Raw genomic sequence first — 134,329 nt, forward strand, 5'->3', positions numbered from 1 at the left:
AACAACTAGCGTTTAGCTCAGGCTAATTACGTAGTGGGATTATGTGGAGAAATTTAGCTGTTATTTTGGCCAGTAAAAAATATGGTTGGCCAGTTGATTTTTACATCTACCGGCAAACTTGGCCGGTAAATCAGGAAGTTACAGACACTGTACACAGGCTTTTGGAGCTCTTTTAGCCTAGTTCAGGTTGTCAGTGGTTTGCAGTGAGTGAGGTATCAGCAAAAACAGGAAATTGATGCTATTTATTTTTATCTTGGCTGACATTTATGTTGTAAAACATATACTCAAATCTTTAAGGGATCTTCACACCACTTAATGACATCTACTCCCAGCTAAAGAAACTTTAGTGGTGAACACCAATCTTCCACCTTACTCCCATTTCCCACACAGAGTGTAACTCTCTCCTTCTTCAAAAGTCTGGTCACGCCTCCCCTCCACTTCACCATCCCTTTCATCCTGCCTTAGGCCCACATTGTGTATTCATTACCATTAAAGACTCCACGCCTCGTCTTGCCATTAGGGCCCGTTACTCTGCTCTGAGCTTTCCTTGACATTGGTCACACTCTGATCGGGTAATCTGGTCTGAACTTACGCAGGATTTCCTCCAGGGGGATTTTAAAAAGCAGAACTACACAAACCGCCCTCAGATCACATTTCTAATGCATCGCTATGCCTCCTTGAGATATATCTGCAACCAATGGCTGTAATCTATGATAACACCCTCAAAATGACAGAGCCCAATCTGAGTTGAGGGCAGGAGGGTATCACCGTGAAGTCTACAGAATCATTTTTATTTGAAAGAAACAAATAAAAACAACTAAATAAGGCTGAGCACGAGTCTGTAGGTTTGCATAGATAAACTAGTAAAGTATTTATTGTAGTTTTTCCAGTTTTATGACATGCATTTCATGAAAAGAAATACATGTAACTCTTTCATATGTGAAAAATCAAAACATTTCAGGAAGAAAAATACTTTGTGTGCTCTCAATAGTGCATAAATACTTGTCTTGAACAAAATAAAGCAAAAAGCAGGTAATCAAAACCCAAGAAGTAACAAGTGGCATTGTAAATATGCACTGGAAGGGAAATAAGATCCAGATGCAATGCAGGAAGGATAATTAGAGGAAGAGGATTTGGAATGTAGGAAGAGCAGGAAACAAAACTCTAGTGAGAACTACAAAAGCCAGTTCTGAACTCCAACACAAAGTCCATAGATTAAAAAGACAGAGTGAGGTTTGGTAAGCTTGAACTTAACTGGTTCATACAAGGGTTCTGTCAAAGGTGAACACTGCCTTTTGGCCATTGACTAGTGGAGATCAGCACCAGGAAACACTGCAGTGTTTGAAGATTGCCCAGATAGGTGGTTTATACAACTACTCTGTTTTGATGTAGTGAATTGGACTAAGTGGTTCTATGATGTGTATGGACTTACATGAGGAGGAGGGATTGATAGGGAACAGGTGGCAAATGAGCAGCTGTCCTTTGTACTGGCTTTAAGATTTAAAAATAAGGAGTCGGACGTTTCTGTTTTGGTATTGTCTGCTAATAATTACCAGGACCAAATATGATGCCTCCAACACTGCATTTTCCTGCTTTGTCTTTATATCGTCACCTTAAGTGACATCGAGGTAGAGCGTCTAGAGATAGTCCTGCAGACTCATTCCAATGTCCGTTGTTGTCTACAAAAAGCAATGCAGAGCGTAAACTACTGATGTCTCAGTAACTGCAAGATTTAATACATGCTGTATCTATCAGGAAAAACGTGATTTGGAAGAACCTATCCAAGGATTTGCAAAAATCTCTGGCCACTTTAAATGTCTCCACTGCTAGATTCATATATTTACAGAAGGAAAAATAAGCTAATGCCTTAATCAGCTCACAGGTGTAAAGGTTTCTTGTGAAAGAAAATGGCAACATTCTGATCACATGTCAAAACAGTAAGAGCAAGCTCTTACTAACATTTACGCTAAACAACTTAAACAGCACCCACCTAAGTTATCGCAATCGGCTGACTTGAATTGTCAATATCGGTATCAGCATTAGAAAAACTAATGTAACAATCAGTTTCTGGGATTCTCTTAAGACTACGTTTCTCAAAACTCCATCAGGAAACTTTCTCTACCTACTTATTCCTTCTCATAACAGGATTATACCCGCCATCATCCTATTATAGTGAATGTGATTAGATGTTGCTCATCAATTCATTATGATGGCTATGAGCTGACATTTCCCCCTCTAGAACGGATCATTTATTTGGAGCACCTTGATGGCGGCGGCAGGGCCGTTAAGCCGGGCGAGTCAATTCGCAAGTTATTGTGACAGCCAGCCTGCCTAATTGTTCATTTGAGGTAATCACTCGACAAGTTAGAGCAATTTTCAAGCACAATGCCGGAGACTAATGGGGGCGGACGTGCTCTCTTGATGAGATCAGAATTGTGGCTCTGCTGGGAGTCCATAGAGAGGGCATCCGCCTTGATATTAAGGGAATTCTTTTCACTTTTGTGTTCCCAGCTGGCTGTAATTGAGGATTTTGTGCAGGGAAAAAAATTGTGATACCAGTACAGTTTCTATATCAAAAGATCTCCTGGTACATTGTTTTCCTCCAAGAGAAAAGTGAATTTGGAGGGAAATCCTGTTGAAACAAGTAGCCTCAATCAAGACTCTTAGCATGCAGGAAGACTCTCCTGCCCACAGCTTTTTGTCTGATTCAGTGTGTGTGCATGTGTGTGTGTATTTGGGGGTGGGTGTTGGATGTGATGGATGACCGTGCAGAGCCGGGGTGTTCTCGGTTTAATTGTGATGTCAGCGCATGTCTGTAGCAACCCTGGCGGTGAACGGTGACAGACAGGAGTGTGTAGATGCGTCTCTACACTAGTGTGTGTGTGAGAGAAATAGGGAATGCAAGAGAAGTGGAGAGCTAAGGAAGTCAGACATGATGTTTGCTTTGGATTTTAAGGCAAACCGTAAAGCAGGACTGTAATAAAGACATGTTTGGTGAAAATTACTTGTTTGAGAAGTGGATGACCCGTAAAAGTGTCAGATTTGCTCAGAAACATGATATAAGTGTCAACAGTTTAAGGTCTTGGGTCAGTCATAATTTCTTTTTATTTTTCTTCCGGTGGGCTAAACTTTCTTGCTCTTTTAATCTGGCATTGTCCAACAATCCTCCAGGCTTTCTGAAGTTCTTTCATCTTTTTTCTTTAGACTTTTACTGCTTTTTCACTCCCAGTCCAATCCGTACAATTGACCATTTTCAAATTTGTTTTTTTTGTTATTCAAGCCACTCAACTTTGACACTTGAATTACTCATGAATACAAAGTCTCTACGTCAATTTGTTCCACTTTCTGTGAAAAGTACAAAATATAACAGCATTAGAAAAGAGAAAATAGGCTTTAGCAGCAATAAGATGAATTCAAAGGAGTTTTTAGCTGAAAACTTGACTTCAAATAGAAAATAAACAGAAGGATACTGTATCTCAGGTAGATTGTCTGGTATTTTCTAGGTTTTGTTATTTCTTATGACATAGCTTTCTGACAATGGTCATCTGCTGTAATTTTTTAGGCTTGACCTAAAAGTTTACAGCATTGTTCTTTCATTTTGTAACCACTCAAAATTGTCCAGCCAAGGTCCGGTTTACAGAACTACGTTAGCAGTCAGTGGTCCAGGACTCATTTAACAGAGTTTGCCTTGTTGTTGAATTGTTGTTCAAGTATGAAACCCATAGTTCAGAATGAATTGAGAGTGATGAAAGTTTATACGTGAAACTTGCTCAAACTGCAGACTGGAAGGAAGAAAAATGATGGACGGATGGATGGATGAATTAACAGATGGTTTAATCGACAGATGAATGGATTGATACATTAGAGCAGGGGTCTAGGGCACCACATGTGGTCCTTGGGGGCTACTTGGTGCCCGCGGGCACCATGTTGGTGACCCCGGCATCAGAGGATCGCCTGGTTCACAGATAGATGGATGGATTATGGAGAGACTGGTGTATGGAAGGATTGAGTGAAGGGGGATGATCAAATTGACAAATGGATTAATAGCAGTGTAGTGAAAGGATTAATGGACAGATTGATAAGTGGATGAATTGATGGACGTCAAGACTGAGGAATGGATGGCTGGATTGATGGACAGATGGCTAGGTTAGATGGGTGCTGGGATTACCAGATAGGAGAATGGATAAAAACTTCTATGTGCATCTTTTATCTAAAAATCAGCATAAAAACACTGATCGGAACAACTTATTTTAAGGATTTAAACATTAGGCTGACGAGAGACCAGCACATAAAGTTTGCAAATGCAGATAATATTTCTTACTTTATTTAATTTTTCATTCTTGTCCAGAACTGGGGAAAAAAATCTAAATTCTATTCTTCTCAAGGCTGTGTAGGAACTCAGTTGAGGAAGCCAGCTCATGAATCAGCAATGTTCTCACAAGTGCTTTGCTTTCTCACAAGTGTGTATTTAAAACTTGCCGTACCTTCTGGTAACCTTCTCCTGCTTTATATAGGCATTAATTATTTAAATTCAGAGTTCTAGGGAGCTGCTTCGATTGGCAGGACGAGGTTTGATCTATAAAAGCTTTGAAATTTGCATCTCCTGGCATTTCGTAATGGTGGCTCTGCACAAGCAATGACCCTGACCAGCTTATTACAGAAAAACTTCAGAAAGTGGCCACACCTTTCTGTGTGTTTCTCACTCACAAAATATTGTTGCATATTTGATTATTCAAATTTACAGAAATGTTCACAGTGTTTACATAAAATAACACAAGCAAAATAAGCTCAGAATTTCTGCTTTGAGTCATGCCTTAATGCTGAAAGGGCAGCTGCAGTTCCACAAAACGACCAAATAGTGGTGCTGTTGCACCTGAGCTTCTAATTTGCTCCTTAAGACGGAAAATAGTGTATAATGAAATGCATTTCAGTATAATTCAAACAGATGCACGGAGGGAAATCATCATTTAATCCAAGGCTGATTAGGGAGGAAACAATTTTTAAAAACTTCTATTTGGCTGCTGAAAGTTTGAGCAATTTAGCTTTATGTGTTTGCAGAATTTGGGGGGTAGATCAGAAATGTAAACTTTTCTGTGAGAAATACAGAATTTTAGCTAGAATGAAAAATACTTGCAACTCTAAAATATGAGCAAAGACCTATGTGTAGTTCCAGACATTTTAGTGATTCCGCTCAGGTTTGGCAAAGTAGGAGTCATGTTTGCGTGAGAGAGAGGGAGAGAGAGAGAGAGAGAGTCCAACTCTCTCAGGAGCCTGAGCATTGAGTGAACATAGTGAAGACTTCTTCTGGGAGAATATGTAATAAGAAACACAACCACAGCCTCTCCTTCTGAGTTGTAGACTCTAAGATAAACAGGCTCGACTTGACGGAAATAGAAACTGACCAACTGTGCTTGTCCTGTGCCAATTTAAGCTCGCTTAGAAAAAAAAAAAAAAGATACCAGATGCGGAGTGGAGGAAAAGGTGTTTGATTCCTGCCAGACTGCAAAGGGAGTCAGCAAGTCTTCGCTGCAGAAACAGAGCAGGCGAATAAATATTTCCTCTGAGAGTGACTACTTTCCATTTTTCAAAAACATGATCTGAGACATAAAGTCTGTCCAGACAGTAGCTGGAAATTTCTGCCAGAACAAAACATTTATTAACCCTAACCTTCAGTTACACGTCCTTTCAGAGAGCTATCAAAAGGACATAAGAACCACCATGACCTTACTATGATGATGCAGCGAGTGCCTGTTTTGTGTTTCAGTCCAATTCAGAGTCTTGAATTGGATATTGCCCCGAAAGGCCAATAGACTGTAATATGATTTGTATAAAAAAAAAGGGCCAAACATAAGAGGCTGGGAAACGGCCCGGCAACAAGGTTAGAGCGGGCCAGCGAAAGGTTATTCTACTGTGAATTGGTTGCCTCAATCCATTTATCGCCACCACATTTCGAGTGCTGTGACAGAGCGGGGATGTTTAAAAACCTCTCGGGAAGGACCGTGGCTTCTGTATGGGATTTGTTTTGGTGGAAAGAGCGTGCACAAGCAGTGGGTTTAACTCCAGGTAGTTTCATTTCTTGACTCAATGGCTTGTTCGCCAGTTGGGGCTTCCTGCAGAAGGTGTCACCGTTCAGTCCGAGCTAGACCGGTGAATGCAGAGCTCCTTATGCCATCCTGATCCTGCTAATGAATTCTGCTCGCCCAGAGTGGCAGTATGGTACTGGCCACTGAGTGGGCTCAGGGGACAGGAAGGCTGTGAGAAGCCATCTGTCGTGCCACTGTGCTCTCCATTCCTCTTTGATTAAACTCAAAAACCAATAAAACACCTAATATAGGTGATACAGATATACCATTTCATGGAAAAAAGTTTGGACACCCGAAAATGTCCACTCCCTTGTAAAAAGAGCTCGTACCCCTTGTCTCAGTTTGTCCTTTTACAACCATTCACACACATATAAACTTGACTGATATCCCGATCATTTTGATATTTAATCAAAATGTTTCAACCCACCCTTTGCAGATGTAATAGCTTCATCTTTTTCTGGTAAAAGCTTCATAAAAGGTTTAGAAGTGTGTTTATGTTTTTCTTTTTCAGCCTTTTTGAATTTGTGAGGCCAGACACTAATGTTGGACAAGAAGTCCTGGTTCCCAGATGCTACTCTAATTAATCCCAAATGTAGGGTGATGGAACTTCTGCACAGTTGGAAGCATAAAATTGTCCACAACATCTCTGTATGCTGAAATAACAGTTCCTTTCAGTGGTGCTGAGGGATTGAGCTCATCTCCTGAAAAACAGCCTCAGAATTAGAATTTTGTATTTGTCACCACGTGTTACCGCGGCAAATTTCTCTTTGGCTACTCCGGTTCACATTACACATAATGAAGGCAAAAAAAACCTGACTAGCAAACATGCAATGAACAGGGCTTATTTTTTTTTTAGCATTCAGGAAAGTCACAGATAAAGATAATGAGGTAGTATGGTGCTTATTGAGCAATGATGATTGAGACTTTGTTTAGAAGAAATGAGAAATAAGCATTTAGAAATTCAAAGATGATAGTGTGCAGTATTCAGTTACATTAAGGTGATTGTAACGTAATGTGGGCTGTTTGCCATGATAGCTAAAATTGTCAAGTTGAAATTATTTGAGGGCCACACTTTTGAAAAATAGTAAGACATTTTGTTTGCAGTATGTGTGTTGTCTTACTCTCTATGAAAATTTTTTCTCAATGATTGTGTTGCTACTTGCTCTGACAGCCAAATATGTGGTCATGAATGATCACAATAGCCAAGCTGAAACTTCTAGTGGGCTTAAAAGATAATTTTTAAATAATGATTAATTTGATGAATGTTTGTGGTCCTACATAATAGAAAATGTAAACCAAACATACACTGTGTAACATTTTAAATTGTCAGTAAGAATTTGGCTCTAAAATATTTTTTAAAACAGTGCCCATTTTCAACAACCTTCTGTGCTGTTGGGTCAATTGGTTTACTTTTAATGAGTTCTGGTCAGGGGCACACAAAATCCTTCCAATGGCCACATATTGGCTCTAGAGTTCCGGAGGCACTATTCTTTACACCACTGTAACCCAAAATTTGCCTTGCACTGATATAAGTCTTGGATGCAGCTGCTTGATGATGGAAACCCATCCCATGAACCTCTCTATGCACTGTTCTAGAGCTAATCTGAAGGCAACATGAAGTTTGGAGGTCTGCAGAAAGTTGTTACATTAATATACACTTCAGCATATGCTGATCTGTGATGTAAGTGGCAGACAATTAAGGAGCTTGTGACTCTAGCTTGGACTAGCTAAAAGGGCAGAACTTGGCCAATGATCAGCTCCAGCGTGATCAAAAAGTTCCACAGTTGACTAAAAGTACTGTAAAATTAGGAAGACAGCTTTATAAAGCCAACCGGTTGGCAATTAGCCCTTGCAAAGTCAATTTGTGAAAAAAAAACATGAAGAGGTTACAATTTACCAAAGAAGAGATAGACTGGAATGGTGCAACATTTTGGTAACAATTTTTATTTTTATTTTTTTGAGGTTGTGAGGCAGAACCTATAAAACAGTTTCTCAGTTAAGGACCCAGGAGCAGTTTAGAGGAGCTTTAATGACATCACCAGCTACAGGAATCAATCCCTCCATACTGCAATGACCCTTCACATCTCATACCCCCTCAAAAGGACTTTCTATATCCCCATGTAAAACTCTACAAGCTGCTCTCCTCCCCCTCTAACTCACGTAAAAATATCTCCCAAATACATTCTGGTCTTATTTCTTTCTTCTGGAGCCTTGCTCTTGTTCTCATAAAAAGTATATGGTGAGAGCAGCGGAGCTACAATAAAAGGCTAAAACCAAAGCTCACTGGAAACATAAACACTAGAATTGTGCATGCGCAGCCTGTGGAAACTAGCAAGGAACGAACATTACCGTTTGTTGAGCACGTCACATTGACTGGCATGTGGGGAAAACCAATAGATAAGATCATCCCCCCAGAAGTTGAAGATGAAAAAAACTGTCCACTATTCCTTTAAACCCTTTGAGTGGCAAGTTCTGAAACATCTGAAGGAGATAACAGGCGCCCTGCTGGACACCCTGCAGTTTGCTATACTGGGCACACAGGTCGACAGTGGGTGCACCCAACTTGGGCCTACACTTCATCCTGCACCGTGTTTGTGAACTTCACCTCAGCCTTCAAAATCATCAGAAGCAGGTGAGGCTGGGGAGCATCTTCTACTGCACAAGAACCATCATCGTTGTCTGACCCTCCCTCCTTTCAGGACTTGTACAGGTCTGGGGTCAGGAAAAGGACAGCCAATATCTACACCCTCACCTACACACAAACTGTTTAGACTTTTACCTTCAGGGCTGTGCTACAGAGCTCTATTTGCAAAAGCCAGCCGCCACAGAGACAGCTTCCTTCCCCAGGCTGTCTCCCCGATGAACACAATGAACATCTCACAGCTTAAGTAATAAAAAAAAAGCCTTGTTGCACTATCACAATCCAGCCTTTTTTCTTTCCTAATAAATAAAACTGGCTGGACCTACGTTTCCTTTTATATATATATTATTCCTCTATAAGTCTTTAACTCTTTTACTGAATACTAACTGTGATTGCTTAAAATCAGTCAAATTCCTATTGCACAAAATCTTGGCCAATAAAGCTGACTCTGAGGAGACTATGAATTTAGCCTGCAGTGCAAGTTAGGGCATGATAGCTATGATTACATGGGGACGGCTCTCATTAAATAGACCTGGGCATCTCATAGCAAAGAGCATGAATCATTTTGAATCTATCATCATACTTGAAGAGGTCATGTTGCTTTATACGAAGGATAACATTTTCTTGAACTCGATGTTTCAACTCAGAAGATTCCAAAAACACCAGAAAGCAAGCACACTATTGATTTCTGTTATCAAGTGGATATCCCCATCTTTGGAGCCTTAATCGAACAAAAAGTAGTTGTAGGCTGACATCAAGCATGCAGTCCAGTTGTCCTGAGCTGGAATACCTTTCACAGATGCCAGTAGTGCGCTGGTGACAAGCAAAACCGGAATGAAGCAGTTCGCAGAAACAGTGCTACTTAATATTAGTTCAGTAATTCACTAAAAGATAAATCTTCCAGAATATTCAGTTCATAAAGGAAAGGTTTGAGATTGGAAAGAAAATATAGACACAGATATTTTCTGTGCATCCTAAGATACCTCTTCCCTCACTCTCTGTTGAGTTTGATAAATTTTTCTTCATGTCTTGTTAAGAGTTTAATGTGCAATGCTGTTTCATGTGTGAAAATAAAAGCTATAATAATAATGTTAAGCTTTACTCTCTTTTTTGAAACACACAGCTTCAAACACTCCTGCGCGTACCTAAAGTTGAGTTGCATTGATTCATTTCTAAGTCTTACCACAGATTCTTAATTGGATCAAGGTCTGGACTTCGATAGGCCCCTTTTAGCATTCCATTGTTGCTCTGGCTGTAAATAAGTATTACACTACCGACATTGTAGCTCTGGCTGTAGGGTAGTACTTATTTAGGATGGTTCACGATCCCATCAACTCCGGACAACTTTCCTGTCCCAGTTGAAGAAAATCCACAGCATGGTGCTGCCACCATGGTGTGCAGGGATGGTGTGTTCAGAGTGCTGTGGAGTGTTCAATATATTTGTAAAAAAACAAAAAATTTAACATCTTGCATCCTTAGCCTAGCCCTTCACTATTCTGTATTAATAAAATACACAGAAGTTTTTGGTTACAAGTTTAAGTTGTAGGAATAGTTTTGCAAGGCACCGTATAACACAAATTATAGCTTTCATTCCAACTGTGTATGGCTGCCCCTTCAGGATCAATATGAGCTGTGACCATCCAGTGATTTGCAATAATTGCAGAGTCTTCCAGCAATTTTAATTCTAACCCGGTCTGTCATCTCTTCGTGTTCGGAAACCCTCCAGCAGAAATTACCAGGATCCTTGGAAAGGTCTCAGAAGATATTAATCTTCTAGGCTGTATGTTTTTTTTTATTTTTTTGCCTGTGTGTTTTTTTCATATTATAAACAAGCACATTTTATCATCTTCTTCCCAAGACAAATATAACCAAAAGTGACAGTTTCAATAAGGTTTGATGAAATCCCAACATTTCTCCTCTCCAGATGTAATGACTATCCTAGCTATAGGTATATTTCATAGCAATTATAAGGGAAACAAGATGTCCATACTTGGTGTTTGGTAATAGCTTTGTTGGCCATGTGTTGAATGTTACAAATATGATATTTATATCTATATTTTTTACAGATTTGTAGCACCAGATGTAGTTTTTAATTGCTGTAACAAAAATAGCTGCGATAACTAGCAAGGATTTTATCTATTATTTATGTTAAATTATCAACTAATGATGGAGTTGTACATATGCTTGTTAACACAAAATTACGAGCCAGTCCATGAGATGGAAGATACTGAAGGTGACTTTCTGTAGCTCAGACCAAGCAACACAACGGGGAAAGAAATTGAATTTAAGTGGCTTTAAAAGTAGTATAGTTATATGTGGCTGACAGACTGGTCAGAGTATCTGCAGTACACACAGGCTCACCAAAATTGGAAAATTACAGAAAAATGCTGCCTGGTCAAATGACGCTTGCTTTAGGTAGCAACAGGGTCAGATTTTGGCTTAAACAACATGAAAGCAAAGATCCATTCTGCCCTGTAGCCTGCTGCTGCTGGTGTAATGGTCCTGAGGGTATCCTTTTGCAACTTTTTGGTCCATTAGTGATGGTTCACCAACATTTCCACGCCACCTACCTGACTGTTGTTGGTGACCATGTCCATGACCCCAGTGTGGAAATGTGTTGACTAGTTCAGAGCAATCCATCATTTGAGAAAGCTAAAAAGACTCAAACCTGTTAACCCTGCAAGCCAGATTCATTATGTGTATCACTCTCCATTCTGCACATTTTCAGTCTGGGACTGCTCCTATGGAATCCGTTCGGGCTAAGGAGGAACATACAGCAGAACATCCTGAGCTGATTGGACAAAATGACACCTAGCGTCCGCCCACTAAAAGGTTGCTTTTAGCCAATAACGGTATCAAATAAAAATGCAAGCAGCAGGCCTCACGAGAAACATCATGAGAAACCAAAACAAGGTAAGTTATTCAAGGCACTTCTTGCCGTCCTTGTTTCAAAATTGTGCATTCTTACAAAACAGATGTGATAGCAGCATGGCAGCATCCTCCTGCGCTGCCATGTTAATGTTGGTTTGCCGGTGGGCTCGGGAGCTCTTGCTTTTGTCACAGCTGTATGTCCCACCTTAAACCATAATACTGTAACATCATTGGCCCGAACCGTTTTGTTTATTTTTTTGGTCACAATTGGTTAAAGTGGGATTAATACGAGATGGATGCTCGGATGTACCACAGCTGATACATCCAGCTGTGAGTCGAGCTAGCATGCAAGCAGACAGAGAACGGCAGCCCCAGATCAGCCTCCCTGTATCTTCTTGAACAGGAGGTGGACTGCTGTCATTACACGTACATTTGACAGGTTCTCCAGATATGGTATTAGCTGCGTATTATTACCATACCAAGGCCTTTCACCGAGGAGGGATATTTGGCCTGACATAACAACAAGCTGACTTTATTTTTTAAATTAAATTCTTTGGAGAATTTACATATGTAGCAATATCAACTACATGGAATGGTTTATACGGTGATGTCATGACACCTTTAAGCACAAATATACATTTTTAAAACTGAAGTTCTACCTAATTATTTACAGAGAGTAACATGAAAATCCTCTCTAACACATCAATGTGAAACATTTTGAGTTGTTCAGCTTCTTACAGTTGGGCTAAGTGCAGACAGCAAAAGGTAGTTATTACGTATTCAATGAGCAATCAATGTGGCAAACAGAATAAGATCCGATTGTTTTCTTTCATCAAAACATTTAAATTCTTGAACTGTTGCAGGATTACTCAAATAATATTCTCAGAACAAATGTACAAGATTTGAGCCAAGGGGGTCTGACAACGTAGACAGCCGACAAAAAGGATCTATCATTAAAAGCTGAAATCACAAAGACTTTCTGATAGGATGATGCCCTTGTTAGGCAGTTTTATATTTCCAACAAACCTTTTAGTTTTTTCCTGACCTAGGTTCTGAGTCTTGATTATATCTTAAAATGAACTGAGAATAGCATTCATTACACATGCAGAATATATTGTGCCTGAGGTTATGTACATGAAAATAGGCCTTTAAACTTCATTAAAGTAATATAAAAATAAATCTACTCAGCAGGGTTGAAATAAATGTAAGTCAATGATGAGGTTACAAAAACAGAGTATTATTGTTTTACTATAAGTGAATTAGTTATGCCATTTAAGATGCATTTTACTGTATATTTCCCAGTCAGCACAGATAACACATCATCATCAGACAGCTTTTTGTTACTCATTTTACCAAATCACAAATTGGACAGAAATTCCTGCCTCTTGGCACATGTCTGAGCTCTATTGGAAAAATGAAGGCTTTTGTGCCCGATGTTGCAATCCAATTATGAAGCAGGGCTCTGTTACAAGGTTGCAATGACAGAATCAATGAAAACAATATATGGGAGTCTCACTATATACAAGTGTTACTGGGAATGAGCAAAATACCTTAGTTTAAAGAGAAGAATCAGCTGCAGTATGGTGAGATGCAATTTAAAGAAACCGAGAGCTAATGACTTATGATTTATGGAGTTTAAGCAGTGAGAGTAAATACTGATGGCATAAAAAGAAACTTCACTCTTAATTGAAACACTGCAAGATTAACTGGCTCTGTCTTGCAACAGGGAGAACTCGTGGGAAAGCTACAAGAGAGACCCTGTAAAGATTTTGGCAACAAACGTATTTACAACCTAGTAAACTGGAGGTTATTGCAGCAAAGAAAAATAATAATTTCCACTCATGTTGCGCACAAAAGCACCTTAATTTCCCTTAATGTCGTGGCGCCGAAAGCTGCCTCTGAGCTACTTGTAAGCGCTGCAAAGGAACGGGTTACGTCTGCCTTCCTGAACTTGGCTGCATTTCAGACTAGTGTGGAGGAGGATGAAGGCCTGCTTCCCTGCCTTGCTCGGCGATGAGAGCAAAGGCCTTGAGGCACTCTAAAGCCACATCTGTAAGGGGAAGATGAGGGGGAGGAGCAAGCCACGCCGCCCACTTGGAGGTCTGAGATGGCATAGGGGGCACCAGACAACTGACTCTGGGGTATTTGGTGGGGCTATTTGTTTCATAAACAGACAGTATGTTCTGAGTAGGAAAGAGAACAACTTGCTGTGTTTGCACTAGATCCTTGTGAAGTATAATGTCAGCATTATGTTTCTGTATTCTTTTAAAATGTTCTCTTTCAGAGAAATCTCTCATTTAGCATCTTGGGATTAAATTTATGATGGTTTACCAGGCAAAAAAAATTATAAATTATCTACCACTAATCTCTATGTCTATTTATTTATTTTTCTTTTATTCTAACCAGAATGCATAAATATAAATCAAGTATCATATTAAGAATTTTGGTTAAGTTGTAAACCTTGGATTCTTAGCTCTAAAATACAGTAATAATAATAATAATAATAATAATAATAATAATAATAATAACAATAATATCCTCACAACATATAGTTGGTATTTCATTTCTTCATGATTTAGGTTTTAGTCTGTTTGTTTTGGACTTTTCCAGACTTGTTTAGAATCAGCTCTCAGCCACAGAAACCCTCCAATTAGCTCAGTCAACTTCTCAGTCACCAGTCATCAGCCCAGACCAGTTCCCCCTGCTGCCACAAATCACTTCCTACTCTGCTCACCTGTTCCCCAGCCTTCATACACCTGTCTCACGCATTCACTGCTAGATCATCTTGTCTCCTATCTTGTGCTCTGCTATCGTAACGCTCCCGGTCCTGTGTGCTCAATGTGCTGGATGTAGAAACTCTGCCTGTGTTCAGCCCTGACTGAGGAAGGCTTCCAGTGTCTGCGTGCTGCTTGTCTGCTCTGTTTCCCTGAGGTCCTGCTGCTTGCTCCGTCTGCTCTGGTGAGCCTTCGGTCTGCGTCGACTGCTCAAGTCAACTCCTGCATTCACCACCGGCTCAAGTTCATCACTGCCTGCATCTCATGGTCTGTCTGCGCCCTCTGGGGTCTCCTACCCATTCCTTCCTGCCTGCCTCATCTGCTAGTGTCTAGAGTCTCAATAAACCTTTTAAAACGTACTCTGTGTTGTCTGGATTTAGGGTTTGCACCTACAAATGTGACAAATCTGACTGCTGAAGTGATCAAAGAGCTGTGTGAGGCCTCCTGAAAGAAGATTTTAGCAGGATATGAGTCTGGTAAGGGATTTAAAGAGGTCTCAAAATAATTAGAGATCAGCCGTTCCACTGTACAGAAAATAATTTTCAAGTGGAGGCCATTAAAAACAGCTGCAAATGTCCCCAAGTCTGGCATTCCAAGGAAGTTCACCGTAAAAACAGACGGCAAGATGCTAGGTGAAGTTTCAAATGCAACCTAAAATATCATTATTGTCATATTTCAGCAAAAGGCTTATCATTTACTTTTATGGAGTTGGGCATCCTAACTTTTAAATCAGGTAAAAGTAACAATTTCTTTTTACTTTTTTGGTGTTTACCTGGTGTTGACAAAAATTACACATCAATAATGTGAATGTGAATATTACCATCATATGTCTGTCTATTTTCCCCTTATAGTGATTAAAGTTACTTGTCTTCACAGAGCAAATTAGTCAAAAATATTATGTTTTTACAAATTCCATGACCTTAGGTAGCAGTTGAAATGTAAAGGGACCAGTACATCGAGAATTTTTCTTTTCTTTTTTTTTCAGCTCGGCTTTCTTTACCATGACAGATTGAAGCAGCACCTGCTTTACTGCATTACCAAATGGCCAAAGAGTAACTTGACTTGGAGACACTTTTATATCAGGACACCAAGTTTGATTTCCATAAATGAATGACAAGGACCCCCAAGTCCAAAAAGAAACCCACTCCAAATTCAACGCACGAAGGCCTGGAGAATCAAGAATCGAACCAGCCCCTGCTTTTTCACAGACTTATATATAATGCCATGTTTGTGCAGACAGAAAAGTAGTCCCCTCTTATTGCAACATACTTTCTAATGCAGAATGATGACACAGAAAGAAAGTGAGGCACTCCCTTCACCGTCAGTCCATATGTAAAGTGCCTTTGGCCATGTCTGGTATATTACTTATGCTGTGTTCTTCTCAGTCTGTACTGTGGTGAACTGGCAACCTGTCCAGGGTGTGTAACCGGGTTCTGCTTCAGTCCACTGTACCGGGCTGGCCCAAGTAACCCCTCGACTCTGCGTTGTGTAGTTTTTTAAATAAAGACGAGTTTCTGGGTTGTCAGGCAGTTTATTTCCTGAATGGGAACATATCGGGGTTTTAATCAGTGCAACGGCTCAGCTTAACTCAGCACGCTCTCGTGCAGCTTTCACAGACTGGCCGTAACCACAGCAAAACATTCATATTTTCAATGTACAATGAAGAATACAATAATAAATGATGTACCTGAATGGGAACATATCGGGGTTTGAATCAGTGCAACGGCTCAGCTTAACTCAGCACGCTCTCGTGCAGCTTTCACAGACTGGCCGTAACCACAGCAAAACATTCATATTTTCAATGTACAATGAAGAATACAATAATAAATGATGTACCTGAATGGGAACATATCGGGGTTTGAATCAGTGCAACGGCTCAGCTTCACTCAGCACGCTACAACAGAGCGTTATGTTAGCTTTTAACTTAGCACACCAAGTGTTTTACAATATTAAGAAAACTAAAAGTACAGATATTGGTGCCAGGCACACATCTAGTAACTAATCATTACAAAGTACTTGTCTAATTTAGTAAAAAAAATATGTTTTATGATGTTGCTAACACTTTTCTACTGTGTGCTGAAGAATGCAACTCACCTCTCGTGCAGCTTTCACAGACTGGCACTGACTACAGGGACCAGCAACATATAACCAACCACACAAAGACGGGGGCGCTATTTCCCCATTGCACTGATACATAGAAAGCAAGTGGAATTCTACAACTTAAACCTGAACACTGTTACAGGTGCACCCCGCTTCTTGACCCTTGACTGATGGAGATTAGCATCAGAAGCCCACTAGCCCTGCAAGGATAAGTGGAAATAGGCCAGTGGTGTCCAAATATTTTGTCCCGTGGGCCAAAATTGTCAAGAGTTAAATTATCTGCGGGCCAAAAAAACCCAACAAAAAAACAACTTAATTACCTGAATATTACATTGGGATTGTTTTACCTGTTCCACAACATATGATCATGCAATATTTTATTTAAACAAATTAGACAGATTTTCTGTAGGAAAGGAATACATATATCACTGTAGATTAAAAACTTAAAAAGTGTTTAGCAAATTTGCATTATTAAAACATGGTCGTCCAGTCTGCTAATTGTTTTGCTAACTGGATGACCATCTCAATGGGGAAAACAAATCAACAGTTTTTTTGAAAACATTAAAAGCAGGATTTGGGTCGCTCTTTCTTTGAAAACACTTGCTGTATTTAGCCAATTTGATTAAACGAGTTAAAGGCAGATTTTTTGCACCAAAGCCCACTTTTGAGTAAATGTCCTTAGATAGCTATTTGCTATAAAATAAATAGAATGCAAAAGGTAATTAAAATATGAATACTTTGTGCCTTACATTTTCAATTGCAAGAAGATTTTATTTTCTCTGTGATAGCGCTGGACGATAATTCAATAATAACATATATCGATCGATAGACGTCTGGTTCAATAGAAAAAAGGAGTTAATAAAAAGTTCAATAGATGAGCAGTTTTCCATCTTTTTTCTATTCTAGCCTATCATGTAGGTTAATACTACAGTTGTTATACCCTCCTAATCAATAACAAACGCAGACCCAGGAAAGTTCCTTCACCAAGCTTTAAAGAGTTAAGACAGCATGTGTTCTTTTTTTCTTTTTCTAAGACTTACAGTTTTGGTAAAAAGTTGTTTGAATAAAGGGTTGTGTTTGAATTCAGTGCTCTTTATTTAAGAATAGGTCATTAAGCAACAGCATAAAATTGCCAAGGCAGCACTGAAAATATATGTCTTACACTGTTTGATAATCATCGGTATCAATCCATATGATTTCTGTTTCATCAATATGTTTTTTTTCTATAACATCCAGCCCCAGTCTGTGATATTTTGCTCTCATTTAAAGAGTTTTCCATTTGCATCAACTGCCCCTGCTAGTGGGCCAAATCATTCTTGAATTGCAGTTGTGGACCTTGCAAAATCAGTCCAGGGGCCGCAAATGGCCCCTGGGCCCCACTTTGGACACCCCGGGTATAGACAATGGATGGATGGATGGTATTCTTGGTAACAAACAGCTGACCTAACTAACCTTATTCTTTTCTGTAAGTTTCACAGTGACAGCATTTGGAAATATAGTACAGAAATTTGCCGTAAACTCTTGACTTTCATTTCTAATCACAATTTCTTGTTTCAACCTAACAATATTTGTAAGTGGTGGAGGGGTTTGAGTGTCTGAATGATCCTAGGAGCTATGCTGTCAGGAGCTCTATTCCAAGGCAGTCATATCCTAGGTGAGGGACCAGACAAAGTGCTGCCCACAGACCCCTTATGATGAATGATATAAATGGAAACAGTGTTTCCTAGCCTAGACACGGGTCACTCTGGAGCCAATCCTGGAGGTGGGGCACGCTGGCAAGCCTCGAAGACAAAACATGGGTCCTCCTTCCCATGGGTTCACCACCTGTGGGAGGGGCCAAAAGGGTTGGGTGCATTGTGTCATGGGTGGTGGCCGAGGGTGGGGACCTTGGCAATCTGATCCTCCGCTGCAGAAACTTACTCTCGGGATGTGCAATGTCACATCTCTGGTGGGGAAGGAGCCTGAGCTGGTGTGTGAGACTGAGAGGTTCCAGCTAGAAATAGTCATCTTTGTGCCTGTACAATGGGGTTCACCCCAGTGAACAAGGGGGTAGCCTCCCTCTGTTTGTATGGGAGGACAGGTTTTGACTGTTGTTTGTGCTTATGCGCTGAACAACGGTTCAGATTACTCACCCTTTTTGGAGTCCTTGGATGGGGTACTGGAGAATGCCCCTTCTGGCGGTTCCCTTGTTCTCTTGGGGGTCTTCAACACTCAAGTGGGCAATGACAGCAAGATCTGGAGAGGTGTGGTTGGGAGGAACGGCCCACCTGATCTGAACCCGAGTGGTGTCCAGTTGTTGGACTTCTGTGCTTGCCATGGTTTGTCCATAACGAACACCATGTTCAAGTATAAGAGTGTCCATATGTGTTCTTGGTACCAGGACATTCTAGGCCGTAGTTCAACAATTGACTTTGTTGCCATTTCAGGTGAGCAGCAGCCGCATGTCTTGGACACTTGGGTGAAGAGAAGGGCAGAGCTGTCCACTGAACACTACCTGGTGGTGAGTTTGCTCCGATGTTGGGCAAGGAAGCCAGTCAGACCAGGGTCTTCTGGGAACGTCTGGCAGAGTCTCCTGTAAGACGGAGCTTTTACTCCGACCTCTGGGGGAACTTTGAACACATTCCAAAAAAATAAAATAAAAAACAAAGCAACTGGACTTGTTTTCCGTAGTTGAAGACGTTTCGCTTCCTCTCCAGGAAGCTTTCTCAATTCAAAAAGTGTGGAGTAATGTGGAGTAACAAGCTTTATACTACTGCCTAACAAAGGCCTTGTAATGGCTTAGATAACATGCCTCTCCATGTTTGGTTCAGGTTCTGGGTATACAGAAAAGACCAGAACAAGAAGATCTAAGTGGTCTGGAAGGTAGATAGAGCAACAACAGGTCTTTAATGTATTTTGGTGCTAAGCCGTTCAGTGATTTAAACACTAAAATAAGTATTTTAAAGTCTATTCTATAAGATGCAGGGAGCCAGTGGAAGGACTTTGGAGCTTGGGTGATGTGCTCTACTTTCTTAGTTTTAGTGAGGACGCGGGCAGCAGTGTTCTGGATCAGCTGCAGCTGTTTGATCGACTTTTTAGGGAGACCTGTAAGGACAGTGTTGCAGTAATCAATTCCACTAAAAATAAATGCATGGATGAGTTTCTCACAATCGTGTTGAGACATTAGTCCTTTAATCCTGGAAATACTTTTTCAGGTGATAGAAGGCAGACTTTGTGACTACCTTTATGTGCCTCTAAAGGTCCATATAGGAGTGCATCACAACAACAAGATTTCAGATCTGTGGTCTCTAGCTGAATTAACTGAAGCTGTGTGCTAATACTCGGTCAATCCTGATTTGGACCAAAAATTATTACTTCAGTTTTGTTTTTATTCAGCAGAAAACAATATGGCACATCCATGTATTGATTTGTTCTATGCATCTCGCCAATGCTTTTGGCTAGGTGCATAGAACAAATCAGTGGTCTCTGATTTAAAGTTACCTACTGACACATAAAAGTCTCTGCTCTTCAAATAAGATTTAAACCAGTCAAGGGCTGTGCCCGAAAGACTAGCTCAGTTTTCCAGATGCTCCAAAGTCAGGATCTCTTAACACAAATGTGCCACTATTTGCCAATATAGCTGGAAAAGCAACGTTTGCCCAATAGGTATCAGGTGCATTGAGGTTTTGCTGGGACATCAACACCCTAACGGCCTAAGCACTAGAGCAGGGCTACTTAACTAATTACTTCAGAGGGCACAGTTACTGGAGGCCAACAACTCAAGGGTCTGGCATTCAGCAATTGAAGACATGTAAAATAAGTATTGTAATGATTTGTTAACTCTTAAATTGTTTTATTTTACTGCATAAATTCATAAAAATAAGCAAAGCCCAAAGGTGTAATTCAAAAAAGATGACTGCTGGTACTTGTGTCAGTGTTCACAGTGACTCAAGTTTGACTGGGAGGGTGCTGAAGCCTCTGCTCCAAAATAGACACCTTCAAATTTGTCTGAAAAGATTGACCTTGTTGGACAAAATGACAGGAAGTATTTATAGAAAAGGCAAGGTGAGACTTTCAAACTTAGGAAAACACTGAAGCAACTGCCAAACACGTTCATGGCAGGATCATGCTGTGGTTTTGTATTGCTGCCAGTAGATGAAATGATGAAGGACTAGTTTCTTATTCTTCAAATTCATCTCGAATCAACAGACAAAAGGTTAAATTTTGGGGGTTATGAAAAACAATGATCCCACTGACACATCAAAACTGGTTTTGGAAGATTTATTGTTCACATTAGGCTTAAAAAGTTTTGAACGTAACTGTTACAGGTAATTTACAGATTATGCTTTTATCTGATCTGTTTCCTGGCACAGACCCAGGACCCTCTGTCAATAAAAGTAGTCAAATAAGAAACAGAATTCTGCCATAAGCTTGTGGCCATGAAAAAATATGTGGTTGGCAAGTATAATTTAACCAAATGATAACATAGATATGTATATATTTGAGTCGCTATGAATAATTTTGACCCTCTGTGGATGTATAACCTTATGCATCCTGAAAAAAGAACAGTTGTTAAAAGTCCACATCTATAGCCATGATGAATGTGTGTAAACTTTTAATTACCATACTCCTCCAAACCATTTTAAATTATTTGTATGTGAAAAACACTCAAAAGATGCTTTTAAATCTCTGATGTATTCAGGCATCATCTGGTGGAGCTGCTCAGCTTTCAGCTCTGTTCAGATTTAGATGTGTGCAACACTGCCGTAGGCGAAATAAAACAAAACCTCAAGAAAGGTGAAAGGTAGAGGCTGAAAAAGAACAAAACACTAAGAAAACCTGAGGAATTCACTACTCTAACCTACCTCTGCCCTGTCTCTGCTGGTGATGTTTACTGCCAGTAATTAGGCCATTAATCAACCTAAAGGAACATCTGAAAATGTACTTGCTGTGCTCTCTTCCACAGAGCCACCTCAGATTGCCCTAGACCCCCCAGCCGTGGGGTAGCTTCCCAGATCACGACCAGGCACAGCTGAGAAAGGCCCACCAATCTGTCACAACCTCTTCCCAAGCCACCGACTCTGACGTCCACATATGCGTGCACCGTGGGAAGGTTATGTATCAGATGTAACCACTGTCAGCATGCTCTGCTGCACTACTACAGTCTCCTGAAATGATGTGAGCTTTGATGACAGGATGGCTGTGAAGGTTTTAACCCTGGAGAAGCGCTAAACCAGACATCCAACCTGAGGACAAACTGCAGTCATATGTATATAACTGTTCATTTTTCTTACACACACACACACACACACACACACACACACACACACACACAGATAGATAGATAGATAGATAGATAGATAGATGCTTCTATCACCACCAAGTGTTAGTATTGTTTTTTTTCATAATTTTCATTTATTTAGGGGCGACGTGGCACAGAGGTTAGGGAGTTTGTCTTGCAATTGGTGGGTTGCCGGTTCGATCCCCCGCACTGACTGTCTCTGTCGTTGTGTCCTTGGGCATGACACTTCACCTGCATTGCCTGCTGGCGGTGGTCAGAGGGAGCCGGTGCATGGCAGCCTCGCCTCTGTCAGTCTGCCCCAGGGCAGCTGTGGCTACTAACAAAGTTCACCACTGTCAGGATGTGAATAATGGGTGAATGACTGAATGTAGTGTAAAGCGCTTTGGTAGGTTGTCAAGACTAGTTAGAGTGCTATACAAGTACAAGCCATTTACCATTTATTGATTCCAGATTACACTGTGTGAATATGTATGTTAAGCACAAAATATATTATTTAGACATATATTTTCTAATGGGTGCACACTTTTGTTAGGATCTGTCTGAATGGTTTACTTACACTTGTTCTTTCTTTGAGGTCTGCAAACACAAATCAGCTGGAGGGGTAAGCCAGGAACATACCACTACTCCAAAAGACTGAGGGGGAGGGGGGGACTTTATTTGTTGAAGTTGACCTTAGTTATTTTATTTTAATATTCAAATATTTGTGCCAAGTTACATATGTTTTTACTTTATCTCTTTTTGTGTTCATATTTTTTTGGTTTGTTGCAGTAATATGAACATTTGAGTTGACCTAAGTGAAGAAAAATGAAGAAGGATCCAAACCCTGAACACATCTTGACGTGCTGTTTTAAAATGAAGTTTGAAAAAGATAAGGCCTTGTTTTTTTTGTTGTTCTTTTTTAAACTGAGGCACATAAGCTTTTACAATCACTCCAGACATACTCAATAAACAGCATAGGGATTAAAATAAATAAAACTCCAACGCCTGAGGCTTTCTCTCCAGCGTTCTCCCCCTGGTCATTGTCTCGTACAGTCATCTGCCCTGCCGGCAGACCTGAGCTCATCCCAGCCTGTCTTCCTAAACAAGCTGCCGTGTAATTGCTTGTCAGAGCTGTCTGCGTGCCTGTTTCCCACCCCCACCCCCACCTTCTTCTTCTTCTCGCCACCTCACACCTGACAAGAAACACATATTTACACGCAAAAATGAAATTACGGGCAATTTGAGAGCGGGGGCTTGGATGGCATCGGCGTCTATCGAGCTGTCCACGTCGATGAACTCTTTTCACCCTGGACCAGGAAAAAAATCTGAGAGAAAACATTGAAATAAGGCAAACAAAAAAAAAAAGAAAAAAAGAAAAAGAATTGTTTTGGGAATCTAGGCTATTATTTGAACCTCTTCATTCTGTCATACTTTGTTCATGGCTTGTACTTTTGTTTTCCATCAGGCTAAAAGGAATCTTTATTGGAACTGAGTATTGTTAAAATAACCCAGCAGTAGAGGAGGAGTAACGCTCCACAGGTTAGAAATACTTAACTGGCTGTGTTAGGGGAAACCACATGATTTGCTGCTATAATTATGACCCATTATTAATTACTGGGACACATTCAGCCGCCAGGACATTTACTGTAAATACTAATTCAACTTAACATCCATCCATCCATTTTCCTACATGCTTATCCCTGTTGGGGTCACGAGGGTTGCTGGTGCCTATCTCCAGCAGTCAATGGGCCAGAGGCAGGGTACACCCTGGACAGGTCGCCAGTCTGTCGCAGGGCAACACAGAGACAAACAGGACAAACAACCATTCTCACACACACTCACACCTAAGAGGAATTTAGAGATGCCAATTAACCTAACAGTCATGTTTTTGGACTGTGGGAAGCCGGAGTACCCGGAGAGAACCCACGCATGCACAGGGAGAACAAGCAAACTCCATGCAGAAAGACCCAGGGTGGACTCGACCCAGGACTCTCTTGCTGGAAAGCAACAGTGCTACAACAGTGCTATATTTAAAATAAACTACTAAATAGCCACAGATTCTTCATCAAAACCATTCTCACTGATTTCACAGGAACTTTAACCTGAAATTTAATATACTAATCAATTCAATTTTCAATTCAATTACATTTCTCTAATCAATAAATGAAAGGCTATTTGTAGATTTCTTTTTTGTAACAATGTTTCTTTGAAAAAAAGAGTTAAGAGTCGTATCTTAAAGTGCTATATCAACAATAGTTTAGGTGATATGAGTTTCAATTTTTAAGCGTTGGAAATATGCCTTGATGAAAACTGTCTCCTGTTAAAGGAATAACAAGGGGAAATTTAAATTAATCTTTAGATAAAGTAGGAATACCTCAGATTTTTAATGCAAACTTTTGAAAAATACTAGCTCTGGTTATGAACTGAAACAAGGTTACAGGTCATGTAAGAAATTACATCATAATATCTTGATTTTTCCCCCAGGTAATCACCAATTAAGCCTAAACTTACAATAAAAATATAACTTTCTATAAATGTCACATTTAAGCTAAAAGTGAACATTTAGGTGTTTTTTCAATATACACCACTTTTAAGTTTGTTGAATTAACACGATATTCCTTCACAATTCTTTGTTTTTAACATTTTGCTTTGGAAATGCTTCAAATGTTCCCTTTATTTCTGCAGTTTTATCAATTTATTTAATTTCCACTGATCAATCCAATGATGAAAGGTGTTAAATTATAAATGATCAGTTGTCCGTGGAAACGCAGCCCCTAATCACAACAGTTATTCTGGGACTAAAACAATGGAAGAATTTTTGTCAAACTGCCACAAGTCACCTTGCCGATATGTTTGCTGATGTTTACTTCCAAGCCAAAATTGTGTTTGACATTTTTTCAGACTGTTTGGGACGAATGATATTTTCGGGATGAGAAGCCAACGGAGGCAAGAAGCGAAGCAAAGTTGTTAGAAGGGTCGTGATGGGGAGGCCTATGATTGATATTCCCATTAGCCACCTGACAAGGTGAGGACAAGGCTTTGATAATGAATTGTGACACATTAATGAGCTTGTCTAGCAGAGACAATACTTGATCAGCCTTCTTACCATGTAACCTTTGATACCAAAGTAGGAAACTGCAGACAAATAAAGGTTTTATAAGAACTGTGCGTCAAATACTTTACATTTGGAATTTTTGGTAAAAGTAATTAAAGTTGCATATTTTTCCGTATGTTTTTTTTTTTTTTTATTCCACTGGACCAATTGATTTTATGTACATAAATCAGACAATAGTCAATGTCTAACCCACTACTACTATTCAGTCTAAATGCATAACTATAATTGTGGATTAATTTCTATATTCACTGCAGAATGAAACAGATCCTTCATTAATTAAGCTATTATTAGATCAGATACTACACCATTAAGAAAATGTAAGCTACATTTTTTTTCTGCATTTAAAAATATCACCAAATTGTATTTTCATTGTAAAAATGTCAACAAGTATGACAACTTATGCAAATTGTTTATGAAAATTAGAACAAGATCTTGCATGAGGTATTTCTTTTTATCAATGGTCCTTAAGAGCTAGCCTTTATTTAAATGACAAAACAGGGGATATAATATTTCATCTTTGGGGTCAGTAAAGAGGTTCTTCATTTAGTTTTATACCTCGGCTATATGCTAAATGGTATGAGGCTATGTCTGTAATGGAAATAAAATCTGCCTCTGACTCATAACATATCATATATGTCAACTGCTAGCATGTGTTAAAAGATACAGCGTCCCATTGTTTAATGGGGTTAAATTGAAGAACACAAGTCAATCTTGAAACCAGCCGTAAGATATTTACTGTCAAACAATGTATACTTTTGATTTTATTTCTATGTGTATTTGTAAACAAGAGTGATGCGACATCAACCTGAAAATAAAGCATTATCCTATCATATAAAAAAAGTACCTTTGCAGTTTTGGTTGCATCAGTTTGTATCCTTTTTTGAATTTAAATTATTGCTGTCTTCCATGAGTTGTTTTATGCTGACAGTGGATCATTTTGAACCAGATTTGATAAACACAATTTAAAGTAATTACATGCTACTAATACTCCTCTAGAAATATGGTTATATGACTCCAATAAATGTTATCTACCAGTAGGAGGTCATTCATTGCTATTTTTCTGTTGGTCAGAGTTCTCCGATCTCTGATCAGAAACTCCACCTGCCCGAATGGCAGTCAGAACCAAAATCAATGGAAATAGAATAGAATAAAAAGTGTTCCATTATGCATTTAAATAATACCTGAAAGAAGTTTCATTTTGAATAATCATTAAAGTGTTTTCGCAAAACTTAAAGGTATTTAGCCACATTATATGTTTATAAAAAAAGACCAAAAACCGTTTGATCATGATAAAATAAAGTTATATACACCAAGCCTCTATCCTAATAAGCTTTTCATGGTCCTTTTTGAGGATAAAAATAGCCCCAGCACCGGGCGCAATGACCAGATATAAACAGACGTGGTGCCATCTACCGGCTGTATTGCAGAACTATCATAATGCCAGTTTGCTTGATTAATAAAACAGTATTAAATAATGCCGTACCAAGCCTGACCCTGAGCAATGCCTTGGAGTAAAGCGACTGCTCGGTGTGATCGAAGACCAGCCTATTTTGAATGAATACACTGATCTACAGTAACTTTAAAAGCCTCATATCAGAAATTTTACTCACATCAATTAACTCTGTGGTCACTGAGCAATCTGAGCAATTGGCAGATTTAGCGTCTGCTTCAGTGAACGCCAAAGGTCATATTGTATTCCCAGCAACATTCCAGGCTTTTTCCTCTTGAAATCATATATTTATGTATATATTGCTGTTTTTTTTTCTTTGCTGGATCTTGGACCATTCTGCATTGTTTTGCTGGGTGATGCTAATAGCATCTGGGTATATCAGATCACAATGTTGTTTTTCTCTGCTCAGATTATAAATCCCTCATCAATAGACTACCTGTAACAAAAAGGTCTGTGAGAAAGTGGTCACAGGAAGCTGAAGAGCTCCTACAGTGTTGTAGGAGCTCTCACAATTATGTCTTGCAATTATTAATAGCAGTCTGTCTTCTGGAGTAGTCCCTGTAAATCTTAAACATGCAGTTGTGCAGCCTCTATTAAAAAGAATCTGGGCTGGATCCTACTGTTCTGTCAAATTTTAGGCCTATTTCTAGATTGCCCTTTGTTTCTAAAATCTTAGAGAAGATTGTTTATTCCCAGCTTTTGGATTTTTTAAATGACCAAAATGTTCTTGAGATTTTCCAATCCGGGTTTAAAACATTGCACAGCACAGAATCAGCGCTTTTAAGAGTTTTTAATGACATTCTTTTAGCTACTGACTCTGGACACTGTGTTGTCCTTGTACTTTCAGACTTGACTGCAGCATTTGATACAGAGGACCATTGCTCGTTTGGAGCAGTGGGTGGGCATCAGTGGCTGAGCACTGGAATGGTTCATATCCTATCTGTCACATCGGACTTTCTGTATCAGCCTTGACTCTGTGTCCTCCACTGCTCCTCTCTCATGTGGGGTCCCACAGGGCTCTGTGCTCGGCCCTGTTTTATTTTCTCTTTATCTTCTCCCACTCGGCTCCATTCTCAGGAAACATGGCATTTCCTTTCACTGTTATGCGGATGACAGCCAAATCTATGTCCCCCTCAAAAAGTCTGATTCCTACTCTGTTGACACCCTGCTAAAGTGCTTACACGACATTAAAGCTTGGACGTCTTTAAATTTTATGAATTTTAAACCCCCCCCCCCCCCCCCCCCCCCCCCCCAGTTGATCTGGGTTCTTTAGCACAATATTTCAAACCAATTGTAAAAAATCTTGGGGTAAAAGTGGTCTCAGACCTTAAATTTGACAGCCAGATAAAGGCTGTAGTGAAATCTAGCCTTTTCCAGTTAAGGCAGCTGGCAAAGATCAAACCGGTCTTCAGAGACAGCATTTTGAGACAGTAATCCACGCCTTTGTGACCACTCCGCTGGATTACTGTAATGCACTTTATATGGGGATTAGCAGGTCCTCAATTGCTCGTCTTCAGCTGGTACAAAATGCTGCCGCACGTCTTCTAACTGGCACACACAAGTATGAGCATATTTCGCCTATTTTAGCTTCACTCCACTGGCTACCCATCCATTTTAGGATTTATTTTAAAATTCTTTTATTTACGTTCAAAGCCTTAAATGGCCTTGCCCCACTTTACCTCTCTGAGCTGCTGCACCCCTACACCCCTAGCCGATCTCTCAGGTCAGCTGACCAGCTGCTCCTGACAGTGCCTAAAGCAAGGCTTAAGCTCAGAGGGGATTGAGCGTTTTCCGTTGCAGCTCCAAAACTTTGGAATGGGTTGCCACTGCACATTAGACAGGCAACTTCTCTGTCTCATTTTAAAACTCTTCTTAAAACACACCACTTTTCTTTGGCTTTTGACACCACGTAGAGCGTTGATTTTATGTATATACATGCATTTTCTTATTCTGAGCGGGCAGCGCTTTTACTTATTTTTATTTATTTTATCTCTTTGTGCAGCACTTTGGAAACCTTGAGTTTGTTTGAACCGTGCTATATAAATAAAGTGGATTGGATTGGTTGTTTTGAAACTACTGATGGGATTTCTCTTTGTAAGCCACATGTTTGTAAGCATAAATGCCATGACAGAGTGTGTGACCGACTATATGAACTTCTGTGTGGATAGCATCATCTCCACCAGAACAGTGAAATGTTTCCCTAGTAACAAACCTTGGATGGCCAGTGACCTGAAGGAGCTGTTAAACAAGAAAAAAAGAGCCTTTAGGGAATGAGATAGAGTTATTGAGGAGTATACAGAAGTATCTCAAAGTCAAGATCAGAGACAGCAAGGTGGTGTACAGGAAGAAGCTGGAGAGTAATCTGCAGAGGAACAGTGTCAGAGATGTGTGGTCAGGGATGAAGAAGATCACAGGCTTCAAGCAGAAAGAGAATCGGATAGACGGAAGTCTGGACAGAGCAAATGAGCTGAACACATTATTCAATAGGTTCGGTTCAGGAACAGGCTCACTATCCTCCCCTCCTGCCCCAAGCCAAACAGACATCCCATACTGCTTTGACCCACAGCTTTCCTGTCACACCTCGGATGTTTTATCCTCTACCTCAGTCGTGGACTCTTCTGCTTCCACTAGTTTATCTTCAACCAAATCAGGGGATACTGCTGCTCCCTCCCCTTTCCAGTTTGCTGTCAGGTGAAGAGGCAGCTCGAGAGACTGAACCAGAACAAGGCTGCAGGTCCAGATGGTGTCAGCCCCAGAGTTCTAAAGGTCTGTGCGGAGCAGCTCTGCGGGATTCTGCAGCACCTCTTTAATCCAAGTTTGGTTCTGTTACCAAGAAAACTCACCCACCAATGAGACTGAAGGACTGTGTATCTAATCAGGTGGTCAGCAGCACAGGAGCACCCTGGAGGACTGTACTCTCACCATTAATTTTCACTCTGTGCACTTCAGACCTCCGGCACAAGTCCGACTCCTGTCATCTACAGAAATACTCGGATGACTCTGCAGTTGTTGGGTGTATCACAGATACAAAAAGAAGTGGAGTACAGAGAGCTTTTGGATCACTTTGTGGCATGGTGTGGAAGCAATCATCTCATCTCGAATTTGAACAAAACAAATTAGATGATTGTAGATTTCAGAAAAACCGGATCAGATCTAACCCAAGTAGGGAGAAGTAGTGGAGGTTTTTGCGGAATATAACTACCTCTGTGTTCATCTAGACAACAGACTGGACTGGAGACTCAACAGTGAAGCCATCTACAAGAAAGGACAGAGCGGACTGTACTTCCTGAGGAGGCTTAGGTCTTTCAGGGTTCGCAGCAAGATGCTGAAGATTTTCAGCATCTTGCAGCAGGAGCAGCAGAAGTGTGAGCTCCTCAGCCATCATCTGTTGAGGCAGCAGTATCAGAGTCAGGGACCTAAAAAGGCTCAACAACCTGATAAAGAGGGCTGGTTCTTCTCCAAGGGGAGACTCAAACCCTATTGAAAGGATTATTATATCCCTTCTAGCCTGGAGATGTCATGGGTTACCCACAACTGAGCTTTTGAATGTTGCTGTCTGTCGCTGATGGAGTTTCGGACAGCTGGTTCTTTACCACAACTTTAACATAACTTTTTTCTTTTTTGAGGACATAACTGAAATACTAAGATTTTGGTAGAGTATACTTACATGACATTTGCAAAGCTGTTATAGTAAGAGGGTTTAACCTCAACTTTAGTTTTATTCCGTCATTGGTTATTTTATCAGTGGTCAGGTTTAAAAAGATCACCTTATTTTTATACTGCAAACTCAAAACTGTGTCAATACAGTCTTTATAAAGAAAGTTGTAGAGCCAATTGTATTGTTTGTCCTATCAATGCACATTTGTAACTATTTGTTCCTTAAATCCTAGTGTTGAAGACTCTGGATAAATTTGCCAGGATCAATTTGCCAACTTACATCTAGGTATAGATGTGATTTTACACTTTTTTTCCCAACCTCAATAAGTTTGTATTTGCATGCCAGGGTTTGTGTTGAGAGCGTGTCTGTTTATGTAACCCTCACGTTCTCTCTCGTCAGCCCAAACTAAGCGTCACTGGGATGCTGGTCGCCTGAGTCTCCTCCCAAGGGAACTCATTAGAATCAACGTAGAGGAGCGGACCCCAGACAGGTCAGGACAAACTGCACAGATGAGCTGCATAGTGATGCTTTCCGCTTCGTCTTTATGTCTGTTTGGTTTGGCTGCATGTCACTTTATCTGAGTGGATGGCAGATGAGAGATTGGTCCGCTTAAGCACTTGACAAGCATGGTAAAGGCTCATAGCTTCGCACATGCACCCAGAATGCCTCGTGAAGACACGGACGTTCCTGTTACAGAGATAATTGCATTTACTTCATCCAAAGTTTCATGTGTAATCAGGCCCATTTTTACAAAGCACTATCGGTCACCTCGCTGTCATGATACTGCCTCCCTTGTGATGTATGACTATAAGAGAGGTCAGGAGTGCTGCCACCCCACTAGGCACTCATTAAATGCTCATGAATCTTAAGTAGAATCGTGCAGACTAGCATGATGTGTGTCACTATGTTGGAGCACAATATGTAATGTTTGATCAACCTGTTGAAGATGATGAGATTTTATCCTACACGTTGAGCAAATACACAGTCGTAATATCACAAAGTTTATGATACTTCAAATTTTTTGAAAGAATAATAAGCTCAAGCATAACATATTTTTCACAATTAGGTCTATGTCTTTATTTAAAAAATTCCTCTTACAGGTACAGATGAGTATGAAAAGAGAAATGATAGAAAGATATTTGTATTTTTAAACTTTAGACCTCATCACAATCTCTAAATACTGTCCTTTCTTCTTTGTGACCTTTTCTCTCATATACAGTGTATTTTGTTTTATGTCCTTCTATCCTTGTGTCTTATCTCTCTTCCTGATGTATGTCCTAGTGATGTGATGTTAACAAACAGCTCTTTTCAATGGGTCCTTACCTTGAACGATAGGACTTGAATCTCCGGTAGCAAGAGCCATTTTTTGTCGCTCATAATGCTCAGAATTCTTTGCAATCGCTACTTTTTCAATTTAACAATTCACTATATGTCATGAGTTGTCACGACGAACCCGAACACACACCGCACACGGAGCTTCAATCTGAGAGTTTTATTGAAGAAGATGAGTTGTGGAGGATGAGAACCAGAGTCCTTACCAAGATGGAACAGGTGGATGGTGAGTGCAGGAGCAGGCAGACCGAAGAGAGCTGGAGGACAGTGGTTGAGCCTTGGGGCGGAACCCAGGGCTGGCTGATGAGCTTTGGAACAGGATCCGAGCAGAGCTGGAGGGAGGATTTCAGGACGGGATCTGAGCAGGGCTTGGAGCGGGATCCAAGCAGGGAAGGAAGCCGTGGAGCGGGATCCAGGCGTGAGAAGATAGCAGAGACACTCGTGGAAGGACGACGAGAGTCTTGCGGCAAAGGAAGACGAGAGATGAGTGACGCTCGTGTTGAGAAGACGAGACGAACCGGCAAGGAAGAGGACACTGAGGTGAGCTTTTACAGTAGGGCTTGCAGGTGGATTGAGTCTGGGATGATTAGAGCATGACAGGTGTAGGTGGTTAGTGATGGAAGGTGATGGAGCTGTATGGGAGGAGGAAGGTGCACCCTGACACTATATTTATTACTTAGTCAACTAAATACAGAAAAAAGAGAGAATTGTATGAGCGGCCTATCATATTACTCAATGTTTGTTTTCAATATATTTCATGGAGACAAGACACATGTGTGGCACTGTATGCCACCTAGCTGCAGAAGAGAGGAGGAGGACAGTCACAGTTTGCACCTTTGCTTCACATAGTATTATTAGGCTTGGGTTGTCATGAGATTGTTCATTTGTTCACTGTTTTTCAGTTTAACCTGTTTTTCATTTTTCTATCTATATATTAGTGTAGGGGTTGCTCGAGGTGCAAATTTAGACAGTTCTGCACCATGAGTTAAGTGTCTGTTCTGTTTAGTGACACCCTCTGTTTGTTTTAGTGATGGGAAAAGCAGTTCTTTTGGGTGTACTGTATCACTATAAGTACATTAAAAGGATTTGATTCAAAGATTAATTCACTGAAATATGTATATATATATATATATATATATATATATATATATATATATATATATATATATATATATATATATATATATATATATATATATGCTTCTTTGCTTCACATAGTAAGCTGGGTTGGATGGATGGATGGTCACAGTGCACCTAAACGTCTCGTTCTTTTTAACGATTCAGTCATGAACTATACAACACTAATTTGTTGTACACTCAGGATAATAATTCTGCCTTTAACAGCTCTATGTAGGGCAGTAGCAAAAGAGCAAAGACAAAACATGCTTGCTTCTATGCTAGCCCACAGGGTTAACTACAATTTTTATCTTTCTCAAGGTACATGGTTATACTTTTATGTTAACTTCACCCACACGTAGTTATTCCACGATTGAAAAATGTAACGCTATATAAGGGATAATACTGCTTGTTCTTCTTAGAAATATGCAGATATTAAAAAAAAATCTAATTCAGCAGCTCTTCTGAATTGCTTTTTGAAGTGAACAGATTCTAAAGACCCAGTTCCCTTCAAAGACCAAGTATCTTCCCCAGTAACTCATCTTGTTCCTCCATTCTTTTTTCCTCTTTCCTTTCTTTGTGTCCTCCTTGTGTCCTGCATTCATGTCTTTCTCCTCCATTTCCTGAGTTTCTTTCCTTGTGCCCTTCAGTTTTCCTTCCTTGTGTCCCTTTAATTCCTTTCTTGTTTTCCTTCCTTAGGCCTTTTTTCCCTTGATTGTCTTTTTTCTGTCATTTCTTATACGAATCATTCCTTCCTTTCTTCCTTGCCCTTTGTATCTATGCCTCCTGTTTTCTTTGTCACTTTGCTATCTTCCTGCCTTGTAGCTTTCATTATTTTCCCCTGTGGCTTTGCTTCTTTCATTTACTGAGTCTTGGCTCCTTTCCTCCCTTGTGTCGTTACTTTGCTTTTAATTTAATGACTTTGCATTCTGAAAATGGTAAGAAGGGCTTTTATATTGAAATTCATCCCTTCGCTGTGTTTTCTTCCTTGTACTCTTTGTGCTGCAGCTTCCCTTCCTCTGTGTTTTCTAGCTTCTAAATTTAATTGTTCAGTTTAAAAAAAAATACACATATGTTTGGGCGAGGATCAACTCATCAGGCTACTTCTTTCTGTTAAGAAATAAGTACTCACAACACACATTGTATCACAAAGAGGATGCAACAGTTAGACAGATCATACATGTTTTGAACAGTTGATGACAGGTTAATCTATCTTCATCAATTGATCTTCAGATAATTAGTTGATGTCACAAATTCTCAATAAATATCATTACCAGATAGTATGCTCATATATATGAATGAGACTCAGAGCCCTGGTCAGAGAAATTGCCCATCAATCTAGGTCACACACACTGTGGGTTAAAGCTGTTCTGGCCTCTAAACAAGTATTCACCTCACTGCCAATTTTCACCACTTAAAATGTTTTTTTTTAACCATAACCTAATCGAATGCAGAAGAAGAATGTAGAAATGGCTCTCCTAAATCTATCTATATACAGTATATATATATATAACAGATTTTTTTAGATTATATATATTATGTCAGGCAATTACAGTGGTGCAGTGGGTAGCGTTGTTGCCTTGCAGCAAGAAGGTTCTGGGTTCAAATCCAACTCTGAGCGTTTCTGCATGGAGTCTGCATGTTCTCCCTGTGCATGTGTGGGTTCTCTCCAGGTAGTCTGGCTTCTTCCCACACTCCAAAACATGACTGTTAGGTTAATTAACTAATCTAAATTCCTCTTAGGTGTGAGTGTGTGTGAGAATGGTTGTTTGTCCTGTCTGTCTCTGTGTTGCCCTGTGATAGACTGGCGACCTGTCCAAGGTGTACCCGGATAGGCACCAGCAACCATCGTGACCCCATGAGGGATTAAGTGGGTCAGAAATGGGTGGATGTTGTGCAATTGTACACTGTCTCTGTTTGTTAAGCATTGTCTGGTGGTAATCAGCTCTTAAGCTGATATCAAGACAATGGTTGAAAAGGACGGATTTGAGCACTAGCTATCTTTTAACAGCAAACTCTGCACACACATAGAATAAAGGAGTGATAACTTCTTTCAAGTTCAAGAATTTAATAACAGAAATTAAATTAATATCCAGAGAACATCACTATGTAATGCTGTTTATCTGTTTATCTATTAACTCTCATATATATATATATATATATATATATATATATATATATATATATATATATATATATATATATATATATATATACATATATATAAATTGTGAATATCTATCTATCTATCTATATATATATATATATATATATATATATATATATATATATATATATATATATATATATATATATATATATATATATATATATTCAGTTTAAATACATTTTGTAGCAAATTACTGCATTGTTTAAACAAGAGATTGCCAGAAATCAGTCACTTTTCAAGTGAGTCTGCAAATTTGGCGCAATGAACTAGTTCAGCCTATGAGGGCCCCAAAACAATGTTAGCAATAGGCTATGATTTGGGCTAATATACATTTTGGATATCAGACAAAACCTTAAGGGATTCGGGAAAGCACCGGTTTTAGAAGTGACACCTGTTGGTTGGGAGGAGGATAGCATTAAATAACATGTATCCAATTCGAGTAGATATGTACAACAAATCATCTATGTTAACGTTCCAACTTACTGATGCGATCATCCTGACTGTATTGTGTCTACGTGTACAAGCTTGTCCTGCAAATATCCATCTGTAGTAAGGCTGGACTGAGTGTGAAGAAGAAACAAGGAAGTGCTAATAAAGACACTTTAACTTTTAGACTGCTTCTAATCTGTCTTAAACTTGTGATCAGATATGGAAACATGTTTGAAATCAGAAGTATCCAAAGCTGAGACAGTTTGGAAAAGACAGGACTTGTATTTGCCATGCTGATTAAGACCTAAATCACTAACTAGCTGGCCGTCCAAATTCATCGCCATTCCTTGGAGGCACATGCACCCTCTGACTGCTCGGAGCAGCACTTCATATAGTTAATGCTGTTGCTTAAATGGATGGTGAAGAGTGAGGAAGGCCAGGGATGTTGTTATTGCTTCACAAAAGCCTGTGGACACATAAAGAGTTTATCATCTGGGTGAGCGCAGTGCAAGCTTGCCAATATCCTGAGGCAATCGCAACACTGTCCAATGAAGTCTGATTGACTCCATACATCAAAAATGTCTCTGTACGTATTGGAGAGAGGAAGGCCGAAGCTTGACTCCTCTGCTCTCAGGCAACAACAAAATCACACGCAGGAGTGGAGGACTTTGGTGTAATTGGTGAAAAGAGCTGCCAGGTCGAGAGAGCTAAGGGAGATGGTGTGGTCGCAAGAGTTTAGTCTGAGAGCAGGAAGCCAGTGGGTGTGTTGGCAGCTTTTTAAACCACCGGGAGGGGGGGGGGGGGAAGCCATTATGAATGGATGAAACAGCAAGACAGGAGACTTGATTGGAAGCAACCGGAACCTGTTTGTTGTTTAAAAAAGCCTCTTTCCCCCTATGTGTTTGTGTGTGAGTGAGCGTGTTTATGCCTCTCTCCATCTCTGTGTAATTAGGCAGCTGGCTGGAAGAATGATCAGCTGTCATCCCCAATGGTGGCCTTCCACTGCCTGAATGTCAACACTGTCTGAGACCTCCTGTCTGAGCAGGCAGCACACTCAATTAGAGACACTCAGTCACTGCGGGGGCTGCTAGGACAAACACAGTGTCACATTTTACAAAGATGCAAACGCACATATACATACGTATGAGGCAACATTTTTATCCTCCCATATGTAGTCATGGTAGAAAAGGAAGTACACCTGCTTTCACTTCCCGTTTTTTTATGTCAAGACAAAACATATATATGATCTGGTCTTTACCAGGTTATCCAAAAGTTTCAGGCACACCTTCACCAATATCCAAGGTGCATGAAGAGGGTCAACAAACCTCCTTATACTTCAAGTGTTGCTGAAGTTTTCATCCACTTTTACTAGGTTATAAAAATAATTTAAAACAGCTGTAAAAAAAAATAGTACATCCCTGCTGCTTCAAAAGGATGGTGAGAGAGAATGACAATTAATAGAATGCACTTAGTTACCCGATCTTTATTAATGTGACCACTTGTATAAAAGCAGGGGTTTTGGCACTTCACTACTCTGGAGCAAACGGGTGTCAATGCCAACACAAAAAGACTAAGGGTCCATAATTATTTAGTGAAACTTTAACCCAAAAACTAAAGATACATAGCTTCCCAGTTTAAGAAGTAAATTACCATGTGAGTATCAATGCAAGGTCAAGATAGAAAGACAAAAGCATTCACACATAAATTATTCTGATTATGTTTAAAACAGGGAACCAAGGTCAAAAATATGCAAATAATCATCCAATTTAAGAGTGAACATAGCATGCATTAATTAAACATACCAAGGCAGAAGGAAATCATAGTCATATCCTTGATAAGCACTGGATTATATTGTAACCAAAGTTACTCAATGCAAATATATGTCATCACACTGCTTAAGAGGTAAAATCCCAGGTTGTGTGTTAACACAATGCCAAGGTTGAAATGCAACAGCCATGACAGCCATACTACCATATTGTGGTATACAATGGAGAAGAAAAATGTGCAAGACACTGAGAAGTCATCCGTCTCTTTCAGAGCTAGAGTACAAAGTTGTCAATAAATGTCATGGCAGAATGCAACAATGACTTTCAAAATATACACATTATCTTTTATAATGCGTAAGATAACATTTGTTGTGAGTTGGTGTTATTTAACTAAATGGAACTGAATTGGAAGGAAAGTCAGAAAGATACATAATTACACAATTTAAGACAAAAGTCCTAAAAGAAAGTGTATGGACACAATGCTAACAAAAAGACTCCAGCAATTGATGTGATGCCAATTGTAAGATTGCTCCGCCCTTGCGGAAGTGTACAAAGCACAAAGTACAAAGTACGAAGTGGTGATGGAAATGATAGTGAAGCACACAGTGTTAACAGCAGCCTTTTTTGCCTTATCTATCAACATTAAGGCAAAGAAAACATGAAAAAAATAATCAAACAAGATGTACATCAAGTCATTCAAGTCAAGGTAACCACGGATAAATAGAATTTGAAGCCCATGTTTTAATACCCAACTTAAGATATATACTAGCAACTTCAAATAGTTACTGCAGACTGCAGTAGATGTTTCATGCTATCCATGTCAATAATTTACAGTGAAATTTTGTGTTAGGAGTGCAACTCTGACTTTACAACATATTAAATGCTTTGTGCAAAATCGGAGTCCTGTTAACTAATCATACTTAACAAAGATTCTGTCTATGGAACCAGAAGTTGCTCTGTATGTTCAGGACACGTAAAACACAGCAGAACTAGTGATAAGTATTATCCTTTAATCAAACCATTAAAGGTGCATAGCCACATTATTTGACTTGTTTTAATTTATATGTCAGTACCTCACTCTGGTTGCATACAAAGTTGTTATGAAATATGATCATGTCCTGCTCGCACATTAGTTATTATATTGCCGTTTTACACTTTGTCTTTGCTCAATTTGTTAGTAAATGGAGCCTTTCATGTTCATTTTCAATAACAGAGGAATTACAACACTGTACATGTGCAGCAGGGGATAAAACAAGGTAGCAGCTAACTGCTATTAGCATCTCCATGTGAAACAATGAAGAATGGTCAAAGAGTCAGTGAAAAACAAAGATGTGACTACAGAGTTGTGACTACAAAGTTGACTGACGTGAGTAAACATTCTGATAAGAGGCTGTTAAAGTTGCTGTAGATCGGTGCATTTAATTAATAACAGTTGGTCAGTAATTCAGCCGAGCTGCTGCATTACTGCAAGGCATTGCAAAAGGTCAGGCTCAGTCTGGCGTTATATAGAAGTGATTTATTATTTAAGCAAAGCGCCGTTATGATAGTTCTGCAATACTGTCAGGACATGGCGGCACATCTGTTTATCACTGTTCATTGTGCCCAGCGCTGGATTCTTTCTAGCCTCAAAAAGGACCATCAAAACATTATCAAGATGTAGGCTTGGTGTATATAACTTTATTTTATCATGATCAAATGGTTTTTGGTATTTTTACAAGCATATAACGTGGGTACGTATATATCTTTAAGCATACAAAGTAATAATGAACAAGAAGTGCGTTACTTTCCTACAGACAAGGTAATGCAGTGTTGATCACTGTACTGTTCAGCTTCTCATGAGGTTGGCCACATGTCTTAATCCATCCTTTACATTTTTCTAGCCTCCTTTTAAAATTTGGGAAAATAATAAACTGTATTCCACCCTCTAAACTTCCGGGATAGCGCATGTCTGAATTGAACTTTTCCCACTGACAACATTTAACCATTTTACCAATGTTCTATAACAAAATCCTTTGTGATGTAAAATCACGATAATTTTGTCGGAGGTAAAGGGCGGCCGGCTTCTGCAGGTGTAGGGTATTTCACTTTGGGATAAATAACGATTAGTAAGATAATGACCAGCCTCCAGGAGGGATGACAATCTCACCCGTTCTTGGAATGACAATCCAGACTCACCTTCAAGAGGAAGGTGAACTTTAAACATCTGACTTAAACATTTAACAACAGAGACATTTTGTGGAATTTTTTTTTTCTAGTTTCCTTCCTCTTTTTCCGTGGTTACCATTGTAAACCATGAAATAACAATGATCAGCTAATTTAAATACACATTGCCAATTATGAGGTGCTTTGCTTTGACCACTTTTGGCTGAATGTGGATAATGTAGAGGCAGAACTTTGTACTCAAACATTCAGGCACAGCTATGCTTTATAAAGGGTAATTGCTTACTGGTGTATGTGTGTGTGCATGGTTTTATAAATCAGGATTTTTTGGGGGGCATACGTCATTTTCGGTCTTTGGGCATACATAGACTTTTAGTATAGATCCAATGCAATGTTTTATAAATGAGACCCTAAATCTTCTACAACCCTAGAGCTGAAAAAGTCTGTCCTTTCTTTACACAACAGGTATATATGTTTTAGCACAGTAATTTGATCTATACAGTGATATTCCTTCTTAGCCCCCAGCAGTTCTGTTCATTACACCCCAACTCTTCTTTTACAGTGAATTTCTACCATTGGTGGGAATCTCTCTGTAGGCTTATAGGCTTACTCCTGGATGAAAGTGGAGGCAGGTAGGCGGTGGCTGCCTTCTTGACTCTGTACGGCCACATCAAAGTGTTCAGACTTAAGGGTGAAACTCAGAAGGAACCCATTTTCTTTGTGCTTCATTTTGCATGTCTTAAAAGTGGTTTGTAGTTTAGTGTGAAACAGAGGTTGGCTTCTCTTTTAAAAGCGAATCTCAAAGACTAAAATATCCAATTAATGCCTAATATAAAAGAATACCCCATCCCTTTATAAGAACTTTCTGCCTGCATTTGCTTCATTTCTTACACTGCTCAGCAATCATTTTCTTTGACAAATTGCAGAGGTGCTGCAGACCATCTGGACATCTTCAGGCCTCTTTATTTTAGCAATGTAGCTGATGGCATTACACACACTGAAATATGATGGAGTGAGCAGGGAGAGGTTCGGTGCCCTCGCAAACAGAAACCTTTTAGGAGGTGGCAGTTGAATCTGATAAATTTCACATAATCTCACCATGTAAGGAATCGGTGCACATCCGCACCTTTAATTGTCCTTTTCCCCCCTCGCTTGCAATTTTCAGACCTCTGCTGCTGATTTGTGCAAAAAACAAAATGATGAAAAACAAAAACTGAGGTTTGCCCATATACCGCCATATCATACATATTTGAAGAGAACATTTCTGCAAGTGTGTGTAGTTTTGTGTGTAAGAATAGGAGTAGATTAACTTTGAAGGAATGTCAGGGGTTTGTGAGCTTTCTGGAAATTAGAGCTCTCCATCTCTGTCCTCTGGTCAGTCTTCCTGTGTAGGTTTGTCTTTGTGCACAATGCCAGAGGTCAGTGCTAGAATATGGAGAGAAAAGCCAGAAACATCACAGTAAAATTGTGTAGTCAGAAATGAAAGGAAATCTTGCATCAGAAGCAATAAAATATCAGCACTAACATTTTATTCTATAAATAGAAGACTAAAGCATTTGACAGACTTGCCTTTACGGCAAATACATAAGCATGCCCAAATGTATACACCTACTTATTTTTACCTCCTTAATACTGCTGATGTATAGACCCCAAACATTCCTGCCAATGTCCATATAACTTTAAACGTGACAACTATGTTTCTAGGGACATTCTTTCCTTGCATCCTTTTGTTTATTTGTGTATGGCCATGATCTCTTCTCAGAACTATTTGGACAGTTCTCCCAACTCAGCCATCGTTCTAACATACAGTGAAATGTCACTATTGAATAATTTTGAGACTATTGCCATTGAGAGCAGGATTTAAATTTTGGATAAAATCATTGCAATGTCAGTTTTGTTCAATTTAAGCTGTTCTTGTGTTATATTCGTTTGGCAGTTGGATTCTGACAGTAATAGGGGCAACTGTTTGTTTGCTGTTTCTGTCAAGAAAACTGCTTATGTGGAAGTTTTTAGCTTTTAACTCACTAACCAAGAAGCATATTTACCAATACCTCTGTCTAATCGTAGTGACAGAATCGCATAAGTAATAAACTAAGTCGGAGTAAATGTTTAAAGTGATACATTTGGTATCTTTTTCAGCTTTAAAGACAGTTTGGATAGTTCTTTAAGCTAGCCTTGTCGATCTTTGAGTGGGTAATGAATGTATTAATCCAAACAGAGCTTCCTAATGGTTGTAGAATTTTGTACAGAAGCATTCGGCTTCTTTATCAGTTTGTTAGGACTTATACAACAGCAGCTCTAGCAACCCTCACAGAGGTGAATCTGTGCAGCGCTCTGCCCTCGACAGCCTGCCTCAGGCTGTTGTGTCCAACCTTTACCTCTGTTTGGCCTCTCCTCTTCCTCTCCTGTTTTTCCGCTGCCTCCTCAACCTCTCAGCCGCCATCCCGGCTCTGATTACTATGCTGTGTGGCAAAGTTGCCTCACGGGAGCTTGTCTTCCTCCCTCGTTTTCTTCCTCTTCCACACAGTAATCCTCGGCTACAGAACGGGCCGGGCGCCTTCACCGGCTCACTGCAGATGGGTCTCTTTGGGTCTTGTCTTGTGCGTGAGCCTCGGGCAAGGAGCTGGAGTAGCATGTCTCACAAGCTTTCATCAACTCAGTGGGAAAATACTGACCCAACATCCACTGCAGCTTGCAGTTTTAAATAATTATTTGGCTACTTTTCGAAAATGAGGATGCAAATTTATTCCACTGCCTTGGTTTTACTAAGATCGAATTAGTAAACTGTTGATTGACAAAGCAACACAAAACAACTGGATATTTTCTACGAAGTTCCAGTCAATGACTACTGACTATATGTTTGGCACAACTGTTAGGAAATAGCAATAGATTACACTTCTGAGCTAAAGTAATGTTAGGTTTTAGAGTGTCACATAACGTTCTACACTTCAAGCCATGCGCTGCCTCTGATTTTGGACATAAAACATACCTCCTGCTTTAAAACCCAATCTAAGAGAACATAACCCACCAAACTGCATGATAAAGTGTGCAGTCATAGCACAACAGAGGGGAATGCATCCCCCTGGTGGGAGCTAACTATGATTTATGTTTCATATATTTAACCGCATTACTGAGACATGGTAGCGGGCAGACTCTGAATTTAATTACACATTACACAGCACTGGGAGGATGTTCCATGTTATTAAAGTGTGAATATAGTGTCTGAAATTAAAAACAGCATTATGTTAGAGCAATCATGTCAGATTAGCATTAAATGCAAAGCATCATAAAACTACCGGAATTGAGAAAGTACTTCCAATAAAAGTTGAACAGCCAGTTTGGGTGTGCCAATTTGAATGCTGCAAAAGAACAAAAAAGTTGTATGTAGTGGATCTCAAAAGCATACACACCCCTGTTTAAATTCCGGGTTTTAGTGAATTAGAAAAGGAGAGCATTACAACAATTGCAAAAATATTTCCATATATTGTGCAACTCCAATAAAATGCAATCCTTTGATGGAAAAACAGCATTTAGTCGTCTTTGACTAGTAAGAGTGTCAGCATCCCACATTTTGACTTGTTATGATTTGCCCACCCTTCCTTGGAAACTCTCCAAATTTCTGTTGCTGTGAGGAACTCTCTTGTCCACAGCCCTCTTTAGGTGACCCCATGGACTATTTATTCTGGGTCAAACTTTCATCTTCTTCGATAAAACGCCCACTTCTATGTGAAGAAAATAACTGTCACTGCCATGCCTTCTGTTTTACAGCCCTACTCCTTTGCCAAGGCATATTAAGAAAACATGTGATAAACAGTCATTGACGACTGTTACCATGCCATGGTGTAAAGCAAAATAAGTATTTAAACTCTATGTTCCAAATAGGAACTATTTACAAAGATTATACTATGACAGTTGAACTCTATTACAGATTATTGCAGTTTTTTGTTTTTGACGTTTCTTTTTCAAACAGATTTGTTTGTTTTTTGTCAGATCTACTGAGCTGTGTTGGTGTGATTGAGGTGTAGGCTGAGGTGATGATGAACACCTTTAACTCTGAGGCCATCCTCTTCAGTTGGAAAGGGTTTGGGTGTTGGGGAAAAGGGTTGCTGTTCTAATTGGAGAGAGTCTTGGGACAGAATATACTGTTAAGATAACAGTACATTTCAGAAAACAATTCTGTGATAAACCCATTTCTTGGCAGACCCTTTTAGTTGTTTAAAAAACATAACTTGACTCCGGCACATTTCACGACTCCTTAAGTGGCATTATCAAACAAATGCTATGCTTGTAAAAGCTCCCACTTCCTACATACCTGCAAACACTACTCTTTGACTGACGTCTGTGCCAACTGAGTTATTATAGTCGTCGGTTAGTTTCAGTCATTGATGCAACATGTACCAAGGCGTACAGAACACGTTAAGTTGATAACTTAGAAGTGTCTTCTGAGAGGGCTTTTTAGCTCATCTTGCTTGAGAGTCCCTCTGCTGGAGGAGGCTGTTGGATAATACATAGAAGATGAAAGAATGTTTATTGTTCTCTTGCACCAATAAATTGCTAACATGTTAAGTTGAGAATCGAGTATGAAAGATATTGTCTGTCTTCTAAGGAGATATGCTTCCCTAGTTCCTGTAGGTTTATGTATAACAGTCATATTCATGGGGGACTTTCCTCATAATGATAGAAAAGTACAATATTTAGAGTTTCTTTACAACTTTTACTGAAGAAAGGTAGGGTTTATAACACCGTGAAAAAGAATTTAGCACAATGACACATGCCAGGAGGACAATTAATCTTGTTGGCAGTTGAGCAAAGTACTGTATTTTGCTTCATAATGGCTTCACAGTCACATTAAGATTTGTCAGTTGCTTTTTATAAGCAACTGACAATACTGTCAAACAGCATTGTCAAGTACATGCCAAGTACAAAGATTATAAACCACAAAGAAGTTCTGTAAAAAGAATGAACCTGCCTGTTAAACCAGGTGGAGGAAAGTAATCAATTTCAGATTTGTGTCACCCAAGGCATTTAGTGGGTAATCCCCCCAGGGATAAGTCCGAGTTGGTCTTTGTATCACTAAAGCAGGACGTGTGCTTGCAATCTTTGACCAGAATTAATCTTGTTTCTCATGCAGGTTGGACAACGGGAGAGCTGACTCTTGTTACTTAACCTTTTTGTAATTTTGGAACCTAATCCATGTTTTTGCATTTGCTTTTTGCTTTCTGGTTAAGTTATGGTCTTTTAGCCACAGCCTTCAGTAGGTACAGCAACAGTTCAGTTATTGGGGTTTGAAGTATAAAAGCAGAGTCATCAATTTTTTTCGAAAGTTTCCCCGAGTCAATAACTGCACATGTGCAAGATCGTCTTACCTGCTCTTCTTCTCTTCAGGGGGATTGCGTGAAAAGTCTCCCAACTCCACTCCGGTCTTATTTCGCTGTACTGAGGCCTTCCTCTTCTCCTCATAAACGTGTACGCAGTTTGCTGTTTGTGACTCTCAGCTGTGTTCAAAGTATACAGTGAGAGGAGTGGAGCTACAATGAACAGCTAACACCGAAGCCAACCGCTTAGCTAACCACTAAGCTGACCGGATACATAAACACTAGAAGTGTGCATGCACGGCCATCAAGCGGAAACTAACAAGGAACGTGTATGCACACTGGCGTTTACATGAGCGTGTCAGAATCATTGGCATGTGGGACAAACAATAGAGAAGGTGATTCCCCTGAAACTCGAGGGACAGCAGGAGGTGACGGCAGAACCAAAACTGACAAATCCCAGCCCTTTGCACTGAAAGGAAGGATTGGTTAGGATTTTTATAGGACTGCAACTCTCACAGAGATAGTCTTGTTAATCTCCTTTTTCTAAATACATAATGTATTGACTACTTTCAGGATGGAAAGACCATTTTACCTAGTATAACAAAAAGTGTCTCTGAGCAGGATTACCAACTATAGCTTTAAGGTACATTGGTTCGCAATTTGAAGTTCAATTTAATTCAGTCCAGTTTGTTTTATAGAACCAGTTCACAACACATGTCTCAAGGCACTTCACAAACAATGAAAATTCAATCCAGTTGCCACAGTAAAATTACAAACAAGCAGGCAGAGCACAAACTGAGAAAAGTGAAAAACCCTGAGAAAATAGTGATTTTCGTTTTATGGCAAAATATGCTTGTTGAAGTTAGGAAGAAACCCCTCAGTGCTTTAAATTACAGTTTGGAATGTTTTAAAACAGTAAACTTTGTGTTTAAACTTGATATTTAACCTGGCTGGGAGTGATTCTAAAGAAACTTTAATCCCTGATTTCTCACTAATTTTCTTTGCAGAGTGCCAAAATTCAAATGGTCATATTTAATTCTTTGTTGAGTTCCACAAGTTTGACATCATTCTCCTTCTAACGTATAAAGCCCTTAATAATCAAGCTCCATCATATATCAGAGCTCTGATTACCCCGTATGTTCCTAACAGAGCACTTCGCTCTCAGACTGCAGGTCTGCTGGTGGTTCCTAGAGTCTCTAAAAGTAGAATGGGAGGCAGATCCTTTAGCTATCAGGCTCCTCTCCTGTGGAACCAACTCCCAGTTTTGGTCCGTGAGGCAGACACCCTATTTTTAAGACTAATCTTAAAACTTTCCTTTTTGACAAAGCTTATAGTTAGAGTGGCTCTTGTTACCCTGAGCTATCTCTATAGTTGTGCTGTGATAGGCCTAGGCTGCTGGAGGACATCAGGGTCTAATTTTCTCACTCTACTGATTTCTACTGTTCTTCAGTCTATTGTTCTCCAGTTTTGCATTGTATTACATTGAAATGACTGTCGTCAATTCAGCTTTTAACTTTTTGCTCTCTCTCTTTTTCTTCATAGTAGGTACATCTGGTCTGGCGTTCTGTTAACTATGACATCATCCAGAGAAGACGGCTCACCCGCTACTACCATCTATTGTAGAACAGATTACTAGATCAATGTGTGCTTCTGTGCTTTTTTGTCTGCCTTGTTGTGTCTCTGCTCTGTCTTCTGTAACCCCAGTCGGTCAAGGCAGATGACCGTTCATACTGAGCCCGGTTCTGCCGGAGGTTTTCCTTCCTGTTAATGGGGAGTTTTTCTTCCCACTGTCGCTTCATGCTTGCTCAGTATGAAGGATTGCAGCAAAGCCATGTACAATGCAGACGACTCTCCCTGTAGATCTACGGTTCCCCAGGAGTGAATGCTGCTTGTCGGGACTTTGATGTAATCAACTGGTTTCCTTATATAGGACATTTTTGACCAATCTGTATAATCTGACCCAATCTGTATAATATGATTGAACTTGATTTTGTAAAGTGCCTTGAGATGACATGTTTCATGATTTGCCGCTATATAAATAAAATTGAATTGGAATTGAATTGAATTGAATCATTGGAAAGCTTAGACAACATTCTTTCAGAATGTAAATGACTCAAAACAACCATGGGGAGACTTGTTCCTGTTTTTTCTGTGGCTGGTCACTTTAATAAACAATGCAGCCAAGTTCAGTTTAAAATTCAAACTAGTTCAAAAGTTTTCAAACTCAGGATAATGCACCAAGTCATTGACTTGTAGCATTCAGTTCTCCTGGATCTCCCCAAGTTGTTGTATTGTGTTGTTGATTTTTGCAGCAAGTCCTCATACCGAGCTTGCATGAAGCAACAGTGGAGAGGAAAAACTCCCCTACAGCAGGAAGAAGAAGAGCCAAAACCAGGCTAAGTGTGAATGGCCATCTCCCATGACTGGAATGGAAGGAGCAGGTTTGATGAGACAGAGCACAAAAGAACACAGAAGCACTGATCCAGTGGTACTTGCTATGTAAAAGAAAAGTCAAAGGTAATGGCAGTACTTGTTCCTCCAGTGACTTCATCTAGGAGAGAAACAGCTAAGTAGATAAGCTGTGAGGAGAGAGAGAGAGAGAGAGAGAGAGAGAGAGAGAGAGAGAGAGAGAGAGAGAGAGAGAGAGAGAGAGAGAGAGAGAAGCTGACTCCCCCTCTAGGATGCTGACACAGCTCAACAGAACACCAGGCCAGATGTAGCTTTTATAAAGAGAATATACAGAGAGAGAACATAAGGTCTAACGTTGAAGTATCGACAAATAATTGCCAGATATCTAAAGTTATCTCGTTTACATCTTATGGTAGCATGAAGTAATAGATAAATAGTGAATTTATTTTAATTTCAAACAAAATAAATTGGACAAAAACATACATTCCAATTTAGACTTAGACTTAGACAACTTTATTTGTCATTTTGTATGCACAGAAGAAATTTTGTTGCATGCAGCTTGTACATTGCAGTAAAAATTAAATTACAGTATAAAGTAATTAATCTCCCATTGCCGTAATAAGGACATTATTCCTGTCTATTATATTGAAACAGGAGCCGAGCCGAAAGGCAAGGTTCACGATTCATTGGTCCTTCAATGTTCAAACTGTGTTCAGATGATACATTTATTTAATACTACATACAAATGGCTACTATGAGCTTCCCACAATTTTGACTCCTCCTGACTCATTGTGATGCAGACCCCTCTACTCTGAGACCGCAAATTAAATCCAAAGCTATCAGATGTCTTCATAAGTCACCTAATAAACAGAAATCATATAGCATAACTGTAAGTCTAGCAAGGCACGGGCATGTGGGTTTTGAATAAACCATTTTTAGAAAGAAAATGTATTTTTCTGAACTGCAGACTTTATATAGCTTTTAAATGTGCAGCTTTAAAGAAATATTGCGGGAACAAGTTCAAATACTGTTCCTCTGCAGCAAAACACCCCCTCCCTCCCTAACTTACTATAGTGGAACTAGATGTGCTTACTAATTGAGTCTCAGTGCTCTGAGGAGATGAACAGAGGATAAAAAAGCAAAGAAGGAAATGTGTGGGGGGGGGAGACTTCTCTTCATAAACAGTGTTTACTTTAAGCAAGCCGTTGCCTTATTAGTATTAATAGCAGTAACTTCAGAAAGCTCATATTCTGCCACTGGACAGTTTTGTATTATTTATGATGGAAATGAAAGCCAAGAAATGGAAGCGGCAGTGGAGGAGCGCTGCATAGCAAACAATGTTGTCGATGCCAGTTTACATAACCAACACTCGGGTAAACAGCGGATTAAGCGCAGCGCGAGGCAGGAGAAAAACGAGAGCAAAATGTTATATCCACATATCAGCTGGTCGTAGGCGAACTCTTCAGAGGAGAACACTGCAGACCGTTTGATGTGGCTGGTCTTCATCTGCAAGTCCTTTTGAGCATGAAAGTGTGCCGCGGTGCAGAAATCGTGTCTCCAGTCCAACTTCTGTGGTGTTATTCTTAAGGCGCGGGTCAAAATAAGCGCACTATAACTTGTTTGAATTAAAGACAACCTCTGTTGAGTTGTATTACTGAAGCCATCAAGTTCAACAACAGAGCGTTGGCTTCATGTTCTGCTCAGTTTATGGGAAGCAGGGAGGACACAAGGAACAAAGACTAGAAGGACAAGGCAAAAGGAAGGGAGGGAAAATGACTCAAGGAAAGCGAGAAAGTAAGGACTCAAGGAATGAAAGAAATAATAAGACAAGGATGATAGGGAAGGAAGGAAATGAAGAACATATTTAAAAGATGGACTTAGGGAAGGAAAGAAAGCTATGGAGAAAAGCAGGGATGGCCAATAGGGAAGAAAAGGAAAAATAAAAAGTAAAAAGTAAAGGGATAAAAGGAAGGGCCCAAGAATGTGATGAAATTGCCCTTTGGAGAAGGTAGGTGGGACACAATAAAACAATGAAGAATGACATGATTAAGGAAGGAAAGGAGTGAAAGAAATGAAGGACAAATAATAAACAAAGAAAACACATACGGAAGGAAGAGAATTAGGAGGAACATAGCATTTAGATAGCAGGATAGGACACAAAGGTTAGAAAATATAAAGGGTTCCATGCTTATTCAAACTAGAGAACACTAAAATTATATTTCAGACTTTTACAGATGAATCGTGGTTGAAGATTGTTAGCTACAATGGTACAATCCTGAGGGAGTATGTAAGGGGGGAGCAGCTTGTTTGTTTTCTGTTTGAGTCATCTGTTCACTTACTGTTAAAAGCTTCCTTTAAGGTTTACCCAATGAGCCATGTTCAGTTCAAGGTTTCCAATCAAAAATAACCTTGTTTAATTAAAAAACTTCAGGAAATAAAACAAATTCTTTACTTGAATATATCAATGTAGCACACTGATGATTTGAAGGAATGGAAGGAGCCGCATTAAATATTTCCTCTGTTTTTTCTTTTTTGTCACATCTCACATTCAAAAGCAACACATCATTCTCTCATCCAGATTACGGAAAATGTTCTTTAAACTTGCATCTTACCCACAGCCTTTAAAGGTGGTGGTAGTGTGACGGTCTTCGTTTCTTCAGAACCTGCACGACTTGTCGTAATCAATAGAACCGTCACACTTGACACTTGAATCCCCTTATTGGGTGAGGACTCTTTACCCAATGTGGAAGTCAGCGGTTGCCATGATAAGTGTTGTTTGAACAGTGCAGTCAGTAAGGAAGGAGGTAGGAAAACAAACAGCCAGTATGCTTCCTCTTACGGCTAGTCTAGCCTAGGAATGTCGGGATGTCTTTTACTGGCCCTAAGGAGCTATAAGAACTCCCACAATCCTTTGCGTAGCATCATGTATAAGCACAGCCCACCTCAAGAAAGCAATAAACATGTACGGAGAGAAGAGAGGGCGCAATTTGTAGTTAAATTTTGAAAGGCTGTAGGCCAGGATTTGATTCCCATCATCCATGTGGATTTCTGTTGCGTAATGACGTCGGAGTTAGACTGTCCGAAATCGGCACAGCAGTCCAAAGCTCTTTTTCTTCCCCACAATAGAGTTCTATTGAGGGCGGACATAGGGAGTTCGTCTTCCAATTGGCGGGTTGCCGGTTCAATCCCTCACACCAACTGTCTGTCATTGTGTCCCTGGGCAAGACACCCGGATTGCCTGCTAACAGTGGTACAGGGGCCCGGTGGCACCAATGTATGGCAGCCTTGCCTCTGTCAGTCTGCCCCAGGGCAGCTGTGGCTACTAACATAGCTCACCACCATCAGGGTGTGAATGGATGAATGATTGTAGTGTGAACGCTTTGGGTCGTCGGACTAGTTAGATCACAATACAAGTACAAGCCATTTACCATTTGGCCCATGAAAGGTCAACTTCATGGGGTACTTTGATGAACTTTTGACTGAAGGTTGATTATAATATTTATTGTGTTCAAGATTGAATAAACTAAACTAGACAAACATGAGTTGGTTTAGACAGCTACTTACCTTTTTTTCTTTTGTTTTCACTCAATTTATGTCTGTCTCATATTAAATTTAGCTTGATGATTTGAAATGTGACAAAAACAGAAAAAAACAAATCTGCAAGGGCCCAAATACTTTTGGTACATTTCCAATTCCTCAAAACCAACTTTGCTTCAAAATAATGTTTAGCCCAATAAAACAAGAAGGTATTTAAACTTGTATTTACTCAATTTGAACATTCATAGATGTTCCACTAAAGAATCAGAACAAAAAGACCACAAAAATACAGAATCAATCTTTATTTATATTAAATTAAAAATATACTTTTGACAGATTCATGTAACAAACATGAGGAAGGGTATTTCTCTGATATAAAGCTTTGGGTGTGATTTCAAAGGACTTGGAGAAAGATAGTCACCAATGACAATTGATAAGAGAGACATGTCAGAGGGCGAAGAAGAGCAGCAAATTCTCTCCATTGTATCGCCTCCAAAAGCATGCAAAATAAATCGGAAATGAAAAGGGAAAGAAGCTGGTTTGGGAAAGATGTGCTCTGCATTTCAGGAAAAGGATGAAGGTAGACTTGGCTCAGTAATATATTTAATAGAAACTAAGCAGAGCAAGTAGCACTGTCTATGTTAGTTGGCAGCACTGGTTTCACAGTTATGATGATAAATAAAAGGACTTATGGAGGAAAATAGATTTGTAAATATGGGTGGGTTAATCTGGCAAATACAAAGGAAATGAAATATTAAATTACATTGATCAGCTTGCCTCCAGAACTATTATAAAGTTTAAGTGTTTACACAAAACAAAATAATACATGAGGACAGCTACCGAGGCTTGGAGTAGGGCCACTGAACAATTGTACATGATAAAAAGGTCAACAAGCACTTTTAAAAACAAATCCCCATTAGTCCAAAGACACGCTCACATAAAGCAAATATGTAAGTCTCTTTTTGTACAAGTCGTGATAAGCAGGAGAAAAGTCCGAGAGAAGGCCGATATAAATTCAAAGCATCGCTTCCCTTCTGTACAAATTCACCATGTCGGCCTTTGCAGTGCTTTAGAAAAATACTATTCACATTTGTTGCTGTAGGAGTATGTGTAGATAAAGTTTGGAGGAACACCCCCCTCTTCCAGATTCTGTACAGTTACACTGATCTGGTGTTTTATTGTGGAAAAGAACAAGGATGACTTTTTATATAGATGATACATTGTGCAATTATTAAAACCCAGACAAGCAAAGTTTGGAGCTAGATTTACAACCCAGTTAAATAATGTACAGCAGGTGACACAACAGTGGATAATCTACGTCCGTGATAGCATGGAGAAAACGTCATCGCACACACACACATCTCTTGAAATATTTCAGATAAATTAAGTCCCAGTTTGTGCTGTTTAACTATATATAAATATAAGATATATTTGTTGTACCCTGGACAAAACTTCCAGTGGTGTTGTCATCCAAGAACAGGGCAGAACTCTGCTAGAAGAAAACATTATTTGCTATCAAACACCACTTTAGCCTGAATGGAAGGTAACAAGTGAGGTGTTTCAGTTTGTTGTCTAGCTTCGGATAATAAATTAGGTGAAATATTATTTTAAAAAAATCAGTAGTAGGCCTCTCACATATACAGAGTTAGACTATTACATAAAACATTTTTTAAATATCTGTCTTTCATGCTTTCTGTTTTTCTGCGCGTAGAGTAGAAACAGATTTAAATTACATGGTCCAAGCTCACAAATATTTGCGTGGGTTCTTAACAAAAAAAAAAAAAAAAAAAGTCAGCAAGTTTTTCAAATAATAACAAAAGAAAGTCATTCCAGCAGATGGCATATAGTGTAATGGCTTCCCATCTCCGTCGCCTTCAGTAAAAATAATAAATGTCAGTGTTTGGCCAAGTTCACATATTCAGGAGCAGGTGTTTAAATTATGACATATAAATAAATAGCTGTATTATTGTTCTCTTTCCTGTCCATTTGACCATACAAGGCTTCTATCTTCCAGTTATTATGTCTACAGTACTAAAGTGGTTTAGAAGGGAAAAAAGTTATGCCATGTTCACTTTTATGTTCTTTAGTGAAGAACTATATAAAAAGTATCTGTGTAGGTGCTGTACTTTTATTCTCTATCCAAAAAAAATCTCATGAGACTGCCTTAAGGTTTTCTGTACCTACAGGTAAAACAGATCTAGAGAAATAGCTAACAAAATAAAATAAAGTATAGCTCGTATCAGTGAACTTGGCCGAACAAGTTCAGTGATACATGATATGCTTTTTCTTTTTACACACACGTCCCTGTAACGACACAACAATAACTAACCTGTCTCTGGTTTTCTGTCTCTGAAACACAAACTGATTCAGATCACTTTCTTGAAAATATAAGGCCAGGTTCACGCAAACATGAGTTCTGAAGATGCTATAAAAAAGATACACTATTTGTGTGGTTCGGTTTCTTCTAAAAACTCTTTGTCCATTTGAAAACACCAGATGTCTTGTTTTCTATTCCTTCAAAATTACCTGGCTTGACTTAAAAAAAAGGAAATATAGAGTTGGATCAAGTTCACTCATACAACTTTAGGTTCTAAAAAGTAAAGTGACAGTTGCTGGTGAAGATTCCCAGTCATCCAGGTCATGGTCATTCCAAAAAAAGGAAAAAATCCAAAACAACTGGTCTTCAAACTTCTGAAAACAAGTCTAGTTGTTTTGTTTTTTACTTTTTTTGGAATGAAAGTGAAAGTTAGCGTAGCTCTGTTTTTTGTTGGGTTTTTTTTGTATCTCTGTCGACATGAAAACCTCACACTACTGCCATACACACTCATTGAAATGCTTTTCTAAAACAATTGTTAGAGTTCTTCCAAGTTCACATTAACAGGAGAATGTTATCAAACAAAGAAAAACCTAAACATTTGTTTGAATCTGTTTTTGGACAAAAACTGAAATTTTTCTTTTGATTACATGGAATTAATGTCCCTACCTTCCAGCTCTCTGTGCCTTTGGTACAAAACGATTAACAGAGAAATTTAGGAAAAGGCTAATGTTAATAATGTAATTTGTATTTTTCAATGTTTAGCCAAGTACACACACATTAGCAGCACAATCAATTATTTTAGTAGTTCTGTGACCATACGGAGAAAACTTCTGTACCTTCCAGTTTTCTGTACTCACAGTCCAAAATTGCCTTAGCCGAATACTTAAAAAACAACAAAATCCGTCAAGCTAATTCATACATACGAGAGTATAGGTCCTTAAGTAAAACACATTTGACACAACTGTGTAGTGCTTTTTTTTCTTTTTAAAAACCAAAAACCCCCTTCAAAGACAGAATTAGCCTGTGGTTCCTGTTTAGTTGTAGCTAACAGTACAAACTGATTTAGACCAACAGGCCAAGCTAGCATATATCAAGTAGTTGACAAAAAGAAGAAAAAACGACGACTGTTCCTTCTTCGTGTGTTCAGGTTTCTCATAGCAGTAGCCAAAACTGGTGATGGTACAATTTTAAGTGTTAAAAAGCTATTTTGTTTGGAGCAAGGTACGGTAACTTGCCTTTGTTTTGTGGCTTAGAATAAACAGTGCCATAAAATTAAATTAAACATATGAAAATTTGGCCCAAATAAAACTTGAAAAAGTTCTATTAGAACAGATCGTCTTGCTGTCTTCCATGCCAGCAGCACCAACCAGGAAAGGTTTTCCAAAACATATATCAGCCTTTGCCAGACTCACATATGTATGAGTATGTTCTAAAATAAAATCGAAAAAAAAAAGAAAAAAAAAATTATAAACTCTGCCCAAACTGTTGTGTTCGGAACAAGATCTGTCTGTAAAAACATAAAGCTGCCTTCTGGTTGTCCCCATTTCCTGTGCCAGCAAAACAAACTGGCAAAGAATATTTTTGAACAGATGCATTTTGCAACTAAAACCAAATGAAAAGTGTTACAGGAAGTCATATTTTCCAAAGAGGCCCATGCATGTATGGACTTTGGGTTCAGCTACATGGCAGCAGGTAACACAGCTCAAGACCAAAGTAAAATATATTTCAAATGTGAGTCGTCAGTGCAAGGGAAATAATCAAGTTCTTTCACAAAAAGAAAACTAAAGATTTTTGATAGACACAGAAAGATTATCAAGGTTTTTAGAAGACAAAACATAGCTGGGATAATCTCAACTCTAAATGTTCTTTTTTTCAATTGGTCAATGAAAACTGACATTAAAAGTTGTGATTGCCATGGGTTCTCTGCATTTCAACAACTGAGATACTCACACAGTCTAGTCTGAACTACAATGTTTTTTTAACAAATTTCGCATTGTTTATAATCCTGCCTTTGCCTGTCGTTTAATTAAGTGCAAATAAAAAAAAAACAATTTAATACTCAGTGTGGCTTTTTTTTTTCAAATTTAAAACTCTAGTATTGACTATTGATTTCTTTGCTCAGTATAAACAGGTGGAAATATGCTATTAATATTTAACGTTAATATAAAATGTTGTCTCTGTTTCAAAGAATTTGAGTTTTAAAAGTTGATATGAGACACTGCTTTATAAATTAGCCAATGTGTTCATATGGAAACCTTGAATCCTACACATTTAAATGTATTTCCTTCTCCCCATTGAACTCGTGAACGCATTACTTTCCTCGGACTCTTGCTGAAGCTTCTGATTTCTTAAACGTCAAACTACCAGAGAAAGCAGTTGAATATTTCAGTGAGACAGTATAGAAACACAGACTTTCTACCCACATCTTTGATCAAAGTGCTCCAGGGAAAGGAAGAACATACTGTATATAGCTTTACATGTGCATAGTCCAACCCTCACAGACACGCATACATATAAGGTAAACAAGAAACTAGATGGAGTTTTCCATTGCATGAAAAGCAGTTTTAACAATGAAAGCAGTTTTTACAAACTGAAAAATGTTAGTCTTTTTAAAACATGTTTTCTTTTCTTGCTGGATGGCAGCAGAGGCATCAGTAGTGACTCTAATGGCTGTTCTCTTGAGAAGAAAGATCAAGGAGCTGATCGCGCATCAAATAAGGCCGCTGACAAGCATTGAAAGAGTGAGAACATTTCCGTGGCTTTTGGATAGATGCAGATACTTGTTTATGGCAGAAGGTGGCGCGTCTACAATAAAAGAGATACCGAGAAATTATTTACTACACCGAAATTAATTTACGATAGTGTAACAGTTGCTCAATATGTCAATTTTAAACAACTTAAAACTGTTAGTCTAGAGTTCGCCAGTTGCAAGAAATCAGTTGTTAGGATGTATCTTTTTAAACCATGATGACAAGATTTAATGTATTTAAAAAAAAAAAGCCACCAGAAACGGACCAACACACAACCAATAGAAGAACTAGCAAAACAAGGTAGGGGAGGAGCAGGTAGAGGAGCTAGAATGATGCTCCTGAACAGTTTCAGAAAGGATTGCCTCCTTGGGGTGCCGACTACTTAACAGAGGTCACAGGGTGCATTGTTTCCAGAAATCAACAGAGGTGCATTCTTTGACACATGTCTGATGCCATGGTGTCCTTTGCTCTTAACCGCAATAACAACAGAGCTCAGAGGGGCAGTAAAGTTCAGAATTTCCCTTTCTAACCTGCAAAATATTTTTTTTATGATTCATTCCTACACTTTAAAGTCCCTTTAAAGAAATACAAGAGAACTTTATGACCAGATGCTTTCTGATCCCGTGCACTGTCAGCCAGCTGGCTGAAAGAAGGCTTCTACATTTTTCCCTTGCTTACAAGAAAGATAACTTCAGCTGATTGTGCTTTTCGCAACGGGAAATATATCTGAAAATAATAAATAAAGGAGCACAATCCATCACACTTATGAAGCACATTCACTTGAAATCAGCCAGTAAATCTGCTGTCTTTTTAACTTTAGTCAAAAATCCAAATAATGATTGGAAATGTTATCGTAACCAACAGCGTGTTAGATGTTAGTGAAAGCTTTCTACACATCTTTACCAGGCTTGCCGATAAGTGTGGAGGGTGCAGTAAGTGATGATATGTGGCTGGTATGTCATGTAAAGTTCTTTAAGCATACAGTAAAACTAATCGGTTTATAAAAGCAAAACTAAGTAAATAAAATAGTAAAATGCATTGGTCCTTGATTTGGCTCTTGGGGTGTTGAGAAGTCATGAATCAATAACAAACTCTGGAGTTGGAGGAGTTTTGTCTCTCTTGTAATGCTTAATAAACCTCATATTCATAAGGTTTTATCTAGGAAACACTAAGTAAAGAAAGTAACGTCTGAGCATTTTCACATAAACAATTTGAGCAACCAAACTGAAGACGGGAGTGCTGTCTCTACTAGATTTGAAACTACTTAGGTAAAAATGACAACATTTAAAAAAGAAATGTTCTAACGTTATGGTAACTGTTTGGATATCTTTCCAGTCCTGAAAAGCACAGTCAGTTATGTTGCTGAAGATACCGCCTCACTGCAACCTCGCAGCAACCGTTAGGTAGAAAAAAAAAATGCCTCTTGGTGCAGGTGAAGGTCATGTAACTTAAAGAAAGAGTTCAAGATGTTGGTGTTTTTCTGAGTATGAAATGGCGATAATACATTGATGTTGATCTGGGTCCCCATTCTGATTTGCATGATGCCATTGACGAGTTCAATAAGAAATTGTATTGAAATGGCTGTGAGAACATTAAAAGAACATGGTTTTTGTCAACTTTTCACAACGGCCAGGATCACTAAACCAAGTAAAACAAAAGGTAATACTGCACAGGGTATGTCAACAAATCCGGTGTAAAACCATGCATTCCTGACAAGAAAAGGCTGATTTGCGAAGACTCTGAAGTGTTTCAGGAGATTTGTTGCCATTCCAAGAGCTTTTAATTGACTCTTAATTTGTCAGTATCCACACATTTAAAAGCCTTGTTTAAGCCTACTGCTGGTTATTATCTGTAGCTGTCAATTACACTGCCACTGCGATGTTTTCTCTTTCTCAAAGGGGTCCGACTGGCTTGCTGGAACACACACTCATCCCAATCACACTGATGCAAACCCAGATCCACACATTAAAAAGCAGTATGTTTTACTGTGCTGTGCTGGTGCTGTCTCCTTCATTCCTTGAGGTCTTCATTAGTCGGCTTGTAGGAACCTTCCCTCGCCCTCTTAGTAGATGTTTTTCTTTCTAGCGTTCTCGCTCCCTGTGATCACCAGTTTGAGTTCTGCCTCTTTTTGGATGATCTTCACACACAATTTGGCTGTACGCAGCAATTTCCATAAAAACATTTACTCATCAAAGTTAGTCTCTGTGGTGTGATGGGAAAACCAGTGTAGAAAATTAAACTTTTCAGCACTGAAACCATGTATAGAAAAGTAATAACAGTGTATTTCCTTTCCTTGAATCAGATTTTGATCATTGTCAACAAGTTTACAGAAGTCCAGCAAAAAACAATCAAACAAGCCCTGGATATTTTCAGGCGATGGTTTACAGTCTGTGGTTGAACTACAGACAGAAGAGATCATCGTAGTTCAGGCCATCACATTATCACAGTAACAGTGGGATTAGATGAGTTTCACATATTTGATGGAAAATCCAAGAACACGCGGTATAATTCGGAAGGCAAAAACACTGAATATGACTCATAAGTCTTTTTATGTTGCTCTTTCCGCAAGCTAAAACGAACTGTGCCTCCTTTGCCCGCATTTTGCTTTGTTTCCCCACCTCACGCTTGCAAAACGTGACAAATCGGCCATTGCTTTCTTATTTAAGAATCTATTGCTCATCCTCTGGCTTTTTGTTTTGCTGGAAGATAACAGAAGTCCTGTTTCTCTCACAAATGTGACACTGACGTGGCTGGCAGTGAGTTTATGTCCCCAAAGCTTGATCCTTTATGTCTGAGAGTTGTGCATCTGCCTTGGTGCAACATCATTGAGTCCCTCAACCGTTCTCTGTCTGATCTTTCTTGCCATAACCATCTCAGTGAGTTGGAGGATAGTCTCTATCTACAAAACAGAAATGGACTGGACAGGGTATAGACAAGCTGTCCGAGTTGGTTGTACTTGTCCAACCCCTTTGGATGTTGCTACAGCGGATGGCACATTATCTGGAAAGAGTTGGGGCAGGGCTTTGTACGATGCCACTGATGGTGGAACCAGAAAGGATGTCTGGGTGGCAGGAGGCAAGAGCAAAATTGGGGGGAAATCTAGACCACAGTGTTTCGCTGCCTGTAGGGAGGAGGTGGCAGAACGGTGCCCGCCTTCAGAGCAAATTCAGACATGTACTCAGAGTTTTCAGCTACCGCTGGCCGTATGTGTCCATTCTGCTTGTAGAACAGCTTGGCATTGGCAGTGCCTCCCTGGGCCCCATCAGGGGCCACCTGTATGGATGACTTTGGAGGCAAGCTGTGCTGCCAGTATTCAGGATTGTCAAAGGTTACTTTGAGCCTCTTCCCGCTGGTCTTCCCTGATGTATGCCCTCCATGCTTTAGCAGGCTCCCAGGATGTGAGGTGGCGTAGCTCTGGTAGGCCGGCAAGCTACAATGCCCGATGGTTGCCGAAGTGGACAGGGAACCCGATTGGCTCACTTGGGATTGAGCAGAAGTTCCTGTTTGGCTATGAGCGATGGAGCCACCTGGATTTCCAGGCTGCTTGACAGTGTTGTGGGCATGGAGGATGTGAGCAGCTGGACCATGGAGGCAGGGCAGGCCAGCTGGAGATGGTTGTACAGAGGGCAGAGGGTAGTGGGGCAGACTGGTCTGAATTGTAAGTGGGAGGTGCGAGCCTGGTGTTGAGGCTGAGATGGAAGAAGGAGGCAGGTTGGGTAAGGGTATACCATTTCTCCTCAGGGTTTCGAGGCCCATCTCAGCAGGACTGTGGAAGGTGTTGAGATAGAGGGGCTCATTGATGTACTCATCTTCTCCTTTAGGTTGACTGTTGGGGGTGCTATGGTACCCAGGGTTGTCCAAAGCATGGATCTCACCATTTTTACGTCTGGACACAAAGGGGTTCTCCTCAACAGGGTTCAGATACTCTGCAGGACAGATGAGAGAGAGAAGATAAAGAATTCATGAGATGAAAACTAAATAAAAATCTGTAGAATTTAAAAAGTGCAAGAAGGATCAGTGACTAAAAAGGGTTGTATAATGGCAATGATGGTAGCCCCTGAGGACCAGACGGACAGAACTCCAACAGTGGAAACTCCATCTGCTGGGGGTCAAAGTGGCAATCACATGGGACCCTTTTTTGCTGCTTCCAAGCATCGTAATAGTGAGTTGCAAACTGTCAATTTCACCCAGTCTGGAACTCCTCAGCTTTGCTCTAGATGTGTTTTGCTTCGGGCTTTGTTACATTTGAGGCAGCTCAAGAATCAAAGAAAGGCCTGGTGGACTGAATTATGATCAAAGGCAAAGCAAAGCCTGTAGTAGTAACTGTCACAAACCCCTGTTGATGCAAACTCAGCAGGAATCTTAATCAATACAATGAAGATGAAATAAGCAAGCAAAGCAACGGGCAAACAGTACTACAAAAAGGTTGCATTCACTGATGCAACAAGTAAAGGCATGGCAAAACAAAGTCAAGATCAACCATAATGCTTCGTCTTTGTTGCTAAATTAATTATTCTGTGTTTTCACTTGGAGTACCTGAGGAACTCTTGTCTTTCACTGCCGTCATATAGCCATCCTCATCAGTGTCCCCTCTAGAAGTTCTCTCCCCCAGGAAGACCGTGGGGTCGGCGCTGTATCTCTGGGCCCCGCTGTCTTCCCCCACAGCTTGGCTCTGGCTCTTTTTATGCAGGCTGCCATTGCAGCGCTGGTCGTCCAGAGCGGGAACCTGGCTACCCGAAGCCTCCTGATTCCCACCGCCTTGGGCACCGGCCAGGGCTCCATCCACCGCATTTGGGCCGCCATCCCGATAGCCAAACTGGTTCTGTGGTAAAAAAAAAAAAATGGATTTCTTAAATAGTAGAAAACACTGCTGTTCACACTACAGATAAGAATAATGAATATAAGGGATATTTATTGTAAGAGCCAGTTATTCTTAATGACAAATTCACAAATTTAACTTATACAGCCGTTAATTAAAGTACAGGATGCCTACCTAGTCAGGAAAAGTATGGAATTTTATTGGATTATATTGTAAGAGCCTCAATACATATAGAAATCCATCCATTGTTCTTTTCAAGGTTCCATATTTAATTCCTGACCTCTTTTGTAATACCTTCATAGTGACCTTTTAAAGAAAAAAAAGAAAAAAAAACTGGCAAAGACATCATTCAGACCTTTGTTTTGTGTTTGAATAAATTTGGAATTTAAGTCTGGAAAAATCTTTAGGGACCATGAAGGGCAATCGGGCAAAGTAGCAATTCTAACACCGGAACTTCAAAAAAGAACAAACATCCCCAGAAGAAAACACAAAACATGACACACAAAGCAGAGGGCTTCTTGCGGGTCTGCGTTGGCTCGCCGTGGGCTGTTTAATCCGGGCCAGCTCTTCTGCACTTGTGCAAACGGTGAGCGCAAAGCAACAATTTTAAGAAGCAGAGCAACATAAGACAACAAGAAAAGTAAATGTCCTGGGGTTACATTCGTCCACCTCCTCCTACAGTCTAACCTCCCCTGCAATCAGCTGCCTCCTCCTCCAAATTTCTTACTCATTGCTGCTTCAAAGCAAGCCATTATCTGCTCCTCTTTTCTAAGCATGAAAGCAAATCGACTCAGATAACTGTGAGACCACGTCTGCAGAGGTATAAAAAGTAACTAGATTTTACTTTCAAAGGAAGGCAGTTTAAAGATGAATTATTTCCCTGTTTGACTGGACAATCAAAACAGAGATGGAGTTATTGACCTTCAACACCGGTGCCCTGTAAGACGAGACTTGCTGATTGCAGGGGTTAAAGCTGCATAAGATGCAGAGCCATGTTCCAGTAGCACAAGGTGTATGCTGCATTAGCCTGCTCTTATTGTCTATTAGTAAACGGCTCGGGCCTTTTAAGGGGGGATGTATTTGCTTAGAAGGCGCTGAGTAATGAAACTCGGGGCCTGGGGACCTGAGTGCATAAAGAGTCCAGATTTAAGCCAGAGCACTGGAATGGAAATGATGCAGCTAAAGCATTAGCAGAAGAAAATCACTGGTGTATTGCAAGCTCTTTCCCACCTTGAGTACTTCTAAAGGACAATGGCTTAGGCAGTGCAAAATAAGGAAGTGAGTGAAACCCGCAGAAATGAAAACACATTTGACATTTGAGTATCAAATTATTTCATTGATCTATAAACTTTAGTTTTTCTCATTTAGATGCTTTGAAAAGAACATTCTCGCTTAACGTTGTTTTTGCTGTGGAAAAGGATTCACTCATTTTGATTTATGGCCGTTCTTTGATTAGGTCACTCAAACATCTGTTTTTTTTTTTAACAATTCAGAGATGGACTTACTGGGGTGTTTTGGATCATCATCCTATCACTTAACCCAAGTGCGCTTGACTTATGGTTCCCAGCAATGGTATGGAAGAGACCTGAATTTACGGTTCCAGGAAGTCCTAAAGCAGCATTGTAGAGCCAGACCATCACATTATGCTTGACTGTCAGAAATATGTTTTTTTTTTTTTCCAATGTGGCAGGCCAACTAACCGCTATAAATCATTTATATAAAATGTAAATAGCAAAGGTCCTGAAACAGAATGTTGTGGAACTGCCATAGAGCAAGATTTTCTTATGTTATGGCCTCAATTCTACCAACAGACTGGGAGCAACTAGACAGCTAAGATTTAATCCAGTTCAGAGTACTTATGGACAGTTTGCAGCTTTTAAGCTTAGAGGGAATGACTAAATGGCTGTAAATCTTTACGGAAAGAAGACTGCTCCCACCAACCTGCCTTTGTCCGGATCTTGTTTTATTAAAACTGAAATTAGATAGCATCACACAGTTTCAGTTGAGTAATTGTTTTCTGAAATCAAACTGCATTGTGTGCCGAAGGGTTTCAGACCCCAGGTGTTCCATCAGTTCTTCCACAATAACCTCTTTAGGAACTTTAGGACAAACAGAAAGTGTACTAATTGGCCTGTAAATGCTAATTTCCTCCTTGGCGTATGGGTGTTCTTATGGGAATTTTGATCCTGGAATGATGTGTTGCTTTTGAGATCTTTGCATCTCGCAAACAACATCTAAAGCTTTCTGCTGATTAGATGTTGTTGTGGGTTGTTTTGGTACCCTGTGGATGAGCCACTGATGCACTCTTGGATTGAGTTTGGCATGCTGGCAACGTCTGAGTAGGTTCTCCACTGTTAACAGTTTATTTACACTGGTGTTTAATGGCTTTCTCTGTGGTTCACTGGAGTCCCACTGCCATAAAAATAGCTTTGTACTCCTTTCCACTGACAGATGTCAACAACTTTGTTTTATATCTGTTTTTGATTTTTCATTAAAATCGGAGAAGGAATTCTTATTAAAGGATTTCTTGATTGTGAGGGTCTGGGAGAACTAGTGTGACTAGTGATATAGGACAAAAATGTGGCAAAACATGTTTAACTTCTGTAGTTTTTGCAACTTTTTCCACATGGGATACACTTACATCCTCGTTAAATAAAATAAATTTTTTCCAGATTATGTTTGGGTCATGTTTTAGTTTTTTTTTTTTTTTTTGTTTTTTACTTTGAACATTTCTTGACTTTTCCTGTCCTCTTGTCACCTCTCAGCCACCATCCAATCAGCTCAGTCTCCTTCCAACCAACACCTTGCTGTTAATCAGATCCACCTGCTGCACTAATTAGTGAACTCTGTTCACCTGTCTACATATGCCGGCCTCAGCCAACTCATCGCTGCCAGAACGTCTCATCTCTTCATTGCTTCTCCTGTTCCTGTGTGATGTGCCCTGTCTCTTCTGGATCTTCTGTGCTTAGCCAGCTGGACTCTTCAATTAAAAGTTCCTGTCTCTGTGTGCTGCAGTTCTGCCTGTTTTCCTGTGAGCCCCAGCCGCTTGCTCTGCCTGTTCTGGTGGTTCTCTGGTCTACATCGCCTGATCTAGTCCCTTCCTACCTGCATCTTCTGGTCTCCTGCTCTTCCCTGCCTGCCTACATCTGCTGCCATTACTCATCTGCCTAGTTCTGGTTCTGCTTGCCTGCCTCACCTGCCATTATTCACCCTCTCAATAAACCTTTTAAAAATACATAACTCTGTGTCTGGCTGAATATCAACCAGACACAGCAGTAATTATTACAGTTTGTCTGTTATTGACATTTTTTTGATGTTCGGAGACATTTAGGCGGGACAAAATCTGCAAGGTGCAAATACTTTTCACAGCTCTGAAAGGTGACATTAAAAAGAAAGTACACTCTTTAAATGGCTCTACTATCTCTTGGGGTGTTCCATTAAATGTTCATATTTAAGCAATAAATAATAACATTATGGAATCTGTAGGATTTTTGTATACTTGAAGTCATTTAAATAATTACCAACCTATTTATTTATACATTAAGAGTCTTAGGATCCTTGGGGGTCTGCTGTCTTATTACATAGAGTCTACATTGCTATGAATTTGGCATTAATTTGAATAAATAAAAAAATAAATAAAATTGTCATGTTTTCTACTTGACCAAATAAATGACAGTATTTTGACATTTTTAATTCTGTGTTTAAACTCAGCTTGCTTTTGCTTAGCTTTAGGCACAAAATTAGGTCTAGGCTTTTTGCTCAAACTACTTTAGGTTTTGGGAGTCAAACATTTTCAGATGAAGCTTATTATAAACTTGTATATTAAATGGCTGGGAAACCACAGTGCACCTCGTGGACTACATGGTTTAACTGTATAATGCCAACATTTTATGCTACCGCCTTACTCTGGCATAATTTAAAGTTTTGTGGAAGTTACAAAGTAACCAAACTTAGGAGTAAAGCAATCGGCAAACATTGCTAGCCATGAATGGATCAGATGAAATTCTAACAGAATAGGTTTTATGCTGATTACTCGCAGTGATCTACTGTTACATGTTATCTGTTAAATAACGTCTTAGGGGTTATGGTTTGTCTTTGATCCCATGTATTACAAGATGTAGCAACTATTTCCAGTGAAAAGAATTAAACTGCAATATGTTACGTTGTTGGGTTATGAAGTTATAGTTTGCCTTACAACACATCTTCTCATCCCTTCAGCGGTGCCGATTTCCTGTTTTACTGTGGAAACATTTAGTTTGATGTTTTATGTCACTACTTTTGAAGACATCAGAACTTCTTTTAAAGAGGAGCAACTTTCTTACTCTGTTCGAGTCAACCCGAGGCCTCACTGTTCCCGTTGAAGGGGCCACATTAAAACCTCGAGGCACCAGGTACTCCTCCGCATCCATCAGGTCATCGAGGTCCTCTTCGTCCAGCAGGCTCTGGAAGAACTTGCTGTCATTGGGGCTGGGAAGCTTCATGCGGTCATCTCCCTGAATCAGAAACATGAAATGAGAAATTGATCCAGGAGGGATTACAGATGCTTGGACATCAATTTACTCTGAATACTAAATTGGATACAAAGCTTTAAAATATTTTGTTTGTGTTTTTTTTTTTTTTTTTGTCATACTTAATTATTTAAAAATTCAAACATAAGACACAGACCATGTAAGAAAATACAAAAAATAAGTTTCATTCATTGAGGGTAAAAGACTGCCCATATGTGGAAAAGGTAATTGCCCCCTGAATCTAAAAACAGGTGTTTCCACCCTTTTCAGCAATAACTACCATTAAGTGTTTGGTACAATGAAGAGTTTTTAAATTTTACTGTAGTCAGACCAAGTCTGGACTTTGACTAGAACACTTGAAAACCATCCTTAGGATTCTGTGTCTGCGCTGTTTAGAGGTGAACTCACTAGCGGGATTTGGATTATTTTCCTGCTGCATAACCTCAGCGGCCTTGAACTCAAGGTCACAAACTGATGGTCGAACATTTTCCTTCAGGATTTCTGCCAGAAAATGGATGGCTCCTGAGGCAGTCAAGTTGCCTCAGACCATCACTTTACCACCACCATATTTGACTGAAGCTATTTTTTGAAGTGCTGTGATTACTTTTACTCCACATGTATTGGGTAGAACATCTTTGAATAAGTGTGACTTTTGTTTCTTTAGTCTACTTCACTCTCCTCCATTTGTGAATAATGGCTTCATTGTAGTTCTCTAGAGTCGCAAAGCCTTACAAAGCACCTTGTAACACTTTCCAGATGGATGCATGACAGTGGCTTGGCAATGGGAAAAATGTATTTAAGCCCACTCTGTGTTGCCACAAAGGTTCTGTTTAAGTGATATTTAAATTCTATAGTTCTGGCAGTATAAGGTCAGGATGGGGCTTGTGAAATTCAACCAATCAAAATGTGTTTAATCACAGGTAATTCTGAATTTAACAGGGGAGGGCCATGCTATTTAGGTCTGATGGAGCATTGTGTTTGAAGATCTGACTACAAAGCAATAACAGAACAAATGTATGAGGGCCAGAATACTCATCACCACTATGTCCTGGCAGTAAGCATACCTGGATTACCAGATATCGCTGTGGATCGCGAGCCATTCTGCAGAACTCTGCAGCTAGTTCCTTGAACTTCGGCCTGCTGTCTGCATCAATCATCCAGCCTGGACAAGAAAAAAGAGAAACAGAGCAGAATGCATCAATACACACATGCAGATTGGATGAAAGAATTACTAAGAAAGCCATCTAATGGTTCTTTCACTTTCAGCTCAACCTTCCTAAACGTTTTGTCATCTTCTAATGAAAGACTCATCTTGACCTTCTGTTGCTCTTATAGTCCATTCGTTTCTGTTCAGACACTCATCACGTCTCCTCTGCACATTGAATGAAAAAAAGATATAATTTGGGTTTTTTAGATTTCAAAATAATTCTCAGTATTACTTGTAGGATGCACCTAACTATTCTTTGAGCAAGAAACACTCAATGACGTTCTTTTTAGTTTCTCCTTTATAACTCCAACCTTTGTTTATCCAAAGAATGCTGGGTGAGCAACAGAGACGCTAATTCTAATTGAGTTCTGTACAATCTGAGGACTAAGTGTCTTGTTCAAGGGCATTTTAAGAGGCAGATAAAAGGGGTAAAGATTATTTGTGTTTTATTTTTCTTTGAGTCCGAGGTCCATATTTTTCTCCCCCACCGGCTGCAGCTGCAGTAAACAGAGCTAATCCCTGAAGAGAAAGCGAAACAACGGGGGCTCCGGCTAGACGAGCGAAGCTTCTGATTTCACTGACCGTACCTCTATTACATACTCGACAACACTGACTGCTGAGGTGTACGGTGGATTTCAAAAGTGCAAAAATACAGATCACGATAAATCATTAATATGACATAAATCACTGACAATTCAACTGAAAAACAAACACATCTGTTAGAAGGAAAACAAGCTGCAAAAGGCCGAACCGCAAACAAAAGCTTTGTTTCATCCCAGGAAAACAAGATACATTTTCTTACATTCAACTGGTTGGAAATCCTAAAGGAAGCCATTTAGAAGAAACCTGTCAACTGATTTAGGTAAAACATGCAGACTGAGAGGCCCGGACAATTTTATGGATGAGAAATTTTTGTTCATTTTTCAGTGTTCATAACAACATTGACCAAAAATGTCAATTTCTTTGCATTAATTAAAAGGAAAATGTCAATCCTCCATGGTAGGTATAAGAAAAAGTTTTAGGAAGGGGAAATTTGCTGCAGGGCTTTCAGACATTTCTTCAGTTCAGTCAAATCTCATTGTAGACCATTAGATACTCTAACTTTAAGTTGCAACAGAGCAGTAGGTTTTCATTTCTAACTTGGTCTGCAGAGAGAATCTCAATGAGTTCCTGAAAGTTTAAATTCACAGTGGCACAATTAGCCAGCCTTAAGAGGTGTGTTCAAAGTTTAGAAACAGTAATTGTGCGACAAAAGCCCAGATACCCGGCAAGGGGGAATGTGGAAAATAAATTTTTTAGGGGTGTTTCAGGCATAGAGAAGTTCAGATGAGGTTGAGTGATGACCAGACGGGTGCGAGGGAATCTGGCCAAGAAGCCGATAGCTGGCACCGCTCGAAGCATGTTCTGGCAATAAGCGTCTGGCCTGTTTCCTGGAAATATGGGAGGGTGGATCTGTCGGCAACCCTGCACAGAGGCACCATGGCTCTGAATACAGCCAGGAAAAGGAGAGACGGGGGAGAATCAGATGATGGAGAGGGAGATGGGGCTTTTGGATGGGTCGTATGAGCTGGAGAGAAATTTGGGGGTAAGTCGGGTGGGAAGAATGTGTGGTGGTCCAGATGGAGCATGGCACCAACAAAGAACGAGATTGAAGTCTCTGGTGAGGACGGCCTGTCCATCACAGACCGTAAAGCAGCAGCTCATCACAGTTTTATGACAACACAGTTCCACATATCCTCGTTATAAATCGGCATCTCTTATGGCCTTGAAATGAAGCTGCAGAGCATCAATAACATCTCACCTGATGAATATCAAAGGTTTAAGCTCTTTTATTAAACTTCAACTCATCTGCATCATCAGAGATGATACAAGTGATATAGCATGACTTGCAGCAGTAGTCCAAAAAAGAATAAAACTAGATTAGACCTGTTACTACTTTGGACTTATGCTCTGTCGGATGTTTAAAGCATTTACTTATTTCTTTGGTCTCAAGCACTGATTCAATCATTATGCTTTACATATAATCTGTGTAATAACTATTGTCACGACTGATTGGACTTTTGAGTTCAGTCTCTCGTGTTTGGGTCCTCAACAAGATCAATATTGTACAAAAGAATCTGAGAACTGCAGACTAGGAGAGGCAATCTCCAAGGGCAGAGAGGTGGTGAGGAAATATATTGACAAAGTGACTCAGTCCTGCACTCCCTGGAGGCGTTTGGCTGCTGCGAGTTATTGTACAGATGTGCTGTGGAGGTTGGGTCTTCGGATGGCTTCCCTTTGCCTGGTTGAACTGCTGCGGAGGCAGACCAATTCTGCATCAAACAACTGCTCCTCTAGCAGGGACCTTCCATGCTTCACCGCGCACTGAAGTTCCAGCCAAAAGCTGTGTGCCGTGAGCTCTGGTGGTTCCTTCAGATGCAACCTCTCCAGTCTTCAATGGACCAAACTTCAAAGTATTTTAATCAGGTGTAGGGACACAGATTGGTTGTGCCCCATCTTCATGCACTAGGAACTCTTGGCTTATTGAAAGCCCCCAACACCTCCTGCAGTGTGAATTAAGGCCACTGGGCCAACACTCTAAGGGAGTGGTGGCCTAGTGGTTAGAGCAGCGCGCTTGGACACAGAGAAGGATGCAAGTACCCGGTTCGATCCCCAGCGCCTGCACTCTGGGTCCCTGAGCAAGACCCTTAACCCCAGATTGCTCCCCGGGCGCGGCACATGGCAGCCCACTGCTCCCCCAGGGTGATGGGTTAAAAGCAGAGAACAAATTTCGACCCTGTGCTTCTGTGTCTCTTTCTCTTCCTATCTGGAGTAGATTTTCTTCCAAAAGAACTGGTTCCTTTCCATTGTTGACTGTCAGGACAGTAACACTTTGATGTCAAGTTTCCCTGTTGATTCAAGACGCATTTTTCTGAAACTGGCAAGAGAAATCAATTACCAGTGGAAACAGCAGGGATTGGGGCCTGTTGAGTACATGTAATATGTTACATTCTCCAGAAAAGCTAAAAAGATGCACAAATAAAACAGCCCCGACACTCTACAGGTTTGGGCGCTGCTGTGTGTGCTGGTTTTAGTTTTACTGTCAGTATATTCTGAAAGTATCTTTGATTTCTTTTACAGCTATCTATCAAACCCCAGCAGGAGACCATGGCATGCAATCAGAAGATGTTCTTGCATATAATAAGCTGAGAGACCCCTGCAAACAGTAAATATATCAACACTAAAATAAAGAAAAATTCAGTTAGAGCCTTGTCTAAATGTGCATCACCTGAATCATAGCAGCATAGATAAAGCACCGCTACGAATCGAAAAACATCTCCACTGTGTGGAATTCAATTTTAAACACCATTGTTTCCTTTGCTGAACTTCCTTTTTGATGCAGGAATTAAAAGAGCAAATCAGAGTGAATTAAATTTAATTGAACTGCACTGGGTCTCGTTGGAGAGGATTTGTCTCAAAGGAGCTGAACCTGTTCTGTGCAGAATGCCTTGAAATGACCTTGTCTGTGAATCAAAGTTAAATAAATAAACTTTACTGAGTTCAGTCTGTATTTTGCTAATCTTGTTGCAGCATCCTACTCAATTCTCTGACCAAGTAGTTGCCTGGCAACATCATCAAAGTAGCTACTACTCCCAGCCACATATCCAGCATGTGTAATCCCAGTCACTCCTGCACATTTGCACGCATTACTCTAGATGTAATGTTTTAATTAGTGATCTATAGAGGTACTGAGAACAGAACAAGGCTTTATACTTTGCTTCAGTGGCCTAGTGCTGACACCAGCAACATATTTTATCCATTTCCAGTCCAAAAACTGGCGGGCATCACTGCTATAAAGCAACAAAAATCAATGCCTTGCTTCACATAAACCGTATATTTCATCATACGTATTTACTGAAGCCTGTGTGTTTGCTCACATTTCACCATGACCATGTAGACATCGATGGTGCATATGGGAGGCTGGGGCAGGCGCTCCCCCTTCTCCAGGATGTCTGGGATCTCTCGTGTGGGAATACCGTCATACGGTTTGCCACCGAATGTCATCAGCTCCCAGATGGTCACTCCTTTTACAACAAGAGATGAAAAAAAGGACACAAGCAAGAGAGGAATTGAGAGAAGAGGTGAGACTGAAAGTAAGGTGTGTTGTCAGATTAAGAAAACCGGATTTCAGATCAATGGCATCTCTTAAGTAAAATGTATTTAGCACCCACCATAACTCCACACGTCACTCTGATGGGTGAACTTTCTGTAGTGGATGCACTCCAGAGCCATCCATTTAATGGGCATCTGTGGGGACACACAGAGGCAATGTAAACATGTTTTAAACCCCAAATGTGGCAAACAATCTGTTAAAAACCCTATCTGTTAGACATAAGAAATTCTACTCCGCTTTTAACTTCCATTTCATGCTTAACTGTCTTTTCCTTCCATCAATAATACTAGTATTAAGACTAATCTAAGGAACTCTTTTCCTACCTGCTGTATACATGATCCTACTAGAGAAAATGTGTGTGCCACATGGTTTTACAATATTGGTGTGGGGGGGGAAGAGATAACAATATCTGACATTTCTAGGGGTAATTGGCTTAAAGATACAGTAGGTAACGTTTATATAACTGTATTTTTACATATTTCTTGAAACTGTCACTATGTCCTGACAGTAAAATATGAGACAGATAATCTGAGGGTGGGTTGGGGGGTGGGGTCTCTCTGGCTCCTCCCTGTGGTCTTCCTGCATTTGCAGAAATACACCGCTCCCGGTCAGAAACAACCAATCAGAGCCAGGAGGAAAATTGCCGGTGGACTGCAGCTGTGTGGAGAAATGGTGGAGAAACAACTGGCTCTGCAGGAAAGCTGCCAATTTCTCAAGTGCTCAGAAAACAAAGACACGTAAATATTGGAGTAGCACGTCAGGCTCCACTGTGGAAGGGCTGCAGCACCGCAGAGAATAAGGAGCTGGGAGATGTGCCTGTTCACCTTGTTCCCAGGTTGACTCAAAACTCCCTACTGCAGCTTTAAGCTACATTTTTTAATATTAAGACAATGGAGCAAAAACAAAAACATTCACCCTGTAAATGAATAACTTATAACACGTAACAGAGACCCATACTAATATCAAGCTTTCCAGAAAATATGCATTCCTGCTGCAACTGGTAAGAATAAAAAACTACTTTTTGACAGCATTGTATATCTTGTGATTTAAAATTAATAGCCAAGGACCAGGTAAAGGGATAACACAAGGACATCAGATTGAGCCAAACCCTTGGAAGTTGAATTGTAAATTACCTTTTTAAAGGTAGAAAATGAGATTGTTTTACCATGTATCTAATACCATCTTTATAACACGAAGGTTTGAGCAGACTTGGTACGAAACTGTGATAACAAAAGGATCTCCTGACATTCATGACAATGACAAAGGGGCACACATCCTAATAACAATATGATTCCAATATTGATGGCAGTAAGGGTTTTTAGCGGCACACTGCATAAGCCAATTACATTCCCTTTTTTTTTTGCATGTGAACGCAGGCATCGGTCATCCAAAACTCGGCCGCCGCCTTTGTGTGAGCGACCGGCTCTCTTTAGGGAAATGAACAAGAAGAGAGGAAATGACAAGCTTCAGGTTGGAAATGTGTTACCGAACCCTCCACTTTCAACTCCTGTTGATTTATCTCCCACAGCGCGTCTATTTTTATGGAATGCATGCAGATGTGCTGACAACAGCTCTCATTTATCAAGGCATCAGTGAATACCAACATGGAGTCAATCACTCAGATGGCTGCTTGCGACTCGTTCGGGTTATGAAAATGCTCCCCCCCCCCACCTTCCGGCGGAGATAACAGCCTCGAGTCAAGATGCAGCGGCTACCTTTGGGCCTCCAGCTGAATAGATGTGGCAATGAACAAGCCAATTTAATAAAGGGAGTTGATCAGAACAATTTGCATAGCGAGTCTCGAGCGGGGGAAAGCGAAGGGGCTTCTGATTGATGTAGTCCCCGAACAAAACAAACTGACTGGGATTTTGGCTGCGTTGTTTGTTTGGATGAAGTGCCTCTAAATTGTATCACTAAAACAAAGTTTTCCAGACATTTTTTTCTAAAAAAAAAAAAAAAAAAAAAAAATTTTTGCTCTCTGATCAAAACAGACCTTCATTTTGCTTATTTTATTTTTATCCCCCCACCCCCAGGCTTTTCCATGTTGAGAATGGAAAAGCCTGATAATTGGCAGTTGATAAGCTACTTAATTATTTTTACGCATCAAAACCTAATTAGTCTCATTAATAAAGTGTAGGTTTTCTTCTCAATCAAACAAAAAAATTATCAGACAAGTAATTCTTTGGCATAATCAGTGAGCCATAGCTTCATCCCTTTAGGATCACAATACTGGCACTTCAATAAAAAAATAATCTAATGATTAGTCACTAATACAATCAAGAGGTATGTTAATTTTGGTAATTGTCTTAGTAACTGAGATAACAAAAACATACGTTACTTTGCCAAATGTTTCCCATGGTCTGGCTTCACACACATACAGTATGAACCTGAGTGACATCCCATTTTTAATCTATATTTGCAGCTAAGACAGCTGCAACTCTAGTAGAAAGACTTTCTACGACATTTACCAGTGTGCTTACAGCTTCGCTCCACTCTAATTTATCCCAAAAAGTGTTCTTGGTCAGTGTAAAACATTCAATCTAATGATAATCACCTGCAGGATGATAGATTGCTTCATCCCAATGTATTATTATGAGGAAGGTCTTCTGCTGAATGTGACACGACTGCAATAGGTTAGATTTCAACATAATAAAAGTTTTAAAAAGCAATGATCTAACTCAAAACACATCCAAATAGCTTAATCCATCATGAAATGCTGGAAATGAAATTTTCCAATTTTACTTATTCCTTCCGGGTGGCTAACTATTACAATTAATGTCTGCCCAGATAAAAGCAACACGGCTCCATGGTTTAGCCATTCCTGTTAACAATTTTCCGTTTCCGTGCCACTGAGCAAGCATAAAATGGCTATTTGATTGCTGGTTATAAATGCTGCCTGTTAAGAGACATGCAACGTAATTTCTGCACTGCTGCACGAGGACGTCGATGAAAACCATTGCTTCGTGCTCTCAAAGGTGTCTGAGAAAACACGCCTAAATGCAGGTGATCCTTGCTGGGTCATTTGGTGTATTGACATTTTAAATTAGTGTTTACAGGGTGGCAAAAAGGTGACAGAGCCTTGCTAACTTACTGACACATTTAAAAAAGCTCACTTTTGTTTCTGGGCTATGAAAAGTGCCTGCTGAGACAGAAAGTGGACCGAAAGCGTACAAAACCAACTGTAGGCCTTAGAGGTAAAGTAACGTTCAGGTGTTGCAGCTATCTAGATGAACATATTTATTCACCACATCTGTAAAAGTAACATTTTGTGTTTTTCCAACACCAGGCAGTAAAGTGATCAGCAATGGAGACTATGTACACTTGGTGCTCCCACAGCATTTAAGAGGTAAGGTAGCATCTAACTGCATATAATTAAAATAACTTTGTGATCTAAACACCAAGCATGACCTCCCCTATAAATGCAGCTTACAGTGTGTATGAAAACAATGCCAGGATGGAAAAACATCACCAATGATCTCAGAGGTGCAATTTTTGCTGTCAAAACATTTGGGAGGAATTTCCAGGTAGTTTGGAGGGAGCAATTTTATAGTTGAAAAAAAAAAAAAAAGACATTCCCAAGTGGAAAAATTTAGGAGCGGTAGGACTCTTTCCAGGAGTCAACATTCCAGCACATTCACCTTGAAGTGGTTTTTGCATTCCTCAAAGATATGATAATAATAAAAGAAAAAAACGTATGGCTCCTTGACAGACTACAGTTGTGGGTTCGATTCCAGCTTCCCCTTGCCACATGTCGATGTGCCCCTGGGCAAGGCACTTAACCCCAAATTGCCTACCGAGCTGCGTCTTGGTGTATAAATGTGTGCACTGTTAGTAAGAGCGACTGGGTGAATGTGGCTATAGCGTACAGCGCTTTGGGTGGTCGCCATGACTGGAAAAGCGCTATATAAGTTCAGTCCATTTACCATTTACAGTTGGCAGCAAAAAGCTATAGTTGGTAATCCTGTTCAGAAACACTTTTTGTTATACTGGGTAAAATGGTCCATCCATCCTGAAAGAAGTCAATACATTATGAGAGCTGCAGGCCTATAAAAGTCTGAATTGTAGAAAAATTAAAAGAAATTCCCAAGTGCCGAAAAGCAGAGAAATAGCGCTTTCAGGGAATATAAGATATATAAATCCCTGGGACGTCCATATTATAAGCTTGACCAATCACAGACAATTTCACCATCATGTCATATTTGTCAGGTGAGCTTTTCCGTACTGTAACTCCAGAATAGTTGGTCAGATAAGACAGTTCTAACAGTCTTTGAATGTGTATTGCAAAGTACAATAGACATTATGCTATAATTATGCTGAGCGAGCAAATATTGTTGTGCAGCATTGGGCTGCAAGAGCTCAGCATTTCCTGGACACTGCTGACACATAGGACTGGGCGATATGGGCCAAAAATTTATATTGCGATATTTTTAGGCTGAATGCCGACATGCACTATTTACCTCAATATGTTTTTCTTTTCATAAAGTAATTTCAATCTCAAAAAACTCACATGGAATGAAGAGATAATAATAAGAATTTATTGATACAGTAGACTGCGTGAGCTGATACCAATGCTTCACTCGGGGACCCGAAAGATAGATGTCCAACTTGGATAAACACAGGTTTGCATGAACTGTCCATGATGAGCAAGCATGAAGCGACTGTGGAGAGGAAAAACTCCCCTTTGGGAAGAAACTTCTGGCAGAACCAGGCTCAACATGGCGGTCTTCTGCCGGACCGATTGAGATATGACAGGGAATTCCGTAAGAGTCCAGGAGGAATTACACTCTGATAGGGACGAGGTTGTAGGAGCACCATAGGAAGCCAGATGGAGCTTGGCTACGATGGTGGAGAATAGGGATAAAGGTGGGTTGAATCAAGTCATCAGAGTCCAAATTAGACATTGCACAGCCACTGCTTGCTTGCTGGGTAGAAGGCTGAGATGTCGATTTTAAGTTCTTTTAAGATGAACCCGGGACGCTGATTGGGCTTCGTGGAGGAGCAGTTCAAAGCTTATTTGCTTGCGTCGGAGGCAAATGAGTCTCTGATTGGATGGAGGTAGGCAATAGAGTTTCCTCAATGGAATTTCCGCTTAAGCTCCATTATAAAAAGGCATCTCTGAATCACACCTTTATCCCAAATGTCTCACAGGCCTATTTATTTCACAAAAGGTTGTAGATAAATATGAGAAACAGCTGAAAATAACCTACTGGAATACATCAAATTGTAATAATAACGCAAACAAGGCCATCTCGATATAAACAATATAGTCTCATCTTATATTGCTTTTTTTAAAAATTGCTATTTTTTAAAAATTTGACATATTGCCCAACCCTACTGACACCGACAGCTTGATCATCCTCTAGGAGCTGTGTGGCAGCCAGCAGCAAAGGCCCAGAGTGCAGACAGAAATGTCTTGAGGAGTTTGCTGCATATCTCCTTGAAGTCTCACTTGACAACAAGCCACAGAAGAACACGTCTGAAAATCCTATCCCCGTATCCCCAACCCAGGGACAGGAGAAGGCCCAGAGGGCCAGCATGGGGTGACAGGAGTGCACTGTGAGTAAGAGGAGCACCCCAGGGCGATGTGAGTGTGTGGGACTCCATCTGCAGCTGGAGAGGAACTGCTTTAGGGCCCAATACAGCAGACATTTGTTAATTATACAGGCAGAAAAAAAAGATAAATGAAAGGCCAGGGTTGACACATGATTTTTGTATTAATATTGTATAAAGTTTAAATTGTTAATTTGAAATTGTTTTCTCATGTCATTTTGAAGTTCATTATTCAGTTATAAAGTTGAAAAATCCAACCCCCTTTTTTTGCCTTTAAACTGTTACTTTACAGGCTTTAATAGTCAGCAATGTTGAATAACTACCAGACCGTAAAAGCTAAAGTTGTCCAGGAAAAAGTAGCAGAACCACATACACATTGCATGTTTTTATATTTGCCAATTCTACAGCCATAAAATAAAAAGAAAATACTAGGCAGCCCATTTATAGTTATGGTCATTAGACGGTTAAAGTTTGTGACAGTAGAGTTATGTTGCGTTCACACCAGTTTTGAGCATCAGGGGCATCTGGTTAACATGCAAAATCTATGGTGGACACGCCCCTAAGAGCTTCGAGAGGTCCTGCGCTGCATTTCAACCGTCAACAGCAGCATGTTTTGAGCTTTCAAGCAGCTGAGAGTCCAAAGCCAGAGAGTTGGAAAATCTGAACTTTTGTAGCTGGACACGGAGCATCAACCAATCAGAAAGTCCCCTGTATGTGACGTAGTGGCAGACTTTCCAACAGGACGGAAGGACCATGATCAAGCAGGAAAGTCGACAATGGAGGACAAACTCCTCTTCGCTGTTTGTGCCATCCTAATATCTATGATCAGTTGAGCTATCGCTACAGAGAAGGTAAAGGATCTTACCTAGAGGAGGACTAGCGAGGAAGCTGGGAGTCAAAAAAAGTCAAAACTTTCAACAGTAAATATTTCCCCAGATTTGAGTAAAAGGACAAAGTAGCTCTGCCCAACGTGCATTAGACCAGTCTGTCCACACTTTGCTCAGAGCATCCAAGTAGAGGCGTTGGATGCCTTTTTGATGCTCGTAACGCGTTAGTTGTGAACACACCAGTAGGGAAGTGTTGCACATGTAATGCTGGTTTGAAGATTTTGTCAGGCGGATGCATCTTCCTTCTAAGAAGAATATGTGAGTCTGACTTTTGTCAAAGGATTGTCCCAGAAGACTTCCAGACACCTCACATCCACAGTCGAGCACCATGGTAGAAGTGTGATGATATAGGCTTGTTTTTGAGAAACGATAAGTGAGTCCACCACAAGCTCCTCTGTGTGCCAGAGAGTTCTGAAGGTAAATGTGAGGCCATCTGCCTGATGGCTGAAGTGGGCCAAACTGGGTCATCTACAGGACAAAGATCCCACACGCATCATCAAACCCCCAAAAGAAAGGCTAAAAAAAACAGAATAAAGGCCCGGCCTTTATTCTACACAGCCATATTGATGCTGCGACGTCTTGCATCTAAGGAAATGTTGACAACTGACGAGTACTATCTGTCAAGAACTAGATACTACCCAAGTAGTATCTACTTCTAGGATAGTATCTAGAAGTAGATACAACTGCTTTGTTAAAATTATAATTTTATCTGGCGTCATTCATCAAAAGAACCTGAATGTGTTCACATGTGCCGCATGATGATGCACAGAGAAGACGGCTCAAAAAGACAAAGTTATAGATGTTTCTGGTCTTTCCTTAATGATGTTTTAAGGTTTGCTCAGCAAGTCTTACTTGTTTGTTAAAGGCTGAAGCGTATTTTAATTCTAACTTCTGCCTTTACTCACCATTACATCTTACCAGGTCCACTGTTTTGAGCACTGTACAAACATCAAGATGTTTTCAAGTTTCCACTTACACCAACCTTGCCCCCATCCGCATTGTACTCCTTCTCGTCGGTGTCCAGAAGCCGGGCCAAGCCGAAGTCGGTGATCTTGATGTGATTGGGAGACTTAACCAGCACGTTCCGAGCTGCCAGGTCTCTGTGGACTAACCTCCTTTCCTCCAGGTACATCATCCCCTGAGCAGGAGAGAGAAAGGAGAAAGATGAGAAATCCCGTCATGAAGCCATTTATCTTTTTAAACCTCATGACTGAGACCAGTGAAGTGTTAAATGCCAGCACTAACATAAAATTATTGTCATAACTGTCATCAGCATTAACTGCACACCCATACAGACACCTAGATTTGATGTATAATCGCTATAATACCTCATATATATGACAGTAGGCAGTTTAGAAATGTCAAAAAGTTTATTCTCAAATCTGCAATCACCAAAACAAGGTTCACCCATTTCTCAAAAGTTTTAGTCATTTCAGTCCCTCCACAAGTATGTCTGTATTCCTCTACATATTCTTCAGGTACTGCAACAAGGTAGAAGGTCCAAATAAATGATAAAAACCCCTGAGTTGGCCAGCCAAGAAAAAAAAACTTTAAAATTTAAGCTGCAACTTCATTGTAAATTTGCAGCTAGTTGAAGCTCAATTGAGGCTTTTCAACAGAATGGCATTGTATCAACGGTCTCAAAGCAACATCATGTTGTGGCACTGTTCTGCTGCACAAAGTGGACAGAATAATAAAGAAAAATAACTAACTCCACATGGCCAAGCCAAAAATTCTGGAGAAAAGCTTTATAGTCAGATTTAGCTATTTGACACAAAATTCTGTTTGATGACTCATTATGATCATTTCAAAGCAAAAAACTTGGTCCCAAATGTCAGGCATGGTGACAGCAGAAATAGGACGTCCCCCAAATTCTTCAACTTCACTTTTAATTAACAGCGACATGGTTGAAACCTGGTGAGCTTTAGATGCTCCACCAGGATAGTGATCTGTTGGCACAGGAAAACTGGTTTTGGACAAAAAAAGCAGGTTAACTAGGTTAACTATCTTAAGTATCTGGCTTCTAGGATGTTTTTATAGAAGTCCAGATTTCCCATCTATTGAGAAGCTTTGGCTTGAAACCAACCACTTTAAAGGATGTATGTTGTCATTCAGGGTCATGCCAGAAGCTTGCAGGAACACTTTTCCAAATATGTAAGTATTTATAAGCTTGGACAGATAATACTTAAGACATTTTTCTGTGATCATGGCATAGTTTAAATAATTATAAAGAGACAATGGCATTCATGACAAACTTGTCACTGGATCTCTTTTCCACAAATTAGGAATTTGGAGAAATTCTTTGCCGTTTGATTCTTAGAATTGGACTACTTATAATTACTTGCTCTTGTAAACACAAATTATCCAATCTTCATTCGATCTTTATCGACTTGGGCACTCTTGGGAGTGTGACACACTTAAACAGTGTTAAAGTGGAGCAATCAGCGGCACCACCTCGACCTGAAGCAGCAGCTTGCCTCCACATCCTCCGCTGGGACGCCGTTGTTTACCTCTCTGGGTGGCTGAAAATTAATTGGCTCCTTGAGCTGTTGTACATTCCCCAACTAGTCGGTGCAACGGCCTCACCTCATTGCTCCGTCACTTTAAGTCGAAGTGTATTAATGGGCTGTGTGGCCCATTGATTCCTAATTTCTCTCGACATCGACATCGGAGATAAATATTGCGTGGCACACTCGTCTTTGTGCTTATTGTAATCAGCATTGTTATTGATCGACTGCCTGAGCCCCCCCAGAAGCAATCTATTTTAAACACACTTCCAGCAAAGCCAGGGTGCTGCTTGCAGCCCTGTCACAGCACATTGTGTCCTGTACTGGGGGATTCAGCCCAACAGCAAAGGGGAAGTGATCCAACTTGGTGGATAAAAGAGAGAACCATGCAAAGAGACTGACAGATAGATATATTGCACATATGCCCAGGGAAAATGTCTTGCTCTTCAGCGCCGGTGGTCTGTTGGATGCCGCTGTCACGGTACGCGTTTGTGTGTATATGTGTGTGTCACTCGCAGCAAGGCCGGAGGATGATGGATGAGGGCTCAGCAAGCGGCGAGTCAGACGTCGGCACTATCGATTTATCCTCACATTCGTCTGCAAAGAAGGGGGAGGTGAAGGGGGGGGGGGGCAACCGCGGTGTGAGTCGGCTTGGCTTGCGCGGTTCAACGCAACAACACACAGAGAGATACACATATTTACAGTACCCTCAGACCCACCCCCTCCCCCCACCTTCCCATACCCCCTAAGTGTTTCAATTGGACAATGATTCTCTTGTGCCATCAGAAGTATGGACCATGGTGTAAATTTTTCATTGTCTGTTGAGAACAATGACTGCCTCTCTTCTCACCAAGGTGTTTTTATTGATTCACCGGCAAAGTGGCGTCGACTTCTTTAACATCCAGCTTAATACACTTGAATTGGCTCAGCCTTGCCTGTGTGTCAGCCTGTCACTGCTGTTTTGTTCGGCTCTGGGAGTGGCAGACGCTGGAGTATATAATCTCAGAGAAACATCTTTGACAGGGGTTTCTTGTTCCTCCACAGCAGGACCTTCAGCTGAATATAAGATCGCTTCAATGGAAACAAAAGCATTTTACAGTCATAACACTATCAAGTCTGGTTAGCACACACACAGTGTGTACAGTGGTACAGTACAGTTGAATTCTCATATGCGGTGGCTAGTAGTGCTCGACGCAGCCATCCACCGTTTGATTCCCAGCCTCAGGACTTTTGCAGCATGTCTTTCCCCCTGCTCTCCCTGCCCATTTCCTGTCAAGAATGCTGTGAATAAAGGCCACGAGTGCAACAAAATCTTAACAGATTAGTTGCACTCATGATTATTAGATTATTAGTAAATTAGCAGAAGTTAAGGTATGGTTTCCAGGCCAGATACTGTCCCAAGGTCATTTAAAAAAAAAACTACTTTGGGATGGTCAGTCAAGATGCTTTATATTAGCCTGGGCTTGCTGGGACCGAACTATCTTGGATTTGTTTTGGAGATCATTGCAATCTTTCAACACACAGTTTTGTCCAAATTTCAGCCATCTGGCTGTTATTTTGAGATGAAGCCAAATAATTAATATTGCTTAATTCCATTTTTGCAATGTGTCAGTAATACTGGCAGGAAACTACCCCCATAGCGTGATGCTCCCACCATCATGCTGTGATAAGAAGTAGATTTGGAGGCTGTTTGCACAAGCTGTCAGTGGTGTAATCACCCTTACTTTGACTCTTCACAGTACGCTTCTTGTTGTGGCTGAGAAGTTCACCCTTTATTTCAGCTGTTGATTTGAGGTAAAATTTAAGGATCTGAAGGGCAGTCGTCTTTCATCATCATTCCTTTAACTTTTTCCACTGATTCTCCCACCACCATACTTGACACCTGCTATATTGTTATCGGTTTAACAGCCTCAAGTTCACTACCCCAAACATGTATGGTGGCAAAACTGCTCAGGCAATCCCTCAAATTACCAGAAAGCTGATCTCCAGAAGATATTTGGCTTTTCTATGTCTGCAGCTTCAAAATTCATCCCAACCTAAAAGCCTGGCGTAGGGGCTTCTTTCATGGTCAGTATCCTCTGATTCCATAGATATGACACCACTGTCCCAGATTTCCAATTAAAGGCATGTTTGATCCTTAGTGGGTCCTTTATTGTTCCGTTAATTAAAGGGTGAACTATTACTAACATATCAATTTCATGTGACGGTAAGAGTTTGGGGGAAATTGATTAAACATTTACAATAATAGGTGTTCCAGCAGAGCATTGATCCCAAACACACATTTTGTGGAATCATGTTGAGGCTTTGAATCTTAGGAACATTCTACCAATTATCAAGCATGGCGGTGGAAGCATTGAGCTCGGGGACTCTTCACTGACTGGTGTTTTGCACAAAGTTATTGGAAAAGTGAGCAAGAAAGTCTACCATCCCATCTCAAACGGCTAGATGGGTGAAACTTCAAATCGGACTGGTTGCCCTAACACCCAGTGTTCCTCTGGAAAGACCTCAGCTGAGTATGAACCAACAAGCCAACAACTTTAAACGACCGCTGCAAAGAAGAGTGACACAATTTTGGAGTTATACCACATTCTGGTCATTGTGTAAAAAACAATTAAAATCTTTTACAAAAGCATTGCGGTTTTATGTTGTGCAATCACTCTACCTTAAAAAAACTCTCACTCACATAAAGAATAAAAATACCTAAATCAATAAGGTTTTCATGCCCAATATGAGTGTGTATGAACTTTTCATCACTATTGTAGGTTGAAGGTATACTTACACTCTACAGTCCCTGTATTGCAATTTAATTGAAATGTATATCGATCACTGTGTAGACAATTACATTCAAAGTGATTTACAAGTGAACGATAGCCTTATGGCTTCAGTACAGTAAGAAACCCTGTTGTAAGCATTAAAAGCTACATCTGTCTAAAGGAAACAACTTGAGAGGGAAAAGTGTAGAAGTGCACAGTCAGTAAAATGAGAAATGTTCAGAAAGCAAAGGTTCTTGTAAGCGATGAGTCTTTGGGAGGTTTTAAAACCCAGAGGAAGACGAGGGATTAAAATTTTACTATGTTGCAAATTAGTTACAGTTATCAATCGTTTGTAGGGTATAGTTCAACTGAGTGGTTACCTGCAATGTGATGGATGAATATGTTATTGTAATTTAAATCCACAATTACACAGATATGATAAATGTAGAATTTTTCAATTCGTTGCACTTCTTTGCTGGTTTGAAATTGTAATAATAGGAACATGATTTCCTTCTGTTAAACATTTTCAGACATAAAAAGACCGAGGCTCCCAGAGGCTAAATAAGTCCCCTATAATAAACTCCCAGTAAAAAAAGACATTCTGATGACAATTAACAAGAGGGATCGTATTTTTTGATTTTCAGCTTCCTTTCATTGGCTTCCTGTTAAATTAGGAATAGAATTTCTAATTGTCCTTCTCACGCATTAAGTCCTTAATAATTAAGCTCCATCATATATCAGAACTCTGATTACCCCGTATGTTCCTAACAGAGCACTTCGCTCTCAGACTGCACGTTTACTGGTGGTTCCTGGAGTCTCTAAAAGTAGAATGGGAGGCAGGTCTTTTAGTTATCAGACTCTTTTGGAATCCAGTTTTGGTCCATGAATCAGACAGTCTACTTTTAAGACTAGGCTGATCATCTGCTATTACCCTCTAACGTAGAAAGGATTCCTGGGTCAATGTGTGCTTCTGTGCTTTTTTTGTGTCCCTGCTCTTCTCTAACCCCCAGTAGGTCGAGGCAGGTGACCACATTCGCATTGAGCCTGGTTCTGCTGGAGGTTTTCTTTCTTGTTAAAGGCGAGTTTTCCTCTCCACTGTCGCATGCATGCTCAGTATGAGGGATTGCTGCAAAGCCATCGACAATGCAGACGACTGTCCACTTTGGCTCTTTCAGTAGGAGTGAATGTTGCTTGTCAAGACTTGATGCATTCTGCTGGGTTTCCTTTCATAAGAAACCTTTTGACTAATCTGTCTGTATGATTTGATTTTTGCTGAATCAGCATGCCAAGAGTCTGGTGGACTATTTTAGCCACTGCCATTTGTGACTTCAGACTAATAGCCTGAGTGGCACTGAAAATGAAAGGGTTAGAGCAGGGGTTACAAACATGGACCACATGTGGTGCCCTCAACCCCACTCTAAAACTAGCACAACCCTCCAGTGAGCTGCATCTAAAATGTTGTTTTAGTCTGTTGCTCTACTTTTGTAATCACACTTGCATTTATATAGATTTAAAAATGACAATATGTGAAAAAAAGAGCATTTCAAATATGTTTATCTGTGTGCGCTGACTCTTCTAGTTCAAAGGTCAGCACTGGTAGCCCTTCGTGTGACAAAGTACTAATGAAGTAGCTCTCAGTTTCAAAAAGGTTGGTGACCCCTGGGTTAGAGTCAAACTTTAGGTTCAAGCGGGAGAGACGTTTATGTAAAGCATGTTCTTTTGTTTTACTTGACATCAAAAGGGATAAAGCTGTTTAATATTTCATAATTAAATAAATCTACTAATAATAAATATATCAAATATTCACAATACTCTCACTGATGAAGCTTCATGTTGCCCATTGTGCAGCAAATCTTCTGTTTTCATTCACTTTGTGTCAGAACAAGAAAAAAAAAGGCTAAAGGACCAACATTCCCAACAAGCACACACTCGAACATTGTGTGAAAGGCCTCCTCTCCGCACACTGACATTTTTGAGAGCCATGGTCTTTAGAAGAGCAGCTAGGTTAATGACCAAGCAAACGAACATCCCCAAATAACACAGAGTTGATGTTTCACACTTTAACAGCATAAAGTGATGCTGTAGTAGCTTAGAAAGAAAATTGTCCTGACATATCAAATAGTTGCAGAAAATAGAGTATTTTTCAGGACCAGATTATACTGTCAATAAGTGAATGGACTGCAGAGATACAAAACTAGCAAAGGTTTTCAACTGATTTGATCCACAGTCAGGCAAACTTTTCACTGCCAAATTTCGCTTGAGAAGACAATGCAAAAAAAATAAATGGACGATGTTGGAATGCATGCAACATACCCTGAGTTTATCTGACCATGCTCAATACCCTAAAAGCGATACAAAGTATGAAATAGTGAAGAAAGCGTTAATTCCCTGCTCAGTAAACCTCATTTTGTGTTGTGTTTACACAATTTTTCATCTCTGTGTTTGTTACCTTCAAGTGTTTCAGTTTTCCCAGATAACTTCAAGGACATGCAAGTGGATTTGGGGTTCTTTAAGATGACTCAGCCATCATTCTAAAATGCTCTGGCTTTATTGACCTTTTAGCAGTTTGAAGATCTAAAATAAATTAACAGAAATTATCTTGAATACACAAGAAACAGAATATAGGAAGAAAAGTAAGAAAATACATCTAAAGGAATGAACTAATAAAACAACACCTCAGAGAACAGAAACAAGAAAATCATGAAAACAGCAACAGACAAGAAAATAAACCCAAAACCTCAAACCTCAAGGTGAATAGTGCAAGTTTCGAAGTTAAATATTTATTTTATTTCCCATACATGCCCTAACAATTGTCCGACGTGTAAAATGAGATATCCTCTGTTTCTTCTATAGGCTTCATTAGTCATGAGAGTAATTCAGACTGAATCCTAATTCAGGCGTGTGATGCACTTCGTACTCTCGTTCACCTGGCTACGTTGAGTCATAATCGCTGCATTATTACACGAGCTAACTTGAATATGTATAATATGTATTTCTTATCTCAGAAAACATTACGCTTCTAAACAAAAGACCTGTGCAGTTGCAGCAGCAGATGCTCCTCTTCTTCTCCCGTGCATCTGCGCAACACTGGTGTCATTTCAACTTGTTGCCAGAGGGGGCAGACGTCTGCAAAAATCCAGGAACTTAGGCTATGCTCTTTTAAGGATCATAACATTAGGTTATCAGAGATAACACACTCAGGTTGGAAGAAATGTGCAATTAAGTAGGTTATTTACAAAAATTCAAACTTTGCAGGCATATTTGTATATTAGTGCATGAAAAACAACAGGCTATTTAGAATACTATCAAAAGGCTGTGCAAATAATATTTTGTTAGTAGTAGTGATGGTTGTAATGTCTAACAGTTACTAGAAGGAATTAACTGTGACTGAGTTGCTACATTTGATTGGAATGTTTAGTTAGGAAGAACTTTTGCAACTTAACTTGTTGTCACAATACACTGTGGTCATTCCCTGAGCTCCTGAGAGAGACCCATTCTTTCCAAATTGTTTGTAGAAGTAGTTTGTATGTCAAGATGACAGATTTTATACACCTGTGACCATAGAAGTGATTAGAAACCCTCAATACAATGACATGGAGGAAGGACTTCCCAAACCTTTAAGCAATATTTCATATTCAAACATGTATTAAATGAAAATAATATTCAAGGATCTTTTAAATTCTTAAAGATAACCAGATTTATAATCATTGTGGAATAATATTAATTTAACAACATGTTTCCATCTTGTAAGATACCTGTTTAAGAAACAATAAACCCAAAATTAGAAGTGAGGTTTCAACTGTCAGCAACTTCATCTTCTTGTTTGTATCTGGTGTTGAAATAAAATTAACATGATTATCATATGAGCAGAATATTTGAGGTTAGCACTGATGCTTCAAAGAATGGGCCCAAAGCCATTTAGCAGCCCTCCAACTGATTCTGTAAGACCCCTGACCACAATTCTAAAATCAGTTTGGACAATGGGTCACTGAGAATAATTACTATCTCAGGTCCCCTTTCTCATCACTCTACATTCTATGCTAAAGTAAACTGGATGTCCCTGTACGCCCATTGTCTCAGTGATCGGTATTTCATTGGTTAAGAAACCATTTTAGATACCCATCTTGTCTATGACTAAAGAAAAAGTGAATGTCATAATCTCTGATCACTGGATGCTCTGCTTGTTGTTCCTAAAGGTTGAGAGGAACTGGACAATATATATATATATATATATAAATATATATATAATAACTCCAGTTTTCAGCTCCCAATAGTGGAATCAACTACAAATTGATGTTCAACTTGAAACTCTGGTGTTTAAAGCTCTATACAAAGCCTTATGTGCAAGTGTTTAATATGACCAATGTTTTTCATGTAGTGATAGAACTGTGCTGCTGCCTTCTTTGCATTGCCTGGTTAATTTGTTAAAAGCCAGTAGATGGAAACATATCTGATTCCTATTTTCTTTTTTGGCACATTTTAATAGTTGGCTCAAAATGTGCATGAGCATAGGATGGAAACAGCTACTGAGCAGTTAAAATGCCTTCAAATTCAAATGTAAGCTGACAAAGTTAACCACCGTGAGGTAAGGGTAGGCAGCGCCAAAGAAAAACTTAGTTGAATATTTAGCCTAGCACATTTCTTTTACTTTTACATTTTGATGACAAGAGTTATTTAATTTCATTCATATTTGTAATTTACAGATGGGAGAACTTGGTAATTCAACTAGACACAGTTTTGCGCTTTAACGGTTTATCGTAAAGTAAAAACAAACAAACTAGTAGTGATGGCAGTCTACAGTCCAGGGTAAACAGGTGACAGACGAAAGGCTGTTCATAGTAGGGATGATGGGCTGAATAGACCAAAGGGTTAAGGTAGGAATAAATAAATACAAAAAAAGTCCATGATCATGACCAGACACAGAAGCCAATGAGGTATCCAGTGAGGGCAGGGCGAGCAGAAAATCCACACAGGAAACCAGTTCAGGCAGGCGGTGCACACAAGCACCGGAATGCAGCTCACACATGGCTCTGGTGCTGACTGGTTGTGAGAGGCAGGGATTTGTAGGAAGAGTCACAGGCGGAACCGCTAGCAGGTAATTAGAACAGTGACATGTGAAGCTGCTCTGCCATTTAGTTGAATGGAGCAGAGCAGAAGGTGGAAAACCGACAGCCAGCTTAAAAAACAACCAGAGACAGAAGGCAGGCTGAATGACAACGTTAAAGCATGGATGGGCCCTAGATAACAGTTTCTTCACATCAAAAACAGCAAAACTGTGCATGAAAAAGATTTCCACTTGGGAAATATTAGTTTTAACTGGGTCTGAGGTGGACAACTGGAGCCATGGATTTTTAGCAAATTCACTGATATCAACAATTCCTAACAACACTCTCGAAAAACCAACACCCCTTTATTCATGCTTGTTGAAAATGGAAATGTAACTTTTGAAGACAATTACTGTAGCATATTTGGCCTTACTGCCATAAAAAAATAGAAAGTTAGTAATTTTACAATGGTTTAGTTGGACATTCCTGCTACAGTGAGTAAGAATTTGAGTTTGATCCTTGCTTGGGTTTGAGTTAAACCCAAGCAAGGATCAAAAGCTTGTTCTTAAATCAAATTATGTCCTTTAGAAAATATTTGAAGGTGGCTAGTTTTATCCAAGGCTTAAATTGACTGTAAACAAACCTTTAACAACAATGAAACTGGTATCAGTTTAAACAGTGCAGCTTTTTTCTAAATTCATTGAAGCAGAGAAATAATTAGGCCAATTTGGCTTGCATTGCATCAGAGCTACTTGTGTCAACTGAATGACAACAAAAACACAATTAGTACCATAGACTAACAAGAGTTCATTATAAAGTTTGTTCCACTTTAATTAGATTGTGATGGAATCTGTTTTATCAGAGCTGTCTCTTTTTCTTACCAAAGGTGTACCTTTTTACTTCTATTTACACATTTCTATTTACCGAGTTTCTTCATATTTCAAATTTATAGGTACAAATTTCATGCCACAAAACCTTAATGTACAGAAACAGGGTAATAAAGGTGTTGTTTTTGGCATTGACCTATGTCAGACCTATGTTGACCCAAAAGGTGAATCAAGAACTTGCTTTAAAAGCACCTTTTTATCGAGTCTTTAACTGTTTTCAGATTCTTAAAGTTTTCAAGAGACAAGGTCAAGGCTGGACAGTGACCTACTTGCATCTTTCTCTCTCGTGGGTAAGAAATGAAGACTGGAGATGTTAAAGTTCTCAGTTATGTGATAACACGGAAGGATGAAGCCAGCCATGAAAAAGGTTTTAAGTAGCGTGGAACTACAGGGAGTAGCTCACCTTGCCAGGAGAAAACAATGCCACGGATGAACAGATACCATGCATAAAGGAGATGGCAAGAAGAACGGGCTAAAATGGGCGGTACAATAATCTTAGGTCTTATACATTTCATAACTGTTGCAAGTTACTCATTTATAAACAATGCATAAACTGTTAAAAGTCCACGACTGTAATGTAGCAATTACACAGTGATAAAGGTGTTCGTAATACACAAACAGTTTTGGTCACATCTCATAAGCGTGTGGTGATCTCTCGGTTCTGGATCCAAGCAGTGGTTGTTTAAGAAAATGAGTACTAAAGCTGTTGCACCCTCCTCTGATGCAAGTCAGCTAAGAGCTGTTTGAACTGACCCTAAACACAGCACACAGGCACTGGTTTGGGATCAATGCAGACCCACATTTCGTATTGCCTAAAGACCGGAACACGGCACAGGAAGTGGATGATAGTTGTCTTTGGCAGTGTGCTGTCAGAAGAAATAAAACCATTTACTGTGCAATCAGATGTCCCAATACAGTGCATATTGTAATGAACACAGAACGTGAGCCTAAGGCCCTGTGCATATAACAAAAACCCATTAAAAACAGGATAACAATACCACAAGTCATCAGTTCATGCCAAACATTTGCAATTTTTGTAAGGTTTGGCACACAATATAAAGTTCTGCCCTTGGTGTTGTGAGCCTTGGACAACTGGAATTTTCCCATCGTCGGTGTTGAACGACTTGAATGACAGGACACTTCAATAATGCGGAGCAAAGAAATTATATCCAGTCTTCTGCTCACTACACCCATCACATTGTCACTTTTAGGACATAAAAAACCCCCAAAAATTTTTGAAGTACAACCAAGAAATACCTCAGTTAAAGTCCATCACATCCCCATCACGATCACAGAATAAACCTCAACACTCCTCTCATCCCGACAGTTCATTGCAATCAATTTTATAAAGTAAATGCTTTGCTTTGAATTGCAAATATGAATAACTAGTGCTGTAGAAGAGTACTGCACTGTCCTCCTTTCTTATTGAACTTCGACTGATTGTGCCCTGAGAATATGGTGCAGCCTTGGACTAGGTTGACTCGTCTTCTGGCCCAAATTCTAGATTTTTTGGAATTGATGCTTTAGAAGTTCATATGATAGCATTTTCATTAAAATCGTTGACTCATTGAATATTGAAGTTTGACTAGACGGTAGCTTAAGCCTGCAGGGAGCACCTGATGTGGATTTATACAAAACGGGGATGTCAAGGGAGTAATCCACTGCAGGTAAGATATTAACTGCTTTTAATCTCTAATTAAAATGCAGAGATTGAGGCATCACATCTCTCCATTAGATCATCTGGATAAAGTCAGAACAAGACAGATTATTTTTTTCTTTTTCTCTGGTTTCATGGAGAAACTACATTAATACAGGATCAGTTACTGCATTACTGGCAGTCAATTACATTGCTTTGTTTTTTATTATGTTAAGGAGAGGCATTTTATTCATAACTGAATAAATCAATAAACACTGTTATTGATAATGTATTGAAAAATAATAAATTCAAAAAAATATCTCTCCAAAAAAATCAAACAATAAAACATAAATTCATTATTTTTAAATATGTTTTCTTATTTATTAATGATTTGAAGATAATTTCAAATAAAATGTAAATAAATGTATAAATAAATGTATAAAAAATAATTCAATCTTGAAATCAATAAATGACAAAACATGTTAAAATTTTTTAATCTATGTTTGATTTTTTGGGGTATAATTTTTATGTATTATTTTTAAATACATTATCAATAACAGTATTTATTTATATATTTAATTATGAATAAAATGTCTCTCCATAGTATGTATGTTTTTATTTTAATTAATGTGTCATGGCCTATTTATTCACTTCTTTGTATGTTCTGGGTAGTCCAGATATATGTCTCCGGGTTTAGGTAACAATATATGAAAAAATAATATTCCTTCCATGTTACTACTGTTGGAGCTAACACAAACGGCAAAACTTTATATTAGGGAGAAAAAGCAGAACAAAGAGACTTAAAGCTCAATTTCAAAGAAACCAAAAGGTGAGGCGTGTGTTTCAAGAGGGAACGATAAGTGGCTCACCCTGGAACCAGCACCAAAAAGCCCGGCAGCCCCTCAGAAACGCTGAAGAGGCAGCAACAATGTGAGCAATAGGGGACAGTATGAATGCTGAGAACTGGGACCGCTGCGATAAGGAGAGCTCACAATGGGCTCAGCTCAGGTGGTGCAGGTGGTCGTCTGTCATGCGCTGTGTGCTCCGCCGGAGATAGAAAAGAAGGCATTCCCAACCGTGTTGGCAGCCTCCAAAGCATGGGGCCAGTTTTGTCTTCTGTATGTGTGTGGGGAGAAAAACGCTAAAGCAAGCCGGTCTCCTCAATCAAACCAGAGCATAATAAATTCAAATTTTATTCCGAATTATTGTCCTGAAAGTTGAGACTAATCTGTTTCCACTTTGAGATAATGTTCTAAAGCAGAGCAATGTGAGCGGTTTGGATAGTTAATGAAGGAAGCAGGCGGATGTGACATAATGTGACAGGTATAACAGAGGCGCGGCAGTCGGGGTGAAGGCCCATTTACTCCGCGTTGAGACTATCCGGAGCCACGGAGCAAGGAAAACCTCCACCTATCTATCAACTTCAGTCCCATGAGTGTATGTGTGTTCACTGGGGAACTTAAAGGGAGATATTCCCTCCTATGGGAGGGGATTTTAAAACAATGTAGGAATACATCAGTGTTCGACATCTCCCTGCCTCTGCTCTTAATTACAACTCTCCTAAAAAAAAAGAAAAGAAAAAAAACTCGATCTTCATGATCTCAGCTCCTTTCAAATGTCACAGTACAGGCGATGAAAGACCACTGCTGGCAAATTTACATGAGCAAATGTCAATAATCTCCACTGGTGCACTGGAATTGGAGAAACAGCCACAACTTTTTGATTAGTACCATAAAATTCTTCTATTTTAAGGTAAATGCCTAATTATATAAAACACTCTTGGTTGGCAGTAATTAAGTAGCTTCAATTAAATGCCATATTGAGCATCAATTAGCAGCACTCCATATAGATCTGTTTGAGATGGCCTACAGTAATGATAGTCTCATGCTTTGACAGCTGGAGACAGCTAAAAAACATTGCAACAATGAGGACACCTGATCCTGACTTAAATCTGTACAACGGGTCCACCCAGCACAATAAAATCTGTACTTTGTCTGCTGCTCGTTATGACAATGAGAGACTCTAATTTTTAATCACAGCTGATAATTAACACAGTTACACACCGTGGGATTCTGCTGCTTCAACCCGCCTCCAGGCTATATTTGAAGTGAAAAGAGACATTTATCCTTAAATGGGATTTAAATGTGTGACATTCAGGGTAATATTATCTATGTAACCCTCAATGAGGGCCTTGAGCAGGAGTCAGCAACCCCATTTTTGCCTACGCGACAGTCCTGTAAAAGCGTATTTCCTCTTCTACAGGTGTACGGAACTGCTGGTTGGACAACTATAGTGTGAAATTCATGTGTCCACAGACAACAGCAGGTTTTCCAGGTCCTGAAGCAGTAAAACAGCCACCAGACCATCACACCACCACCTCTATGTTTATATATTTGTAGGGTTCTTATTCTGAAATGCTGTGTTAGTTGTATGCCAGATGTACCGAGAAGAAAACCATCCAAAAAGCTCCACTTTTGTCTTGTTAAGCGGCACTTCCACCAGCTTGGTTTGACCATGCACCACTCGGCTCCTCTTGCTTGCGAGTGTTTCAGGATCAGTTATTTTCAGGGACGGCCCGGGTTTGTGCTCTGTGCATACCACTGAAAATCTTTCGCACCAAGTTTTTTGCAGTGACGCAAAGTCATGTTGAAACAAAAATGTCCAAACTGTTCCAACAAAGTTGGTTACATAATGGTCACATCCGAAATGTCTTGCTTTTTAAGAGTTTATTTTGCTGGAAGCAAGGACCGAGGTAAACTCCTCAGAAAGAGCCTTACACTGTAACTTTTCTCCAACAAACTTTACACTTGACACAATACTTTCCGGCAAGCCACCAAATGCAGGACAAACTATCTAACTCCTGCAGCATTGTCGCCCAGGTGATTTATAATAATGACAAATAATTGTGTTTTGTCTTTAATGAAGTAAAAACTTAAAAGAAAAAGCAGCGTGGAATATTTTCCAGCAGGGTACTCGCCAGTGCATTTCAACGTAATGGACCATTACGTTGAAAGTTGTCAAATTTATGCTGACATTTGACCATTAAACTCATTAAAAATAAGTGTAATGGTCAGTACGACATGGATGTTTGAGTGCAACATCCGTCAACAAAAGTCAGTAAAACTCTTGAACGTGCATCAGCGCAGCTATAAACCTCCCAAGCAACATAAGCAAATGCTAGCTGTTAGTTTGACGAGCCGACCCATTCAAGCTGCACAACGCAACACTCCGCTGCAGGAATGCATCCAGAGAAGCAGCGGAATGACCCCCAACACCACCGCCAGCTGTCCACCATTAGGCTGAAAAACAATCCTGGCCAGGTCCCTGTCCGGATTAAAGAAAGTCTGAAACGTAACGTTCGGTAAACTCCAGGAGGTCTAAATCTCTGAGGTGATTTTCGGAGAAGCATTAGACCACAATACAAGTAAACAAAATTATGGGATATTTGCAGCGCAAGTCCTTTCTGTTTATGATAGAGGATCCATAAATTGAAAACTTCATTGCGCAAAATTGATTTGTGTACAGATGTGGCAGAATTGCTCGCGCTTGTTTGTGAGTACGAATAGGGGGGTTTAATTCAGTGCTGTTGGTGAATTCCAAGAAACTCCTGTTCATGGCCTGCATGAATATGACTGTGTCTGATGAGCCTGTGTGAGGAAGGAGGTGACCGAACTAATCAGGCCTTTATATCCTGTGGATCAAGCAGTCAAATCCCTCCCTTCGTGCATCGTGAAGCACTGTTGATCCTTACAGATAATTAGAAAGACCCGAGAGGCTTATCTCCCTTCCTTAAACTCGTCTATCTCCATCTACCCATGCCCTGTTCACTCTTTTTTTTGTAGCATCAGCAGGGACTTAGAAATCTCCAGAGGATCTAGTGCACATTAACTGATTTTGTTTAGTGGTTTGTCATAGAAACCAGCATTATGGAGTGGTTTTTGGTCATCACAGCATGATACTCCGAGTTGCAAAGAATCATGTGTGCATATGTGTGTGTGTGTGTGTGTGTATGGGTGGGTGGGCTGCATTATTAATGAAGCCCCGGGGGAACAAAGTGATGAACATGGATCACTATCATACAGCTTGCTGACAGTAATAAATTCAGAATAACTGTGTAATGTGCTTTAGCAAAAAGAAAACAGACTGGAATGAAAGAACCCGAGCTCAGAACACATCAATCATAGATGCCTTCTATCTCAAAATCTTTTTCTTCTGGTTAATATTTGACAAGCTACAAATTTTCAGCTTCTTCCAGGAAATGAACTCCAGAGATTGAAAATGTACAATCAAAATGTTATCCTTATGTTGAAGGGTCAAATATTAATTATATCGCACTCAAACCACTAACTGCATCTGTTGTTTCATCTTTTTTGTAACAGGATGACTAAAAGCACTGACATGCCATCTCTGGGTGTTATGCATAGGCTATATATATATAAATTAATTTGAAAAAAAAATTAGAAAGCTTATGACAGCCTGTATGGTTTTCAAACTTGCTCTGTCATTTTGTAGTTTTGGTGATTTTCTTTTTTTCCTTTTACTTTTGATGATTTCTGAATAGCATTGTTTGGTTAAGAAAATTAGCCACCTACAGGATTTTTTGTAGCAACTTTAGGCAAAATCATTATTATTCAGTATTATTTTAATTCCGGAACAGATCTAACAAAAATAAGTCATCTAGATCAACTAGATCTCCACAGTCAATAAATATAGGGTAAAATAGAACAAAATATTCCAGAACTTTTAAACAATTAAATTATACACAAGATTTGACCATTTTTATGATAATATATTTCCAAAAACCTTCAGAAATATCTACCCAGCAGGAAGGGTTATTCCTGTGCTGCAGATACGCAATGTCTTCAGCGTGGGGAATCAATATGTTGTGCTTAATACACAATAATTAAGCTCTTAAGTATGATGTTGGCTTTTTACATTAGTAATTAGAGTGTAATACATTTTTTGAAAATCTATGAAGGTAGAAGATTAGGTCACACAAGTATAAACCTGTCAGAAAGGAGACGGGTTTTGTGTCCCACTGAAGAACGTACGTTCGTCTAAAACATGACAATCAACCCCAAAGTGAAAGCTAAAGATCTGAGAAGAATGCTGTCTGAAGCTGTTAAAAATCATTATCCACATCGAAATGGGTTCAGTACAGTCATGGGCTGTAAGGCCACTTTATAAGGAAAAAGCCATTGCTCTAAAAAGCAACATAAAAAGACAGATTACAGTTTACAAATGCACTCTGGGACAAAGACTGTTGTCTGATTGAACTAAAATTAAGTGTTTGGTCAGTTTAAAAAAGGAATAGAATAGTACTATCTTTATCGACCCACGATGGGGAAACGGGTGTGTGACAGTGGCAAAAACACAGACAGAAGTAGGAGCGGACTGCGACAATAATTCAGTTGGAATTTCATAGCATTCCAGGCCACGCCACCACCAGCATAACCTTTGTGCCTGCAGGTGTATTTTGTCCTCTTATAAGGTACCTGCTCTCTCTCCCTATTGCTGCTGTTCACCACCTCCATGCCAGCAGGACCTATTGCAGCACTACTGCTACTCACTGAATTGACACTTTCTTGTAAAAAATTATTCAAACCCACGTAATTAAAAAAAAAATGTAATTGACTATTTAATGCATTGTAGATATTCGGATGAAAACACATATTTTCATAAACGCATTGGGATTTTACCAGCTTAAAAAGTGAAATACAAAAATAAAACAAAGATTTCAATATGTTTAGAATTTGAGTTTATGCAGGCTACACTAAATCTGAATTCAAGGAAATTTTAGCGTTACATTTCTTTTCCAATGGCTCTTTGTTAACAATATTTTAAAACTTTCAATACCTTAAAACCTTTGTTTTATTGAGTGAGTTTTTGACCCATTCTTCCTCAGTGAGACTAAACTCCTTATTAAATTATTGTGCAGGATATGCTGCTGGCCTTCTCACTGTTTATGGAAAAACTTCAGTTTAATCCACTTTGCTGCATCACTGACCAGAGCTCGTTTCTCGCAGCCTTTCCCTGTCTGCTCCCCTTTCTTTTTTTTTTTACTTTCTTGCTACATTTTACATGGTCTATAAGGGGTCCAGCGCAGCGCACAACTTGCTGTGTCTCTCTCTGCACTGCATTTGATACATTTTTGCAAAGTACAAATGTAGTGGAGATTCTGAAATCTTTGCTCCGTCTGCAGTGGGAATCATGGCTCCCGCTTCAAATGCTGTCACGTGAAGTCGCCTAGAAAACAGAAAAAGGAAAGAAGTTGCTCTTTTGAAAATGAATAAATCGGTGGAGCAGGGGTCTGAAAACTCGCTGGCAACAGCGCTGGTGTGAAGGAGAGCGTAGCCTCTTCAGAAAATGAAAGGAGGGAATGTCTGTCTTTTCCCTCTCAGAACTGCAATTTTGGGGAGTTTTAGACAGGCAGCTACCCGAGAGAGCTGCATGAACGGCATGATTTTTTTTAATTAAGAGTGACCCGAACCTCTGCGATCGCTGCACGGGCCAGGCCATCGTCTGGGCCATCGGGAAAACTCCCGGTTCTCCCAATGGCCAGTCCGCCCCTGGAGAGGATACACCAGAAATACACACTAGATAAAGTAATAGGAATAATAAAGCTAATTTAAAGTTAAGCTGTGAAGCAGAAGAGAAATAACGTATCATAAAGGAAAACAGTACTGCACAAATGTCAATAGACAATACTGCATATTTGGGTAAAAAAAAAAAAACAATGTTCAAGTTAAATTTGATGCCAAAAGCCAGCAACCAATTTACAGAACAATGTAAGAAAACCCTACCATATATGCATGATTATACAAACAAGCACTCCCAGAGAAGCTGAAAAGTGTGCAAATAGACATTAGCATCTGAGGGACAGTGTAATAAGCTGGGGTAAAACTAAGCTGGTACTGCGTACCGCTAAAAGTATTTATGGTAGAATGCATGACTGGTAAGAGGGGAGAGCGGCTGCCAGCTATAAAACCTTCATTCAGAAACAGTCACGGCTGCACGTTGGATCAGAAAATAGATCTTCTAATGCAGTCTAAAACACCACAATGTTTAGAAGTTTGGTTTTTATTAATCCTGAATTGTTTCTGAACCATATGTGCTGTGTGTGTCGGTGCCTCAATGGTCTTACCTACTTCTCCTTTCCCCTCCCTTCCCTTTGAGCAAGGGGCTCTTATCAGCGTCCAGCCTTCAAAACGTGTGCCATTATGTTTCATGTCCTTCCGCCCATAGCAAAATGTCCCATGTGAAATCAATAGGAGAGTTGGTAGTTCTGTTTTGGGCTATGTTCTTAAATCTTAACAACATAGAATGAGAGGTACTTCGGTAGACATGCTGCGTCACGTTTCACTTGATTCACCTGCGCATAATTAAGTCACACATAATTTAGGTGCAATACATTTAAGGGACATTTTGAGGGACTTGTTATAAGGCTGTCAGCTAAGACCCCTCATTCCTCTTCTTTCATCTAAAGGAGCCCTTTACAGTCTTTATTTAGACATATTTTCCCACTGTTTGTTCTCGCACGCCACGCACCAATGGTAAACATGAAAACGCACCAATGGTAAACATGAAAAAAGAAAAATCCGCCCACCTCAACATCTCAACACAGTAGGATAAATTATGCTGAGTCTGGACAATTCACTCCCAAATAGTGTTTTTTCTACTGTCACTAGGAACCAGTGAGTCGCAGAGCTTGAAAAGCTGCGCTCTATAGAATCTATGATTACAATATATAAATAAAAGTGCTATTTCCTATAATTACAGCCATTAAAACTATTTGTGGACTAAAAGCGAAGCAAAATCTAATTGTTCCGTCCACTTCGGCCACAATCAGAACATCTGCTTGGAGAACAACTTCAAACTACAACCTTTGGCATGCACAATTATGCACTAGGGAGCCCTGCGCCACAGAGGAGATATAAGATCTGGTCAGGGCAGAGACTGAGATGATAAACCTGTCGCTGTGGAAGTTGACAACACAGGTTAGAAACTACAGTCTAGAAGTACATGGAGCAGAAAAGAGGGACAAAATCAGCAGCTGGATCATGCGTAAAGATGCAACATGAACCCCTGTGTGCTTCAAGTGTGGCAGCTGTGGGGGAACATATTGGACTATAGGGAAGCTTGATGAAAGTCAGCCACAGTCAAAAATTAGGTTATAGGCCTAGATTGATAAACAAACCCGTAGATTAATGACAATCGGGGGTGTTTTCATTCCCTGGAGGTGAATCTTATAATTCAGAAAGTGCCTTTTATAATCAGCTACAATATTTTCTTGTTAAAGTCAGGAAAAAAAAAGATTGTGTTATGTTATTGAGCTGTTTTTGATGAATTCTGTTTGCAAAACAAGTATATTTTATTCCTTTTAAAAGCAAATATTCTCAATTGAATATTATTTCCATAGTACATTAAAATAAAACTCAGTTGCTCTGAGGGCTTTATACACTCCGAAAACTAGTAATTCAAAACATGAAGACATTTAAAATTTTATTTTAAAATAAATCTGAATGTGAACCAGTAGCCATTGAATTGCTGCTAAACTGGAAAAGTGTGTTCTTGTTTTCTGGAGGCTAAGAGCAACAATATTTTGGAACAGCTACAGTCAAGCCACTAGAGTTTTGTTAAGCCCAGAGTAAAGTCCAGTGCAGTAATCTAAGCAAGTTGATCAACTTTGATTAAAATCTTTAATTGGCTGTCTCAGTTTGACAAGCTGGACCACAGATTTTAACTTAGCATCAAAGTTAAGATTATTCTCAAGCGTCTGTAGCAGTCTGTGTCAGGTACTGACTTTAAGGTCCCAGGTAAACACTGATGTTAGAGACAGCAATGTGCCCAAACAACGCACTCTGTTTGTTGTTCTGGTGTAAGAGGTTTGTTGACATCCCTGATTTCTGCAATGAATTCGAGAAGTTTATTTGCAGAGCAACTATTTTCCTTTTTAGCGACATAAAAGTCTGACCATGTTTTCTTATGACTGACCCCAATGGGCCTGGGTAAAGAGAGTAATAGTACCGGCAAAAATTTAAAACTACATTCACCCCTGGTAAATAGCTGTGTTTCCATCTAATTCTCAGGCGAATTTTGAGTGAAATTTTAAAATATCGCAAAAAAGAAAATGCGCATCAGACGTGTTTCCATTTAGTGATTTGTAGTGAATTAACCAGTCGATGCAAGGCATATGCTGACTTTGGCTGTAAAAACACGAAGTAGGTGTTACAAATAAGCACGGACCATAGATAAGTAATGGAGCGAGGCTTCAATGAATGTGGTGATTTTATTTTCCCCCACAGATGAGACTAAGAAATGCTACAGTGTCTTTGTCAGTCCACACGTACTTGTTGTTGCTTGCAGCCCTGTTTTTGAGCGTTATGGGAACATCCAGGAAGACACCGGCAGTCGAAACAGTCATGTGAGTTAAATGTTCGCTACGTCAGAGCTGATTTGACCAACGTGTTTCCATCTCCTCTGTAGCACATTTATCGTTTTTCGAAAGAGTAAAAAAAAACCTCAAGCGAGCTTAAAAACTTTTTTTTGTGAAATTTAATAAGTTATATTGAATTTTGCTGTTTTCATCAACCTGTTCTAATGTGTTACTTCAAAATGCTCTTTAAGAAGCGTTGATGGAAATGCAACTAATATTTTTTGATCAGATCAAGAACCTGTGGAACCATTATCATGTCGTAAACACTTATTGAGTCTGTTGTGAGCAGCAGAAATTATAAACCCTAGCAGCAGCTAGGATGAAGGACCCGCGGAAGCGCTTCTTTGAACATCTAGGATGCAGTAGTATGACACTGAAGGAGCACTCCGGCTCTGCAACAACTGCATACATGGGATGAGAGACATTGTCCATCGGTGATGTTATTTTTGTTACAGCCCTTCCACCACCTATACTGGGTCATAAGTATTTATTTTGTGGGGGTGTTTTGGTGCAGGACTGGTGCACTTCACAAAATAGATGGCATTATAAGAAAATAAAATTATGTGGAAATATTGAAGCAATGTCTCAAGATATTGAGCAGGATGATAAAGTTTAGGAACAATGGTATTTCCAATTTGACAACCACCCAAGCATACTAACACATTAGTTAGAAAGAGGATTAAGGACATGAACATCAGTGTTTTTAAGTTTTTATCAGTCCCAATAAATTCCATATTTTTTTTATTTTTCATCATTTTGGCATTAACCAAATCATTTGGGGTAAAATAAACAAAACAGGAAAAGCCCTTGGTGAAAAATAACTTTTGCTTTTTCAGAGGCAGATCTATAGCTCTGTGAGGAAATTAGTCCGGGCTCATGTCTGGAATGTACCAAGCGTTCCTCCTCCTGATGATTTGATTCTCAGAAAAGATTTCATCCTCGCTGCGATGGGAGGGGGAGACGAAGGATGGGTGAGAAGGAGCAGGAGGAGGAAGTGTTAAGGCCTGGCTAATGAGTACAGGCGAGATTTGTGTTTGCTCAGCACAGAAATGTGCCGCTGCAGGGAAGTGAGTGACACTGAGGTCTTCCTCTGAGCTTGACCAGATTGGATCTAATGCCATCGGGTGGGCACCTCATGGGGCAAACACCGCAGGGATGCAAATCTGAACACATACACACACTCTGATGTGGAGGTCTGCACGAGAATATTAACACACTCCCAGAGCCAAAGATCAGGAGGAAAAATCTGAAATCTCTCCCGTTCTCCTTACTAAGCAGCTGCAGGAGATGTCAGCTTATTTTGGCAGAAAATGATCCCACTATACACATGGTTTTGTGCACAACTCTGAGAAGCATCAGCAGAAATTCTCTGAGGTCAGTGCCGGTTTCGTCATTTTATCAAAGCATCCAGGAGAGCAGATCACATATTTAACCGGGGGCTTTCCATGCAGCTGAGCTAATGGTGGTCTACATTCAGACGGTACAACAGCTGTTGCAACTCCATGCATGTCCTTCGAACCAATCAGAACTCTGGTATAGCTTGGGTGCCAACTGTACGTCAGCCTGCTGAATCTGTTCTGTTTTCATTATATGGAGCCCCGAGGACAGAAATTAAGGGTCTCCTGCAGCTCTACTTCACATAGCTCCAGTACCATATTTAATTCAGTGACTGATTTGTTCATTAAAACACACCCTAATCCTCATTATTTCATCAATTATACAAAATGTAATGGTAAAGGGCAAGATGGGGAGCGAGAATGCCTTGGTTAGTGGGCTAAAAGAGGAAGGAGACCATGCATAAAGGGGAAAGACTACAGCAATAAGTGAAAAAATATTAATGTAAAAAAAAACACAGTGATTAAAAAAAAAAAATCAGGTCATTTGCATTAAGCCCCTAAACTCTCATACCTCTGAATAAAATTCAGTGCAACCAATTGCCTATAGCTCATCTGATTTAGTATCAATATAAACACAGCTTTTTTCTGAAGGCTTCTGTTATCAACCAACACAGCAGGTAGGCCTGGGAGGTCAGGGATAAAAATGGGGAAGGTTAAAGGAGTTTTAGGTTATAGAACAATATCCTCCCAAAACGCACATCCTACAGTGTGCAACATCGTGATGGCAGGATCATGCTGCGGGGATGCTTTTCCTCTGCAGAGAATGGGGGATGGGAAGATAGAGGATGCAAAACAGAGGGCAACCCCTGAGGAAAACCTTTGAGAGAGCCTGCATGAACCTTGACAATGGGGCAGACCCACCAACTGAAAAACAACCCCAAATGTTACACAGGAATGGTATGGACCAAATCACGTCCATGTGTTAGAATGGTCTAGTTAAAGTCCTGTAGAATCTGTGGCAAGACTTTGAAAATATATGTATACGCTCCCCATCCAATCTGACCGAACCTGATCTATCTTGCATAAAATAATGGCCGACTATGTCAGTGTCTAGTTGTGCAAAGCTGATAGAGTTGTATCCCAAAATACTTGCAGCTGTAACTGCAACAATAGGGGATTCTACAAAGTATACAGCAGGAGCTGAATGCAAATGCATGCCACACTTTTCAGATTTTTTTGTTGGTAAAATCCTCTTATCCACTAATTCCCTTCTGCTTCATAATGATTGACTACATTATTTGGTCAATCACACACAATCTAGTTCTCTTGTTGTTAAACATTTAAGAATTATAAATACTTCAATAATTCAATAGCAACAAAATGAGTTGGAAAAATCAGAAAAAATGAAACACACAACCAAAATGATAAGAAAGGAGGGCAAAAAAAGGAGAGATGGAGGCAAATAAATAAAGGGCATATTTGTGCACATGTAGAGAAAGCTTTGCATTAACATGTGTGGGTGTAGGTCTGTGCGTGTGTGTGCGGTATGTGTAGCAGTGGGAGTGGAACTGCCCTGAGTGTGGCTGTAGATTAATGGGGGCCATTATCTCAATGCCCAAAACACTCAGTGATGAAGAGTCACTGCCTGGCGACAGGCCTCGGCCAATCAATTTGTGGCACAGCAGTCACCTGCCCGGGTCATACCCCACATACGGCTCCTGTTTGTGGCTGTGATGTGGCGTAGTAAGGGTGGTGGGAGGGGTTGTTATATTGCCTTGACTTTGAAGTATAAAGTAGAAAAAAATTTAAAAAATATTTAGATACCAGCTGAAGTAGAAAATACATCAAATATGTCACTAAAGACACACAAATTTGGATTTTACTGCAGTAGCATAAGTTATAAAAAAAATATTTAATGTATAATATTTAAAACTTTTGATTACATTTAAGCAATGGAGAATAAAATCCATATTGAAGTATTTTTATAAAACCACTGAAGCCTGCTCAGAATAACTTTACCAGAAACTTATGAGAGTTTTCAAAACTTTTCGTTAGTAATCCATGACTTCCTGTTTCCCTGGGGTGTGAATGTGACATAACAGTAGTCTGTTTCTCTAAGCCGCAGCGCAAAATGGGAATAACAAGAAGAAATGCCATGTGTGTTGGCTTTCATAAGTCTTAGCTTCTCACCTAAACTTGCCCATATCTACAGCAGGAGCAATAATAAAAAAGTTGGAAGCTGGAACTGTGAAATACAAGGCTGGACTGGGGACCAGATCATTTTCTTTGCTACCATGTGCAGTGAGGAGGAAGGTAAGAGAACTAAAACAAAATCTCCAAAGCTCAAAGTGAGAGAAATGCAGCTAAGATCTCGTTGGCATTATGTCTTCAGAACACCCAATAGACACTACACGCACACCTTTCTGCCTTGACATACACAATGGCAAACATGTGGGATTTATTGAATTCTACTAGAACTTAAACTGGAAATATTTCCTTTGGTCAGATGACAGTAAAGTAGAAGTCTCAGTAAATATTCCAAGTGGTTTTGCATTAAAGAAAGAATAAAAAATACGGCAATCAACCTCAGTATTGAACAAGATGGAGGACCTGTGATGTTGTGGGCCTGCTTCCAGAAAACAGCCAGGGGGAAATGTAGTCACAACTGAAGCCTACAGTATGGAAAGGGGATTCATTATTTCATGGACCTTTTTCTTACCCTAATGGACTGAGAACATTGTTAAAGCTGTTTGCATCATGATGTCATTTTAGTACCACGACATTTTAATGTAAACTGGCATACTCTTCTCATAAATAGATCCTCTTCGGGGGGTTCAGCTGGCTAACAATCCAGAATTTCATGGCTAAATAACAAAAATTGTTTGCTAGACCTAAAATCAACAGTTTTCCACAACCATTTCCGTCCCCGAAGAACTCTTGATGCCAACACTTCTTCCCTCCGACGCCTGTTTTAGATATGCAAGATCCAAATTCAGTCATTCCAGACCCCTCACTGGCCTGTGTGAGGACCAAGCCAGACTAGTTCTCCTAACATATTTGGGCATATGGGAATTTAATATCAAGTTTAACAATACTCCCAAAATCCAGCAATCTAAAAAAAAAAAACCTAAAAAAAAAAAAAAAAAACTAAAGTGAGGACCTTTTAAAACTTTTAGCAATATAGAACATCAAAAAGTTGTTTCTGATGTGGAACATAGTAGGACATCCCCACAGTCATTCCCAATCAAAATGGCTAAAATCACACAGAGGCGTATCATAGCATGTGCAAACCTCGTTACATGGCATTTTAAGGGCATAAACCACATGCAGGCTTCTAGGAAAATAACCACAAACTAATGCGAAGCACGGAGGTGGAAGTGTTATGGTTTGGGGTTGCTTTGTTGATCCAACATGGAAACCACCATGAATTCTGCCATGTATCAGAGGGCGCTTGAGGAACTGCGAGAGCACACACAAAACACATAAAAGCTAAAGTAGAACTGGACCCTGCAACTTGACACTACCCAAAACCTACCAGTAAATCCACCGAGGAACACACTAACATTTTGCTGCTTCGATATTGGTAACATTTTCTTTTCTAGAGATGAATAAAAAAAATGGATAAAACATGTTTGCGAATAAAGAACTAAATATGGTGCCAGCGTATGGTCTTTTTTCAATCAAACCATCAGCAATGGTGGTAAATTAATCCTGTTCTAATATTCAGTGAGATTGGTACTGGTTACCATCGAAACAAACTCACTTTTCAAAAGTGTTTTTTTTTTTTTTTTTTAAAACCACTAGCGTTAATATCCCATAATTAATTTACCCCTGTGTGTGTAATACAGCACTGTAGAGGAAGTAACGCGAGCGTAAACACAGTCACATTCTTGCCTTGTGGCCTACGTCGCACGGCCTTTGGCATGCTCGCAAGGCCCCTTTTGAAATCTGTTATTTTTACACCTTCCGTCTTCCTCCCTTGCCTGTCCTCTATCTTTGCAACAACCTTTTCAAAGCTAACTGAAGAGCAAGGGAAATTATTCTCCCCTTAGCGAGAAAATTGTGCGTCTTCTGAAGAATGCTTTCGCTGCTGGAGAGAGGTTCCCCATCATTACCTTGAGAGCGCAAAGATCATTCAGAGAAGGAGCCGCAAGTTATTTATTCGGCTCGCACGCCCAAACACACGCACACATGCACGCACACACACACACACACACACACACACACACACACACGCAACACACACACAGGCACACACGCTTATATCTGCAAAGGCATGAAAATGCTCAGGAAGACACCACAGAGAGAGGGTGTCCTTTCACGGCTCAAAAAAAAAAAAAAAAAAGCTCCCGGAGCAATGTGATGAGGAACCTGTAAGGAGGAGGATCCACAAGACAAATGAAACAGAAGAACGAGGCTACCTGGCTTTCCTGCTGTGAACATTTCAACCAACAAACCCCTTATGTTAAACGGACTCACTGCTGCGACTAGAATCATAAAACAAAATACAGGGTGTCTCATTCCTTTTTTATTCTGTAAATTTATGCCTGAGTTCTCGGAGGGTAGATTATAGTAAGCCTTGTTATTTCCCCTCTTAACACAAGCTTGTTGCTAATATTGCAAGTCGGTTTCTTTGACAGAGCAAAAGGTGCACAATTAAAGCTATATGTGATAGCTAAGGTGAGTTATCTGTTGATGTTGTGAGCAGTCAGTCTCTTACCTGTAGTAGGTAAGTTTCTGACAGGAAAACAGTTCAGACCGAACAAATCAGAATGTACAATCAGAGCAAGACTAAGTAATTTTCCTGCATAAATAAAATATAGAGCCGGCATGTAAACAATAATTTCATGTAAACATGATGGATGCAACAATTCACAAAGGCAGGTTTGCCTGAACTAAATCAACATTTTTCAAGATCAGAGTGGTTTCTGGGTAAAAGGTTATTGATATGTACAGATAAATTAACACCAGTTGAAATATCTCAATTCTTTAGATAAAAGGCTTGCTCATGTTTGATAGTTTCTTTTTTTGAAATATATTAGTCTGATTATCTAAAGATAAAAATCCTATTTTGTTGTGAAACAGCTTAAATGATCTTGCAGTAAATGGCCCTTATTTTTTACCTCTTACCACTAGTTTAAATGTGCTATTATTTTTAAATAAAAATGTTTGTTATGGCTTGATACCAGTTTAGCATTTTGATATAAATAGTGTGTTTTGTCTTGATAATATTCTAAACATGTTACTGTTTAGCAATAAAATGGGTATTTATGACTAATGGTGGTTTAAGATTAAGATAAAATATGTTTTATCTATATCCTGAGATAAAACAGCTTATTTTTAGCTTGATGTCAGTTGAAAATCTTTTCTTGCAATAAAAAACATCTTTTTATTCAATAACACCTAAATATTTTCAACATTAGACATTATTTTGTCTTGGTGCATGTTTAACTGTCTCATTATCTTCAGAAAAAAGGCAGTAGCTTTCATACAGGGTATATACCTATATAGCAAGATAAAACAAAAGTTTAAGTTGGTTTGACATCAATTTCATTTCTTGTCTGTTTTGACAAAGCAAATCTGCACTGTCTATCTTGGAAAGCCAGATTGATGATGTGTGGCACTCTTGGTTTAGTATGATGCATCATCAGTCTGGGCCTTCCCCTACCATTCAGAGAAATACGGGACATTCAGCAAAAATGTGTGAGCTTATCTGCCTTCCAAAGTTTGGTTGTAGCCAATCTTTACCATTCAAAAATGCACAAGGCGCTTCTTTCTGTTCTTATTTCAAAGAAAAAAATGTGGATTCAGACAAAAGAAAGCAACTAGGCTTGTATCCTTCTGCTACAAGTTATTTTTTTTAATACAATCAAACCAGAGTCCTTTTCATTTCAGAGAGTAAGGCTAATCCAGAAAAGCAAAAAAAAAAAAAAAAAAAAAAAAAAAAAAAAAATCCTCAATCCTTAAGAGTTATGACTGCACTAAAATTACAGACTAGTCAACGTGTCATCTAAGAGAGCGTTCATTCCAAAATTGACAGTTTAAAATTTTCTTGAAAGTTTTACATAGACATTTTAATTAACGTAATTTAAAAAAGTGTTGATAACCATAAAATGACCATATGTAATATCATTATTTGTTCTGTTAATAAAATGTTTAATCCAATAAAACAAACTGGTCTTATGACGTCAGCATATGAAGCCAACATGAGTTATCATGACATTAAACCCATGAATGGACATTAAGAACCACTGTCCAGCCAAAGACATAGGATTTCAAAGAGTTCACTTAATCAATGTTCTAATTTGAACTTTCAATCAGCCACCTTAAAGGCATACTATGCAACATTTTTCAGTTAATTAATGTGTTCCATACCGTTTTGGATGATTAAATGAGTCATTTCAGGTCGAACAAAGGTTTTCTCGGCCGCCCTGGTGGTCTGTGGGGGAAATACCGCACTTGCAATTGCAGGAGCCCTCGGCCCGCACACACAGGCTCAGAAGTGTCGCTTTACGGCGAGAACTCCATGTGTTTTTTCCCTGCCATTCACAATATGCAGGCGCGAAAGCAACAACAAAGAACTGCGTGTTAACGTCAAATAAACATGCATGCATATCGAGTTTTATTATTATTATTATTATTATTTTATTTTATTTTTTTTTATGTTGGCGAGACGCCGCGGCTGCAGCTTGGCGAGGCGGCGGCTGCGGCTTGTCGAGGCGGTGGCGGTAGCGTTTCGCCAACATAAAAAAAAAAAAAAAAAAAATAATAATAATAATAATAATAAAACTGGCGAGGCGGCGGCGGCAGCCTGGCAAGGCGGCGGCTTGGCGAGGCGGTGGCGGTAGCGTCTCGCCAACAAAAAAAACAAAAAAAATAAAATAATAATAATAATAATAATAAAACTGGCGAGGCGGCGGCAGCGGCTTGGCCTCGCCAAAATAGCACTGCGGGAAGCTTGATGTTCATACCTTCACTGTGTTAGTCATTGTTTGTACTGCTGTTTTTTCCACTTTTCGTTGCGTTCGCCTGTCTGCTAAGCTCAAAACAACCGTGCCTGGCTTGACGGAGAAACCAGAACAGCTGAGCATCTTTACGACAGTGCACTTTTACTTTCGCCCTCTGGGGGGAGCCTCGCTGGAAAATTAACCCCAGTTGCATAGTGTACCTTTAACTCGACCACTAAAGGATAAAAAGCAATAGATATCGCTTAATCAACAAATTTATTGAACCAACTATGATTAATCTCAACTCCCCATTCTCAGGGTTTCAAGCCCCAACATTTTCCCATTGATGTCAAATTATTCCAGTCATGGCAATAATTACATCTTTATGTGATCTGATCTTCAAAGTTTCAGGAATTATCCATCATGGTCAAATAAAGGGTTAAGCTCTCCCACAGTTACCCCCCAAACCCAATGAAACAAGTGCTCCCATTGCTGACAAATGACTGCTGGCTAAATGAAACAAGAACACAACGTATTTAATGACCCATGCCAATCAATTACAACTGATTGGCAAATGAAGGAGAGCTATGAAACAGGTCAGTGTCTAAGTAATCATTGCTTAGACCTGTTCAAGAAACATCTGCTGCAATTACCTGATTTAATGTTGCTCCTATAGTTTTTGTTTTCCATTAGTTTGAGAGGTACTGCTCCTCCATTCCACCACCAGCTACATTAGACATTTTTAAGATTCTGAAGATGATTTACACCAATTTGACCAACCTGGAGTGCCAGATGGTTAGTTTTGGTGGACCATCTGGAAACATAAACACGGAAAAGGGGAGGAAAAGGACAGGGACTCTAAAAATACTTGGCAGGTGACTGAACAAACAATCTGTCTATCACTGTCTTGTCACCATAGTTTGACCAAGCAGATCAGAAAATAGATTTTTATAAAGATTCTTCTCATAGCCGTTGGAAAACAGGAACAACTAAACTTAAGGAAAGTTTTATTCACAGCCATCACTGTCTGCTTGACAGCAGAAAATGCTCCATTGCCACTTTTACCAACATCCGTCTATTACTTCTACATTAGTGACAAACTAACAAATAACAGCATTGTAAGTGATAACAAAATTACTTTAATTGTTCTTTTTTTGTTTTTGTGTGTCCTGTCTGGCAGTGTGATATTCAGAATTGATGTCTTAATGCCAAAAAGAGCCCAACAGAGTTTACTTCCACAAGTGGATCCTTACTGCTTTCACCATAGTGCTCTGCTTGATTTATATATGCAAGAAGCTTTCTTAGATTTTATGCTGGGACTATTTTATGTTCAATGGACACTGAAACAGAAAGGTAAAACAGAAAAAAAGAGAAACAGATGAGGGGAAATGCTAAGAGGGATAAAAGGTGAAAGAGAAAGAGGAGCAGAAAGGAAGAGAGCAATAAAACATCATCTGAGTCTCCTTCTTCACCTGCAAATACAGATATAAAAAGAACAGCAAAACCAACCAAAAAGTATTACAGGTACAAGCAACCAATGCCATGATACTATCACTGAAGAATATGCAGTATTATTTAATGCAAAATGTATAAAGTGACAGCTAAAGATAGTTTTCTGTATAGAACTGCATCTAAGTACCTAAATCCAAGCACCTGCAGGTGTTTGTAAGAGTGTTCTTGTGTATGTAAGGTGTATCCAAAAGAAAAATGCACAATAGTGGTTGTGAGGAGGCAAAGACCTGCTCCCCAGAGCACCGAGGAAGACGCTAGGGGAACCGGAACCTGGGAGACCAACACAACCCGACCTACCCCGTTCATACTCTGGTCCTAACCTCCCACCCTGATCCCAGCCCAGACGACACACGGGCCCATCCACCCGGAGATGGGGCCACAATGAACCGAACGGGCCAACCAGTTAGAGCCCACCGCACAAACCCTGAGGTGCTACCTACCGCACACCCTGCCCTCTAATTGTAAGCCCCCACCTCCATATTCCAAAGAAAAACAAAAACGCCAGCCCCTGCCAGCCCCCAGGACCCGATGCCCACCCCCAGCCAGGACCCCGACCAGGTTGCCCGCTCCTCCTCCAGGCCCCGAACTCCAGATAGCAATCAGAGAACAGGGGTGTGAGAAAGACCCTGAGCCTGCCTCTGCCTGCTCAAATGTTGTGCTGTTGCAAGTTGTTCTCAAGTGCGTTTAAAACCGAGAGGGCCAAAAAGAGGGGTGCCCGGCACAATCTACCCCCCGCCCCCACCCCCCTCCGGAAGGTACACCCCATGCACCCTACCCAGAACCCTCAATTCTAATGAAGCCAATATCGTTAATAACTGGCCAATTATGTAATATAGTGTTGGTATCAATAGCAAAATATAATTTAGCCAAAAATGCAATACATTATTAAGTCAGAGGCTAATTATAGAGCTTTTAGTTTGGCATTAAAAAAGCCACTGCAAATGTAATAACTACAGTTAAAAATGTAAAAAAAAAAAAATAAAATAAACAGGAATGCAGTTTTTGGAAACGGAATATTATCAAAAAAACAAAAAACAATTGGCAGTTTGAACAGAAATAGGTACATTTCATTCAAAACTACAATATATTTCCTTAATCAAGGGCTGTGAAAGTCAATTTGAAACTTTTCTCTTTCTCAAAATCTTTAGAATATTGTCTATGTACCTACATATGTCAAATTATAATTTTTTGTATGAAGAATATTTAATTTTTACTTTTAAGTGCATGTAGATCATGTAGTGGACTGTGCCAGAATTCCGTAAAAGAAGAGTAGCCTACATGTGTGAAGGGAATGAGACAGGAATTTCTAAAAGGATAATCAAACAGTGTAAATTGTAGCAGTTTTTGAAATGAATAAAAATTATCTACCGGTACCTATTTTTCTTTATTTATATTTTATTATGAAATGGCATCTCAACAACTGTGACTTATATATCTGTTGAAAAACTCTAGAGCCCGTCCAGCAACCAAACCCAGCTTTTTGCATGTTTCCACTGTTATTTTGAAGGTTTATTTTTGTGATGAGTTTGGAAGTGTTTGAGTCTGGAAGGCCTTCTTGCCATCACCCTAATCTTTAGTTCCCTCCACAAATTCTCTAACAGATTCAACCCTGGACAGAGGATGAAAAACATGAACAATACTTCCAGTCAGGAGAGACATGGTTGTAAAATTTAAATATTACTTTAAAACTAAACCTGCCAGGGATATAAATAATTGTGGGCTTGCTTACAAATGGCTCCGTATGTCTACTATCTGTAAGGGTGTATGAATATTTCTTCTGAGTTAAATTGGAGCAATCAGACCGTCTGTAACTACTCCAACAGGAGCTGATGGAGGATTCCTCTGTATCAAACAGTTGTCTACCAGCACAGCATGTTATAACCACATAACAAGCTACTGAAATTACATTCAGAAGTTACTCAATACCAAGAAATCTGGCAACACAGGCATAATTAGCAAACAAAACACAAATGTTCTTTGGAGAAGTGAAAGCCCGCATGGGAGTCAGCACAGATTTTGTTTGTTCTGGGGAGGATAGGCCCTCTACTCCAACATTTGTCGCAGTCGTTAAGCTTTGAAAGAATAATGAGATGTGCTCGGAGGACAGAGTTTAAGTCGGCAAGGCGTGTCTGTTGCTTAACACTGCCGTAAAGAGGGCTGTGAAAAGAGTCGGCACATTAATTAAGAAGAGGGGAAAAAATGGTAAAGATTAAAGCAAAGGTTTAGTTTGTTTTCCGATTTGTATTGCATGCAGCGCACCTGCATTATAACTGAAAAAAGGAAAGATAAGGTTTTCTATTTGAGGGTAAACAGATAAAGAAGATTTTGTGTATGTAATAAGTAAAAAACATACACCGAAGAATGAATATTGTATAAAATATAGATAATTAAGATTGTTCAGTGCTGCGCCGTAGTCGGCAACCCTCTGCAAAGCAGGCTTGTTTGTCTAAAATCAACAGGACTTCATACAATCCATACACAGGCCTCACAGCCAACTCTGCACACAGACGGAAGCTAATTTTGACCCGATCGCGTTCGCTTACCTTCGCAATCTGGACACACCAGTTGAGCAGCAGCTGTGATCCGATGTTGTCCTTGTGCTCGTGCACGTAGTCCAGGAGGCAGCCATGGGGCATGAGCTGAGTGACCAGCTGGATGGTGGGACTCAGGCAGACGCCAAGAAGGCGCACCAGGTGGGGGTGCTCCATGCTGGCCATGATCAGGGCCTCCTAGGTGAGAGGGGGACAAGGAGACAGAAAGGGACTAAGTGGACAGCACTGGATCCTTTATTTGCTTTGCATTATTAGCAAGATACAGTTGTCTTTATGTTTAAAAGATAAAATAAATAAAATAAAACAAACACTGATAAATAACATAACATTTTCCTCTAAACTGGTGACAAATTTGTGTTTTGGTAATTAAAAAAAGAACATTACGGGATGGAGAAATTTTCTCAAGTGTTTATCCAGTTTTGTTTTTCTTTTGATTTGTTTTACAGGAGTATTTGGCAAAACTTTCACTTCACATACAAACTTCCCCACAAAATATTTGAACTAATAGAATGTACTTCTAGCCTAGAGTTTGGGTGTGTACCGGTGTCTTTGTCCCTGGCAGAGCCACTGATTGTCCTTTTGGTACCAATATATGGATACTCTCCTTTTTTGTTTTCATAGAAAGCCCAGGTGACCCAAACGCTGTTCTATTCAGCTGTGTCTCTTTCAAGACAGAGCTATTAAAGATGAACATTTATTTCTGTAAAAACTTTCTTTCTGAAACTAAATGTGACACAATTCATATGCTTTCAATCAGCCTATTTCCTTGACAGTCATTGAAAGAAAATAAATAAATAAAAATAACGTTGTGTATTGTTATTTCTTTTCTTTTTCTTTCACGTAGAAGGTCACCCCTACCCAGTGGATCTGTTTTTACCTGCGTTTCTCTATTGGACAGAGCCATTAAAGAAATATATATACCATTACCAATGTGTGCCGTCCCCTTTTCTTTCCTTAGAGAGTACTCCAGACCCTTAGCTTCTTTACTACATGTGTCTCATTCCTGGATGGAGCCTTTAATTGAGTTAATACTGGCAAATTTGGTGTACTATTGCGTTATTTGGTCACCACAAACAGAACTTTCTGAGTGCTCTTATCGGTCTGTGATCAGGAAAAGCTAATCAGATCACAGACGGCTCCTCTCCTGCCCTCCACTATTCCTTCTAGCTGCTGCCATCAGGAATAAAGTTCTCACAGCCCGAGAGAAAATTGACAAAAACTGAACTAAAAAAACTGAACTTGAACGTCTGGTATTTATTGCTTTAGTTGTTAAGGAATTGCTGTCACTGACTTTGGACAGAAAAGTAACAATTTATGTATATGACCTCTCCTTTGTCTTTTCCATGGAAAGTACCCCTGACCCAATGTGTGTCTGTACAAACCCATTAATGAAGACGTTGTTACTATTAACAATGTGTAGTTTTTACATTTTATCATCAATAATAATTGGGCCGACAGCAGCGCAGGAGCTAGGGAGTTAATCCTGTAGTCAGCAGGTTGCTGGTTTGCACCCTGCTCTGAACATCTCAGTCATTGTGTTCTTGGATAAAACCTGCTTTGCCTGATGTGCTCAGAGGGCCTGTTGCCACAGATTGTATGGCAGCCTCCTTTCTGTCAGTCTGCCCCAGGGCAGCTGTGACTACAAAGCAGCTGACCACCATCAGCAAGTGAATGAATGGGTAAATCACTGAATGACCTGAATGGGTACTCAAGACCTGATAAGTGCTATACAAGTACAGGCCATTTATCAATTGCCATCAATAAAAAGTACACCTAACTTTGGCCAGGTTAAAGCTGCCCTCTGCTCCCTAAGGGATGGGTTAAATGCAGAAGACACATTTGGTTGGGATATACAATTGCAATGACAAATAAATATTTCTTCTTCTCTTTAAAGAGTAGAATGATTAACAGTAAGTGTTTTTTTAAATCCAATTTCTATATTGGACTATGTAGTTTTGCCCAATAACCATTCTCTGACTATTACAGGACTCAGCTACTGATAGAGTTGTAGCAGCCATTATCTGCTTGATTTTCTTCTTTATAGAACGTATTCCTGGTGCAGTATTTCTTGTTGCCTTGTGTGTCCTTCCCGTCTTTCTACTTTCCAGCCTCTTTAGGGAGGTGACAACTAGTCATAGGGGTGGTTCTGCTGGTGGTTTCTGCCTGTTAACATGAAGCAGTTCCTTGCCATTGTTGTTGCCACAAACGTGTTTGTGAGGATTGATTTCTGCCAAATGAGCAACTTCATATAATTGTCGTTCCTTCCACACATTGATAACTTTTACCAAATTATATTTATTCATTAAGAAATTCCTGCTTTCTTATAGGGCTGCATGATACAAAAAATTGTAAAATATTGGTAAATATTGTGATGAGGATATCAGTTGTGATATATGACAAGTTTCTTCTTTCCTCTCTTTTTCATCCATGCTTCTGATATTTTCTGACCTTTAACATTTTAGCTAATGTCCAATGTGAGCATCTGCTACCGTGAAACTGTGTCCACCTCACTGAACATTACATTTGACTGCTCGGATGCAATGTTTGAACCGGGATTCCATTTCAAGTGCCCTGCATTTGCAAGCTGCTTGCCACTACTGTATTTGTTGAGTTAGATGGTTTTTAACTTGCCTTGAAGCTCATGACTGATACAGATTTTAGCAGTCGAGATGTTAAAGCTAATGGACAGTAGAGGGCATATTGTGATGATGGAATCAAGAAGCTTGAGATAAATGGGGGTTAATCTGATTGCATGGATTTGATATTATTTTAACCATTAAATAATTAACTGTTCAAGTTTTTATAATCAGTTGCCGAGAATATATAGTATGGTCGAAGTATTGTGTATAATCATCAGTGCCCGCCATACCAAAAAACGCCTTTTAGAGTTGGAGCTTGATACATAACTCCAGCCTTTTGGGATCATGAGTACATCTGCATGCACAGCATATGTCCAGAATACTCCAACACTGTCAGGGAAATCCTAAAATATTCCATCTTCAAAGCTGCACAAACACAGCCATTTCCATCTATATTTTAGCACAATAAGACTTGTAAATGTTGCACAGACACATTTAGAACACCCAAATGTCTATCATGCATGCATGTTGCATGTGTTTGTAAACTCTTATTCTGTCTTCTCTCACTCACTCTGGTTGAGTTTCTTTTGCATTTGAATTTTCCGAAGGAAACCCTCCCCCTCCCTCTGTCCCTCCCGGCAGCAGATGGACGTAGAGGTTTGAACAGTTGGGGTTCGGTGTTGGGTAATTGTTATTGCGGAGCTGCAAAGCAGAAGGGCGCGTGGCGATGATGAAGTGTTATGATTGCGAAGACGGGTACTTGTAGCAGAAGCTGTGATTGCAGTCGTTGGTAGAAACCACTCAGTTTGGATGTTCTCATCTCTCTTGCTCAGATTCAAGCATGGAGGCACGGTCCCCCACCAGCTCTCTGTAGCATTCAAGGACACATGCAGGCTTTCTTTGCATATGGCAAGTGGTCAAGGAGGTGTATATCCAGGCGTGGCCCTCTGGGCAGTTGACACATAGATTAGGTCCCTTTTAAAATTTATATGCGGAAAATTGATCTTTCAGGGAGAGTGGACTAGATTAATTCTAACCAGGAGGAGGAGGACATGGGCCATAGAGAAGTTCTTGGCAACATAAGAATCTTCCTGTTAGATCTTCCTGTAGTGCCATGACATATTCATTGCATAAATCCAGCTGCTCCCTTATGCAGATGACTCCACACTTCATGCCGACAACTCCACACTTTGAGCTAGGCATTAGACCAGGAGAGGTAGACAAAAGGGAGGCTGAACTCTTTAATTCTTTCTCTGTCATCCCAAGAGGCCCAGGAGTCATAAACTATGTCCGGCTAAACCTTTTCTACTCTCTGAGCAAACGTTTGAGGACTCCGGCAAGTGTGTATGTCTTTTTGTGACTGTGTGTGTTTTAGTTTCTCTCTCATCTCCCTGAGCACTGACCTCCATTACAGCCAGCTGACCCGACTTTCACTTCCTCTCAAGCGCACACACATAAACTCACACATTTAGGGCACATACGGTGAATGATAGACTAGCAGAGGTTTGCAAAACTGGGACATGTTTCAGCAAGTGCATGCATGCATAGGAGCACTCTAAATGAATGCATTTCATATATCAAATAACCAGCCCGGATTCATATTTGCCAACGCAAACTAATCGACCTGTATTTTTTACATGCAAAAGCCTTGGGAGGCTTTGTCCTGTGAAGAATCTGCTCTTTGCATATGTGTGTGTGTGTGTGTTTTTTGTGGATTTTCTGAGTGTGCTTTGGAGCCTGCACTCCAGTGGCCAGTTTCTCAGTGGCGAAGCGTGAGCCTGCCTTTAGATTGCTGTTTAACAAGCCAACAGACAGAGCATATTGGCTCTGGATGGACAGATACCCCCCAACCCTCTGGGAGAATGAAAGAAAGGAAGGAGGCAAGATGCAAAGCTAAGAAAAAAATGGGTAAAAAAAAGGTCAAATAGGAAAGGTAAAAAGAGAAAAAATACAGGGGTATCTATATAAATAGAAATACTGTTGAAAAGTTTAAGTGCTGAATTTAAGTTTAAAAAGTGTGACTCGTTATAGATTAATTAGAGACAATTTTTTCTAAATTTTTCCATGTTTAAGGTTAGTATAAATCACAGAATAAATCACTACTTTGGTTACTAATTTTAAACCCAAACTTTAACTTAATCAAAGCCTGGAGTCTCTTGGTAGTCTCTAATATTTCTTGAAGAATTGCCATTACACATAAGAAAGGTTAGAGTTGCAGCCCACATTCTGGATGTGTCTGCGTGTGGCGGCTCTATAAGCTCCGTTTACAGCTGCAGTCCACAGCTTTTGAATCTCCACCAAACACTCGAATGGAGTTTCCTTTACAATGCCCACAAGGCTGCGTGTGTCCCTGTTAGTTGAGTACCTTTCTTTACAACAGTTTGTCCTTCCACTAAACCTCTCATTGAAATGCTTGAATACAACACCCTTATCTTTTAATTGTCTGAGAAAGGAAATTTGGGATTTTAATTAACTATAAGCCATATTCATCTATGTTTGCACCTTTTTTACAACACTCTTTTTCCTTCCGCTCAATTGTGGGAACAGCACACTTCTTAACAATGAAATTCTGTAGCTTACCCTGTGTGCAATAAATCTATATAACCCTTGCTTTTTTAACTGAATTATCAACTCAAACTATTTATTGGGATTTTTAAAGTGTGTATTGTTTGTATGAGCTGGTTACAGAATTTCCTGTCACCAGATTTTTAGAAAGTTTGTATTAATTTGGTAGTATTTGCAGCTACATCTCTCTGCTTTGTGACAATTATGTAAAAGGCTCAAAACGAACAGAAGGCTAATAATGGCTTTCACATAACAAATTTACCACGTTTTCCTTTCAGAAGGGTGTACTCTCAGTGTTTTTTTTTTTTTTGTTAAGCTCCTAAATGTCACCAAGACAGCCTCTTAGTGACAAATCCAGGACTACTAATGGATCTATTATTGAGAAAAGGTAATAAGACTGAGTCACAGCTTAAGCAGCACGCAAAAAAGCTGCAAAGTGTCCTATTGCTGATTCCATGGGATTTATCATCAGTAAGAACACCTCAAAAAATGAAGGGGGTTTTGTGGTTTGCTGGCCTGTAACATATGTGTCTTAAAGGAGACATGTGCTTTTTATGTGTCTGAATTACTTATTTTCCTCCACGTTCCGCCATTTTATCCCTGATTTAAGGGGCATCTGATAACTCATTCTGGCGTGGTCTCTATGAATCCACCCTGCCACCCTCCAGGTCCCAGAATATTCGCCTTCACCCCATTCAGCCATTTTTGGAGTCTGCTGTGGGACGGTGTAATGAACAATTGAACAGTTTGACTTATCCACTTGTAGCTTCAGGATCCTTCAGTATGGACTACAACATCACTCCGAGAAATAAAAATGACAAATTCACGAGATTGGTAAGCCTAAGCAAAAATTCACAAACCAGAGGCTGGCCAGGTCGGGACCAGCCGATGAGCACCCAGAGAGGGCAAAGCAAACACAAGATCGACACAGGAACACAGGATAGGCACAGAAGCACAGGGAATAACTCATGCTAGGCAAATAGATGATCTGGTGCTGACTGGCTGTAGGAGACAGGTATAAATAGGCAGAGGTTCAGGTGTAATGAGTGTCCTGTGATTGGAGCCAGGGTAGGTGTGGCAGTTTGAGTTAATCAGTGGAGCACAGTATTAGGAGGAAAACAGCGAGCCAGTCCCAGAAATAACAAAACAGAAGCTGGTTGCATGACACTCCTAGAGACTCCAGGTACATAGCAAAATGCATTTAAGGGCTAAATGGATCATGCATGATATATCTCCTTTAACAGAATAAGTGGAAATACATTAAAGTCGTGATTGCTACTGCACATGAACTTAGGAAGAGTAAAATGCCTTTTTGCTGATCCAGTTGAAGTCCAACTTCTTATTGTTTAAAATGTTATTCACAAGTAGAAAACATTTGAAACAGTTGCCAATCTCCCCGACAAATTCACCCCAAGGCCAAGTTTGTGCAATACTCAGAAAAAATGTCAGAAAATACCCAATAACTAGTCTCTGAATCTACAGGCCTCAGTTAGCATGGAACATATTACAGTTTATGATTCCCTTGTTGCATCTGAATACACTTCTGAAGACATGTACTTTGGATTAAAAAAAAGACCAAAGAAGAAATATCAGGTCATATTTCACATTGCCATTAACAATTACAGTGACACAAGCTGAATGACTGGGGCTTGTTTTCCAGGATCTGGGCACATTGCGGTTATTTAGATGTTAATCAAGTCTTCCAAAGTATTTTCAGTGTCACATGAAGGAATTTTTGTCCAAACAATAAAGCTTGGAACATGATAAGACCAGAATATACAGGTTATGTTTATACAGAAAGTCACATTTCCAAAATATTTGTTGCCCATTTTTTTACTGTTCGAGAGATGATTCCCTAGTGAACACTTGCCAAACTTCTCAAGAAGGTGAAAATCCCAGCAAATTAATCAAAAGCTGAGACAATCCTCAGAGGATATGCAAAAACGACAAGAGCTCCATCTCTACAGAGAAACTCCAGAGTTTCTGTCAAGGCATAGCCTCTTCTATCCAATAGTTTATGGCAGGAAGAGCTAGGTTTGCAACTTTGCATCTAAACCCCCACCACCCAGAAAAAAAAGAAACAAATCTACAACAGAATGGCTGAAAATAGGGAAGAATCAATGTTCCAATGACCCAGTGACTTTAAGACAGCGGTGCAGCCACCAATGTCTGGAAACCTCAGGGAAAGCAATCCCCTGAGTGTACTGCAGTCACTAAAACTTTCTGACTTCTAAAGAACAGAAAGAGGTCCAAATATCTTTCAGTAAAACTGCATGATAGATCAAAAATGCTTTTCTTGAAATCCAGCGTGTGGGATTGAGCAGGGGCACAAAAGAAAAAAGTAGACAAAGGTGACACAGATAAGGGGTAAGGAGCTGAAAACTCCACCGCTTACTTCCTTTTTCCAATTCCCTCTATCACTCCTGGATTCCAATAAAGCCATATCTCATAAGCTAGGTGCTGTTTTTTAATAGAGTCTTGTTCAATACATGTGCCGCTGTACAGGACGGTGAAATTCTCTTTATTACAAGCACTGACTCAGACGGCATTCTCATAAGAAGTTACCGCCGAATGCTCAACCCCCGAAAAGAGACAACCTTGGCCATCTCTTCGACAGCATCAAGACATACAACTGAGACGTGAATACGGATATACATAAGCCGTTTCTGGTCATACTCACATCCATGAACTCCACGTTGGCTTTGGGACCGGTGGTCTCATTGAGGATTTTTATGGCAACGGGGATCTTTACTGTCTCACCTTCTGGGACCCAGATGCCCTGAAACATACAAGCAGCTGCCATAAATGCACAGACAGAAATGGTTCTAAACATTTCCAAGCAAATAGAGCCGTGACCCTGACACACAACAGAAATGTTAGTGTTTAATGGTTTCTTCTGGCTTGCTCATGCTGCTTTGTAGGTCTGTGATATGAACATTTTTACTTTTTAAAAAAAAAAGAAGAGTGCTAGGAAACCAGAAATTTATTTATGTCATATATGGTTTGAAAGTAATGAATTATTAAAAAAGGATAAAGAAAAGGTATTGTATTGATTTACTCTCAACTATTTACTAAGTTCATTGCATTTATTACGTAGATACTCTTTACACTTTAATAAAACCTTAAAACTTCTTAGTAGTATTCTATATGCCTGATCTCTCATTACTTTAGTTTATTGTTCATTAGTTTATTGTGTTAATCATATATTTGCTGGAATATATAGACCAGTGGTTACTATTTTATTTTACTATGTATGTGTATTGATTTACTCTCACTCTCTTATCGTTGCAGAAAGCCTTCAGAAAGCAGAGAAATATGTTGTGACAATAATAACTGTTTTTCTAAATATGTCTGAAACTGTTATGAACTGTATTCAGCCATCTGGAGTGCTTACGTATAAATGTTCTGTGTGGACTGCTTAGTATTATCTCTGTGTTCCTAAGGTCACAGAGTGTTTTGCTTATCCCTACCCCTTAGCTTGACAAATGTAACCAGGGTTTCCCTAATAAAAGAAAGGAGGGGACGGAGTGGCATCAGAGCGAGGATAAAGAAAAAAGGATAAAGAAAAGGTAAAACCAATTGAACAGGCAAATTGTATGACAGAAAGGGAGAAAATTCAACACAACTACAACTAAAAGTTTTTACTTACTTTTTTTATTTATGTAATTTACTGTGTATTTTTTTACTTGCATATTTCTGTATTGCTAAAATTCTTATTAAATATCCAAATGTTCAAACTGCAAAGCTCTGACTTTTTTGCCGAGACTGTACATCTCATCTATTGACTTGTACCGTAGGTTCTAATCATATCAATATTTTGATTATCATGAAGAAGCTGGCCCTGATTCGATTGTGTCAGTTCGTGACTCAGCCTATGAAGCCTGTGCTGCAGCCTGAACAAACGTCCAGTACACATATTGTACTGAGAGTGGCGCTGTTAATCGCCCTGGTACACCAATGGACTGAGACAGGACAGACAGGATTTGGGGCAGATAATAAAGTGATTTATGTAATAGATGTTTTCTGATGTAATCTGGAATTCTATATTTTTTGGACTTGATCCAAAAGTCGTACTTAGAGATGTATACTTTTCCTTTGTCTATTTGAGCTGACTGACATCTGGTAGCTAGAACTTCAAAATAGGGTTTGGAGAGAGCACACAAAGTCTGTGTGATGTTTACAACCTTTTCTTAGCTGTAAAGGAATGAAATAGGGAGTTAAAGCTCGATAAATAGTACACTGTGCCCTAAGCCATGTTACCTATTTTTAATTGTAAGAAATCAAAAATCTGGTTATATTAACTGAATGATTTGGTAAACAATTTTTTTTAACAAATCATTTCAATCTACTGATTCTAAGTAATTCAGTACCCTCAAAAGAACCACCGTTCCCATCACTAGGTCACTGACCTTATAGACGGTCCCAAAAGCTCCAGAACCGAGAATCTTGACCCTCTTCAGCTCTGTCTCTTTCAAGATGCGTAGCTGAGCCTGGTTGGGAGCTGTTCCACTGGGAGTCAGGGGCTCCACCAGCTGGTGGAACACACAAACACACAGTTTCTTTTGTTTACCTTGTCGTTCTTTAGCATTCACAATGAAGACCTGTATGAACAATGTTAGTTTCTGGTTATTCAAGCAGAAACACTTGGGGCAACTTGTTGGAGATCGAAAAGAAAAACGTTCAATTAAATCCTTAATCCATCAGCTAGACAGAGACTTTCAGGACTTTCAGTCTATAAAGATACAGACACCAAAGTGAATATTTTAGACATGACAGCCTTTCAGCCACGTTTAGTAAATCCTCACAAAAGCTTCCTTTGTCCCTATTCCTACATTGATTTCCAAGAACTTTGTAATCAGTGTTCTGCATGTTAAAAATGCAATAATCATACGTTCTCCTAGCAGATTGTGCTGTCATGAAGTTCTTTTTTTTCATATGCATTTCTTTTATATTCTTGGCGCTCAAATAACCTAGTTTTAACTTTTAACTTCCCCAACAAAGCTGCATCTTCAAGCACTGGACAAGTACTGGACAAACTCTGCATGAGCGCTGCACACAGAAACACATAAGCAAACACAATTTGACCGAAGGTTTTAGTTTCTGTTCAATTCCATAGACTTCAATTTTAATAGTTACTTTTACAGTCAGAATACTCATCAATAGATGGTAAGCTTCCAGAGAAATGGGCATGTACTGTACATATGTGTGTAACAGCTTCAGAGCATAAAATTATTTTTATTATAATTTTATTAAACATTAAATAACTTAAAACAGTGCACAATGGCACAACAAGTGGCAACCCCCTGAATGGGCATTCGTAAACACAGCTGGCGCTGCACACATGAGAGAATTATCACAGGTGACATTTTTAGACTTTTGTAACAAAAGTTAATGCCAAAATTTTCTAAGCTGATTATAAACTACCCTACGAAAAGCATACATTTAAATTTTGTTGAACATCTGAGTCCAGATGTGTGACTTAGCCTCATGTTTGCATAAACCACAATTCTTAATATAAAAAAGTCCACAGTTATGCATTTTCAAAGTTTACTTTCAGTCCAAGGAGGAGTTAGATGCTCCTGTATTTAACCTAAAATCCTCTGCATATTTGTAGAGTAAGACATCTTAAGAGCTTATTGTTTGTATTGTGTAGAACAAATTTGTTTCCAGACTAACTTAACTAAATTGCTAATTTCCTTTAAAAGAAAGATGAGAAGCATAAACTTAAAATGGCAGTAATTCCTAAAAAAAAGGTCAAGCCTTGCACAAAACGCTAGTAATTCATAAAGAAAGGTCAAGCAGTCACCACAGAGCTAGTAGTTCCTAAAGGTTTAACATCTTAACAATGAAAGAATAGTGTTTTCGTAAGCTGCATGTTGACCTGTGAACTTGCGCACCTGTTTCTACACACACTAATAAGTATTTGCTAAATTTGTATTTACACATACATGCACTGTGAAAGAATTATTTTTACTATTTACTATTTTTACTATTTTCTATTTTACAATTATTTACTAAGTTCATTGCATTTATTACGTAGATACTCTTTACTACTAAGAAGTTTTAAGGTTTTATTAAAGTGTATTCTATATGCCTGATCTCTCATTACTTTAGTTTATTGTTCATTAGTTTATTGTGTTAATCATATATTTGCTGGAATATATATACCAGTGGTTACTATTTTATTTTACTATGTATGTGTATTGATTTACTCTCACTCTCTTATCGTTGCAGAAAGCCTTCAGAAAGCAGAGAAATATGTTGTGACAATAATAACTGTTTTTCTAAATATGTCTGAAACTGTTGTGAACTGTATTCAGCCATCTGGAGTGCTTACGTATAAATGTTCTGTGTGGACTGCTTAGTATTATCTCTGTGTTCCTAAGGTCACAGAGTGTTTTGCTTATCCCTACCCCTTAGCTTGACAAATGTAACCAGGGTTTCCCTAATAAAAGAAAGGAGGGGACGGAGTGGCATCAGAGCGAGTTTGGAGATCTGTATTAAGCATCTCCTGATCCTCTCCTTGCAAGATTTATGAAAACTAACCTCATTGTTGTCTCCCCTTTTTGTGTTGTTAATGAATGTTTTAGGTGTTTGAACCTGACACACAGCTAAGCATGCACGGACTGGATGTTGTGTTATTTTGAAAGTGTTGTCATAACTTTCAAAATAACAAATGACAGAGGAGCTCGAAGCTCACCATGTCAGAAGAAATCAGTGCATGGATGTGCCAAAATTTTCTTCAATTGAATAAGAACAAAACTGAAGTAATAATATTCGGATAAATAGAGGAGAGATCAAAAGTTAGGACACAGCTTCAGTCGCTTCAGCTAGGAACCACTGATCAGGCCCGAAATCTGGGTGTAGTGATGGAATCAGGCCTGAACCTCCAAAAGCATCTAAAGACAATTACAAGATCGGCTTTCTATCACCTGAGGAACATTTCCAGGATTAAAGGACTAATGTCTCAGTAGGATCTGGAAAAACTAATCCATGCGTTTATCTTTAGTAAAATTGATTACTGCAACGGTGTTTTCACAGGTTTGCCAAAAAAGTGGATCAGACAGCTGCCGCTGATGCAGAACGCTGCTGCCCGCGTCCTCACTAAAACTAAGAAAGTAGAGAACATGGACCCGTTTCTGAGGTCCTTCCATGGCTCCCTGTATCTCAGAGAATAGACTTTAAAATACTTCTGTTAGTCTATAAATCTCTGAATGGCTTAGCACCTAAATACATCACAGACTTCTTATCAGAGCATCAACCCTCCAGACCACTCAGGTCTTCTGGCTCCAGCCTGCTCTGCAGAACCAGAACCGGAACCAGACATGGAGAAGCAGCATTTAGTTCCTATGCTCCACTGATCTGGAACAAACTTCCAGAAAACTGTAAAAGTGCTGAAAGCCTGAGTTCTTTTAAATCAATATTAAAAACACATTTGTTTAGGATTGCCTTTGACTGTTCTAGTTAAACTGTTTTAATAAATAAAAGCCTATAGAAATAATGACTTATATTCATTATTTGCCTTGCCAGTGAGCTTGCGTCTCACCAGGGAACAGAATCCCTCACTCTTCAGGAGAAATCCTCACACAATCAACTCCACCAGATTGACTCATTGCATGAGCTCTGCAGTTTCTAACGCAGCACCTAGAACAGAGCCAGTCTTTCCAAAATGTAGGACAGAGCCTCTAAATATTGACTTTACAGAATATATTTCCACAGTCCACATGGGAGGTGCTGGAAGTCAGACTGTCCACAGTGGAGCCTTGCACCACCCTGCTGCAGTGGACAACCCCAAAGATCATCAGGTAAATAACTCTGCAGACGCAGGTGGTTCAGATTGGAGGGATGACCAGCCGTCACACCTGACTCATACCACCACCTGTCCTGACTCTGTGCTGCCCCCTAAGGGCCAGGAGGCTCATGCACGTGCCCCACACCAAACTAACCCACCACCAAATGTCACACAAGAGTTCACACCTTGGAAAACTCTGACTTAGATCAGTGGGATACTTCCTTGCATCATGTGTTAGTTCAAATGCCTCCATCACTTCTTGAACATAATCGTGTTTCCCAGGTGGTCCAGGCTCATATCATAATTACAGTATCCGTATTCGGCAACTTGAGTACATTGCTCAGGACTTTTTTACCCAGATGATCATGATTCGACCATTCATGATTATCTGCAGGAAGTAGAACATTGTCTTTCCCTCATCTTGGGAAAACCTAAAGCTTAATTGAATAACAACAGCTACGAGCATTCATGTTTTCTTTAGCATATGCCTCCAGTGATTTATGACAGGTATTCAGCTCTTTGCCATGCTTTAAGAGAAGAATAGTCTGTGTACATGGATCAGGCTTCGATAACTCTAGACACTTTTGCCATTTGTCAAAAGGAAAATTAAACACCCAGAGAATATTACTATCTTCTGAGGAACGTATGTTCTCAGGGATGTAATTCTCCAGGTCCTGAAGCGGACCCGCTTTTTAAGTCTTTGTTCCTTCATAATCTACATGAAAGTGTACGATGTGATGTGACCATGCATTGCAGGGAAAATAACTTTTCCATGCAGGAGATCTGCAGATACGCTCAGTTTGTTTGGGAAACTAACTTGCAATTAGACAAAAAAAGTCAAGCCTAGAGCCTTCTTCAAACAGGAAACAGGTCTAAGAAAAGGCACAAATTCAGTTCTCCAGTGATCCAGCAGACCAAAAGGGGTAGAAATTGGCTGCCATGAAAGTTTAAGCAGCCACATAAAAATCAACCTTATCACAATGCAAAACCAAAAGGTAACATTGGTAAAAGATGGAGCCATTTCCAAGAAATAATCACAAATGAAAACTCTGAAAATATCTGCTGAGATTGCCTCATGGAGTTTGTCGCGTGTTTGACAAAATTAAACAGCAAGCAGATCGAAACTTATCATGCCCCAGTGTATGATAAGTTTGAAAATCATTTCTAAAACGGTTTATTCTGTTTTAACCCTTTTAAATTGTTTAGGTACAAACAAAATGATGACAGTTAAACAATGGTTTTACGATGGTGTTTAGAAATTTTGGGTTTTAACTTTTGTGTGTATGTATATATATTTTGATTAGGGTCAGTCATCAGCCAGACCTGCCTCCATCCTGCAAGAGAAACCTTCAAATTCTGATTAATTCTTTATAGTTGGGCCACTTATCTGCCGAACATGCCTCAATCTCTCCCAGACACAAGCTTCTGATGGAATTGAACTTTGAATGAACTGTCTTCTCATCCACAGAAGCCCAGTATTTATTAAACATTAAATAACTTAAAACAGTGCATAATGGCACAACAATAATTATTAGTATTATTTTCAAAATGAAAATACATCATCACTAGTACTACTGTAAATAAATAACAGTAATAGTACGAGAAATAAAATAACAACGATTATAAATTCACTATTTTGTAGTATCATAACCATTGCCATATTATTATTGCTGCCATAAAACTTTAGTGAACCTGTAACTTTTCTGTTCCAAAAAAAAAGTAACTTTCTAACAACATCCACAAAGATAAAAATCTGAAAGTAACACAAATTATGATAGTTTCTAATACTCAGACCTTCATGTGATTTTCTTTATTCAATTAACAAAAATAGAAAATAAAAATCCAAGAAAACGCCTGTTCTGCGATGCTATCAAAAATACAAACTTGTTAAATGGAACTGTGGTCTAATGATTAGATCGAACTATTCAGCGGCAGAAATTACAGAAATTTAGGATGAATATATAGAAATGCACCTCTACCACTGTTAGGTACAGTGGAGGATTTGTGGTACTGTGGGCCTGTTTCTCATCCAGACCTGGTAGGAGTGCACAACCTAATAGATTTCTAAAAGATTTTAAGCAGCATTCTAGTGGTCTCTGCCAGCAAACGGATAATGACTTGTGTAGAATAATGGCAGAGAAACAAAAGGGAAATGGAACTATGGAGGCACAAATGCACTTCTGATGAGATAATTCAGGGGTGATAAAGTGAAGTTCTTCTAAAACTGGCAGTTACTGCTGCAGACTGCATTGTGCCCACCGCTAAGCAAATCACAGCCTGGTGTCAGCTGCTATCACGATCCACAAAGAGGAGCAGCTCACCAGCTGTGCACATACAAAACAATTCCAATTCAGGGTTTTGACAGGCCTCCTCCGCGCCGCTTCGCCGCCAGCAACAGCTGACTCTCAACTGCCTCCCAGCAGCTGGCACGGTCACCCGCCTCGCCACTAGCAGCTCAACAGAAAGCCCCGGCTGAAGCGTGTGGCGAGCCGGAGCTGGCACCTGCCATGGAGCTGTGAACAGATCCGAGCTGCACAAACACACTCGTTCCTCCCCAACACATGCAGATATGAGAAATATTGAGCACGCACAAACAAACCCGGCAGACCGCGGCACACCTGTTCACACACTCGCTGGAAAAGTCAATGCCTCTGATCGATACGCGTCTTAATGAGCGATCAGCCTATCGAATCCCTCGTTGGCTGCGCTCTATCAGCAGTATAATCACCCAGCTCGACCGCAGCCATCAAACATTATAATGAGGCTATATATCAGTCGGTCAGCCGTATGAGCACTCACTCAATGTGATATAAACCTATCAGCACAATAGGACTGGCAGTAGAGGTGCCAGGCGGGCCCCTGCAGAATGGATGACATTGCCTGCAGCGCGGCAATGACATGTCGTTTAATGGCTATTGTTATGGCTGGGGCCTGAAGGTGTCGGCACAGGCCTGCCGAGATGACGCTGCTGGAAGGGAGTTAGCAGACGGAGCGGAGGAGGGGAACGGCACACAAATCCGATCAGAGGAAGAGGAACAAGAAACGGTGCATCCAGGCGGGTCGAAGTGGCATCGGACCACAGGAGCGGAGCTCCGTCTCACGTCTTTTATGGCACAGACGTGTGATAGGCACAGTGCAGACGGTAAAAACCGAAGGAAAATTTGTTTTTAGCAAGATATTTGTCATCCCCTAATTTCATATCCTCTTTTATGGGTCAAGCACTACAGTAAAAAAAAGGAGTAAATAGGAAGCAAAATCCAAAGGAAAATGTTACAAGATGTTGAGAAAGGCAAATAAACAACAGCTCAAGACCTGCTGAAAACACTGTAAGAAACTCTCACTGCTTGTAGATGAAAAAAGCAACAACAAACTTATTTCAATCTTAAAAATGCCAATAGTTGGACCAAAGTTCATTTTCATTTAAATGCAAACACAAGCAATAAACAATGGATTTCAATGCAGATTAGCTGTTATCTATGCATGCATATTTTATCAGTGTAACTGAGTGTAGACAGGTTAACATACAGCATTTATTAGGCTTATATGAACATAACTTGCAATGTTTAGTATCTGAAAAAAAAATTGTAATCCTGAAGGTCTTACATATTCATGTACACATTTATCTATGCAGCTGCATACATGTTTAGCATCTATTTGTATGTAGACCGCTGCTGTAATCACACAGTAAAGGGTTGCATAAAGTTGAACGGCTTGATTTTACACAAACTACCGGATGTCCGCTAACGAACCGAGATGTGCATGTCATAAATGAGGTCCATTTTGCATTTCTTATGTTCTAGGTTGTAAAACAATTCAAAGAGCTGCTGATCAGGATGACATTTGGCTTACTTGCATCATCACATGAGGCTGCTTTGGCAAAGGAAATTATCTTCATCTGTGTGCGTGTGAATATTTTTTGCTCAAATGCAATGAAAACAAGAGCAGCTGAAGGTGGAAAGTGATGGAAGGGCTCTGACTGGAAGAGATGGGGGGGGGGGGGGGGTGTAGTGACGGTGGGAGCAGTAATAAGAGCAGATGGTGACAGGCTGTAGCTGTTATTGTTTCATTAGGACAAGGCTGGACTGGACTGAGAGGAGAGGTCTATTAAATACAATACAGACTCAAGGCCAGTAAGACTCTCTTGAGCTCGCTCTCATTCGCACACACGCCACTTTATTTACCAGCTAATAATGCACAGTGCCTCTGCCAAATGAGCTTCACTGGTGGCGCTGTGGACAGGATGCGAACGCTTCATTGGACAAATAAGCGCTGCATTCGAGCCTCCAGCTAGAATACATTCCCGGAATTACAGAACGCTGAAGAAGTAAACAGTGTCTTCAAACATGAACTTGCGCTGCGAAGACCCTCGGGTGTATGCTTTAATTTTCACATTACCCGGTCAAAATGCTGGGTTTGTCAGGCTTTGTAATTGAAAACACACTGAAGTGAAACAGCTTTGTCATGGAGCAACCTTTCAGCCAGCAGCTAAGAGCAGAGACTGAATTAATTTATGATTATCTTTAAATAAAACCACTGTTTAGGGAAATCATCCAAACATACCACCTTAATGTGTCATTATTTGCTGAAGTTACTGTTAAAATTATGGCCAAATAAAAATAATGTTCTAAAAATATAGGGGAATGTATTTATGCACCATTATACTTGTAGGAAAATATGCTAATAAACTGTCGCTAGCTACAACAATGCTTAGGAGAAATAGAAATAGAATTTCAAGTTGTTTATGCGGAAGCTAGATTTTGTAGTGTAGCACAGGTACACTACAAAAGTGGGAGCAAATCACAAGAGGAAGTAAAAATATGAATGAGCCAGTAAAAGTTATAGGATTTCTTAACCTTTGAATGCTTTTCACTCTGCTTTAAATAATTTGGCAAATTCTTATTGCCCACACATTAGTATAGTATGCATAATGCATCCCCCTTTATCCCGACTCATCATAAATAAAAATTGGTGTTAATTAAGGTTTTCACTGTATCGCGTCCAGCAGCGCAGTTCTTGAGACACGGGGACTGCCGTAAATCCAGCAGGGCAGTAGAGCAGCAGAGAGAGTTCCTGAGACACATGGGCTGTGGTAAATCCAGCAGCAAAGCAGAGCGTTTACTGAGGTAGCAGGAGATCCAACACTCCCAACCACTATGAGAATGCTCATAGTGGTTGGGAGTAAAACATTTGCTTTAAACGGAGGAGTTCTGGTATCCTGGTGTTTAAATCACGGGGGATACTACTAATGACCAGATTAACTGGACTGCCTATGTTTCAAACCTCACATGTAATGATGAGGTAAGGAGAGATGACAGAAAGACAACATCCTGGCTGCAAGCAGTGAAAAAGACATTCATCCTTTGGTGCCTTGGTTTAGCTTTAGGCCTATTCCACACGTAGCCGATCCTGGGAAAACAAATGCATATCTTTGCGATTAGGCCTTTCATCCACACGTAAACTCCGCTTTACATCTCTAAAACCAAGTTATTCGGAAAACTCCAGCCAAAGTGGAGCTTTTCTAAAAACTCAGTTTTTGAGCCTGTTTGTAGACATGTTAAAACTGACTTTTAGAGTTTGGCACATGTATGTGAGAAACAATCTACAGCATGTGCGGTGCCGAGCATTACCTCAGCACCACACAGCATTTCCTGTCTTGACCTCAGTATCGAGACTTAAAAGTAAAAGCATGATAGAAAATAAAACATTATAAACATTACAGCTGGTTCAGCTGCTCAACTACATTGACACGCAAAAGGAGGAAGATCAGCTGTTTTACACCAAATCTCCCTTGCAATAAAATCATGCTGTTCAGCATTGCCTTTATTTTGAAGGACTCTGACTTGGCTGACACTGGTTTTAGCTTTGGGGTACACTGCCCCCTTTGAACCCTGCTTGTTTAAAACAGCACTCAGTAGAGAATTTGTGCATGTTTGTATGGATAAAAACTTTTCTAAAAACAATTCTGTGTATATAGTTTATTTTTTTTTTAAACAATGTGTGGAAGATATTTCTTTTTTATAAAGACCTGGCTATGTGTGTACAAGGCTTTGGTGATAGGGTGAGAAGAAACTGCGCCATCCAGGGGGAGTTCGGAGTAGAACTGCTGCTCCTCTGCACTAAAAGAAGTCAGCTGAGGTAGTCTGGGCATCAGATTAGGACACCTACAGGATATCTCCATTTAGAGGTTCTATGGGCACATTCAGTTGAGAAGAGACTCAAGAGCACTTCCATTTCTAAGTGAGGAAACCCTGACAGCGTTCGGATCACGGACTGTAAGCCGTCCTGCGTGACTGTAGTCGTGCTTTGGGAGTTTCTTTACATGCGAAACGTACCCTGATGTGATTAAAATGTGTTTGGATTAAAAGGAAAGAAAGTATTCCGTATGCACCGTTTTTATGGGCTCAAAATAATCTGATCTTGACGTGCGTTTAATACTCCAAGCGTTTTTCAAAGTAGAAACTCTGACATTAGCAGAGTTGATTAATTTCCATAAAACAACCACAGAAGTTTATCTCTTTTTCATGTGGAAAGAAACAACAAGCGCGGAGGTGCGTTGGTTGTGACTGTTCTGAGTGCATAGAGTGGACCCGCACCAGGACCTGCACTGCTCCAAATTTTCTATTTTGGAAAAAAAAGAAGTGGAAATAAACTTTTTTTTGTCTTACGATTACTCGTAAAAATAATCAACTGATTGATTGATTGATTATTATAATAATTGTTAATTGCAGCCCTAATCTTTAATAACTTGGGAATTTTTTAGGGTATATGACAGTGAGCTGGAAAAGCATTCCTGAGTATGGCGTTCTCTTGGTCTCATTCCTGGATCTGTTACCACCTCAGATGAGCAGAAAACAATGGCTGGATGATAAAATATGGCTGCTTATTTCATCTATTAAGTGTCGGTTATATTTCTACTGCCTTAGTCTGAAAATTCATGATATCACTTTGCCTAGGGCCTATCTACTGGATCCCCGCCCATTATCCCCAAACACGGGAACCCATGTAAGCAGTGCTAGAGCTTTCCACATCCCCAATCTCTGCACAAAGAGGCAAGGGAGGAGGAGGAGGACCTTGAGGAAATAAGGAGAGGGGCGATTCTTAGCGACATTAGTCTCGCTTCATTGTACAGGGGTCAAAGTTTAAAGCCGCAATGGCGAGGCGAGTCGCTGTTTGGGGTGTTCTTTCCGGGGAGAAAAGCCAATTTGTTTTCAGGGAGCCTTCCTTACAAAGACACAACAGGATGAGACAGACTTTCTCTTATGGGGTTTGGTATTTTTTTCTCTATTCCTAGGTGAGAAACATAAAAAGAGAGGAAATAAAAAAAGAAGGCGGAATCAGAAGAGAAAAAAAAACAATAAAGAAAGGATTTAGCAGTGTGTTTTGCAAGTCAACACAGTGCGAAAGCCTTCACACGTGTCCTTGATATGGAAATAATGGCTGAATGCTCAGATCGCGTTCTGACAACACGCAACTGGAGGCATCTTTTCCCAGGCAGACACAAGAGGTGAGCTCTCTCTTTCAAACAGCTGCGGCAGACGGGGGGGGTGGGGGATGGGGGGGTTATGGAGGGAGTCCCTGAGCTTTTGCCGTCCCAAAATCCCTCATCCAGACAAGCTTGATGTCCTTTCGCAAGCACGGAGTCAGCTCTATTATACGTTTGAATAGAGAGCCCACGTTCGCCGGCCGTGCAAAGCGCTATAGTGTCATCAGGCTGAAAGAAGAGCCTCAGGAATGTCTGACACAGGCTGCTCTTTTTTTTCCCTTTACTCAGAGTCTGTGAGAGTCCCTTTTAGAAAGACATCTCTTTAATTCTTTCGCATTTTGTCACATTAGAACTATAAAACTTCAGCGTATGTCAATGCAACAGTCAAACACTTAGGAATGCTTAGTTGTGGGTTGGAAGGAAAATGACACACGGTTGGAACATTTGTTTTTTCAAATTGTGGCATAATTTTGCATTCTGGTCCCTTTTTATCTTCTAGAAGTGCTGTTGGCTGCAATTACTGCTGCTTGTTGTTTGGGACATATAGCTGTCTTCTCTTTGCTCCTTACTTAAATGTTTCAGATCATCAAACTCATTTAATATCAGACAAAGATAGCCCGAGTAAATACCAATATCCGATAATGAATTTAAGTATTAAGGTCAAATCCAACCAACATCTAGGACTACATCAGAATGGACTTTGATACGACCATTTCACGGATGCCAACCTCAAGTGTTTTTTAGCTCTAAAAGTTTTCCTTCCAGGACTCCATCTGTCCTCTGCGCTGCCACCACCATGTTTCTTCATGTAGGAGGTGTGTTCAGCGTGTTGTGGGTAATTATTTTTTTTAAATAACTAAGTTTTTATCTGTCATTGCAACATACATTCCAATTAAATTCTCTTTAGCATTTAACACATTCCCCAGGGAGCAGGGCCTGCTCCCTGGGAATGAAGGATGTGCATTGGGAGCATTCTAGGTCTAAGGGTCTTTAAAAAGGGAAATTTGAACAGCATTTTTCAACAACCAATGCTAGGTGACACTTTTTAGTCTTTTATGTGTATAAACCTTTAGAAAACATGTAAGTTTTTTCTCGGCACTTCACAAAGATCTGGCTGATGGGATAATCTTCAAGTGATACAAATTCTTTGCAAGAAACTGCACCGAGAGGATGAAATATAATTTTAAAAGATAAGGTTTTATCAAATTGAAAATGAGCAAAAGAGTCAAACATTTGAACAATCACCACAGATGAAAAAGAAAACCAAGATCTTTCTGGACTAGTTCTCTTTCAGCTAAGATGACTGTAACAAATGATTCTTTCATGTCGCCGCAGGCTGAAAACTCTAACGGGTAATTTCAGCCAAGCTCTCTTTCCTCCCTGTTCTCTTTATGCTCTTAACACTGTGACCTACAAAGAGAGGCCGCTCACGTTAAGGATTTATGTACTAATTGGTTTGCACACACGCTGTTGAGAGATTAAACCTGCAGCATGACCTAAGGCCAACCCTACCTGAAGCATTTAATATTTTGATTAGGCCTAATTGCTTTACACCCCAATTAAGTATCCTCGGAGAAGATGACGGGGCTCCCCGTACTTTGTGCTATCCTGACAGGAGAAATCTGCATAGGGTGGAAATCTACAATCGCTTCAGAAAGAGATAAATTAGGAAGATGCCAAAAGGAGCAAAGGAATCCCCCTTGGCCAGAACCTTCCCAGCTCCTTCTCCGTGACAGTGCATTAGCAAATCCGCTTCCCCTCTAGGTCAAGCTGTTGTCGGAACACAGCGAGCTGATTAAGATGGATGCATACAGCCGGGGCGAGGCAGAAGCTGCCCCGCGGTCTCCCTCCCCACGTCTCGGGCCTGACAGCTGTCTATAACACTGCGGCTTCTACCTGTAAATTACGCTAATGCAGACTGACAGGCAGCCTGCCCCGAGTGGGCCACACTGATGACACTGATGACATAACTGCTGGGGCTCCACACAAGACAAGGGAAAAGAAAGACTTGTAAGCCATGCACGCAAACTCCACACTCTCTGGCACGACTATCTTTGACTTTCTCCTGTGAATATAAAGTCCACTCCGCCGCCTAATGCTTCAAAGAAATGAACCCCCTTCAAGGCCAGATCGATGGGCAATGGCAGACATGCGTAATTTTAAAACCTCCTACGCACACCGCAGTTTGGATAAGCACCTGCTCAAGGTTTGATGTCTGAAGGTTTGCTTTTCTAACTTTATAAAAAGAGCCAAAGAGTCTCCCAAAATTAAAATAAGAGAAACAACCCACCTAAAAACCAAACAAAACATATGGTCTTGGCCAAGCATTGATTGAATCACAGATTGTTACATTTTTTTCTGCCTGCTTTTAGAGATGAGTTTAACATCTAGGAAGTTTCCTGACCACAAGTCCAAAACTTTTACATTGTGACGCAGCTTTCCATTAGGCTGGGAAATACGCAGATCATCATATTGTGTTGAGATACCTGGCAAAGGTTTCTTCTGTAGAATGTCTTTATTCATGGAAGTGTCCAGTACAAAATTAGGGAGAAGCAGCCAACAGATGCTTTATGTTGGAAGTCTTTTTCGTTCTCTCAAACCAATGTTTTTTTCACATTTCCAAATTAATCAGAGACTACAAGTTCTCACCAGCCTTGTGATGTCCTTTGTCTTTCTTGTAGAATTCCAGAGTCTCTGATATCTTCCACAGACAAAAGTGGCTTCATTGATCCCTTTCTTGATAATAATCCTTTGTGCAAAGATAAATCTACCCCATCTGATGCCAAGATTTTATAAGTTCTGCAATTATGGTCAGATAATATTAGCAGATAACAGTCCTCATGATCTCTGCACACTCTTGGACATCCAGAAGCATTCAGGAGTTGACCCGTCTTCATATCTTCAGAAAAGCTCTGCATTGG

General features: G+C 39.8%; 1 protein-coding gene across 1 annotated transcript; it reads right to left on the reverse strand.

Moving 5' to 3' along the window:
- Window positions 1-50,473: 50,473 nt before the first annotated feature.
- On the reverse strand, window positions 50,474-120,684 carry LOC118556248 (receptor tyrosine-protein kinase erbB-4-like). Its single transcript, XM_036128249.1, has 10 exons — window positions 120,543-120,684; window positions 118,814-118,912; window positions 110,981-111,166; window positions 77,360-77,515; window positions 69,999-70,074; window positions 69,705-69,851; window positions 65,645-65,742; window positions 64,395-64,565; window positions 59,790-60,075; window positions 50,474-59,179 (listed from the first exon to the last, which is right to left on the reverse strand). Exons 2-10 carry the CDS (start codon window positions 118,817-118,819, stop codon window positions 58,353-58,355), a joined length of 1,953 nt encoding a protein of 650 aa, XP_035984142.1. The 5' UTR covers window positions 118,820-118,912; window positions 120,543-120,684; the 3' UTR covers window positions 50,474-58,352.
- Between the last annotated feature and the right edge of the window lie 13,645 nt (window positions 120,685-134,329).

The sequence above is a fragment of the Fundulus heteroclitus genome, chromosome 24 (genome assembly GCF_011125445.2).
Source record: "Fundulus heteroclitus isolate FHET01 chromosome 24, MU-UCD_Fhet_4.1, whole genome shotgun sequence".
In the NCBI taxonomy this organism is placed as follows: domain Eukaryota; kingdom Metazoa; phylum Chordata; class Actinopteri; order Cyprinodontiformes; family Fundulidae; genus Fundulus; species Fundulus heteroclitus.

Excerpts from the sequence above, each read along its gene's own strand:
- LOC118556248 (XM_036128249.1), bottom strand. Across the intron at positions 70,075-77,359 it reads ACAATGCGGATGGGGGCAAG|ATGCCCATTAAATGGATGGC; the intron begins GTTGGTGTAAGT and ends GTGTCCCCACAG. Across the intron at positions 59,180-59,789 it reads GAAAGACAAGAGTTCCTCAG|AGTATCTGAACCCTGTTGAG; the intron begins GTACTCCAAGTG and ends TCTGTCCTGCAG.